Source organism: Microtus pennsylvanicus, chromosome X (assembly GCF_037038515.1).
Source record: "Microtus pennsylvanicus isolate mMicPen1 chromosome X, mMicPen1.hap1, whole genome shotgun sequence".
Classification (NCBI taxonomy): Eukaryota; Metazoa; Chordata; class Mammalia; order Rodentia; family Cricetidae; genus Microtus; species Microtus pennsylvanicus.
Genome location: NC_134601.1, coordinates 24,809,492 through 24,953,670, shown reverse-complemented (window position 1 = coordinate 24,953,670; position 144,179 = coordinate 24,809,492). Strand labels below are relative to the sequence as shown.

The 144,179-nt window shown below is 35.8% G+C and overlaps 1 pseudogene; it reads left to right on the top strand.

Moving 5' to 3' along the window:
* The first annotated feature begins 40,761 nt into the window (after window positions 1-40,761).
* On the top strand, window positions 40,762-131,705 carry LOC142840276 (fructose-bisphosphate aldolase A pseudogene; annotated as a pseudogene).
* The last annotated feature ends 12,474 nt before the right edge of the window (window positions 131,706-144,179 follow it).

The following is a 144,179-nucleotide window of genomic DNA, read 5'->3' as shown; positions in this document are numbered from 1 at the left end:
GGTTTTCTACTATCAAGAGTTTTCATATTACACTGTGTTATGTTAACTTCAGTTTACCTCACATTCAAAACTTTAGCATACAATATTTTATCAATAGGTGTAAAAATGAATATATGATATCATTTTACAAACATGTCTAGTTTAGCAATGTTATTATTTTTTCAATAAAACAGAAACTATAAAATCATGGAAATGCATATATTCATGTATTTATACTTATAACACACATTTCTTTCAATCAGAAGGGCATGTAATTCCCTATGGTTTGAAGAAGAGACCTTAAACCTGCCCTTAATGGTGACAGATATTATCTCTTCAATTTCCTCAATATCACACTGTAGGTGGTCTATCTTTCAGGATAAGTTACATTATGGATGTAGATGGAAGTATTTGAACTGCCTGGTCCCACAGCCGTTCAGTCTCAAAGAAACACACAGAGAATTATATTACATTTATAATATTAAATTATAAACTGTTTGACCTTATAGCCCAAGCTTATTATTAACTAACTTTTACAACTTAAATTAACCCATAATTCTTGTCTATGTTTAGCCATGTGGCTTAGTACATCAGTGATACATTTTCATTTTGCTTACTCTGCTTCTGGTTGACGTCTGTAGACTGAGCCTTTTCTCTTCTCAGAATTCTTATAGTCTGGTTGCTTGCCTATACTTCCTGCTTGGGTCCTGGCAAATTAGCACTTTATTAAACAAATACAAGTGACAAATCTTTACAGGGTACAGGAGCATTATCTTACAGCACTTCCCTTTTTTCTTTTCAAAACAAGAATTCTGAACCTAATCTCTTTTGTTTAGTTTTTTCCTGAATATTATCATAACAACTTATAACCAACAATCTAAACAAAGAAAAACATCCATAATCTATTTTTTGGAACTGTGAGTGTATTTTTCAAGGCTGCTTCTTGATGATTGGGGACAAGTAACATGTCTAGGATTAAAGCCTCAGCTTTGGCAGCTGGATCAACCCCAATCCTTGACTTCCTGAGTCTAGGTTCATGGTAAAGGTACTGGTGTAACCCACATTTTTTTTTACCATAACCCTGTGGAGTTTCTAGGTCCATGCCACCACCGAGAAGCATGCCACTGGCTGCTCATAAACACCATTTAAATGGGTTATGCTGATTATAGTACCAACAATATTGGGAGACAGTGATAATGTCTCTTTCAAAAAGAAAGGACAGGCAGCCCTCTCACACTATGGAAATTTCAGAGATTTGATTGCTGTCCATTTAGAAAGAATGAATTTCTCCGAACTTGAGGTTCCTCAAGTGTGACATAAATCCACTGGGCCCACCATCTACTTGTGCCATTCCACCATCCCTGTGAGACCATGGTTAAAGGAAACAGAGAATACATAAAGTTTCTTCAGCTTGCTGTACTATGAATAATAAAGTCCAGGAATTGCTTGCCTGCTACAAACATTCATGAATCTATAGTAACCAAACTTTAGTTGGCCAGTAGAAAAAAAGACATTCCTACCTTGCAATTCTTAAGAGTTTGTAATGAAGAAAATATAATGTTGGCATAGACGTATCTCTGTAGGAGAAATAATACATATAATGTCTGTGCAGTAATCTAATTATAAGTACTTACTACACAGAACCAATTAGTGCATACTGGTGCAAAATGATGGCCACCAAGAAGAAAATATCACTCCCTATCTTGACTGTTATTATTAGAAATAGACAGATGAGTAGCATCAGAGTTTGAAAAAGGCCACCCTAAAAATGTCTTATGGTTTCTAAGAACCTTCAGAAAAAAGCATGAAGGACACCATAATCCAACACTAGATAGCAGGTTCCTCCAGAAATACAATGTTTCTTGAGTAACTGAAACAAAGCTGTTCCAGAAAATAATGTTTTGTCCATGAGAAGTTATAAAAAATTTGGATGATCTAAAACACTCATTCGGTTATGCCATGAAAAGTTATCAGGCACCCCAAGTTTGATAATGTCATATTTAATAGGATGGAATCATCTTTGCTGTGTGTATCCTGTTCGTATTTCTCTTTCTTTTTGATATGACAGTAGCTATTTTTTAAAACTTAGATAAGTAGGACTGAAGAGTCTCCACAAGGGAAATTGAGGGCTATAATTTTCCCACTGAGTATGCTTGGGAGCATTTAAAAAGGGAACCATCGAAACTATGATGACTTTGTTGGAGGTAGCTACCCAAATCACTGTCCTACCTGATCCCATTGGGAGAAAGGGACCTCACATTAACCTGATGTATTTTGGACTTATTTTATAGTAGGGGAGTAAATTTAGCACAACTTGTGATTGCATCTTTTGGCTTAGTAAATATTGGTCACATTCCTATGTTTTAATATACAATAAAATTGATATTTTGTGGTTCTATTTCATAATCTATTCATAATAGAGATCATTAACTTATTTGGAAAAAAGCTCCATGGAGATCAACATTAACATCTTTATGGCTCCAGACTCTATGGACACCTTTGTGCTATTAGTCTCCACAACTGATGATTACTTTTCTTTCCAAGCAGAAACTCAATTAAAGCAACTTTTACCTAGTGTCTCACCAAGGGGTTATAAGGTTTGTTACTTAATATGTAACTAGCAACTAGCTTGTTATGGGGCTTCATAAACATTGACACCTGACTAAAAGAAAAACAATTATTTCCAGGCTCATCGTTATATTCCAGAGTAAATCAATTACACACAGAGAGATCAGGAGAAAGAGGGAGACAGGAACAGAGAGGAGAGAGAGAGAGAGAGAGAGAGAGAGAGAGAGAGAGAGAGAGAGAGAGAGAGAGAGAGAGAGAATGAATGAGAAAATATATATGGTAAGAGGGAGTCTTGTTGTGGAGATACATCTAGCCAGAAGATGAGACTCATTGTTGAAGTAAAATACTGTTCATCCTGGTTCTCAATAAGAAGGATAATTAGTGGTCTGAAGAGATGGGTCCATCATAGTAAACTAAGTAAAAAAGTAGAGATCTCTATCTTTTTCAGAAATAAGCATTGCATACCTAATTGGTTACTATTAAAATTTGACATGATTCTCTTATGATAGTGCAAGCCATAGAGCACAGGTAACAGTGCCCTACTGAGTCCTGACAGAATGAACAAATTTGCCTAACTTATGCTGACACTTTCAAGTTACAGAGTTTCTGTCTGAATCTCACTAGGTTCCATTCACCCAGCGTGGTTCAGGAAACTTAGTGTCTGACATGTGTTCAGCATCATAGATTGCTTGTAAACTAAGAATGATTCAGATTCTCTTACGAAAGTGATCTAATCTTGGGTTAATATTCCTGATATTTTATACAAATCTTTATTCATAGATATTTGATACTGTTTGTCATGGGGGTAAGGGGAGATGAGAAGAATTCTCTACCTTTAAATTTCCACCTACCTTAGTAAAGTGACTTTTGTCATTGAATATACCTTCCTTTCTCCAGAAAACATCTTTATACTCTATCATGTTTAAGAGAAAAATGTTATTCCAAAAGGCACAGTTTTTGCAGTTTTGTACCTAGCTGGATTAGATCTTGAGGCTTGAGGGCTCTGATATAATCAATAGATTAATCTTTTGATGGATTTGTAGCAGACTGGTGTTAGTGGATGGTGGCAAAAAGTAAAAATTGTGCCCTAGTTGGAGTAAGTAGGTCACTGGGTATGAGCCCTTGAAACAATATTTTGCCCATGGAACTTATTCTCTAATCTTGTTCCTGACAGCAATCAGGTGAACAATTTCCCTATGATATACCATTATTCCATGACATTATGCCTCATTACAGGCATCCAAATTTAAGCCTCTCAACCTTATAATGAAAGCACTGAAAATGTGAGCCAAAAATATTTCTTCTTTTTCTTATGTTTGGTATTTTGTCAGTTATGAAAAATAACAAACTTTCTGTACAAAAAAGAAAAGTGTAATTAGAATGTCTGTACTCAATCTTCAGATTATGTACTGACCATGCATAACCTTCTCCGTAATCTAAACATGATATATCATTTGCAACACCAGCTGACCTGGTTGCTAAATTCTAAATTTAATGACATTTCTAACACAAAGTATGAAAATTGTAATTTAGTTCAAAATACAATTTTAAGCCACCTGTCACAATTTTTTTCCTGACACTTGTGGGGAGTTGGTAAATAAACATGAGATTTTGGGGAGGATTTACTGTGGAACAATATTTTTGTGCACTGTGTAGATGGGTTGCTCTCATAGGGTTTAATAAAGAGCTAAATGGCAAATAGCTAAGGAGGAAGAGGTTAGGTGGGATTTGTGGACAGAGAGAGAAAGAGAGCTGGAATGAAAAAAAGTGGAATCTCAAGGAAATTATGATAGAAGCAAGATGAACTTGCCATGCTGAAAAAAAGGTATTGAGCTCCATGATGATAGACAGATATAATATGTATTTAAGTTGTAAGAGTTAGTAAGAAGACTAAGCTATTGGCCAAGCATTTATAAGTAATAAGTCTTTGTGTGTTTACTTGAGAGCTGACTGGTGGGACATAAAATTCTGTGTACAAGAAATGAAGTAGTCACTGCTGGACTGTAATATACTGATACATTGAACATAGCATTTTAGGAAATGGAAAATATGATCAATAATTTTCTATTAGGACCACCCTCTTGTCTTCACACAGAAAATTCTATAGTGTGCCTCTCTATAGTATTCCTTCCTGTAACTTATTTTCAACTTATTATCAAAGCTCCAACTGTAAATATTATTTCCTTTAGCCTTACTAGGAATTACATGAGGAAAAAAGAAACAAACCAACAAAACCACATGAAATAGCTATTAATAGATGATCTAAACATAACTATTACATTTCCTACCTTTTTACTTCTTACCTAATTTACTCCATGTGATGATTGAAGGAGTCTTGTTGATTTAGAACAAGTAGCATAAATGCCTGCCTTTGATATCTACAGACTTGAGCCCCGTGCAATAATGATATTGAATACAGAATGTTAGTGTTTACCACTTTTTATAGAGACAATATTGTAGACACTAAACACATGCTCTCTGATGGTATTTGGGATAGCTAGTTTTATGCCACCTTGACATAAGATAGAATCATCTGAGATGAGGGAACCTTGATTGACGTTATGCCAGAAAATATCGTGATGTAAGTAAACAAAACTGTAGGGCATTTTCTTAATTAGTAATTTATGGGGAAGGGTGAAGAATATTGTGGGTGGTGATACCTGAGAAGATGGCTCTCAGTTCTATAACAAAGCAAGCTGAGAAAACTATAAGGAGCAAGCCAGTAAGCAGCACTGCTTTATGGCCTCTTCAAAAGCTCCTGCCTCCAGGTTCCTTCTTTGAGTTCTTGCTTTGGCTTCCCTCAGGATATTTAAGGCAAATAAGCCATTTCTCCCCGAAGTTGCTTTTGGTCATGGTGTTTCACCACAATATTATTCCTAACTAAGACAATATTATTTGTTACACAAGTTTGCTAAGCCAACCACTTTACTCCCCATGTATTCCAAAGAAATTGGGGAACAAAATGGTAAAGAAAAGTAGATTTACTCATACTTTGGACAGACATGTATGTGTGTGTTATGATTAAATTCTTCTCCACTATGTGGGTGGCCATGTTATAATTTATGAAAATCCAGAAAATAAAGTCTAGAATATATGTGAAATTTAAGTGTTGAACATAGTAACAAGTTTTTTTCAGGAGAAAGAGACTGGGGCCTCATGTTGCCTCCAGTTTTGGAAACTGTTTAGGTAGAAGAAAAGGGTCCTTAAAGATACTCCATTTTTAAATGCATGTGCACATTTCTGACAGGGCACAAATGTATATGAAAGACAGAGGGTCACATCAGGTATCTTCACCAATGGTTCTTCATTTTATTTTTCACAGGATTTGTCTCTGAACTTGCAGTTCATGGATTAGCAGTGTTCGCTGGCAAGCAAGGCCTCTGGATGACTTTCTCCTTATACCTCAATCCTGGGATTGCATACATGGGCTACAATACCTGTTTTATATTCTGTGTACTGGGAAATGAACTCAGGCTCCTATGCATGCATAACAAAGACAGTATTAATCCATCTTCCCTGCCTTAGTGCATCATTCTTAAAAATATGATTTTGTGTGAAATATAAGATTTCCATATATTCAGGGCCAATAAGTAAGGTATTAACTTTTTCTGCTTAAAATGTAGTTGTTTAGATGTTAATCAGTGATGACTATAAGAGACCATCGAATATTAAAGAAAATAATTCCTTGCCTCTAGAATGCATTCAGGTAATTCTCATTTCCAAAGCTAAGACAGTTACAAAAGAGGAATTTCTCATATGTAGATAAGAGTAGATTCTATAAAACCACTCATACAACTACTAAACCTTTATCAATATATTGGTCCAGGTAGAAAGACCAATGAGAACATTAAAGCCAAAATAACAAAAACTTCAGGCTAGAAATAGGCTGAGACTACATTTGGAATGTCCTCACCACAAAATATGTTTAATTTCTTCCAGGTAATCATATGTAAATTTTCAAGATTTAGTCATACTATGATACATATAGCCATGGTTTATCTAAAAAAATATTCCCATATTAAAATATTGGTTTCATTATGGTGATATTGATAAATGAGTTCTAGTGAGAAAGTATTAGTGGTTGTTCCTCATGCTCTAGCTACCTGGTCAAGCATGTAATCTCTACATTTTATATATGCTCCAATTGTGCTGCCATTCATCATGAGGAAACTCAGTCAAACGGAACTGGTACCAGAGCCAACGCCACACAGCTTAGTCTTTCAGCATCTAAAACCATCAACGAAATAAAACTATTTCATTCATAAATTACCTAGTCTCAGAAGTGTCATTGAATATAAAAATTAGAAAGTCATAAGTCAGAGTGGGAATATTACTCTACATTATGACCTCATCAATATACATAAAATTTTGAAATTTTGTAAGAGGAAAAGTTTGACAAAGTTTGGAGGCACATGCTAGAAATGGCCTAGAGTTGTAAGTGGAATAAGAGAATTTTATTGGAAATTGAGTCAAATAAACTCTGCTGTGATATGGGATTCCCCTCTGTATGCTGCGAATACCATTAATGAATAAAGAAACTGCCTTGGCATGTTTATAGGGCAGAATTTAGGTATGCAGGGAAAACTAAACTGAATTTTGGGAGAAAGAAGGTGGAGTCAGGCAGAAGCCATGGAGCCTCTGCTCCAGACAGATATGCTGAAACTTTATTGTTAGGCCATGACCTTGTGGCGATGCACAGATTAATGGTGATGGGTTAAATTAAGGTGTAAGAGTTAACATATAAGAAGCCAGAGCTAGTGGGCCAAGCAGTGATTTAAATAATAGTTTTTGTGTGATTATTTTCAGAGTCTGGGCAGCCGGAAAATGAACTAGCAGCTTCCTACTACACTGATACACTACGCAGGCAAGTAATTTGACTGAACTGGTTTGGGTTTGCTTATTTTTTTTCTTAGTTATTTTTTTTTAATTTTGTCATAGAACTTTAAAGAAGCCAAGATTTAAAATGAATGGACTAGGTTACTTGATCAAGGAAATTCCTCGACAATGAAGAATCCTAACTACTAAATACTATTTTCAACTAGTGTTTGTAATGGCATTTAAATTGTATTTTAATAAATAAATCTTGTCTGAAGATCTGAGAGTTAAAACAGCCTCACTGGTCAGCCTTACAGACCAGGTAATGGTTATACATAGATGTTAGGAATATTTCCTAATGCATGCTCTCTGCTGACACAAAATCCCAATGAAGGCAAATCAAAACAAGCCAAATTAAGAAATATCCATGTTTAATGGGAGTTCTGTGCTCTCAGGTGGCCCCGAGGAGGCCACAATCGTGATACCTGGAGGAAAGGAAAGAGACCACATGTTCCTCTTTTGGGAATTCATATAAATACTGTGTGGGAATAATCCAAGACGTGGACTGCTGGGATTTGGAGGCTGGGATATATGCAAGGGGCTTGGGTCTATGCTCCCAACTTAACATTTCAGACTCTTTGGATATAGGGGTGACAGAAAATTGGAGTGATAATCATCACAAACATTTAGGCTTTCTTTAGGGGAAAAGGGCATAAATTCAAATCTGGATATTTCCTGTGAGCATTGGGTGATGCAGGGAAGGGGAGAGCTTGGTGTCCATGTTCGGAGAGAGGTGTGGCAGGAGAGGCATCCCATGGACTGTAATCCCGGAAACATCGGACATCTGTTCCTTGGGGGAAGTGAGAAGGCAGGTGTCTAGGAAAAAACTGTTATCACCAAAGATGAGTGTGCCAGAATGAGGAGCAGGTAGGCCCTTTATTGTGTCATCCTGGAAAACAGGAGGGTGGAAGGTCCTGTCTGCTGGACAGACCAAGTGTCTTGAGTAGGCACCCGCTTGAGCCTGGAGAGATGGTACCAGCATGGGTGTCCCAAGAGCTTGGCAGCCAAGGGGGTGGTGAGGATTACCATGTGAGGTCCTGTCCATTGAGGTTCAAGAGACCTAGGAATTAACTGTTTGAGGGGTACTCTGTCCCCTGGGGAGTACGGGGCAGGTTTAGGGGCATTAGGGTCCACTGGTGTGGTGGCAGGGAGACAACTGTCAGTGTGTAAACAGAGAAGGGACCTTACAAGAAAGAGGTAAGGTAGGTATCCTGCCAGTGGAGGAGTTTGAACTGGGAGGTGATGGTTAAAGAGAAAGGGCCTGCCATAAAGCAGCTCAAAGGGGCTCAGGACTGTAGGGGAACATGGGGTGGCCCTGAGGCGAGTCAGGGCAATGGGGAGAAGGGAAGGCCAAGATAACTTGAGTTTAATGGAAGCTTGGTTAGTTTTTGTTTGATAAGTCCCATTGTCCAAGAGATGTTGAGAGCTTCTGACATGAACTCCTTGACTCTGAACCACCACACCTGCTATTTCCCTGGAGACCAGAAACACTTCTATCCATCCTGTAAAGGCATCCACAAGTGTTAAGAGATAATGGAGTTATTATGAGTAGGCATATGTGTGAAATTAACCTGCTAAACTTTGCCCAGTTGGTGTCCACGAAGCTGGTGTAGAGACTGACGTATGTAGAGAGTCCCTTGTGAGTTGGCCTGGGCACACATCTGGAAGGAGGAGCGAGCCTGTAAAATACAATCTTGGAGATGGGTGGGATCAAAAAGGTGCTCCAAGAAGCACATCAAAGCTTTGGGGAAGCGGCTAAGGATATCTCCACCCAGTAAAGGTGCTGGGCAAGCAGATATCACTAAGAAAGCATGAGAGAAAAAATTGTCATACAAGAATGCAGGGCAGTGGCAAAGTTTTATGTGGGGAGGTAAGGTCCCGTCTACTTCCATAGCTGAAATTGGTGAGGGAAAATTAAGGCCTGAGTGAGAATACTTACCTGCTACTTACAGTTTTGCCTTAGACTTGGATAGGGTTAAGGGATAAACCAAGTCTGGGCAGCATCAATCCTCTGCAAGGCTGAGAAGTTTGAAGGCTGGCACAGTTTCACTTGCTGATATTGGTGAGACCGGATCTCTATGGCATGGCACAGAGGACAAGCCTGCATAGGGGCATTGTGATTTCCGGTCCAGGTTGCTGGCAGATAGTGCATAGCCTCGGAGGAAGCATAGTGCAATATCATGCCATGTGACCATTTAGGCCACACTTGAAACAGTTTGTTTGTGAGGTAGCCATAGTAGTTTACAATAGAAACTGGGCAGGCTGTACCTTAACTTACAATGGTGCATTCCTTTAATTCCAGCCTTAGAGAGTATTATAAATGGGAGGAAACAGTTCTCACACTGAGTCTCATCCCCAAATTCCTGGAGGTAAGATCAACATTTCAGATTCACGTAGAGGTAAGAGCCAGTGACTATTTGCTTTGAATTTTGAGTCTTTATATTCAACCCCAATTTCAGTCTCTGTATTTTGATATCCAGTTATGTCAGCACCATTTGTTGAATATGCTTTCTTTTTGGGGGGGTATATACCCAAAGGATGCTCAATCACAACCAAGGACATGTGCTCAACAATGTTCATAGTAGCATTATTTTTCATAGCCAGAACCTAGAAACAACCTAAATACCCCTTGACCAAAGAGTGGATAAAGATGTGGTACTTTTACATAATGGAGTAATGACAACTTGAAATTTGCAGGCAAATGGATGGATCTAGAGAACATCGTATTGAGTGAGGTTACCCAGACCCAGAAAGAAAAATGTAATATGTACTCACTTATAAGTGGCTTTTAGACATTCAAGTAAAGAAAATCCAGTCTACAATTCACAATCCCAGAGAACCTAGACATCAAATAGAACACCAAGAGAGACAAAATGGATCTAATCTCATGGGAAGTAGAAAAAGACAAGATTTCCTGAGTAAATTGGGAGTGTGGGGATCATGGGGTAGGGTATAAGGGCAGGGGAAAGTAGAAGGGGGAGGTATGTTTTTCAAGGTCAAACAAGGATGTAATTTAGATACATAGGTTATCTTCAAACACTTCAGAGATCTACAGAATATGGCATTTAAGATGTTTTAATAACCTAGGTTCTTCTTTTTTAAGATATTAACATGTGTCTGCTCCTAGCAGCACCAATCTACTTCAGAGAAGATAATAGGCATCAAAGAAACTTTACATGGAGTTTACATTTTTGTGGCAAAAGAAAGCCACTGGACAAGAACATGTCCCTGCCTTTTCTGCTACAGTAAGCTGTCCTAATTAAAGAAACAGGATACAAAATATTCTGCTTGACAGAAAAGTGTGTCAGAAATGCTAGACGCTTAGGCTGAAGATGGATGCCACAACATTGCAGAGGAACTTTGGGTAACTGTCCAGGTAGTCAGCTGTTTCTGTCATTACTCAATTTTTTTGGAAGTCACTTGCTTACACTTTCTTCTTACTCCGTTAATATTATTTCCTCTTTGGGTTTCTGAGGGAGTTGAAGATTTGATAGTTATAATTTACCAGATACAGAAAGCAAGTTATGGTAGAAATTAAATTAGGTATATGATTTTGAACTCATCAAGATAGAATAGATATAAAATATTTTCTCTGTATTTTTCATATGCAAATAGACTAGGCATTGTTGATGTATTTATTGCCTGTATATATTATATATACCTAATGTACTTTTTTTGTATACAGTTTTTCTTATGCCAGTTATATTCTTCTTTATTATTTTAGACAAAAAGGGGAAATGTAGTGGAATTCCAATTGTATTTTTATAAATAAAGCTTGTTTGAAGATCTGAGAGTAGAACAGCCCCACCAGTCAGCCTTACAGACTTGTTAATAGTAACACACACCTTTAATCCCAGTAGCCATGCTAGTTTTCCATAGAAAGCTGGAGAGCGCTGCATGCCTATAATCATAGTGGTCCAAACTTTTAATACCCACCTTAGAGAGGATTACAAAATGGGAGGAGACAGCTCTCACATGCAATCTCATTCTGAGATTCCTGGAGGTAGGATCACCATTTTGGAGGTAGAGGTAAGAGACATTGGCTGGCTGCTTTGAATTTAGGGTCATTATATTGAACTCCAATTTCAGTCTCTGGGATTTTGTTAATTGTGTCTCAAGTTTTAGTCAGATATTCAGTAAGAATCTGGAAAGCAGAGGAACAAAGCAAAAGTATCAGGAAAATTTTCTGCCTGATAAAAAAATGTGCTGAGAGAGAAGGGGATCCGCAACGCCATAGTCTACATACAAAATATCAGTTTCTTAGAAAACTGAAATAGCTGGTCATCATAAGAATGGCTGGAACAATACCTTGAGGTCATTCCAAATGTCATTGAAGCTTCTTGTCATTCCTATTACAAGTTCAAATGCTTTCCCACACAGAGTTGTCTATATATACCAAGTCCTTAGCACTTCCCATGAACTCTATCACATGAACTACCTCAGGATTACTGCTTTCCACTATTTTATAACTGAGTCAGTCATTGCTGAAGCCAGTTCTGGTATAACTGATAATAGTTAAAGGCACTGTTATTCATGTGGTACTAGTGTTTTGGAAGATGTTCAGAATATGAGTTATGGGGTCATGGTAGGTTCCCATGGAATTTTAAAGGAAAACACATGGCAGGGTATGCTAAAATTTAACTCAGCAGAAATCCTCAACTTTATTCACAACTAGTGCATCTATGGGAGCAGAGCTGCAGAGGGATCTAGACAAGGTAATCTGAAGTGTTAATCTAATTAATCTTAATCAATAAAGAATTGGGAAGCAAATATTGGGGGAAATTTTTGAAGATCAGGGAACTGGAAGTAGCCACCAATTACTTTCTACATGTTTCCTTTCTGTATCCAAAGTGGATAGATTCTGTCTACATCACACCTTATTACGTCCTGTCTCAATCTCTTAAGTGTTGGGATTAAAGGCTTGAGCTATGAGTGTTAGGATTAAAGACTTGCCACATGTGCTGCATATCCCCATAATAAAGAGACTGGACAACAAATGATACAGCTAATTTTCCCAGGATTTGACAGTTATTCCAGTTTTCCTCAGGGTTCCCTAACGATGCTGTTGTTCCCAGAAAACAGGAAGTAATTTAATAAAATTATGCCCACATACACAAGATGTGAGGTGTGTGGTTTTTGGTCACTCATTATGATAAAGGATCTGTTTAGAAGGCTTATTGTTTATGAGGTTTGTTATGAGTTGTCATTGGTAATGGTCAGGAAAAAAATCTGAAAAAGGAGATTAGTTTCAGGTTTTTTTTTTCTTAAAGATATAGATATGATAGGATAAGAGGGTGCATAATGGAATCTAATTTAAACAAAAAACTACTAGCCTTAAGTATTTTATATTTGCATGGATAGTGTATATTGATACAAAATTGAGTCTATTATTGCTAGAATATACTATACCTAGATTTCTTTTTTTAATTTATTTATTTATTAAAGATTTCTGTCTCTTCCCCGCCACCACCTCGCATTTCCCTCCCCCTCCCCCAATCAAGTCCCTCTCCCTCCTCAGTCCGAAGAGCAATCAGGGTTCCCTGCCCTGTGGAAAGTCCAAGGAACCCCCACCTCCATCCAGTTCTAGTAAGATGAACATCCAAACTGCCTAGGCTCCTACAAAGCCAGTACGTGCAGTAGGATCAGAAACCCATTGCCATTGTTCTTGAGTTCTCAGTAGTCCTCATTGTCCTATAATTAGTGATCCCAGAGAAGCTAAATAAGGAGAACCCAAAGAGAAACATATAGGCATCCTCCTGAATATTAACCTTCATCGGGCGATGAAAGGAGACAGAGACAGAGACCCACATTGGAGCGCCGGACAGAAATCTCAAGGTCCAAATCAGGAGCAGAAGGAGAGCAAACACAAGCAATGAACTCAGGACCACGAGGGGCGCACCCACACACTGAGACAATGGGGATGTTCTATTGGGAACCCACCAAGGCCAGCTGGCCTGGGTCTGAAAAAGCCTGGGATAAAAACTATACCTAGATTTCTATTCTTGTTCAAGGTGTTGTACCTATCTATACAGCTCATATAACAATGTAATACAAAATTCTAGCCCATAATATTTTTATTACAAACTACTTAGGATAAAAATACAAGAGAGTGGTTAGTCACCTAGAAAATTCAAACTTGAAGTCATGTTAGGTAAGTTTTTAAGGTCAAATTGAGATATAATTTAGATAGGCAGGTGGTCTTCAAACACTTTAGAAATATACAGAATATAGCTTTTAAGATGTTTTAATAAAATGGGGTTCTTTTTATGATAATTAGACATGTCTGCTCTTGATAGCATCAATCTAATTCATAGAAGATTATGGATATTGAAGAAACTCCATATAAAATTTACATTCTTCATGGCAAAATTAGTCACTGGGCAAGAAACTGCCCTTGCTGCAACTGTGACAGTATGCTATTTAAATTGGACAACCAGAACACAACCAGCTGCTGACAAACTTTGTCACGGCAAGGTAGAACAGCTCTTCAGAATATTAGAAGTTTGTCAGATAACCTAGGCCTATAGGCCAAATGTGCATGACCCAATATTAGAGAGGAACCTTAGGTTACTGCCCAAGCAGCCAGCTGTTTCTGTCTTTTCTTGTATTTTTAGAAGCTGCTTGCTTGCACTTCCTGCTTACCAGGGAATATTATTTCTTTCTTGGGTCTTGGAGGAAGTTGAAAATTAGATGATTATAAGTATAGTTTTACTTGTTAACAAATTCAGAAAAGAAACTCACAAAAGAGCTGTAAAGTATATAAGATTGTGAGATATAAAAGATAGTTTGGGTTGGTGATACAAGTTAAGATTGAAAGTGAATTAGTATAACATTTTAGAATCACCAAGATAAGATAGGTAATAGAATATTTTCTCTGAATTTTTCAAATGCCTATGGACTAGACACTGTTAATGTAATCACTGCTTACATATATATATATATATATATTTATATATAGTTATTGTGCTTATTGAATATAGTTTCCTATTAGTTAAAGCCTTTGCTTTTTATTTAGACAAAATGGGGAAAATGTGTGACATTTTGTTTATAAGCAGCCACTAGTTCACCATAGAAGCAGGGCAATAGTGACACATATCTTTAATCTCAGCACTCATGTGGCAAGCCTTTAATCCTAACACTCATAGCTCGAGCCTTTAATCAGCATTAATTTTTAATCAAACTGGGATTTCAACAAGACCGTTTGCATTTTATGTCTGTAGAGAACAACTGAAAGAAATATTTGAGAAGATTTATGAAATTTTATACTGTTAGAGATGCAATATACCAATAGGTCAATTTACTATTTATCTTGGGATACTATTATGGATGATTTATTCTTTTTCTTCAGATGTCTCATTCATCCAGTGGCTTTTAGATGCCTTATCTGGATGCCTTCTTTCTTCTGAAAGACAAAATCAAAATGCTGCCTAAGCCCTAAATTTGGGGAGGTTCTCTTGTGGCAAGTTATATCTGATCAAATGAAAAGCATTTCTTAATCTTATAAGTTAGTTTAGATGTATTTTTTATGCTGTTTGATAAACTATAACCTCTTCTAATCAAGAGGTCTTTTATTTAAATAGAATATTTATCAATTTTGATGGTATCTATAGCTTTTCTTCTTTGTAAACAAAATAAAACCTTTCCTCACAATGTAATACATATCCTGATATCCATTCTGAGGTCAACATATCTTTATAAAGTATACAGGCTTATTTAATTCCATAGTTTTTTCTATTAGCTAATGTCTCTCTACAGCTGTTGTTAATCTTCTCATTAGTATTTGTAAAATTAATACAGAATTATACAATATCCCTGAGGTCTTTATGACCTTTTCTGTTTACTAAGCATATCTTTTAGATTCAGTTAGATATTTCTATAAGTGCATGCTCTGTAGGTTTGTGTGGCATACTTGTAATATGCTTTATTCATATTTATAATATGAAAAATTTCATTTTACTAAAGACTTATGCTGGAACATTGTCAGTCTTAATTTGTACAGGTATACCATGTTGATCATAACTGCTAACAAATGTCTGATTACAAAATCAGTCTTTTCAGAACTCAGAGCAGTTGCCCATTAAAATCTTGAATATATATCTATGGTGTGGTGTACATATTTTAGTTTTCCAATTTGTACAAAATTAAACATGTGCATCTGCCAAATTTCTTTTCTTTGAATATCATTTGGGTTACTTTCTGCAGGTAGTGGAGTTTAGATTTACAAAGAACAAGTATGACAATTCTTTATAAATTCCATGGCTTGTTACCAAGTAATAGTAAAATATATTTTTAAAAAGAAACCCTTGTTATTGCCAAGGAATTTTTTTTATGAAATTCTAATAGTTCTAGCGAATAGTTGATCGATTTCATCATTTCCTTGTGCTAGAGGGACTTGTAGATTCATATGAGATCTAATAGGTGTTATTTATTGAGAATGTTTTCTGTTTCTGATTATTTCTTATAACTGGATAATTGATATCAATTCTGTCTCCTATGGAATAAATTCAGAAGCTTCAATGTGTAAAACAAGAATTTCCGGATATTTAGAGTCAGAAACTATATTAAGAGGTTCTGAAAAATCTAATAGCACCATGAGAATAGGAAATATTCCTGACTTTTGAACAGAATCATAAGGGCTTTGAGCCACTTTATTCAAATTTCCTGATTTATAATGAACCTTTCTTGATTTGTTTCTAGTAGCATAGAATGTAGGGGCTCCATAAATCGGTAGTCCACATACAGTGTGAGGAAGAACCCAGTTAGTTTTCTTTATCAGTTTAGTGCACTTGTTTGGAGGATGTTTTCTGTAAATCTCTCCCAAAATTACTGCAAGCTCGTTGCCATTGTTCATTTTCTGTCCATAAAGAGATTTCTGCTGTGTCTATTCCTGTTGATTGATAAAGCCTCAATTTATTTTGAAACAATTTAGAAGTTTTTTTTCTAGATAGGTCTTTAATTTTTTGCTCTATTTGTCTGGTAAAAATTTCCATTCTAAGATTTTCTTCCTGTATTAAAATACCTATAGGTAAATGCATAGAAGATAAAATGACTAGAATACAATTCAACTTGGGATCCAGATCCAAATGAATATTCAGTAATTTATTTTCTACCAAAGCCAATTCTTTCTTGACCACAGTTGATGATTTTACTAAACTATTTATGGCCTCCTCACCTTGTAAGGTTTGAAATAAATTACTTAGTTCTTAAGCTGTTAATCCAATAGTGGGATGTAGCCAGTTAATGTCTCCCAAAAATTTTTGAAAGTCATTAACAGCAATTGATCTATCCTTATTTGTACATCCTAGGTTTTAAATTTTTTCCAAGCCTATTTTATATTCTAGTTATTTAATAGAATAAATATGCATGTTTTTCAGGGGCAATTCGTAATCCCCAAAAGCCAAATTTTTCTTTACTTTTTTGAATGCTTTATTTAAAGTATCTACATTTGTGTCAGCTAGTAATATATCACCCACAACATGATAAATTATAGGTTGAGGAAAATCTACATGAATCATTTCCAATGGCTGTTATAAAAAGTATTGGAAAAGGATGATCTGATTAACATCTCTTGTGGGAGAATTTTTCAATGATACCACTTAACAGGCTGAGAATTATAAATAGGCACGCAAAAGGCAGATTTTTCTTTATCCTTTTCTTCTAAAGGTATAGTGAAGAAATAGTCTTTTATAGTAATAATTTTAACAGATCATTCTTTTGCTAATAAAGCAAGCAGGTAAGTTTCTAGTCTGTAGAGAGATCATCCACTGAATTACATTATTTATGGCTCTCAAATCTATCAATCTATCAATACTCTCCATTTTCCAGATTTCTTTTTAATAAATAGATAAAAATCCAAGTATTTGTCAATGCTTCAATATGGTGAATATTTAGCTCCTTCTGTACAAACTGTTCTAAGGCCTGTGATTTTTCTGATGTCTACCAAAAGAGGTTTTTCAAATAAACTTTTTTAATGGAGGAATTTTGGTACTTTTAAAAGATTAGCAACTGTTGTGCCCTCTTCTTGTACAAACTAAATGGTCAGTGACTTTTCTTTATAGTAACTTTTAAAATTTTTCCCAGAAAGATATGCTAGTATATGGGTTGTTTCTATGATTGGGGGTATATTAATCTGGGTATTCTATTGTTGTAACTAATCACATCCCCATGAATTTATTGCTATGTTAACCACATATGGCTTTAATTTTCCTCTCTGTCCTTCTGGCCCTATATATTTGAACCATCTCTCACTTTTTTTTACCTGAGATAATGTTCTAATCCTTTAAAGCTGAACAATTACTTCCTGGAGAAGCCAATTTAGATGCCAAGATCATGGTGCAATTATTGTTACATCTACATCCATGTTTATGAGACCTTTAATTATAATGTGATTTATTTGTATTATTAACTTTTGTCTTTAATCATTTATAGAAGTTTGCCAAAATAATTACTTTATGGTTATTTTCTGAAATTTCTGTTTTACCTTCTAAAGCTGTTCTATCATCCAGAGCAGTATGCTTTTGTACAATAGGCCTTAGGTTTTGAATGTTCAGGGGAGGAGCTTCCTCAGTGGTGAATGACTGAACTTGCAAGAGGTCTCTCAAGGCATTTTCCAATGGTTACCTTGCCTGTGTCTTGTTGATCTACATTCTTTGACCCAATGTCAGACTTTTCTGTACCTTCTCCATACTCCAGAAAGAAAGTGTCTTCTGTTTAGTTTAGAAGAAACATTGTTTTTAACAATGCCCTGCTACAATATCTTTTTAGGTGTCCTTGTTTGCCACAATTAAAATGCTAGACATTTTGATTTTTCTTAAAACCTTTGGAAATCACCTGTTCTAATTATCATCATGGTTATGACATTTAACACTGACTGTATCTCAGATCCATTCCTCTATGGGTGTTCATTTTGCCTTTAAAGACCTAATTACCCTTTTGCTTTGTAAATTACTATTTTCAAAGTCCAAAGATTCAATTGTTATTTGTCTATCTTCTGATTTGATATTATTCTTTTTACAGTTGAAGTCAATGTTTTTTATGATTTATTTCACTTTATTTTATGTGCATTGGTGTGAAGGTGTCAGATCTCGTGGAACTGTATTTTCAGATAGTTGTGAGCTGCCATGTGGGTGCTGGGAATTGAACCCAGGTCCTCTGGAAGAACAGTCAGTGCTCTTAACTGCTGAGCCATCTCTCCAGCCCTGAAGACAATCATATATATATATATATACACACATACACACACACACACACACACACACACACACACACATATATATATATAAACACTGAAGGTTCTTTGGGGGCCATGTATAACTTTAGTGAATTACTTAGTTCTCTTTCTGACTTTTTCATTTTTTCCCAATCATTCAAAGCTGCTGTTTGGCAATCTTTATTTATGAAATACAAATGAAATGCCACTACAAAAAAAGGCCAATGTGTGGGACTGTACTGTGGCTCAGGATAGGGCCAACAGGCTCAACCCACCATCAGTTCTGGTACCATTTTCGTGTTCCCGCCAAGGAACTATGTACCAAAATGTATAATTTCTGATATTATATTTCTCTTTATTTACCCCCATGTTTGTTTAAAGGCAAATGTGTTATAACGTGTTATTTAAACAATCCAGTGTGTACTATTTTGTCATAGCATCTGAAGATTAGATACTTTCAAACTTAAGTTCTGATGGTTTCAGCAGATAGATTCTGCAATTTGGTGGGTAAAGAGGTAGAAAAGGATAGTTGATGACAAACTGTTTGTTTTGATGTTTGCAGCCCTTTGGCAGTAACCTTAATACAATGATATATGAATCAAATTAGCTGAAAATCCTTTTAAATATATGAACCGGTTAAACTTCTTTTGTGGAATAACCATGGTAGAATTTGGAAAAAACCCCAAAGGGTGTAGAAATAGGTAATGTCATGCATAATTTATTGTCTATCAGTCTACTTCTATATAACTCAGAAGCAGAGACAGTAACAAAATTTGGATTGAGAAGCCTTTGTCAAAAATATATATGTTTAAAGGAAATAGTCTTAGAAGATGGAAATGTCTCTTACCAGAGCAAATTGAATGTTTGTTTCTTATTTAGAAATACAATAGAATTAGTAGTTTTACCTTTCAAGGCATAATTTAAGCATATTTATTTAAATACTTCAGATATCTGGTACTAGCCTATGATGAGTGCAGCATTGAATAGGCTTCTCTGTCTGGCCTCTGGAGTAAAACTGAATATATATGAATATGAAGTTCATAATATTTGGTATATTATGTGTGTTAAATACATTGTTTCTCAGACTGTAGTGTACCTCCCATGAGATTCCATGAAACCATGGAGGTTAATTAATCATTGAAGATAAAGTATGTTTTCAGACTATTACAGCCTTTGTATTTAGTTATCATTCATGTTATTATAATTTTAAGAGATGTTAATTATACAGATTATTTGGACACATTTATTTTTTAATATAAATATAGGGTCAACTGATCTAGTCTCTTTTCTTCTATCCTTGCTCTATCACCTTCACAAACTCCAATAATGCCTCTTCAATTTCTGGGTGATTGCTTATTAATTTATTTACATACAAAAAATAACATAGGGACTAGAGAGATGGCTCAACAGTTAAGAATAATTAACTACTTTTGTAGAGCTCCTGCATTCAGTTCCTAGCACACACAAGGAAGCTCAAAACCATATCTAACTTCAATAATAGGGGTTTTTGACAATATCTTCAACCACTGCATGCATCAGGTAAGTACAAGGTGTACATATATACATACATACAGGAGAAACCCTCATAAACATAAAATTTTAAAAATCTAAAAAATTAAGATCTTTAAAATAAGTCTTTGAAAAAACAATATTTACATTTTAATATCTGGCTTATTGATGACTTCCTCATCCATTTATATTGTTACAAATACCATGATTTTATTACTTTTATGCATATTGTATACCTGTTCCTTTATTATTCTGTTGGACAATAATTTTACCCTGTAAAGATTTGTTTCTTGTACTTGTTTAATAAATGCTGATTGGCCAGTAGCCAAGCAAGAAGTATAGGCAGGGTGACCAGTCAGGAAGTAGAGGTGGGGTGATGAGAACAGGAGAATTCTGGAAAGAGGAATGATTCAGTATACAGTTTTCACCCAGCCACAGAGGAAGCAAGATGATAATCCCTCAGTGACAAAGGTACCAAGATATGGGGCTAACATAGACAAGAATAATGGAAATGTAAGACTTAGTTTATAAGAACCCTGAGCTTATAGGTGAACCAGTTTATAATTAACGTGGGCCTCTTGTGTATTTCTTTGGGACTGAATGTCTGTGGGACCAGGTGGGACAGAATCCTCCATCAACAGAAAATCTCTGTCAACATTTACTTAGGTTAATATTTCTATGATAGAACACTATGACCAAAAGTAAGTTGAAAAGGAAAGGGTTTATTTAGTTAAAATTTCCATGCCCATAGGCTATAGTATGGATGTCAGAAGAGGAATTCAAACAGGGCAGGAACCTGGAGCCAGGAGCTATTTCAGAGACCATTGAGTGGTGTCATTTACTGACTTGCTCTTGATAGCTTTCTGAGCTTGTTTTCTTATAAAACCCAGAACCACCAGCCCAGGGATAAAACTACCCACATTGAGCTGGGTTCTCCTCCATGAATCACTAAGTAATAAAATACCCTAAAGGCTTGCAACAGTCAGATTTTATTTTACTTAATTGAGGCTCCATGCTCTTAGATGACTCTGACTTGTATCAATTTGACATCAAACTAGCCAGCACAACTGACTCCTTGAAACACACAAAAACATTGCTGTTAAATCATAACGTTACCTTTCTTGTTCATTTCCAACATCACTCATTAATAAAGACATCACAATATAAAACATTTTACAAACTATGAAAGTTCCACAACCTTATAAGTTAAAACACTTTAAAAGTTATATTGTTCAAAATATCCAATATCTTTTAAATTCCAAGTTGCTGAAAAGCATCAAAATATTCTTTTTAAAAACAGTTAACGTCTCTCAACTATGAGCTCTCAAGAGTTGTTAATTACTTTAAACTCTGAGCCATCTCATTAGTCCCTTTGTTATTTTTTGTGTTTAAAAATCAAAAAATAAGTTAAATATTTTGTTACTTCAGAAAAGAAGAATCAGGACCATTCACAATCTGAATAAAGCAAAACCCAACTTCATTTATGCAAATAACTCAATGTCTAATGTCAGGGGTCCACTCACAAACTTTAGGGCTCCTCTAAATGGACTGGGCCAGTTCTCAGGCTTCACCCTCTGTAATACACAGATTGTCTTCTACTCTCAGACTGGCTACATTCCATAGCTGCTTCTATTTTTGGTGGTTATCCCATGGTACTCTCATCTCCAATATACTTATGTCTTCTGCTTTTACTGGACTGTACTTTTCTAATAGCCCTTCCTGGGCTCTCTTCATGGTTCAAAGCCTCAAATTTTTTCCATGCCCCATGAAGTTCTGGAGCATTCACTGATACTTCAGTTACAACTTCACTAATGGCCTCTCATGGCCTATAGTAATGTCAAGCGTCAGCTCCTCTTCATGACTGCTTTATGCCTTCAAAGTCAGTAAGACCTGGGAGAATCTTACATATTACCAAATTTGGCTGTCAGAGCAAGTTACAACTGTAGCCTCCTCTGAACGTAGCTTGTATGTGATCAATCTGAAGAGACACTTCTCAGAAGAGTTTACTTCAATGATGTTGATATATTTTTAATTACCAATAATTTCTCAGATCCAGACAATCAGCTTCAACTGTCAGAGTAAAACAAAGGTTTTCCCACAGTAGTTCTGATATCTTGTTAATAGCTGCTGATTCCTCAACCCTAGAAACAAGATTATTTAAACTAATCATAGCTAGCCATAGATTATTAACTAATAATATCGAACAGCATTTATATAGTCTTTAAGAGACTCTCAAGTTCCCTGTGAAACTCCAAAAGCCCGGCCTCTATCTTTTGCATTGCTCTCAACATTCTTGTCTTCCAAACTCCCACAGAATATCTCAACAAGCTCTGAATATTCAGTGACTTTTATTGACAAAATTGCGAAGTCCTTGAACGATCCTGCCACAAAGAACATGACATAGACTGTCACAGCCATAACCCAATTCTGGTACCATTTTTGTCTTATCTTACTATTGCTATAATTAAATACCATGACCAAAAGCAATTTGGGGAGGGAAAGATTATGCTTCCACATCTGTCATTGTGTTGACTATTCTTGGTTGTCAACTTGACTTTATCTAGAATGAACTATAATCTAGAAATGGAGGAAACACTTGTAATCTAGATATTGAGGCAAGAAGACAACAGTACTTTTCTTCAAATCTTGAGTCTGAATTTTACACATCATCAATTTAAATCTTGAGAGTGGAAGGCCTATCTTTAATCTTGATCACACCTTTTGCTGGAAGTCTATATAAGGACAATAGAAGAAGGAGTAGAATGTGTTCATTCCTTGCCTGCTTGATCTCACCTTGTCAGCACATTCATTTGTTCACTGACATTGGAGCCTACTTCTTCAGAATTCCAGGAAAGATATAGAAGACCAGCTGAGACACCCACTAAGACTTATAGGACTGAACATCTATAGATTCTTGGACTTTCTATTTAATAAACTTACATATATATATATATATATATATATATATATATATATATATATATATAGAGAGAGAGAGAGAGAGAGAGAGAGATTCATTCCATAAGTACCATGACTCTAGAGAACTCTGACTAATACAGATTTTGGTACCAGAAGAGGTTCTAGAAAAACAAAAGTATAAAAATGAATCTTTTAATTATATCTGGGATATTCTTTTTAAGTCTCTAGCACTTTCAAATTAACCAGAATTTTTATTACAGAGGCCTCTCTCATCAGTCTCTCTTCTAGGCACTCAGAAAATACTGAAAGCCCATGATGTGAACTATAATTCAAACTTAAAGAGATAAATTTCTTTAATTATCTTGGTTCATCAATAGTGAGTGGTAATGGATTTAATGATCTAATATATGAAACTTTTGAAACTTTAGTAGAAAATAAAGAAAACAATCTTGTTTAATTCCTCTTGATATCTCTGGAGAAATTGTTCATCTGGATTAAGAAAAATAATATTTGGTCAAGGAAGATCCCCTGAACAAATTCCATTATGCATGGATGCCCCAGATGATCCAATGTTTTAGAGCACCTCTGTTATAGTTTCCTCTGAGTTCTACATCTAGAATACCTTCAAGACTGCTGACTGAAATGATTCAGCCTCAGAGAGTACTCCAGTCCGGACTTGACTAGAATCCTAAATTTTCTTTGGGTCCCCTTAAGATTATCAGTGTCACCAATCAGCAGGGAGTAGTCAAGAAAACTGACCACATTTGATATGAGATTGCCCTCTGTATGCTGTGAATACCCTTGGTTAAAAAAGAAGCTAATTTGGGTCTATTACAGTGAAGAATAGGGCAAGGCAGAAAGTCTTAGCAGACAGGGGAGGAATGAAGGAAGAGTCAGAGAGAAACCATGTAGCCACCATAGGGAACAGATGTCGAATGCTGGATGGAACACCACAAAAACACGGCAATATGCAGATTAATAGAAATGGGTTAATTTAAGATATAAAAGCTAGCCAAGCCAGGCGGTGGTTGCGCACGCCTTTAATCCCAGCACTCGGGAGGCAAAGGCAGGCGGATCTCTGTGAGTTTAAGGCCAGCCTGGTCTACAAAAGCTAGTGCCAGGACAGGCTCCAAAGCTACAGAGAAGCCCTGTCTCAGAAAACTAAAAAAAAAAAAAAGCTAGCCAATAAAAACTGTGAACTAATGGGCAAAGCAGTGTTGTAATAATACAATTTTGTGTGATTATTTTGTGACTGGGCCGCTGGGAAATAAACAAGCAGCCTCTGTCTACAGATTGCCACCCAATTTGGGGGGGGCTGACTACATCCACATAAAATCTGAAAAAGCTTGGAAAGGAATTCTAGACACAAAGGAACAGAGTTAAGCATGGCTTCTTTGTGGCTGGCATTTTTTTTTCCAGATGGGCTCTGTTTGCTGGTGGCAAGCAGGAGCACCATAGCTCCTTTTAAAAAAGAAGCTTACTGACTCAGCATAAGAAATGACAACATCCTGGTTCAGGCAGCATGAACTCTGACTCTTTCAGGAGGCTAAGCACTTAAATGGGGGTTTGTGGGAACTATACTGTAAGTGACTTGGTGGCAGCATGGGTTAACTGCTTACCAGAGTTGAAGTGGTAAGGACTGCTCCTACCTGGCAGCCTCAGAGGCATTGAACAGACCTCTGTCAGGTATGAGTGGGTGAAGTGAAAAGGCAAAGCATCCTTAGTCCTAGCCACACTGCTTTGCATTTTAAGAAGCACTCATGAACAGAAAATGTTTACAAATATGCAGTAAAGACAGATTCAGACATAAAAGACCTCTAAAAAAGACACAGTGTGTTTAAAAAATATACATAGACTTTGAAGAGAGAAGAAAAGAGTGTTATAAAAGTAAGTAAATTATTTAAAAAAATAAAACAAAGTCTTTAAAGAGACACAGTACAGACAGTCATAGATTAAACAAGTAAAGAAATATAAGCCACATAAAGATGGAATATACACAGAGAGTTTGGATTATATATATATTGCTGTGTTTTCTTTGATTTTTTTTGACTGTGCATGAGCTAATTACAGAGAGACATTTCATTGTACAGGCTGATAAGCTAAACCAACATATATATTTTAAAGCTGTCTTGACTTCAAAATTTGGGTCTAAGGATAGGTTGTTTTGGAAAAGATATTCTGGTTTTGTTTCCACAGAGGATGAAAACCTCTGGATTCCTTCCAGACTAATGTGATTCAATGGAACAAGATCCCCTGAAGGTCTGTAGAAACCCTTAAAATTACTTTGCCCCCCAAAATCAGGAAGCAGTTTGGAGAGAACTACACCCAAATTCCCAAATATTGTTTATAAAAGTTTGTTTAGATTTTAAGGGGAATATGCTATAGAGGTGAATAATTTGCATTGGTATGGATCTTGTTTGATTGATACAAATTTAAGGTCAATTCTGTAATAAGTGTATTTCAGCATTTGATTAAGTTATTGTGTTTATGTAGTTCATTTAATAATTAAGAAATATATGTTATATTATATTAAATACATTAAATTATATATTATAATATTAAATATTAAATTATATATTAATATATAAAATAAATTAAATATATTAAATAATTCAGAAATAATCATTTATAATAGTCAAACTTGTAGTAATGTTATGTTTTCAAGATATATAGAGATATGTTTCAGTTAGATAGGTATTCTTTAAACCTTTCAAAGACTAACAGAATATGGCATTTAAAGTGTTTTAAAAATTTAGGACTTTTTATGATAATGAGACACATCTGTTCCTGGCCGCACCAATCTACTTCAAGAGGATGATGGACATCAAAGAGTCTTCTTATTTGATTGGTTAGCATTTGGGCAAGAAATTGTTCTTGCCTGAGCTGCTTGATGCTATGCTGTATGAACCAGACATGCAGAACCCACAGAAAAATGACTACTGATGTTGCCTAAAGAAGGTGAGAGATAGTTTTCAGGGTTCCTGCTTCATGAGAGAACTGCCAGATATTTTCCAGGACACAGAAGAAAGGAACTGATGGACTTTTCCAGTACAAGGCATAAGAGATCTTCAAATGTCCTGCTTCATGGAAAAGTCTGCCGAATAATATGGCCCTTTAGGCTGAAGATGGATGCCCCAATATTACAGAAGAACTTTGGATGACTGTCCAGGCAGCAAGATGTCTCTGTCAATTCTAGAGTTTTGAAACTTGTTTTCAAGTACTTCCTGTTTACCTATGTAATATTAAATACTTCTGGAGTCTTTCATGGAGTTGAAGAAAGATAGTTATAATTATAAAAGACAGATTAGATATAAAACTTTAAACTCACAAAGAAAAATAGAATATTTTTCTTAATTTGCCAAATGTAAATGGACTAAATATTATAACTATTATTCTTGCTTAATACCTGATTTGTTGATTGTAATCTTGCTATGTGAAAGTTAAAACCTTCTTTTTTATTTAGACAGAAAAGGAGAGGTGTTATGCAATTCCCCTCAGTATGCTGTGAATACCATTGGGTAATAAAAAAAATACTTTGGTCCTATTGCAGCGCAGGATAGGGCAAGGTGGGAATTCCAAGCAGGTAGAGGGGAAAAGAAGGTGGAGTCAGAGAGAAGCCATGCAATCACCACAGAAAACAGATGTCAGATGCCAGATACAACCTTACCAGTAGGCCACAAACATGTGGTGATACTCAGATAAATAAAAATGTGTTAATGTAAGATATAAGAGCTATCCAATAAGAAGTGTGAGCCAATAGGTAAAGCAGTATTGTTATAATACAGTTTCTGTGTGATTATTTTAGGTCTGGGCAGTCTGGAAATGAACAAGCAGCCTCGAACTACACACATTCCCAAATAAATGGATTATAAATATTTGTCATTTTTTAGTATGTTGCTTATAAGCTGTTATGGATAATGTTTAGAAAAAAATCTAAACAAAGGAGAATAGATTAAGTGTTTTATTTTAAAATGGAAAAAGGGAAAATGCTGTGGAATAATGCTTTTGTACACTGTAAAGATTTGTTACTTGTATCGATTTAATAAAACACTGATTGACCAGTAGCCAGTCAGGAAATATAGGCAGACTGACAAAACTAAGAGAATTCTTGGAAGAAGAAAGACAGAGATGAGTCACCAGCCAGACAAGAGGAAGAAAGATGAGAACGCCTCACTGAAAAAAGGTATTAAGCCACATGGCCAAACATAGACAAGAGTTATGGGTTAATTTAATTTGTAAGAACTAGTTAATAATAATAATCCTCAGCTAATAGGTCGAACAGTTTATAATTAATATAATCATCTATATCTTTCATTGGGAGTGAACAGTTGTGGGAGTAGGTGGGACAGAAACGTCCATCTACAACTCATTGTAGGTAACAGGGTCCTATAACCTGAGATAGGGGTTTGTAGGAAGACACGGTTGGAGCTGAGAACTTTGAACCCTCAGATTCTCAAGGTATCTTACCTGAGAAAATTGTACCCTCAGCCCCACGCCTTGAAATATAGCCCTTTTTACCTATTATTGACGAAATTAATCCTTCATTGTCTTCTAAACCAGCAGTGACTTTTTCTGAAGAAACTGCTGTGCAATACAATACCAGTGTCCCTCAAGGCTAATCAATAATTGCATCTAGCACTATAACCAGACTCAAGACAAATGCAGGCTCTTAGAGGGGAGGTAGAAAGTGTTGTCCATGAAAAAGTATGATGCATTACTAAGGAGTTTAATGATTTTGTTACTTCATTAAAGCAGAAGTCTGGGGAATATGTGCAGAAATAGAATTTAAGGGTATGGAATAATGGTGGAAGGAACATAAAACTAGATCAGGTTGAGTTTATTGATAGCAGTCATCTGAATAGAGATTTGAGGTCTAACATGGAAGTTCTCACATTTTAAAAAGGTGTGAAAAACTTGTTTGAATTGTTGGCTGAAATGTTTATCAAAAGATGGCCTACTGAAAAGGAGTTGGAGTTGTCTGATATCCCTTGGCTTAGTGTTGATGAGGGATATTAAGGCTCAGGGAAATTGTAATACTAGAGTGGGTACACCATGTAAAACCTAATACTCCACAGTGGGAAGTCCCAAAAGATATATCCTTCATGAATTCTATATGATGCAAAATGGTGCAGAAGCACCAGCATGTTTAAAGTGTTTTTTCTACTTTTCTTTAATTTTTTTTTATTTTACATACAAACCCCAGTTCCTGCTCCCTCCCCTTCTCCCACCCACTCACTTACCCCATCTTATTCCACATCCACTGCTTAGAGGGGACAAGGCCTCCCTTGGGGCATCAACAAAGTTTGGCATACCATGTTCAGGTAGGATCAGGCTCATATAGCTGCACCAAAGCTGAGCAATTTATACCACCATAGGGAATGTGACTCAGAAAGCCAGTTAGTGCACTTGGGCTAAGTAAGTCCTGCTCCCATTACCTCATGTACTACAAACAAATCAAGCCCCACAACTGTCACCTGGATTCATTGGGCCAAGTTTGGTCCAATGCAGGCTCCTCAGCTGTCAGTCCAGAGTCTGTGAGCTTCTACTAGCTCAGGTCAGCTGTCTCTGTGGTTTTCCCTGTCATGATCTTGACCTCACTTGCTCATATAATTCCTCCTCCCTCTCTTCAACTGAATTCTAGAAGCTCAGCCCAAATCTTGAATGTGGATCACTACGTCTGCTTCCATCAGTTACTGGATGTACATTCTCTGATGAAAGTTACGGTAGTCACTAATCTGATAAGGGGAAGATCAGTTCTAGCACCCTTTCCATTATTGCTAGCAATCTTAGCTCGGATCATTGTTGTGGATTCCTGAGAATTTTCTTAGCATCAGGGTTCTCCCTATTACAATAATAGCTCCCTTTATCAAGATATCACTTTCATTTGTCTACCTCTCTGTCCCTCCTTCACCTCAGCCATTCCAATCTCTCATGTTCCCTCCCCCATTCTTTCTAGGATACTTCCTACTGATTGGGAACACTGATAATCTTATGGGGACCCGAAGAAAATTGGATTACGGTCGGTCAAGTCCTTACTGTAGTGTTCTGTGAGGCTGGATAATTTCAGCCAGCAGTCTTGAAGCTGTTCTGGATGAAGAACTCAGAGGAAACTGCAACAACTGTACTCTGAAACATTGTATCATCTGTGTCATCTGTTCTCATTGGACACTTTTCAGGCAGTCTTCCTTGAGCAAACCTTATTTTTCTTAACCCAGAATGAATCCACAGCCTCTCTCTCTCTCTCTCTCTCTCTCTCTCTCTCTCTCTCTCTCTCTCTCTCTCTCACACACACACACACACACACACACACACACACATATATGTGTGTGTGTGTGTGTGTGTATTGGATTAATTTAGCAGCATTAATAATCAAATATCTTCTAGCAGTTGTAGCTCTTTCCTCACCAGTCAAGTAATTCAAAAACAACACAATAGTACACAGTACTCTGTATCGAAATTCTATGTGTATTTTTTCCATCTTTACATGGAAGCTAAGCTGGGGTGGATGGGAGCTGGGAGCATGACTTTTCTCCTGAACAAAGGTAGCTAGGTTAAGGTTCCAATTCCTAGAGCTGAAATTCTTTTTAAAATTAATTTATTAAAAATTTCCACCTCCTCCCATTTCCCTCCCTCTCCTCCCTCCCCCTCCCCCTCCCTCTCCATTACTAAAAGAAGTCACAGTTCCCTGTAAAAATGTCCAGAGGAAATGAGGAGAGAACACGAAACACAAATGAACCCACGTGTAGGAGTTTATTAAGAGAGCTATGTGCTCACAAGCTCGGGAAAACGTGTGGACAGAAAAGGAGCAGGTAGGAATGTCAGGTTTAGCTTTTAAAGGCTTCCTAGCACATGCGCATGAGGGGAAAGACATGCCCATGTCAGATGCTGATGATGGGCAATGGTGAGCCCTGTGCCTGTCTACGGGGGCTTCTGCATCAGATGCTGATGATGCAGATGGCGGGCGACCCATGCATGCGCACACAGGGGGTACATGCACTGGCTTCAGAACCTGAAAGTGCAGCCTTATGAATGGCTAAAAGAATTACACCCTGCCCTTTGGGAAGTCCAAGCCCCGCTCCCCCGCTCCATTCAGGTCTAGGAAGGTGTGCATCCAAACAGACTAGTCTCCCAAAAAGCCAGTACATGCAGTAGAATCAAAACTCAGTGCCATTATCATTGGCTTCTCAGTCAGCCCTCATGGTCTGCCACATTCAGAGAGTCCGGTCTGATCACAAGCTCTTTCAGTCCCAATCCAGCTGGCCTTGGTGAGCTCCCATTAGATCAGTCACACCTTCTCAGTGGGTGGATGCACCCCTTGCAATCCTGACTTCCTTGCTCATGTTCTCCCTCCTTCTGCTCTTCATCTGGACCTTGGGAGCTCAGTCCAGTGCTCCAGTGTGGGTCTCTGTCTCTATCTCCATCCATTGCCAGATGAAGGTTCTATGGTCATATGCAAGATATTCATCAGTGAGGCTATGGGGGAAGGCCAGTTCAGGCACCCTCTCCTCTGCTGCCGATCTCCTTGGACACCTGGGAACCCCTCTAGAGCCAAGTCTCTTGCCAACCCTAAAATGGTTCCCTTAATTAAGATATATACTTCCTTGCTCCCATATCTACCCTTCCTCCATCTCAACCATCCCATTCCCCCAAGCTCTCCCCAATCCTCCTCTTCTCCCTTCTCTCTCCCCATCTCCCCTTTCCCCCACCCCACCAACACCCCCGTGCTCCCAACTTTTGCCCAGTGATCTTGTCTTCCTCCAATATCCAGGAGGATAAATATGTGTTTTTCTTTGGGTTCGTCTTCTTATTTAGCTTTTCTAGGATCATGAATTATAGGCTCAATGTCCCTTGTTTATGGCTAGAATCCACATATGAGTGAGTACATACCATATTCATCTTTTTGGGTCTGGGTTATCTCACTCAGGATACTGTTTTCTATTTCCATCCATTTGCATGCAAAATTCAAGATGTCATTGTTTTTTTACTGCTGAGTAAAACTTTAATATGTATATTGCCACACCTTCTTTATCCATTCTTCTATTGAGGAGCACCTAGGTTGTTTCCAGGTTCTGGCTATTACAAATAGTGCTTCTATGAACATAGATGAACAAATGCTTTTGTAGTATGATTGGGCATTTCTTGGGTATATTTTCAAGAGTGGAATTGCTGGATCCAGAGGTAGGTTGACTCCCAGTTTCTTGAGAAACTGCCACACTCATTTCCAAAGTGGTTGCACAAGTTTCTAATCCTAGCCCTAGCCTGGGCTGGCAGCTAAAATAACTCAGGCAAATGGCATTTTCATGAATTCATACCCTCATAAATTGGGTACCAAATGAAGCACAATTAATAAAAGTCAGAGGGAGAAATTGGGTTTCAACCTGAAGATCCAAAAAGTAAAACAGCCAGCCACTGGCTTTTACCTAAACCCCAGTCTGAAATGGTGAGCCTGCCTCCTGGAATCTCATAATAAGACTGTGTGACTGAGAGCTTTCTCCTCTGTTTTATATTCCTCTCTAAGGCTGGGCTTAAAGGTACATGTCATTATGGCTAATAGGATTAAAGGTGGTATTATCAAAACCTGGTCAGTAAGGTTGACTGGTAGGACTGTTTTACTCTCAGATCTTCAGACAGTTTTTATTTATTAAAATAGAATTGAAATGGCCTGCATATACCCTCTCCTACAGGTTAGCAGGAGGGCTGGTGGCTGCTGTTGGTGGGAGATGGGATCTCTCCATCTCACTGGGAGCAGGGATGTGTTCTTTGACAGAGATGCTGAGACCCTCATCATCAAAACTGAGATGGTTCATATAAAAAAGGACCTCTGTTAATGTCAGATGAGGATTTCTCCTAGCCTCTAGTGAGATAATGCTATCCAACAGCTCCCTAAGAGTTCTGGTTGTCCTCTCTATAGTGGCTTGTCCCTATGGATTGTAGAGTAGGCCAGTGGTATGGAAAATACTCCCGGACCCCAAAAATTCATTGAATTATTGAGAGGCTAGGAATCGGCATGCATGTAGACATATAAACACACATAAACTTACAAATAATTAAAAATAAGGCAAATGCTTAAGATGTAATAATATTCTACTGAATATATTTCACATCTATCATCTATCTATCTATCTATGTATCTATCTACCTATCTCAATATCTCTATCTATCTATCTATCTATCTATCTATCTATCTATCTATCTATCTATCTATCTAATCTATCAGTCTGTCAATATATACTTAAGATGCTTAGCCAAAGAAACGTTCTAAAGAGTAAAAAAAGAGAAATAGAATTTTGGGGAGATAGCAAAGTTTTGACATCAATAGCCCCTATATTTATGGTTTTCCTCTGTCCCACACCAGGATGCTCTTCTGATACGACACAGAAAGTCTGAATTTTTCTTCTACCAACATGCTTGAGTTTAGAGAAGGAGAAAATTCCTGCTCCAACTCCAAAGCCAGTTTTGATTTTTAATTGAGTCAGACTACAACTTTTATGAGATGTAATATAGATATAGATGTGTAGGTAGTGATATCTAATATGTGACAGGTATTGAGGTTCAGTCCTTTGAGTTTTTATTTGAATCTTAAAAGGCCAGGGTGATGGAAGGATTGGGAGTGGAGGAGGGGACTCCATTGGACTGTATCTCTATTGGAAGTGTAGTGGGGTGTCCTGCTAAGATCTTGTTTTATGGCAAGTGATTGCCAATTAGTTTGATATTATATCAGAAATGATAGTATCTGACAAACCATTTAGTTCGGGGATGTCCAGGAGATTAGTCAGTGTTGTCCAGTCACCAAGCAAGGGTTTCCAGAATCACCTACATTGTCCCATGAATCTGAATACTGTTCACTCTAGCTCTATAAAAATGTTGTTTGATATCCAAATCAATCTCACCATTTCCTACAAAACTAATTTTAACGTAAAGAATAGTTTGTCTTTGGTCTACATTTTCGGTATCAACTTCAATGGCATTGACTCTAAGGGGCTGCTGATCCACATTCAATTTTGTAAAGCTGAAGGTGCTGAGGTAGGCTTTTGCTCTCCTCACAGCTAGTTCCATGGTTCCTCAAAAGAACTTCTCTATAAATTGATAAATAAAGGGCTACATGTGCTTTACCATCTTAATTAGCCATTCTACTCTTTTGGTGTCTGGAAAATGAACCCTGGCAGGCAGAGTGCAGGCATGCACCCTTAGGTGCACAGCTTGTTCCTTGTCTTCCAACAGTGCCAGCACACTGCAGAGGTGGCTGGTCTCGAGGCCACAGCTCTGGTGGCACGAAAGGAGAAGACAAAGTACCAGCAGCAGCACCCAACTGAAGAACAGCCTCCGGTAGCCAACATGACAGCAGCAACATGAAGCTGTGGCCACTGCTGCATCCACCCACCAGTTGCTGAGTGTCAAAGGGAACCAGGAGCAGTGAGGACACACTGGAGTACTCATTCGCAGCCTCTCTCTTCTGGCCAGGCCCAAGATCCCACTGTTCAGACCACATGACTAAAGTCCCAGTGGGCCCCGCAGAAGCAGTAGGAATCTGAAATACCTTCGGTGGGCTCGCTCCAATGGGGTGGCACAGGCCTCCTTTCCTGGAAACCTAGCTTTACCAGCAACATGCTGCTATTCCTGGACAGGCTGCTGAAGCCGAACCCAGGCCACAGGCCTCCCTCCTTCCCTCATGCCCTACTGTGTGGTCTTCGGGGTCAGGGCTGCACAAATATTGGGACCACCTAGAAGTACAGAAGCACCAGAAGAAACAGGTGGTCCAGGTGACAGGTACACAGTCCACCTAGAGCCTCACTGTGGCCTGTGTACTATGTCCTGCCCTGGGGTGGATGTCTATGCGGCTCACATAAGGGGAGCCAGGCAGCAGAAGTTGCATACCAGGCTAGGGAAGCCTATTTCCTCCAAGCCCACACCTTAATGTTACCCACACCTGAGGCTCAGACAGCACCCCTGATACCTCAGTCAAGCATCAAGTCCATACCAGTCACAGTTCACACACTTCAGACCCGAGCAGCACCGACTTGCGGGCCCACATTTCTGGTGCTGCCACACAGCTCACTTCTCCCTGCTGAGGCGAACATGGGACTCCCACAAATGACAGGTTACTCCAACCTGTTTTTCAGCACCGCTCTGAGGTGCATAGCAAGAGATCAACAATCAACAGAGGTGGGAAATTGTATTGAACCTTTATGTCTTGTGATTAGTGGGGAATTTCTGTGGTTCTTTAGGCCCACACAGTGTCTCCAGACAAGAGATGGTATTCCGGAGTCGAGCCTTGGTTCTGGTGTTCCGGAGTCGAGCCTTGGTTTTGCCTTCTGGAATAGGGCTGTCAGCCCTTATATCGAGATGCTGGGCAAAATGAAACAGAAAAATATAGTTCCATAATCAAATGGGATGACAACACACACACACACACACACACACACACACACACACACACACACAGATTGGGGATCCCAATGCTTACTTGCCAAAGGACTGAAGGGCCTTTCAAAAGAAGGAAAGGATGGGGTCCTTATTATTAACCCACTGAATGGACCAAGGAGCCTTTTAAAAGAAAGGATGGGGTACCAATGTTACTAACACCGAAGGGACATAGGGGCCTTTCCAAAGAAGCAAAGGATGTGAGTCCCAGCTCTTACCTGCTGATAGGACTGAGGGGCCTTTTCACAGAAAACTCAACATCTTGGGGGTTCTGGCCAGCACCATGGGTGAGAAGAAGATAATGACTAGAACCTGTTCTGGGCAAAACACAAAAATTTCAGTCACAGAGAAAAAATAAAAAGGACTCTGACAAGGCAAGCTCATAACCTGTGAGAAGTCCCTCTTCCAGGTGCCAATTGTTGCTGGGCCCTAATGGTCTTCCTTGGGTGAGAGGGTGAAAAGGATTGACATCATGGAACACAGATGCCGGGAGTTAGATAGAAGGCTTACAGCAGACTTATTTTTAAAAAGAAACAAAAACAAAAACAAACAAACCACAACCAAAAAAAAAAAGAAAAGAAAAGAAAAAACAAAGGGGAAAAATACCCTCACAGCACCCAGGCTTTCTCATTCATTAACAGATGATATTTTGTATTCATCCCTCATTGGTTAGGCACAACCAGGACCACTGACAGTGCCTGTTGCTAAGATCTCAGGAAATAATGCTTGGTCACCCCTTATTGGCTAAGCATGAGTCCATGCAGACTCCAGGTTGACCTCTTTTGGCCTGGTAGGCCTTAACTTCCTATATCCCGGTACATAGCATATGCCTTTTTTGTGGTACCAGTCCATAAGGACTACAATTTTGCCTCAGGGATGTATTAACTCTCCTGTCCCATGTCATAACTTATTTAGAAGGGATCTTTATCATATTTCTCTTCCACAAAATACCAGACTGGTGCATTATATTAATGACATTATGCTGATTGGACAAAGTGATCAAGAGGTAGCAACTACTTTGAACTCATAGGTTTTATATATATATATGTGTGTGTGTGTGTGTGTGTGTGTGTGTGTGTGTGTGTGTGTGCATAAAATAGGATGGGAAATAAATTCAACCAAAATTTCAGGACCTTCTTCCTCCATGAAATTCTTAGGAGTCCATTGGTGTGGGGCTTGCCCGGATATTACTTTTAATGTGAAGTATAAGTTGTTGCACCTGTCCCTTCCTGACACCAAGAAAGAAGCACAACTTTTAGTAGGCCTATTTGGATTTTGGAGACAGCACCTTCTTCTTTTGTTTCCACAGAAGATGAGAACCTGTGGATTGCTTATAGACTAATGTGGTTTGATGCACTAAGACCCCCGATAGGGTTTCTGTGAATACTCACAAAAAATACTTTCTCCAATAAACAGCAGGAAGCAGTTTGGAGAGAACTATCTCCATATTCCCAAATATTGCTTATAAATGTTTATATTTAAGGGGGCATGCTATAGATATGAATAATTTGCATTGGTAGGGATCTTGGTTCATTGGTACAAATTTAAGGTCAATTTTGTTATATGTATATCTCTGCTCTTGATTGAGGTATTTTGTTTGTGTAGCTCATCTAAAAATGTAATGTATAATTAAGAGATTTTCTAGGTGTACAGAGATGTATTTCAGATATATAGTTATTCTTCAAACCTTTCAAAGACTACAGAATATGATGTTTAAAATGTTTTCAGAACTTAGGACTTTTCATGACAATGAGACACATATTTTCCTGGCAGCACCAGTTATTTCAAGAGGAAGATGGGCATCAAAGAGTCTCCTTACAGAGTTTGCTAGCCATTTGGGCAAGAAACTGATCTTGCCTGGACTGCTTGATTGTATGTTATGTGAACTGGACATGCAGACACATGAAAAAATGACTGCTGAACTTGATAAGACAGTCTTTCAGGATTACCGCTTCATGTAAGAGTCTGCCAGACATTCTTCAGGAAACAGAAGAAGGTGACTGACAACCTGACAATTTAGGCAGAACTGTCTTTGAAATTTCCTGCTTCATGGAAAAGTCTGCTGGATACTATGTGCCGGTCGACTGAAGATGGATGCCCCAATAGTACAGAAGAACTTTGGGTGACTGTCAAGGCAGTGAGATGTCTCTGTCAATTCTAGAGTTTTGGAAGTTCTTTACAATGCACTTCCTGTTTACTTAGGTAATATTATATCTTTCTGGAATCTTTGATGGAGTTGAAGAATATAGTTGTAGTTTTCCTTAGATATAATAAAAGATAAAGTAAGTATAAATATTGTAGCTGTAATTCTTACTTATTACTTGTCTTATTATATGAAATTTTACTATGTTAAAGTTAAAACCTTCCTTTTCATTTAAACAGATAAGGGGAGGTGATGTGAGATTCCCCTCTGTATGCTGTGAATATCATCCATTAATAAAAAAACTGCCTTGGCTTATTGATAGGGCAGAAATTAGGTAGTCAGGGAAAAGTAAACTGAATGTTGGGAGGAAGAAAACAGAGTCAGGGAGAAGCCGTATAGTCAGTCCCACTGGAGACAGATGCTGGAACTTTACAGGGTAAGCAACAGCCACGTGGGGATACAAAGATTACTAGAAATGCATTAAATTTAGATGTAAGAGTTTCCCAATTAGAATTGAGAGCTAATGGGCCAAGCAATATTTTAAATAATATAGTTCTGTGTGATTATTTTTGATCTGAGCTGCCTGGTGGCCAGGAAATGAACAAGTGGCCCCCTTACAACATTATAGGAACACAGATGACACAAAAACAATTGCATCTTCAAAAATTCCATTCCAATAAGAGAAAGAATGCTGTATCCCTGGAGATTCCTCCATCATTTGTAGAAGAATCTCTCTTCTACAGATGAGCTGCTCACATACACCCTGACAAAAGTTATTTATTTCTTTAGACAGCCATGTAGATGAGACTTTATGGGTGTAGTACCTTACTGGAATTATACAGAAAGGATCAGAAAAATTGCAAGAGCCAAAGGAAAAGGTATACCTGTATATTTTCTGGGCCTTTGAGCTGTGTCTCTTCTAGTTTGCTATGAGATTATATCTCCCAGAAATTATCATCTTTTTGTCTATGAACAAGTATAATGTTTCAAATACTTTTATCCTATTATGGAGCAACAAATAAACATAGCACTATGTTTATGAGTATATGTGTAGCTATTTTTCCAGGACAGAGTTATTTATATAATACTTATGAAATAGCCCAGAATGGTTTGAAAATCTCTATGTACTGAGTGGCCTAGAATTTATAGTCCACCTAACCCAACCTCCTGATAGCTTGAGATTATAAACACATCCCATCACACCTGGTCATGATGTTTTTTATTTATACTCATTTATATCAACCAAAGCTGTGATTACTTACACGTCTATCAATACTTTATGATAATATCCATTACAATGGCTAAAGTCAATCTTGTTTTAATTTTAACTTTCTGATTCTGACATTATATTGTCACAGCTTTTACTGTATAGTTTTCTATTAATTTTCATTTCTTATACATGGTATATTTTATACCAGGTTGGCTATATTTACTGAACCCTAAAATCTCTTTAGTTTCAGAAAAATTTCAGTTCATTTTTTGATATTATATAATACATCATTTCCAATTATTTAATGTATCATTGAGCTATGACTTAAGCATTTATACTAAAAGTACTCATCACTTCCAGTATAAATTTTACATTTTTTCTGTCTTTCATATGATACTTTCACTATTCAAACATTTTTTACTTATATACTGTCTTAATTTGTTCAAAACTTTCTCAATGTTGCATTCCATCTTACCATTTTGGAATCAGTTTTCAACTACATGTGTCCTGCAAATATCTTACTATGAAAATTTAACTTTGCAGGCATTTTCTCCAAACTGTTTACTTACTAATTTATGCCATCTGTTCCTTCTGTACTTTGAGTTAAAAATCTTTGTTTATTTAAAAGAAAATATGTAATATTATTTATGTATTTATATAATATACATGGATCAGTGATAAGAAAATTGTTTTTTTTTTCAAAAAGATATTCCAAAGTTGCTTCAGAATTTACACTTTCCTCTCAAATGAGCATCACGTAACAAATGGAAGGAATAATTTTTGTGTAAGATCATTAAAAATCTTGTATATATTTAAAACTGACAGTCACAATTATTGTGTGTATGTGTGTTTGTGTGTGTGTGTGTTTCCTTATCAAACTACACTGACTCTTATTTAAGGCTAAAAGTGGAAAGTGCTTAGGAGAAATATGTGCGAGAGTTGCAGAAGAAAGATTTTAATCAAAATTATGTATTGAATCTTTCCACTTCCGCTCCCCAGCTGGAAACTGAGTTCTTCCTCACTCTCCTGTTTTGGATGAGAACAGCTGCTTGTGATGACATCGACAGTCTTCTCAGTCTTCTGCTTCAGGCAGCAGTTTATGCCTTTCTCTTTGAAATTAGCTGGAACCATTTTAAGCACTTTCCTGTTTCCTCTAGGCATATGCAATACCAGAATGAGGATTATAGCATCTGTCCTTCTCAACATTATATGAAGTTTTTACAATGTTTCTTGATTGTTTGAGGGCTAGCAAATGAATAAGGTAAGAAGGAATGTTTATAGCTTCATCAGGCAAGATAGCAAAATATAAGGAAATGGAATATGGAGGAGAAAGGGGCACAGGGTGGTGATAAGGTGTTGTATCAAGTGTATCTTAAATCAAAGATGATAAATACAGTTAAAGGCAGTACCATTTACCTAAGTAATTTTACTTAGTAGTGAACCCAAGGTAGAATGAGTTTCCTTGTTGTTTTGTGTCTACATCTAATTTTATAGTTGTCTCACAGTACAGGGCAAAGATAATCTGAGTGGATACATTTTGTAGAAAAACTTTCTACAACAAGGTTTTTACTGTCATGTGACTTGCATAAGACATATTCCATAATAGTCATCAGTAAACATTTTACTACACTGAAAAAATTAAAGAAATTATGAGTTCTGTTCTGATAAAGTGATAAGTGAAGTGATTTGTATTATGGAAGCTAAAGGGAAAGATAAATTTTTTAAAAGTCACTATTATAAAACACTCTTATAAGATGTGTAACATGGAGGGCCTGGCTTGTTGGGGGTTCTGTCCTGCCCGCTACCCCACAGCCGACAAGCCCCAAAGACAATCACACAGAGATCTCTGTAAGTTATAAAGCTGATTGGCCCATTAGCTCAGGCTACTTATTTGTTCTTGTAGCATATATTAAGCCATTATTCTTATCTATTTTAGCCATGTGGCTCAGTGGGGCAGATCACATCTTGCTGCTTCTGTGGTCTGGGCAGGAGTAGGAGGAATCAATTTCCTCCTTTCCAGAATTCTCCTGTTCTCATTGCATCATTTCTACTTCCTGTCTGGTTTTCCTACCTATACTTCCTGTCTGGCCAATCAGCATTTATTTAAACATGATTGACAGAATACAGACAATTCTCCTACACTATTTCCCCCTCTTTAAAAAAAAAAGGTAAGCAGCGGGGACCAGCGCTATGGCAGATACAAGTGGCGGGGACCAGCACGCAACACCGAGAGGAGATTGCCCCACTAAAATTAAATCAAAGAGGTAGGCCTTTTGTTGTCGAGGTCCCTGGCGAACGTGGAGCCTGGTCCTCTTCCTGAAGACCCATTTTATTTCAGGATCCCTGGATTCTGGTGATGTTGTGTTGCCTTTCAGGTTGTTGGAGGAATTCTTGCATTGGCGCCTTCCCATCTCTTCCTTCAAATGGAGCCAGGAGAGGCCTGGTGTCTTGGTCCAGTCTTTGTGTGACTGATTCTCTGGGTGTATCTCTTCAGTGTAGAAGCAGGAACCTTCCAGTCCAGATGGAATTCCTCAGCACCAAAACATGGACGCCTGGTAGTCCATTGACCCACGGACAAAGGGGGAACTTGGGGCAGCGTGGGGACGAGTAGAACACAGGACACCCTGCCACACAAGCTGAAGGTGCGCATGCTCCCTTTCGGGGGTCCTTGAGGCCTGCCTGGTAGGCAGGCACTCACCGCTCTGGGTGGGTAGCTTTAGTGTAGGAGCAGAAAACTGTTCCTGAGCAAAGGACCTTGCAGAAAACACAGGCTTGGGGGGGGGTCGTGTGTAAGAAAGACAGCCCTGCAGAAGGAGCTGGGGGAGGGGGGTTTGTGCTCTCTTCCGGGACAATCCGCCCCTGGATCGCACACACTCACCCGTCCAGATGGAAGTCCTCAGCACCTAAGCAGGGCCGCCTGGTAGCCCAATGATCCGGGGACAAAAGGAAGAACAAGGCAGGCAGGGCGAGATCCAGGAGAGCACACGAGACCCTGGAGCACAAGCTGAAGGTGCCTGGGCTCCCTTACAGGGGACCTTGAGGCCTGCCTGGTAGGCAGGCACTCACCGCTCTGGGTGGGTAGCCTTAGTGTAGGAGCTTAAAACTGTTCTTGAGGACTGGTCCTAGCATACAGCAGGGCAGGGTTGGGGGGTGCTGGGGAGCTGAGTCGTGTGTAAGAAAGACAGCCCTGCAGAAGGAGCTGGGGGATGGGGGTGTGTGCACTCTTCCGTGACAATCCGTTCCTGGATAGCACACACCCGTCCAGATGGAACTCCTCAGCAACTAAACAGGGCCGCCTGGTCCTGAAAACCCTTCTGTGTGGTAAGAGGGATCTTGGCCCATGGCAGGAGCCAGGAAATGGAGCGAGGGCATTTTGTAAGAGGAGCCCCTGGCCAGCAGGGAAACCTGATCAGGTTTTAAAAGCCCCACTAGATAGCATCGATAAAAGGAGATGGGCAGGCGCCAAGGCAAGAATTCACCCAACAATCTGAAAAACAACATGAAAATACCAAAACCCAATGATCTTACAACAGAAGGACTTGAACACCCTAGCACAGAAGAAGTGGAAAAAATTGATTTTATGAATGCAATAGTGTTCCTTAAACAACATGTAAAAAACGCCCTTATAGAAATGGATGAGAAGTATAACAGAAAGTTTGAATAAATGAGTAAATACGTACATGATACCCTGGGAAACCAAGAAAAACAATCAAACAGGTAATGGGAACAGTTCAAGAAGTGAAAAATAAAATGGAAGCAAGGAAAAAAACACAAACTGAGGACCAGCTGGATATGGAAAATCTAGGTCAATGAGAAGAGTCTACAGAAACAAGCATAAGAAATAGAATACAAGAGATAGAAGAAAAAATATCTCAGATTCTGAGGACACCATAGTTAAAATAAATGCACTCATCAAAGACAACAGCAAAGCCAACAAATTCTCATCACAAAACATGCAGGAAATATGGGACACAATAAAAAGACCAAACCTAAGAGTAATAGGAATAGAAGAAACAGAAGAGTCACAGCTCAAAGGCCCAGAAAATATTTTTAACAAAAGTATGGAAGAAAACTTTCCCAAGATAAAGGAAGATATTCCTTTTAATATTCACGGAGCATACAGAACACCAAACAGACTGGATCAAAGAAAAACATCCCCTTGCCATATAATAATCAAAACACAAAATATACAGGTTAACAAAAGAATATTAAGAGCTGCAAAGGAAAAAGGGCAAGTAACGTATAAAGGTAAACCGATCAGACTTACACCTGACTTCTCTATGGAAAATATGAAAGCCAGAAGGTCCTGGATAGAGGTACTGCAGAAACTAAGAGACCATGGATGCAAACCCAAAGTACTATACCCAGCCAAGCTATTTTTCACTATCAGTGGAGAAAATAAGACATTCCAGGATAAGAACAAATTTAAACAGTACGTAGCCACAAATCCAGCCCTACAGAAAGTAATAGAAGGAAAATCACAACCCAAGGAATCCAACATAGCCAACACTGCCTACAATAACTCAGGCATCTAGTGACCCTTCACCAGCACAACTCAAAGAAGGGAGATACACAAATTCTACTACCAAAAACAATAAGAATAACCGGAGTAAACAACCACTGGTCATTAATATCACTTAATATTAATGGTCTCAATTCACCTATAAAAAGGGCACACACTAAGAGATTGGATACAAAAACAGAATCCAACATTCTTCTGTTTGCAACAGACACATCTCAACCACAAAAACAGGCATCTACTCAGAGTAAAGGGTTGGGAAAAGGTGTTTCAAGCAAATGGCACTTAGAAATGCCATAGAATGTCCATACTAATTTCGAACAAAACTGACTTCAAACTAAAATCAATCAGAAGAGATAGAGATGGACTCTTTATACTCATAACAGGAACAATTCATCAGGATGAAGTCTCAAACCTGAATATCTACGCCCCTAGTACAAAAGCACCCACTTATGTAAAAGAAATACTACTAGAACTCAAGGAAGACATAAAACCACACACACTAGTAGTAGGAGACTTCAACACACCTCTCTCTCCATTGGACAGGTCAATCAGACAGAAACCTAATAGAGAATTAAGAGAATTATTGGAGGTAATGAAGCAAATGGACATAACAGACATCTATAGAACACTCCACCCAAACAGGAAAAAATATACCTTCTTCTCTGCAGCTCATGGAACCTTCTTGAAAATTGACCACATTCTCGGAAACAAAGGAAACCTCCATAGATACAAAAAAAAAAAAACAGTGTCCACCTGTGTTTTATCAGATCACCACAGACTAAAGTTAGAATTCAACAACAATGCTACCCCCAGAAAGCCGACAAACGCATGGAAACTGAACAGTCAACTGCTGAACCACACCTGGGTCAAGGAAGAAATTAAAGTCTTCCTTGAATTTAATGAAAATAAAGAGACAACATACCCAAAGCTATGGGAGACAATGAAAGCAGTTCTAAGAGGAAAGTTCATAGCACTAAGTGCCCACTTAAAGAAAATGGAGAAAGCATACACTGGGGACTTAACAGGACACCTGAAAGCTCTAGAAAAAAAGAAGCAGACTCACCCAGGAGGAGTAGAAGACTGGAAATAATCAAAATGAGGGTGGAAATCAACAAAATAGAAACACAGAAAACAGTCCAAAGAATCAATGAAATAAAAAGCTGGTTCCTGGAGAAAATCAACAAGATTGACAAACCCCTATCCAAACTAATTAAATGACAGAGAGAGAACACACAAATAAATAAGATCAGAAATGAAAAGGGGGACATAATCACAGACACAGAGGAAACTCAGAGAATCATTAGATCTTACTACAAAAGCCTGTATGCCACAAAACTATAAAATGCAGAAGAAATGGACATTTTTTTAGATAAGTACCATATACCAAAGCTAAACCAAGACCAGGTGAACAATCTAAATAGACCTGTTTCTTGCAAAGACTAGAAATTGTTACTTATGTGTCTTGAAGATTTTACCAGTAAAAACTGCCTTAAATATATTAAGTTATAAATTCAACTTATGTAATAGGTATAGAGATAGTACAATTTTAAAAATTCTTAAACCATGTATGCCACAAAACTGGAAAATGTAAAAGAAATGGACATTTTTTTTAGATAAGTACCATAAACCAAAGCTAAACCAAGACCAAGTGAACAATCTAAATAGACCTGTTAGTCACGAAGAACTAGAAACTGTTATAAAAAATCTCCCTTCCAAAAAAAGCCTGGGGCCAGGCGGTGGTGGGGCACGCCTTTAATCCCAGCTCTCGGGAGGCAGAGGCAGGCGGATCTCTGTGAGTTTGAGACCAGCCTGGTCTACAAAAGCTAGTTCCAGGACAGGCTCCAAAGCCACAGATAAACCCTGTCTTGAAAAACAAAACAAAACAAAACAAAAAGCCAGGGACCAGATGGTTTCAATGCAGAATTCTACCAGAACTTCCAAGAAGAGCTAATACCTATACTCCTTAATGTATTTCACAATATAGAAACAGAAGAGCTATTGCCAAACTGTTTTTATGAAGCTACAGTTACCCTGATACCTAAAACACCCAAAGTCTCAACCAAGAAAGAGAATTACAGACAAATCTCACTCATGAACATCGATGCAAAAATTCTCAATAAAATACTGGAAAACCGAGACCAAGAACATATAAAAAAACATCCCTTATGATCAAGTATACTTCATCCCAGAGATGCAGGGCTGGTTCAACATACGAAAATCTGTCAATGTAATCCATCATATAAATAAACTGTGATGTGGGAGTGTCATATACCAATCTGTTGATTTCATTGGTTAAATAATAAACAAGCTGCTTGGCCTCATAGCTTAGAACATAGGTGGGTGGAGTAAACAGAACAGAATCCTGCAAGAAAGAAGCTGAGTCAGTGAGTCGCTATAATTTTCCCACTCCAGGCAGACACAGGTTAAGGTCATTCCTGGTAAGCCAGCTCATAGGATACACAGATTATAAGAAATGGGCTAGTCCACGTGCGAGAGTTAGCCAAGAAGAGGCTAGATAGAAATGGGCCAAGCAGTGTTTAAAAGAATACAGTTTCCGTGTAATTATTTCAGGGCATAAGCTAAGCTAGCCATGTAGGCAGCCAGGGTGCTGGGGATGCAGCCCTGTCGCTCTTATTTCAGCAAAACTGAAAGAAAAAAAAACATATGATCATGTCATTAGATGCTGAAAAAGCATTTGACAAAATTTAACACCCCTATATGATAAAGGTCTTGGAGAGATTAGGGATACAAGGGTCATAAATAAATACAATAAAAGCTATTTCTAGCAAGCCGACAGCTAACATTAAATTAAATGGAGAAAAACTCAAAGCCATCCCACTAAAATCAGGAACACGACAACGATGTCCACTCTTTCCATACCTCTTCAACATAGTGTTTGAAGTTCTAGCAATAGCAATAAGACAACATAATGGGATCAAGGGGATTCATATTGGAAAGGAAGAAGTTAAACTTTTGTTATTTGCAGATGATATGATGGTATACATAAGCGACCCCAAAAACTCTACCAAAGAACTCCTATAGCTGATAAACACCTTTAGTAATGTGGCAGGATACAAGATCAACTCCAAAAAATCAGTTGCCTTCCTATACATGAAGGATAAGGAAGCAGAGAGGGAAATCAGAGAAGCATCACCTTTCACGATAGCCACAAATAGCATAAAATATCTTGGGGTAACTCTGACCAAGGACGTGAAAGATCTATTTGACAAGAACTTTAAGTCTTTGAAGAAAGAAATTGAAGAGGACACCAGAAAATGGAAGGATCTCCCATGCTCTTGGATTGGGAGGATCGACATAGTAAAAATGGCAATTCTACCAAAAGCAATTTATAGATCCAGTGCAATCCCCATCAAAATTCTTCAGGGATCTGGAGAAGACAATAATCAACTTTATATGGAAAAACAAAAAACCCAGGATCACAAACACAATCTTATACAATAAAGGAATATCTGGAGGCATTACCATCCCTGACTTCAAACTCTGTTACAGAGCTACAGTATTGAAAACAGCTTGGTATTGGCATAAAAACAGAGAAGTCAACCAATGGAATCGAATAGAAAACCCTGACTTTAACCCACAAACCTATGAACACCTGATTTTCGATAAAAGAGCTAAAAGTATGCATTGGAAAAAAGAGAGCATCTTCAACAAATTGTGCTGGCAATACTGGATGTCAACCTGTAGAAGAATGAAAATAGATCCATATATATCACCATGCACAAAACTCAAGTCCAAATGGATGAAAGACCCCAATATCAGTCCGAACACACTGAACCTGATAGAAGAGAAAGTGGGAAGTCCTCTACAACACATGGGCACAGGAGACAACTTCCTACCTATATCCCCAGCAGCAAAAAACATTAAGGGCCTCATTGAATAAATGGGACCTCCTGAGACTGAGAAGCTTATGTAATATAAAGGACACTGTCACTAAGACAAAAAGGCAACCCACTGACTTGGAGAAGATTTTCACCAACCCCGCAACTGACAAAGGTCTGATCTCCAAAATATATAAATAACTCAAGAAACTAGACCATAAAAGGCTAATCAACCCAATTATAAAATGGGGCACTGAGTTGAACAGAGAATTCTCAACAGAAGAAGTTCAAATGGCCAAAAGACACTTAAGGTCATGCTCAACATCCTTAGTAATCAGGGAAATGCAAATCAAAACTACTTTAAGATACCATCTTACTCCTGTCAGAATGGCTAAAATCAAAAACACCAATGATAGCCTTTGCTAGAGAGGTTGTGGAGAAAAGGGTACACTCATCCATTGCTGGTGGGAATGCAAACTTGTGCAACCACTTTGGAAAGCAGTGTGGCTCAAGAAATTCGGGATCAACCTCCCCCTGGGCCCAGCAATACCACTCCTGGGAATATATCCAAGAGATGCCCTATCATACAACAAAAGTATATGCTCAACTATGTTCATAGCAGCATTGTTTGTAATAGCCAGAACCTGGAAACAACCTAGATGCTCTTCAATGGAAGAATGAATGAAGAACTATTGAATATATGTATACACACACACACACACATATATCAATATATATATATATATATATATATATATATATATATATATATATATTAGAGTACTACTCAGCAGTAAAAAACAAGGACTTCTTGAATTTTGCATGCAAATGGATAAAAAAAGAAAACACTATCCTGAGTAAGGTAAGCCAGACCAAAAAAGAGGAACATGGGATGTACTCACTCATATTTGGTTTCTAGCCACAAATAAAGGACATTGATCCTATAATTCGTGATCCTAGAGAAGCTAAATAAGGAGAACCCAAAGACAAACATAAAGGCATCCTCCTGAATATTAACCTTCATCAGGCGATGAAAGGAGACAGAGTCAGGGACCCACATTGGAGCACCGGACAGAAATCTCAAGGTCCAAATTAGGAGGAGAAGGAGAGCAAACACGAGCAAGTAACTCAGGACCGCAAGGGGTGCACCCACACACTCAGACAATGGGGATGTTCTATTGGGAACTCACCAAGGCCAGCTTGCCTGGGTCTGAAAAAGCATGGGATAAAACCGGACTCGCTGAACACAGCGGACAATGAGGACTACTGAGAACTTAAGAACAATGGCAATGGGTTTTTGATCCTACTGCATGTACTGGCTTTGTGGGAGCCTAGGTAGTTTGGATGCTCACCTTACTAGACCTGGATGGAGGTGGATGGTCCTTGGACTTTCCAGAGGGCAGGGAACCCTGATTGCTCTTCGGGTGGACGAGGGAGTGGGACTTGATCGTGGGAGGTGGAGGGAAATTGGAATCTGTGGCGGGGAGGAGGCAAAAAACTTTAATAAATAAATAAATAAAAAATTTCCAAAAAAAGGGAAAATATCCATAGTCCATTTTTTGGCAATGTGGGCCTAGTATTCCAGGCTACTTCCAGCTGGTTGGGGGCTCTCATAAACTTATGGGGACCTAAGAAAATTTGAAATAATTATCAAGTCCTGTGAGTCTTGATCATCTCATGCAGCAGTCTTGAACCTGTTCTGGATGAAGAACTCAGACATCTGGGCCATCTATTCCTGCTGGAGATTTCTTAGGTGGTCTTCCTTGATCAAAGCTGATTTTTCTTAGCTCAGAATCAATCCACCGCCTCTCATTTTCTGTGGAAACAAAGGCAAAATCTCTTCTCCAAAGTAATATAACTTTTGACTTCAATTTTTAAGTCAGGGTATTTTCAAAATACCTATTTTGGATTAATTCTGTAGCATTTATAAGCAAATATCTTTTAGTAGCTGTTGCTCCTACCTCAGCATTCAAACAATTTAAAGAGAGCATAATAGTATACAGTATTATGATTCTCTGTGTATTTTCCATCTTTACCTGTCTTTATTTTAACCTCTATTTCTTTTATTTTTACTTTTACTTTTTGAGACAGGTTCTCTGTATATCTTTGTCCTAGAATAACACTGTAGGTCAGGCTGTCCTTGAACTCACAGAGATCCATCTGTCTCTGCCTCCCAGGCAAATCCTTCTGGCCTGCACCACCACAACCAGCTACATCTCTTTCTTTCTTTTTTTTTCTTTCAGAACTTTAACCTTTAGTCTGTATAGTCTGTATGTATTTTTAACACAATGTACACCATTTAGAGGTTTTCTTCCTCCTTGTATCTCTCTTGACTGTATATCTCTCTTTTTCTGACCACATGGGACTTTAATTTGCTAAGGAGTATGGAGAAGATTTTTACCACAACTCTATGGTGTTTCAAGGTCCTTGCTAGCAAGCAAGCTGCAACAGTGTGTCCATAAACAACATTCAAAAGCTCCTAGGGCCTTTCAAGATCCTTGCCAGGAACCAAGCTACAAGAGTGTGTCCATAGCTCCATAGTCAGACCACTGCTTGAAAGAGTCATAGTTTTTCCTGGCAGGACAGCCCAGAAAGCTGGCATTTTAAAACAGTGCAGCTTTTTTCCTGCTATGACTGAAAACTGAAATGACTCTAGTCTTTTCCAAGCTTTCTCAGGCTTTCTGTGGATGCAGTTATCCATGTAGGTGCCATTTTGTAACATGGAGCGCCTGGCTTGTTGGGGGTTCTGTCCCACCTGGTACCCCACAGCTAGCAAGTCCCAAAGACAATCACACAAAGATCTCTATAAGTTATAAAGCTGATTGGCCCATTGGCTCAGGATACTTATTTGTTCTTGTAGTTTATATTAACTTATTGTTCTGATCTATGTTAGCATGTGGCTCAGTACCTTTTTTAGTGGGGCAGATCACATTCTGCTGCTTCGGTGGTCTGGGCAGGAGTGGGAGAAATAAAATTCCTCCTTCCCAGAATTCTTCTTTTCTCATCATTTCTACTACCTGTCTGGTTTTCCCGCCTATACTTCCTCCTTGGCAAATCAGTGTTTATTTAGAACATGATTGACAGAATACAGACAATTCTCCCACAGCAAGATGGATCACAATAAAGTACAGAAATTTCTAATCTATAATTTTTGATTGTGCTATGTGATTCATGCTTTAGCTCACAATTTTCAAAATGTATGAAAAAAAATCTGCACCAAATATATACATTTCTTGGTAATGGGAAAATCCTGTTTTAACAATCAAGCAGGAATGTTCATGATCTAGCAAAATGTTGTGATACAATTTTTGCAAATATTTGTTCACTACTTTCTGATACAAGGATAGACATTTCCTCTTCAGATTACTGTTACATCAACTAATTCTCCTAGTTATGGGGTCAGAAAATGCTATCCTAAAAAAGTAGTTCTTATAATGCATTCTGTTTATGCCTTGCACTAGAATTCTCTAAATTTTATATTAAAATACAATTCTCCCACATCTATTCTCTGGTCTAAAAAAGTAGGTGGGTGATTTGGTGCTAAAATACACATTCTTCCTTATAAATGGGCCTTCCAGATAACTTGGACTCAAAGTACAGTTTGCCAGCTACAGAAAATGTATTTTGTTTCTATATATACAAAGTAAATGAAGGAGCTAACATGATATTTACGATTATTTGAAATAGAAAAATCCATCTTTTAAGGAAGTAATCATTTCCACCATCTCCTAAGTTTGATTATATAACACATGGTTGCATGCTTATAACCAATCAAAATACATGTTACATTTACAAAAGTTACTTTATCATAATGTACAGATACATATACTCTTTAGCCTGCACAACCTAAATATTAATATGATCCATCCATGCAGATGGAATAATTGACTTATCACAGGAATAACTGCAATCAGAAAATTTGATTCAGTGTCTATTGTTGTAAAAGTCATTGTGCTTGGTAGGTGTTTCCCAATATTTGATTAAAATAATTGATAAATATTATAATCAGGCTTAATTAATACCAAAACTCATTCTGAAAATATTGTGCAACCTGTTACAATAATACCAAGCAGGTAACAAATATGGGTCACATAATGTCTAGTATATGTCCATTTTAAATGTATACCTCCAGAACAATCTCTAACCATTACTTATCATTTGATTACTTTCCCTTTAACAACATGGAGAAATATACTCCCAGTTCTCCCTCAAAAAACACGGCAGCTAATCAGTGTGATTTTTGTCCGCTATTCAGTAATAAACAAGTGTACAATTGAGACTAATATAAGAATAAGAAATGTGTGTAAAGGGGCATTCTTTCTGATTATATTTCATTTTACTTAAAAAATAACCTATATACGTGCATATGTGGAAATAAAATGAGCTCCTTTAGAACAAGATCAGCCAAGACTATTTGTTAAAAACAGCAAATGGCTTATGAGTAAGACTTTGAAATTTGCTTTCCACTCTGGTAACCACTACAACCTGGTACAATACTCTTAATGATGAATAAGTGCACAATTGCTTTTGTAAGTGATCAAATATCATAGAATATAGCTGATTTCTTTGTTACTTTAAAGATGTTAAATAGAGAAGCATTCTATGCTGATGTCACTTGTGGTTCATCCAAGAAGAATAGGCTATCTACATGCACTGTTCTGATGGTAGGATGCTGACCTGGACAGAATCCTCAAGGTGTTACAATCCAGAGGACAATTATTGCTTTCCTGTATTTTATTTGTAATCCTCTCTATTTTTCACATCAAATACTTTTTAACTCAGAATTTAGAACAAAAGACTAGGATTCTTTTTAAAGCAGAAAATCCCCTCAAAAAATTGAGTACAGTGCATGTAATTTATTACTCATTGAAATATTTTATTTCTAACTTCTGCAGCATTAAAATAAAACATAGCTACAAATGTGAATTTAAAATAAGTAGCAAAGAGATCTTTCTTCCTCTCTAAGGAATTAATAAATTCAGCCTGACTGAGAAGCCATTTTGGTCCTACCTCTTTCTAAGCTATCCTTCCTCCTTTACCAATTTGCTGTGATCTGTTGTCCCTGCTCTGTGTTTGAATGCTGATCTGGCTCTTAGAGTTCTCAATAGAAATCAATGTTAGACAAATCAACCTCTGTATTTGCAAACTATGTAACATTTTACTATGTTATTGTGAAGTCAATGTTAATTGTCATTGCATAAATCTAGTCAGTTATACTACTGCACAATTCCATATATAAATGTTAAAATTCAATAAAATTAATTTTCACAAAATATCCTACTCAGCACATCTTACTCTAGGGTTTTCTAGGAATGCAAAAGAATGCAATGTGTTTTAACATTCAGATAAACCATGCTTGATGTTAAGCATAGACCACACATCAATTAATGAGTATATTGTGCCCATTACATAGAAGTTCCTGAAAAATATTCACAGTTATTATAAATAATTCCTACAGTATATGGACTTGAGAATTGTTTACGAAGTTAGTAACATTTTCTTCTCTTGTAAAGAATACAGGTTCAGTTCCAAGTACCCTTCTCACAGGTCAGAAACTTTGGTGACTCCAGTTTCAGAGAATCAAATATTCTGTTTTGGCCTCCATGGGCATTATACTTGTGTGGTGTACATACATGCAGTAAAACACACACACACACACACACACACACACACACACACACACACACCAAAATAAATAAATATATAAGAAAATAAGAAAATTATCACAGTAAATTCCAACTGTATTTCCTATGTGACTTAGTATATAGTACCTTAATGTGACTTCTTCCTATGTTGTAGCACTCAACTGCCTTAATCATATCTACTGATTATGGGGAAATTTGGAATAAATATGAAATAAAATCCCTCATCTGACAAAGTAGAATTTAAAAGCCGTTGGTAAGTTCCTCCTTGACTGACTTCCTCTGTCACATGACTATCCCTTTGGCTATGATTTCATCATGCAGTCATTTAATATTAACTTATTTCCATATGATCACAATGGAAAAGACCTAGATGTTTCCTGGACTGGAAGATTAAAATGATTAAGGTTTCCAAGAAAATAAGTCAATTCACAGACAGATAACACTTTATAAGTACATACAAAATTACTTTGAAAGTTTAGCCAATAGCATTTGCTTGGTCTTTAGAATTAAATAGCAACCAGAAACCTGGCAAATTCCTATAGGGTTATTTGGTTCCAAGATTACTGCTCTGTATAATCTAGTTTTTCTTCTTTCTTATAAAAAGGTAGAAACTGGGATGTATACAATTTCATCACATTACAGATGATTTTTACACAAAAAAATTAAAAAACAGAATGAAATTTAGTGACATAGACTGTATCTTGCTTGCTACGTTGTGGTTAAGAATTTGTACATATGTCCTATTCTAATAATCATTAAATATTTTAGTACCCACTGAATAAAATACAGAAAACTGAAAAGTAAATCTCCTTAACCTCAAATAAGTTAAAATTGACTGGAATATATGTGTTGAAACAACCGTGAACAATATAAAACAGCATGTAATTAAATATTAAATTTGGTAGTACAGAATGCAGATACAATTCCAAGAAAGCTACACTTGATGACCTAGAATGTTCCAAGTAAAGTTTTAGATATGTAACAGAATGTGAGTATATTGGTAACATTTTAATATGAAAGAATATTAGTAAACATGATCATTCATTTAATTGATATAAATAACACTCATTTATACAGTACATATTTGCATGCTAGGTAATATAATCAGCTAAGCATTCTAATAATCTGAGTATCCATCCCCATTTTACAGTTGGGAAAACTGGACTCTCTAGATGGTGAATTTACTGCAGACCGATGTGGAAAGAGATTTTCCTAAAAACATAGTTACATGTATAAGCCTATCTCAATGCATAACACATATGATAGTAAGAAAAAGAGAATTCTGAAATATATTATTCGCCATCTTAAAAGTCAAAGGGAAAGATGAGGGTTTGCCTCTTGAAATTATTGAATACTTTTAATGATATGTTTATTTATTTTTATGAATTTGTTTGTCTTAGTGTGTATATGTGTACCAACTTTCTGAGGTGCGGAAGGGGGCCAGAAAAGGGCATTGGGTCCAATTCGAACTGAAGTTATAGGCTGTTGTGAGTTTCCTGATGTAGATGATGGAAACTAAATGCAAGTCTTCTGCAAGTGCAACAAATGCTCTTAGCCCCTGGGCTATCTCTCCAGCTCCCAAATTATCAAAATATTTTGAACAAGAAAATAGAATAATGGACAGCTCTGTTTTACAAAAAATCAATATCATAGTGTGGCATAAAATAAATGATTGGGGCAAGTTGTTATTTTGAGGAGAATTTATTCAGAGAAAACATCTAAAAGCTTCATTGTTGACACAGGGATGCTCTAACAAGACTGTCAATTAAAAGTGTTGATAGAACAGACTGATTTTAAGAAAACAAAGAAAAAATAACAGAAGTGATTAACCTATGCTTAAGTACAAAAAAATGAGAGAATCGGGGATTGCTAGTACTCTGACAATGGCCTAGATGCTGCAAAGGCAATTTATGAATTATTCTCTTAAGTGAACTTCTGCAGAGAAATGCATCGAAATTGTTTTGTCCTGTGTGTCTGCCGCTAAGACAATTGGCTTTTTGAAGTTGTAACTTTTCCAGCATTATTGAGTTGGCACTGGGAACTTGAACCCAGATACTGAAGGAGAAAAATGCACTGCATATAGGCAAAAATTCAATGCTAGAAATGTAGCTTAAGCAACATTGTGTGGCTGTGCATTGTGTTAAATTGCTGGCATTCTCACACTTTTTTATTTTCTTTTAATTGAAAATATTTTTTTTCACACAACATATTCTGATTACAGTTTTTCCTCTCTCAGGTCCTTCCCAAATCCCTGTCTATTCACCTCCAACACTTCTTTTTCTCTCTCTTTAGAAAGCTAACAAGCAGGCAAAAAAAAAAAAAAACAGAAAAAAATCAAAAGAAACACACACACACACACAAACCCATAAAAGCAAAAAATTGGAAGCTATAATATACAAGCAAAAACCAGTAAGATGAAAAAAAAATACCCAAGTCAGTATGAGACAATCTACAAAAGTCCTGTTGAATTAGTTACGTGTTGGCCATCTACTGGTGACCATGGAGCCTACCCTTATGTGTAAATATACCACATATGATTCCACTGGAGACTAGTTTTTTTTTCTTTGTAACTGGGTACCAATTACAGATAAATTCTCAGGAGTGAGAGCCTGTGTCTGTCTCCCAACTTCATCACTGGGGACCCCATCTGGTTTGAACCTGTGCAGGTCCTGTGCATGCTGCCACAGTCTTTGAACACATTCTTAATGGGCAATATTAGTCTCAAATTGCCAATTAGAGCTATACACTCGGCCAAATACATTTAACTTCCATACCTTTCTATTTGGATTTTTGCCACATTTCACTGTGTTCCTCAGTCTGTTAATTGGTCCATGCTTCTCTTTTGGACTCATTTTCCTTGTGGGTGGCAAAGACAACTTCACTGCTTGTTCCCAGAGGAAAAATGCTTTGATTAATGACATCACCCATGTGGTTTATTTCTAGCTATATGATGGGTGAGGTTATGTGATTTATTAAATGGGCTGTTGAGATGCATTTCATCTCTAAAATGTGCTGAAAAATGAATGATGCAGAAAAAAAACTTTAAAAATTGTCTCTGAATTCCACTAACTGATTAGTAAGAGAAACTCTTCTATAGGAAAGTTCATAGTCTACATTGCCTGTAAATTTTTCCCACACCAGTGATAATGCTTAAGTTATAATGCTGGCTTAGCAATCACTTAGGACTTCTGTCTTGTGTTTAATACAAAATAGGCAATTTCTGTATCAGATACTAACTGCCAAAAACATTAAATTAATTATGAATAAATAAATATTACTCTTTGTGATATTGTCACATTCATCTAGAATATTTCCATGATATAATAGCAATCACTGTTGCTGTTAGGACTCTGCTATGGAAGAGATAGGAGTTGCGACTATCTAATCAATATGGATAATAGTTATTTCAACAAAAATATCAAAAGCAGTTTAAAGATACCCAAATAAGATGAAATGTCTAGATTTAAAAGTTTCTCTGACTATATTTCTAAGTCAGTTGTACTTTAAATCAAAATAACTTCTTGATTTTGCTCTTCTTTTAGGTTGGATAATAAAGTGAAATTGATTACTTCACTTTGATCTTTCCCTTTTTGATTTCAGAATCCACTTAGTCTGATGCCATTGCATTTAGGTTTCTCCACAATGGCCCTCACTGGCTTGTTGAGATGGGTTTAAATATAATGAAAAAAACATTCTATTCATGCATATAACTGATTCAATTTTTTTGCTATTCAGCATTCTCTTTAAAGCTAATGTATATGGGTACACATGAAAAATAATGGAGCTCAGAAGAACTAGAGAGTCCATCCTTTAAAAATATGATTTGATTCAGCAAATGATATTCTAGATGTTGAAACTGATGAATATCCTTGCCTACTTCTAAGAAAAAAAGGAAGTGTGGAGTGTGACTGTCATGAGACATTTAGCATCGTAGCTTTAGTTCTACATGGTGTGTAGTTGGAATAGATTTTAAAGCATAGATTTTCATTCTTCTTCATAAAATACTAAAATTCTTCTCACTCATTTCATTGCTTCTTTTCCTTTTTTTTTAATTTTTAAGGGAGAGGTTTATAAAGCCAAGGTATCTCTAAACTCACTGTGTAACAAAAGATGATCTTGTACTCCTGATCTTTCTGTATACTCCTCCAATTAGTAGGAACTTGCCACTATATCTGGATTGCTCTCTCATTTGTAAGATAGGTCTAATTCTCAAAACTTTTATCCTGCAACTAGGAGAAGAGTGAAGTCTTTGTTTAGGAGGCATCAAGTGGAAAATGTGGCAGTTAGGTATCTTGTCACTGATGAAATGAAAACTACACATATTGCCAGCAAATACGTTTGGTGGGCACTTTTCCCTGAGTAATATTTATCAAGTGTTCATATATACACAACACCATGATAAACATTACACGATATAGAAATTAAATAAATGTAGTCATTGTTATCTGCCGGTTTACATCATCCTTCAATTTAAATGTTGTAGCAGAGTGCTTAAAAGGGCAAAATCAGATCTTCCCCTCTCAAGAAAGGATTATTGAGGTTTTTCTTCATGGGCTTGACTGAGAGAGACGAAAATAACTTGTTGTGCCTTTTCTCTTGTAATTATTTATGAAAGGGTACAAGTTCCCCAGGCATTAACTAGAATTCACAACTTTTTTCTGTTTACTACCAGCATATGAATGAACAGACTATCCATCTTTCAGGTGGCCTAGAGCAGATTATATGACAAAGTTTTCTATTTGCATATTACCTAAGTCATTATTGCAAACTAAGTAATAAATTCATATGTTCTTTATTGTCACAAGTTTAAAATTATAAATGCAGGTGCATGAATGCAAATATAATAAAAAAAATTCTCAAAAATAGGTTGTCTGCCGAAACATTTGTTTTGGAGAGTGAACTGAAGTGACCAGCCTTGCTTGGTAAGTGCTTTTATATACAAAACCATTCCTCCAGCCTAATTTTTGTTGTTTAATTCATAGACCTGATGTTTAGTCTTGTCTTCCTTATATTTATTATCTCCTTGTCGCCATTGATCTTGAAGCAATCATCCTTTCTCAGCTTCCCAAATGCTATCATTACAATTGCTCATCACTATGCCCAGCTTTTAAAATCAGTTGTATGAGGATAAAATTGAATAAAACTATTTAGAATGATGTAGTACTTTTTAACTTTATTTTAAAATTCATTTAAGTTTTTTTTTAAATAAACCACTTTCAAGTTTTCTATGTGGCACCTACATTTACTGTCACTTAAGACATATATTTGACAATTAGGAGATAGAGTCCACATATGAGAAATAATTTGTGACGTTTGCCTTTCTGAACTGGGTTGCTTCTCATAATATTGTCAACTTTCATATATTTTCCTCAAGATTTTGTAACTTCATTTTTTTATGGCTGAATAAAAATCAAGTGAGTAATTTTATCACATTTTCATTATTCATTCCTCAATTGATGGACATCTAGATTTATTTCTAACTGTTGTGATTAGAGCAACAATCACCATGAATGACAAAAATCTCTTTAGTAAATTTTAAAATGCTTTAAGTATAACACCAGACATGATATATGGATAATATTTCTATTTCTGTTTCTATTTTTGAAAACCTTTCAAACTGATTTCCATAGTTATTATCCTAGCAAGCTCCCACCAATACCATAGTTTGTAGGATGTAGGGAAATCAATTTCAACATGATTGGGAAACTTCCTTCCTGCTTTCAGACTTTTACAGTGATAGACAGTCTCATGTAGAACACTGGAGTAATGAAGAAATACATCAGTGAACTTACCTAATGTTGGACCTTGAATACCAAAATACAGACTTGACTGGCAAGATACACCCACTAGTACATGAGTGGATAGCTGTTATGTTTGGTAACCAAAACTTTTATGGTTTGCTCTAAAGATTCTTCCACAAGAGGAAACACTTGTTTGATAACTGTGAATCTTATTAAAATGCCATGGTTGAGGAGATCATATAAGACTCTGCCATTTGGAGAGACAGGATACCACTTTTTGTGCTAAATGATCAGGTAAACATGATGTAAAACTGCCTCTTAAGTCAAGTTTATAGCCATAGATGTTTACTACCCTCAGCCTTGGCAAAAGAAGCTGGATGTTGTTTGCTTGTTTTTCCTAGACCAGTGACTAATAACTGGTCAAAGATTTGAGAATAAATGAATTTGATTGTTCTGTCTTAAATGGACTATCTATATTATGATGACCTCCTCCAAGTCTCATACAACATCTCAGAAGCAGGCAGAGAAAAAATATTGGTTGTAAAGTATAGAAGAAAGAGTATTTAAAATGCTGCTGTCTTCTGAACATGAGATGGCTATTGTACCCTTGAGCTCCACATTCATGAGCCTGTGTGCAACAGTGAATTAATTGTGCTCAGTGAGTTATTTAAAAAGAAGACATTAAGATGGATAGAGATGTGCTTAGCTGGGTATTAGAAGGAGAGTCAGAGGGAACAATAGAGGTGATTATGATCAAAATATATTTTATGTACATATGTGAAATGCTCAAAGAATAAATAAACATCATAGAACCGAACTCCAATGTTTCTTTGGTTTGAATGTTTTTCTCTAAGTTGTAGAATTTCCACAGCCATAAATTCATTAGCTTCACTAACATACATATATATTATATTCACTAATATAATATATATGTGTGTGTGTTATATATGATTATTTCATAACTTTCTATTTTGTTTTCATTGTCATTTTCTAGCTAAAGTATTCTTTTATGTCTTTTTTTCCCTTCAAATTATTATTATTTATTTTAAAACTTTATTTTATGGATCTCAAATTTATTAACGTTCTTATCTAGGTCTTAAATTAACTTTTGATCTAGGTCTTAAACTAAATTTGTTATCCATTTATTATTATTATTTAAAAAAATATAAGAATATAAGTATGTATCATTTTCCTTCTTCTCTCTTTCCCACAAATATTTCCTTGCTCTCTTTAAATTTCATGGCATGTATATGTGAAAGTCTCAAAGAACAACTTGTTGGAGCTGTTTTTCTCCTTTCCTTTTGTGGGTTCATGGAGTTTAACTCAGGTCATCAAGCTTTATGGGAAGCACTTTTACCATTGAACTATCTACATTTGACTTACTTCTTCAGTGTCTTCTCAGTCAGCCCCCATTTTCAGACACATTTAGAGAGTCTTTGCATGCACAAATGCATATGTTCATACAATGTTATTATTACCTCAGTCCATTTAATGTTACTTGTATGTATGTGTCCAGAGCTGACTATGTGGTATTAGAGAGCCAATTGGTATATTCTTCCCCAAAGTGATAATTATTGTTTGACTTCTGTGAAAAGACACCATGTATAAGGTCAATTGTAAATGAAGATATCACTGTAAGTATATTTGTAGTTTCAGAAAGTTTGTCCATGACCATCATGGCAAAGGGTAGTGGTGACAGAAAGCGTGACACTAGACCAGTAGCTGAGAACATGCATCCTGATCCAAAGATAGAAGCCATGGAGAGATTGGTTTTAAAATAAGGCACACCTTCTTAAAAAAGGCCACACCTTATAATCCTTTCTCAACAGTCCACCAAATGGTAACTAACCATTCAAATACATGAATCTATTGTGGACATTCTTATTGAAAACACAACCCCTAGAGAAGACTAATTTCCTCACTTCCAACATTCCTAATTTACCCATCATCCTTTTTCTTATTTTGACTTTGTTCTTCACCTGCTGTCACTAAGACTTTGTAAAGACATTTTTGGAGAATGAAAATCATTTAAAAGGGAAAACAGTTGAGAGTTACTAAAAGTCTATTTTTATTTGGTTTCTGTAAAGAGATAACAGTGATGGATCTTCCAAGTTACCCTTCATTGTGTACTTCATGCTATCTACAAATGAAAAGAATATATTCATTTGGAAAAGTTTCAATAAATACTAAAGAAAAATACAAAATATGAAATCATCTATTTTTAAAACAAAGTAATACATTATCCTCCTTTAGATTTAGTAAATACTACTTAATCTCATAATTGAGACAAGAAATAAACTCTAGGTATGAAATCTTTAGTGAAACATAATATCCCTTTAGAGTTTGTAACTATCCCATCAGGTGTTTGAAAATATCTTAATATTTATTTGTTTCTGTTTGTTGGTTAAAGAATATAATCAAATATTGTAAGAAGAGCTGGAGTAACTTTATGAATCAAAGCATATTTTGTTTATTTTTATATGAACAATTCTTGTCTACAGAAAGGACTTAATTATCTTTTGCAATTTTTATTGATAGACATTAATTATGAGAAAAGAAAGTCTGACAGGAAAGGATGAAAACTATAAAAACAAAGGGAAACGTGTAGCCAATTTCAATCAAAAGTAATTTTGTAATTTAAAAAACTTTTTGTAAAATAGGAGATGGTAAACTGTAACCACTGCCCCTGTTCAGCATGTAGCCTGTTTTTGTACAGCCCTCAAGCTAAGAATGGCTTTTTAATTTCTAGAGTCATTTGAAAAAGAAGACTATGTGACATTAGGTGCATAAAATGTACAGTATTTATTATCTGGCCTTTTCCAGGAAACATTTGCTTATACATTATTAAAACAGTGAGACCGCACACATAGGACAGCTAAAGCAAAACCAAAGTGACCTTCAGAACAATCCCCCATTTACTGGATTCATCCAGAAGCAGTTTCCACTGCAGTTTATTATATATCCAGTATGACCAAAGATACGGCAGAAAGAAAGTCTTTATCAGAAACCACCAGGACCTTACTCTTGGGAAAAAAATGTAATGTTCAGAATAGGCCTAAGGGTCTAAAAAGAAATTATGGACTCTCTGTTCTCCTTCCCTCCTGTAGTTTTCAGTTTCAAATATTGAAGACTTGCAAGTTTCTACTGTGTTTTGTTTCCCCTTCTATGTCTCTGAGAAAACTGTTATTATTTTGAACCATAGGAAATTGTCAATATTCAACCAGTTTTGATTCAAAAAATCACAATGCCTTTTGGTTTCACTCAATAGGTTTCTAGTTACTTTTCCTTTGTACATGGATGCCTCTCATTGTTGGATATATTTTTCTTTATTTTTATTTTATAAATCTAAATTTATCAAGCTTTTCATTTCATGAGAACTTTTTGGTAGAATATAGGCTTGTCTTCCAACTCTATAGAATTATGTAAGTTTGTAGGATCTTCATTGACTGAAATTACTAGGAATGTTTAATTTAAACAGTATAGTAAACCCTCCCCTATTATCTGTAACTATGTAACAGTGCTACTAGAGTTTCCCAGTGAATAAATATCCTAGTAATTTCTACTATCAGGCTTGTTTCATCAGATACTGTATAAATGCAAATTAATTTAATATTGTTAAAGAATTTTAAAAGTCAAACCATAGAAGGCTTAGACACTATAGCACCCAATATATTGCATCTATACTTATATATGGTATAGGCTAACTTAACTGAACTACTTTTTATTTAAATTGGTATTTAGCTCAGCTTGCAGAAATGGAGCTTACTATGAAAAGTAAAAGCATTCACAGATAATAATGCTCTTCCTTTGCCTCCATATTAGGAACCATGACACAGCAGCACAGAGACCTTTTGGTCAGTGAGTACTGATTTCTTCTTTCACAAAGATATTTGTGAATGTAGTTATTGATTATGTTGATATAATTCAAAAGAGCAATGGAGAAAACATACTTTAAAAGTCACATAGTATTGAGGAAGACATTTTTTAATTTACTTTAATAGTGTAGGACATTAACTCTGGAATCAAACCAATCTGAACTTCTATTTAAGCTCTTTCTTTTACAAATCATGTGTACTTTGAGGCAAGTTATTTTGTTTCTGTTCATCTCTGTGAAAATGGAGACATATGGATTGGGAAAATTGTAGGAATAAGCCCAGCCCCTTAGGGGCCATGTTTACTTATAAATCGGGCCAGCGGGAGCCCACGCGCCCCTTCTGCTTTTCTGGTCTCCGCAGGAACGGTGGTTCTGTAAGTCTATTTCCCCATTAAAGCTGTATATATTTTTACAATCTGTCTGCATTCATTTACGCCATTACAGAAAATGACTGAAAAGTAAAGTAGTTTCAGATATACACAAGGTCCTGGATTTGTTTCACAATACTACAAATAAGTGGAACATCATCTAATCCACAGATTTTTATTGAAGTTAAAAGAAGATATTTCACATAAAATAATCAGTAATACATGTAGAACTAGTAATAATTGTAGGTTAACATTTTTGGTAAAGATATTGATAAAATATGCAAATTCATAAAGCTCTGTAATGCTTTAAAATATTAAGGTTACTAAAATGATAGAAAGCAAAACCGCCATCAAATTAATTCAAACGATACACATAATATGTGAGCTTCAAATATATCATAGTGCATGTAGTACTTAACGGCAGTTTAAAGGAGACACACTTACACTACCTTTAACTATTTACTCATTCTTTCTATATTTTCTTCTTGAATATATGTAATCTTCAAGACACTGATAATGTGGAAGAACTTGATAGGAAAAAAAAGTTTTTTTTATCCCAACATTAACATGATCTAGTGGTTTGTGAATTATTTAAACTCTTGAATGAACTGATCAAAATCAGAAAAACACACAGAAGTTTTTTTTCTAATTAAGTATGAATATATATATATATATATATATATATATATATATATATTCAATGTAATACTCTCCTTCACCCATCTCATGCTGCCCATCAGAACCTGTATTGACCCTCTGTTTTAACATTTTTATTTTATGTGTATGGGTGTTTTGCCTGGATGCATGCGCCAAGAATGACTAGTAACTGTGAAATTCAGAAGAGAGATTCAGATCCAATGAAACTGGAGTTACAGTTAGTTGTGAGAGGTCATGTGGGTGCTGGGAATGAAGCCCTCTCCTCTGGAACAGTAGCAAGTGTTCTTATCTGTTGCCTCAAGTACCCAAATCTCTAAATAAATGGACACATTTAAAATGTCAATGAAAATCTGGTACAAAGATGGTTTTCATAAAATTCCCTTATACAATTCCTTATTAATGTTACACAGGTAGTATCTTTAAATGCATATGTTCTAATAGATACATAATTAAATTTTCTGTTTCCTACCAATAATTTCATTAAATAACTAGTCTAAAACAAACCAATAAAATACAAAAGCTTAACTTGTAGCGAAAAGTCATGAGGGAAGAAAAAATAATTTGGCAACATTTAATAGCCCTGGATTGTTCCAATATGTTAAACATAGAAAGCTATAAGAAAAATGAATATTCCAGAAAAGAAAAAAGACAAACTGAATTGCGAAATAATGGAAAAAGTAACTCAAAATAATTTGCAATTGCATATCTTTTTTTGTTTTGCTTTTAATTTTTTTAATCTTTTTATTATTATTATTATTTTTCCATTCAATTATTTACACTTCCTTCCCCCCTCCAATCCCTTCCTGCTCCCCCATACTCCCTCCTCTCTCTCCCACTCTGCTTGAGAGAGGGCAGGGAACCCTGCCCTGTGGGAAGTCCAAGGCCCTCCCCTCTACATCCAGGCCTAGGGAGCTGTGCATCTATAAAGACTAGGGTCCCAAAAAGCCAAAACATGCCATAAAAACAAGTCCCAGTGCATATCTCAACGGCTTCTCAGTCAGCCCCCATTGTCAGCCACAATCAGAGTCCGGTTTGATCACATGCTCATTCAGGCCCTGTCTAGCTGGATTTAGTGAGCTCCAATTAGAACAGGCACACTGCCTCAGTTGGTGGGCCAACCCCTCCCGGACCTGACTTCTTTCCTCCTCTTCTCCCTCCTTCTGCTTTTCAACTGGACCCTGGGAGCTCAGTCCAGAGCAGCCAAATAACATGGTGAAACTAAAGAAAAACATTCATAGATCCTCCTGGAAATTGGAAGCTGTTGCATATCTTTAGGTGAAAGAAAGTTCACTTTTCTCCTGCTTCATTTTATAAAGGTATGACGTAAAGTGGCTCAAGCTGAATATGGTTTGGATCATATGACAAAACAAAAATCTAACCACAATGAATGTAAAAAAAGTAGTTTGAGATTTCGTTTCATATTTCAGAACTCCAGGAAAGAGGGAACAAAAGCAGCATGGTTGCATGCAAGGGTGTGAAGTTGGCAACTGAAGGAGCTGCTTTCAAAATGGAAAATATCCTTGGTTTCGGCAGTGAGGTCTTTGAATCAATTGGAATTAGAGAAAACATAGCATCTATAATAGGAATAAGGTATAAATTTGACAAAGAATAATAATTATCTCTTTTGAAGCTTGTTTGGCAGTATTCCTACATGTCAAAATAATGCAAAAGAATACTGTATTTATTCTTCAGCTAGAATAAGAAAAGGCCAAACATAGCATCTTCCCACTATATTTTCAGAATACATTCCCTACAGAGCTTATCCAAAGCCTGACAGAGGAGTGTCTTGCCATTAAGTCTTAGATATACTTTCTGAAAGAACATTTGCACTATCATATTTACTATTAATGAATGCATATATCTCAACTCTCATGTTTTTACTACTTTTAATAGCAACAATAATAACAAGGGTGTCAAAATTATTTCTTTGGTTTCACACAACTTCTTGTGGCTCCATGCCTATGTTGAGCTATATTGAATTTCTTCTTTGCCCCGATTTACTGTCTTAATATTGCATCACATGTCCTATGTAAGAAGTTGATATCTTGTTGTTAGCACTTACTAGAGTATAAACTCAGTGATAACAAATGTATGTATATTTAATCATCATTATATTACAAAAACACAGAAAAGAAAATTCATTTAAATAAATAGATTTCATGGAACCAAGATAGATAATAAGATAAAAGCACAAATGTTTGTTACATGTTGCACTGCTAGGTACTTATTTGCATATGATTTGAGTGGTGTTAGAAATAATACCCAAGGGGGCTGGAGAGGTGGCTCAGAGGTTAAGAGCAACCAGGTCCTGAGTTCAATTCCCAGCAACCACATGGTGGCTCACAACCATCTGTACTGAGATCCGGCGCCCTCTTCTGGCATGCGGGCACACATCGAGGCAGAATGTTGTATACATAATAAATAAATCTTTTAAAAAAATAGAAATAACACCGAAAATAATTCCCTACCTATTTGTGGGGACCTGAACTTACATTGCTTATGATCCACATTGCTAGAGGAGTTTCAAAGTCTATCTGGGATTCCAATAAGCCACGTATAGTTATGGTATTGTGCACTTGTTAACACCCTCTATTTGCAGAGAGTATGAGGTTCTGAGTACTGGAATATGTAAGAGAACATTACATGGGAGAGTTGTTCATTACAAATTTTGTAGTAATAGTATAACTTATGTAACTGAATTTTTAAGTTTATTTAAATTTAGCACAACTAGACACATGTAGCTAGTAGCAAATACATTGTACAAAGAAGAGCTAGAGAGGATAGAAGATTTCAAAAAGAAAAAAGGAAACTAGAAGATTGCCATGTTATACTTACCACTGCAGTTCTCATTCAGGGATGACTTGAATTAGGTAATACATGGCAACAATAAACTCAGAAAATAATTAATTGTGGTAATTCCAGAATCTGTTTCATGCATATTATGGACCTGAATGGATACTATTATTAATATTTCAGCATCTTTGTATTCCAAATGTTTTTTTGGGAATTGGCACATTCAAAAAGAGTGAAATTATGTTGTCATAATTATGTTCCAACCATAGTGCACACAAACACAAATTTTCTTCAAGTCATTTGACTGAAGTTCATTAAAATCAGTATTTCAAACTTCTAATGCCTTTTTTCTTCTGAATTTATCTTTCCATTTGTCCTGGATTTTAGCATTTTTAATGTTGTTGAGTCATGACACGCTGACATTTTCCATAATGCTTAATGGCACATGATGACTTTGCAACCAGAACAGAGACCATTTAGGAGGCATTTAATGAACGGAACAGTCACCAGAATCAATAAATGTTCTGCCTCATTCCTAAGTTTAAGATAAATCTTTCATGTGTGCAAATAACTTATCTAATAACTTTGCTTTTTACCATTGGTATACAGACTTTCAATACATATGCAAATTGTGGTGTTCTTTGGCTTTCTGTAATTTGGCCTCATTACATGTGCTTAATATCCATAATTTATGAGTGTGTAAATGCTCATAAAATATTACACGTCTGTTAGCTGCCAAATGTATGGTTGAAAAATGCAAACTTACAAAAGTTAAAGATGGTCATGAATTAAAATAGAATGTTCTAAAACAAAGGCTGGTCCTATGACGATATATTTAAGGATTTAATTTGTTTATCTAGCTTCTTCTGTTACATAATGTTTTTAACATAAATACCAGCATAGTTTGACTGTTTGACCTAGATAATCATTACAGATTTGTCCAAGCAATGTGAAATAGCAATTTAGTAACTCTAGTCAGCTAACTATGCAAAGAAAGTATCATTAAAACAATATTTTAACTGTAATGACTGAATGAATTGACCAGTTAATTGTGTCAGAGATGTTACTTCAGAAGCTTAAGATAGAGTAGAATTGTTGTGATTCCTTCTAAATAAAAACAACAAAGTTACAATTGAACCAATTTTATTTGTGATAATTAGTACATATGTATTCATTTTATTTATAGTAATTCCATGAAAACACGGCTTCAAATTAAACCAACAATAATAGTGTGTAGAAAAAGAGTTAAAAGTCTCACTGTGTATACAGTCATCAAGGGTATTAGATTTAAGATTTTTTGATCACATCATTTTATCAAATCAATCAGCATGTTCTATCTCCAGTGTGCAAGGTCAGCTGAAAACTATCCAGGAATATTTGCTTTTTCTGTTATGTTATCATGTTGACAGACAGTACAGCTCAGTTTATAAAATCCTGTTCTTCAAAGTCTTTTCAATCCCCTCTTATTTCTGGGGCTGTAGAGATTGAGTAACATAAAAAAAAATGAAAGTGATATCTATGCCTAAATTTAAATCTATTTTCAAAGTTCAAGAGAATCTCAGGAGTTTTACTTATTTGGTAGGTTTGATGAACCAGTATCCATCTCCATGAGCTGCAAACAGAGCAAAATTCACTCATATGTACCATTAGGTACCAAGTATAACTAACGTAAGCAAGAAAACATGCTCTCTAAGCAAATGATCTTCAGTCACTGCATAAGCCATGGGCATGTGAAACAGACAACTTGCTTGCTTCATTAGACTGTGTATAATCAGTTCTTGCCAAAGTAAATTATTTTTAATGTCATCCATTCTTTACTTATGTTATTTCTATCAAGTTATACATTTCTTTTACTTCTACCTAGTTTTTAAAATATTGACAAAACTTGACCCAACGTGATGTTTGAAAATAAAAGTACATTTGCGTTATTGCTACAACCAATAAAGAAAAAAAAAATATCAAGCATCTTGAAATGTTTCCCTGTGTCTTTCGGATTTTGTTTATATTTGCTGTTCTTGTCGGTGTTTTTTTCTTTAGGTAGTGTGTGTATGTGTGCGTTGTGCATGTGTATATGTGTTGTGTGTATACTTTGAAGGACATAAACAAATGCATGTGATTTGAACATTTAATATTAAATTTATATGCAACAAAAGTTTAGTTCAAAATAGTTTGTTTCATGGTAGCTATAGGCAATATGTACTACAACAGATAAACAGATCTTTAAAACATATACAGTGTGGACATAACTTTAACTTTATACTTACTATCCCCAACTTCCTTGGGAAAGATTTTATTTTTCCATTTCAAGATATTTTATATTTATGCATGACTCGTCATGTAGTATTTTGCTTTTTCCATCTACATTTCATTCTGCATAGTATGTTTTCAATTCATCATGTCTCACAAATAGAATCTGCTTTCATTTTTCAAAATTAATAATATCCCACTGAATCTATAGATCATATTTTATTGACTCACCCATTTATGTACCTAGGTTTTACTTAATGTATCTCAGATCTTCTGAATGATGGTTTAATGAACAAATAAATACATAATTTCTTTGAGAAAAATTCATGTTATTTATATAACATCTATATAGCACTCATTTTTATACTTCACAAATATTTTTAATTTTTGTTTTGTTTGGTGAGATATATTTTCTTCCATAAGAAGAAAATGGTTGTTATATTTAAGTCTTCAATCACAGAATCTCTAACCTGTGTTGAATGGGCCACATACATCCCAGGATATAATTAATAATGCCCATATCACATGACAATGACAATCCATTAAGTTTATGTAACATGAGTGTTCAACTCCACTCTTTTGCGATGATATATCCAGTTTTTCCAACATACATTATTAAAAAAATCTTTTTTCTACTGTGTATGTAAGAAGATATATATGTAGATTTATTTGTATGTGTTCTGCTCTATTGGTCTATGTACATTTTATGCTCCTATAATACAAACTTTAATTTCAATAGATTTATAATATAGTTAGAAATCTGGTAAGGTGGTGTCTCCATCTTTTATCCTGCATAAAATTGATATATTTATTTTTCAAATCTAAGGCTTTGGACAAATGTATATATTAATTTGTTTTTTAAAATGTGAGAGATTTGGGGAGTGTTTAATAGACTCTAAATCTCCGTGAATTATTTCTTTCTTTAACTCTGTTACTTGTCTGAGTATAAATTTCAAGTCTGTAGCTTTCCTGGACTTATAGCTAAGAAATGTTGCATTTTGAAAGGGTAATAATAGTTTCATGTGCTTAAAACTTATGACATGTATTTTAAATAAGTTCAGCACTTTTGTACTTTAAATTAAGACCTATTTGCCAGGCGGTGGTGGCGCATGTCTTTAATCCCAGCACTTGGGAAGCAGAGGCAGGTGGATCTCTGTGAGTTCTAGACCATCCTGGCCTATAAGAGCTACTTCCAGGACAGGCTCCAAGGCTACAGAGAAGCCCTGTCTCGAAAAAAAAAATACAAAATTAAGACCTATTCAAATTTCACTTTCTCATATTTACTAAATTCACATTCAGCATCATTAAGACTCTATGTCCTTTATCTTCTTTATATTTCCCTTATGTAATACTTCATTTCTGGTTTTATTTGCTTTTATATTTATTCTAGAATCCATGAACAAACATTTATATGACATTTTACATAGAATCTCAGAATGTCTAGTTCCCTTGGTTTCTACATACGTGTAGCATCCCATCCAAAATCTTTAATCAATTGCAAATGTCAGTTTTTCACATCTTTGTTTAGGCTGCTGAGAAATAACTCATGAAATCAAGAAACTGTAATGATTAGGTTTCCTATATTGGTTCTTGGCTGTTGCTCAACAGTTCTTTCACTTATCTTTTCATAATGTAATTCTGTAATATCTATAACAGTTATTCTAAATCATTTCCTCCCTACTTAAGTCATTGGCTGTAATTGTAGCTCTGTGTTTAGTGGTTAAGTTCATTTCTTATTTATAGAGAGAAGACCATCCTAAATGAACCCCATTGACAACCCAATCTCCACCTTAAACTTTCTTTGATTTTCTCCTTATCTTAATTTTTCCTTTAGTTTTGTCTACAAGGAAAGCATGAAACATGTCCATCTTCTCTTGCAAGGCCAATCTGATTCCCTTCTTGTACTACTATTGAACTATATGCTTCACTCTTGAATATTTTGTACTTTCCAATGCTCACCTGTATCCTTGGCTTAGGAAAGATAAAACAAATAACGCAGTAATTATTCAAATAACATTTTCTGTGTGAAGTGCTATTTACTGAATATGTTTATATATGTAGTCTTCCTTAACTGCAGTCATCTTTAACCATAACATATACAGAATATTGCCAGGTAAATGAATTAAATTTGAAAATATCATATTGACTGAGGTAACCAGACCTAGAAAGTAAATACCACATGTCAGTTCTCTCTCAAGTGACTTTCCTAGCTTTAAGTCTTCAGAAACAAATGTGATTCTAAACTCTCATCAAGAAAAATTCTTTTTGCAACTGATGGACACGGTTACAGAAAACCACAGCTGATAAACATGCTGAGTTGTGGGGCCCAATTCTAACTGATACAACCACAAAACAACCTCCAAACCTAAAAGTCAAGGATAATTGACAAAGAATGAACAGAAAGTTTTTCAGAGCCAGAGAACCAGGAAATTTTCTGTGAGATTGTTTCTCATAGAAATATTGGATGCTATACCAATGAAGTCTCAACAATATGACTGCCTAAACAGGAGCTGAACAAGGATGTCACCAATAGACGTCCTAATGTGGACGAGGAGAAGCTTGAAGGCTATTTGCCCTCAACAAAGAACTGCAAACAGTTTAGGAATGCGAGAGTGAAAGAAAGTTTTTCCTAGAGAAGAGGTAAATTGGTTATCCAATACCAAACACCTAAAATCATATACAGAAAAGTAATGTGACACAAAGTGAGCAGGAAGTTTATATCTTTAGGAAATGAGAGGGGGGAGGGAGGAAGGGAGGGAGGGAGGTAGAGAGAGAGAGACAGAGAGAGAGAGAAATAATTACAGAAAAAGAGCCCATGGATTTGAAAAAGATGGATGAAAAAGTAGTACTTGGGAGGGTTTAGAGGGAGGAAAGAGAAGCACAAATGATAACTATAGTCTAATTTTCTAAAATACACAACATAATAGTATTTTTTCCTATTTATATCCACTTGCATTTTAGCCTACTTGAAGTCCAGCAAGTTCTCCTCATTCTTCCATAAAAACAGTTTCTGAAGCTCATTGTTTTTCTTTCGATTGTTAGTGGCCATCTTTTTTTTTAGCTGTAAGTCGGCTTCTGTTCTCCATAGCATCTACTATAACTCCTTCTACTGATCTTTGCTACAATTCCCTGCTTTCTTGGCTTATATGGTTCATCTGCCTTGTAGGTACTTCTGCCTTTTCCTGATGATCTCATGTATTTTTCCTGTGTTCTATATTAGAATTACGACCTAAACTTGGGTGCTGTTTGATTCAGTTTTAATAATCTCCACAGGAATTCATATTTATGATTTCAAATTTCAACTGTGTGCACATAATTTCTTCTAATTTATATTTTCAGAAATAATTTTACTTCAGCTAGCAGCATCACAGTTCTGAATGTTGAATGACCATTTGAATTTGTTAACATAGATAAATATTTATTTATAAAACTCAAACAAATATAACTTGGCTTATCATTTTTTAACTTTAGTGCTTTGTTCTCCTCTTAGTTTCTCCTTCCAAATATTCAAGATTGATCAATTCAGTTCAGAAGTCATTCTTAACATCTCTATTCTTCCCTAAATAAGACAACTAGTCAGTATTATTTTTATTGTTGCTTTTATTTTTTGAGATTATAATGTAAATAAACTATGTCATTTTTCCTCCCTTTTTGTCTTCCTCCAAAGTCTCCCATATAACCCCTTTTCTGTTTCAAAGACATGCCTTATTTTATCATGATTAGCATTATTAATTCTGTTTATAAATTCTCTCTTTTCTTTCACTTGATTTTTCTCAGCTTTTCAATATGTCACATGTGGTCTTACTCAGTACTTCAGACACCTTCTTCCTACCCTATTCCAATCCGTTAACTTGTTATATAAACTAAAAACTGACCATTTGCCCAGTGCTATAAGATCTTTTAGTATCTTTTCTTTGATCAAAGGAAGTCCAACATTATTACCTTAATACAGAAATTATTTTATTCTGAATCTAAATTATATTCCTAATTTTATTTTTGTTGTTTATATATGCATGTATTCTTTGTTATGACCAAAATATATTATTTAATATTTCTCCAAACTCATACTACATTTTGACTTTAGTTTTTTTCTCTGAAACCTTTCTCCATAATCACACCATCATTAACCTTCAAGTTCAAAGTGATATTTCTAAAATCTTCTTTCTTCTTGGCAGAAAGTAATTGTTCCTCACACAGGGCCACAGAATACAATTTTATTTTACGTGTATTGGTCAATATGTTGCCTATCTTAATAAAAATATTTATTGTTTGTGAGTGCCCTTGACCCAAAACTGTCAGCCCCATAAATATACCAATCTATGTTTACTTACTCTTCTGTCACTATAACAACAAATACAAAATAGTATATTTAGTAATTATTTCAAACCTCACCCATTGGTGCTCAGAGAATCCTGTGGAAGAGGAGGCAAATAGTGCAAGAGCCGGATGTGTTAAAAAGCATCAAGAAAACAAGGACTTCTTGACACATAAACCCAAAAGACCATGACAGTATGTTCAGGGTTCACACATGTTCAAACTAGATGTTTCCAGAACTGAGAGAAGTGGACATAACATTCATACCTAACCCAAGAGTTAGTCTTCTCATCTTTTTCCATTGCAGGTACTTTCATTATATATTATGGCTTTTGGTTTTGCCTTTCTATAGCATTTCTGTGTCTGTGAACATCTGTGTTTTGAAATCCACATGTGTTTTTTATGCTGTTTCTTTGGCTCTAATTATTCTGTTTTCTTTGTTCTATGTTTTTGTTTTTGTTTTATCTTATTTTATTATTATTCTTTAGATGCCTCTTTGTTTTCTAAGAAGAGACAGAAAGGGTATGAGTCCAGATGTGAGGGGAGGTGGGGAGGATCTCTGAGGACTTGTGGTAGGGGCAACCATAATAAGAATATAGAGTATGAAAAAATCTATATTCAATAAAAGAAAAATTTAAAAGAATTTCTTGAAAATTGATGCTGTAATCTACCAATAAATTAATATTTAATTTTGAGATTTTTCTCTGTAGGATATCAAACATGTGTTGTACATTAACTCACATCTTTAAAATGTCATTGGGAAAAGAAGATAGCCAGTTGCCATTATCTTTGTTAAGGAATAAGTGACAGATAAATTTACTATAATCTGTAGAAGAGCTGCAAATGTAAGGTGCCTGACTGCTGACCACTGCTGGCCAGGCTTCATCTCTCCTCAAACATTCTTCCTCATAAACTAACTCAGTTTAGATTAAGTTGAGAGGAAATTTCCGTTTCTTTTTGTTTATTCTACTGTTAACTTTTAATAGCTGTTTCTCTGGGTAAATTGTCACCTACAAGTCACTTCCTCTTTTGCCCTCCTGTCCATTGATCAGAATCATCCCTCATTGTTAACTTTTGTAGGAATGCACTATGCTTGATTTCCTTACTCTTGGGTGATTTAGCTTGAATGTACAAGTGACAGCAGATTTATTCAGCTTCTTTTGTCTTTTCTGCGACCATCCCTACAGTGAGTTGGGTTTACCTGCACTAAATTTTTCCTGTCATGGGTGCCCTCACATATTGAAGGGCAGAAAATGGAGAAGCTAAAGGGAGGAGAAGGGAGGATAATGACTCTATTTTCTGTAGAAAGAGATGAGATCATATTTTAAAGATGTCATTTTCTTTTAGATGCAGAAGGATGTTAGACTCCCCGTTGTGTCCTTTTATCATCCAAGGTCAAAGAAATAGTAGGAAGAAGTTACTTCCTAGGATGATAGTGAAACCTGAGCTGTCAGGCATCATTTAGACATAAAGATCATGAAGTACTTTGCTAACCACTAGTGTAACCAAGATGTCCGTGGGCTGGACCATGATAAACATTCTACTTTGGCAGCTCAATACATCAGTTTTAGATGTAGCACTAAAAGATAGCAATTGAAGAAACACAGCCATTATCTACTATGTTTATCTTGAGCACACTGCTCCAGTGTATCAATAAGTAATGGTCAGCCAGAACTCTGTGTATATGTACAAGTGTCTATGTGTGCCTTGTGTATGGGCATTATTTAAGACATAATTATTAAAAGTAGAATCCACTGACTCCTATGACCCAGAGAGTATCTCCATAAGCACAATAAATCCATGTAGAAAAAATAACCATACTTAAGAGACTTGCTATTTTGTTTCTTGGTTGGTCATCTAAGATTTGTCTCATTGTTCAATTGTTCTTAGAGCAAATTTCTAACTTTTTTTATTTCATATGTTGAGATCTCTTACCATTCTACCTTTTCCTGTAAGTAGGTAACCACACCCTGTAGTAATAGGAGCTGCAAGGCTTCATCCCCGACACCTGGCCGCCCACATGGCTAGCTCTAGCTTATGCCCCGAAATAATTACACGGAAACTTTATTCTTTTAAACACCACTTGGCCCATTATATCTAGCCTTTTCTCGGCTAACTCTCGCACCTGGACTAGCCCATTTCTAATAATCTATGTAGCCCAAGAGCTGGCTTACCAGGAATGATCTTAACCTGCATCTGCCTGGAGTGGGAGAATCATGGCGACTCACTGACTCAGCTTCTTTCTCCCAGCATTCTGTTCTGTTTACTCCTCCCACATATGTTTTAACCTATGAGGTCCAAGCAGTTTCTTTATTGCTTAACCAATGAAATCAACAGATTGATATGACACTCCCACATCAACACCCAAATTACTGAAATTTCTATCTTATAATCAAAATTTATAGGGCATACAAGAAGCTTTAACTGCTTAAAGGACTAAAGCATCTAATTTTCACTTTTCTATATGACAATGGAATATGTAAAATAATTCGTCTAGGCTAAATATCCAAAATATAATTGGACATTCAATCTATAATGACCTCCACTTCTGCATGAATTCAGTAAAACGCACTATATAATAATCTAACACATAATAATCTGACACATAAAATAAGATTAAGGTAATGATGAGCATTAAAATGCATGAATTTTCAAGAGCAGGATATGGATATATAGGAAACAGTGGGCAAACATTTAGCTTTTTGATCCTGTTTTTTTTTTCTCTTCTTTTTTGTCTCACAATACATTTCATTGAGGGTTTCCAGTGAACGTTCTTCTCAGAAAACTCTGATAAAAGTTCAAGTCATTTATGACCATAGGTTACAATGACATACTAAGTGGTTTTTGTTTGTTTGTTTGTGTGTGTGTGTGTGTGTGTGTGTGTGTGTGTGTGTGTGTGTGAATTTACCTTCCCCACCTCTGAGTTCAGTTCTTAACAGTGAGGGTCAAAACAAATTTCAACTTAAAAAGTTAAATGTGTAAAGGATATCAGCTTCAGCTTTATGGGTGCTGGAATGATAATGAAAGGAAGAATAGCTATTATTCAATGGTGTGAAGATAATCAAAGTAAATAATTTGGAATGCAATCAAAATAAAAACAGATATTAAATTATAATGTAAATAATAAATTAAATTATAATGTAAATAATAACAGTAAACATGGTTGCTTCTGCCTACATACCATCAATTGATGTAGATTGGACAGCTCCATAATTATTAGAGCTGGCATATGTCAAATGTTTATAAAATAATGGTTTGCAGATTAAATCATATATTAGATTTCCACTAGGTAGATACCTAATAGCAGGGAACAAAGGACCTTTAAACAAAATAAAATTATGAAATTAATCTATAATGGTATATTGTACATACAGTGTAAATTATGAGATGATTTTTTTCATATGATTAAAGAGGGATTTATACACCTAAGCACTTGAATGAGCAGATTTCATTATACACAGCTATTACTAGTGTGACAGATTTGGTCAGTCTTACTGTAAATACTTTAACATTAAGTTCAGCCCCAGGAAAGGTTACAAAATTGGAAATTAGATTTATCACAGGTTATGTGATTGGTTCCAAGAACTAAAAATAAATCAGAAGGGTTGTTGCTCTTATAAATTTACATGTATTAAATATAGACAGCATGTTAGTTTGTCCAAGTCTCATGAATACCTCAAAGGTTTTTTTTTTCAAAAATGTTTCACTATCTTTACTTATAATATGAAAAATAGGAGTAAATGTTTTAGAATGTGTTAGCAGAATTTTTTATAAACCTAAGATTATTATAGATTCTTCTTGTTTCATGTAAAAGTCATATAATCCTAATTGGAATATGTCTTAGTCTTTGCAGAGATCTTTGTATAACACACTGTATTTTATATGTTTGGGCAGGCTCAGCAATTGGCAATATGTATGTGACAAGGCTATAAGCAAGCAGATATATAGTCTGATGGTTCACCCAAGTATTTTTAGTAAACAAGATTTCATTTTAAATCAGAAAGTTGCTATTTTTTTGTACATATGATGTTTTGGACTTACCAATGTTTGGCCAGTTCTAGAAACATGCAAAAATTCAAGTTTTTGCCTAAGAAAATGAAAGTCATACCATTTATAACTCTTAGTAAAGACCTTATGTTAATGCTTAAAAATCACATTTTTTTTTGTGATCAATAGTCTGTGTACACATGACATCAAAATGTATGGATATAAAGTGAAAATTATAGTCAGTCATCTAGACATTTCTCAGTAGCCAGATCCATTGGGTTGATTTGACAAAAGTGTCAAATAATTGACTGAGATGCTCATTTTCATAGTTACCTGACTAGAATGTCCCATCTATTAGTTTAGGGATACAGAGAAAGGCGAGAGACCACAAAACTTCCTCGAGGAAGTAGTAGGTAGCTAACATCTATGATTATATGATTCTCCCATGTTTTTTCTTTTATGTACCATACCAGGAAATTTGTCATTAAATTATTATTCTTTTCTCAAAACCTTACAGTTCATCTTAAATTCCATTTTGTGTAAATTAATTTCAAAACTCTATAAACCACAATGAAGATCACAGATATTAAACAGGTTTGAATACTAGTTTCAAAGTCTGAAATGGTGACACTGGCCTTTAATTATAGTTCTCAAGAAACTGAAGAAGGAGTATTATGAGTTCAAACAAAATTTGGGTTACAGAATAGGACTCTAACTGTATCAAAAACTCAAGGCTGCACATAGTGCTTAGAGGCTCATTACTTGCCTCATATACCCAAGTCTAGTGTTAGAATCCCAGTACTGAAAAAAAAATAATTTTAGGTGTTGATTCTTTCACATACACTTGTAATTTAAAAATATCTGGCAAGTATGATTATCCACCTCAAAAATAATTTTAGAACTGTGCGAGGCAGCAAGCAAGCATTTAATATAATGGTATGAACAATTCACATTTTCTTGTAGACACATGTGATGAGTGTCTACTTCATGCCACAATGGATGAGTGGGATCAGGGATGCAATTTCATCAGTTATCATATTCATTTGCTAGTAACTCATATTTTTGCGAGAGATATTGGAATTCTAACAGTTAATAACAATAGCAGTGACATAAATGGCAAGGAATCTGGTGAAGTGCTATTGATACAGTAGCAGTGAAGTTCCTTTCTGCCAGGAGATTCTAAAAAGGAATAATTGCTAAAGATAGATAAAGGTTATCTGTGCAAATTCTTGAAGAAAAAAGAAAGAGAGCAATTAGAAATGCTGAAATTATTTTAAAGGTAAAGAATAAAAGGAGGTACTGAAGATGATAGTATTATTTAAAGTTTTAGTTTTGCTTATATTTAAATTATTTGCATACAGACAAGTAGTGGCTTGTGTACATTAGTGTTAGAACTGGGCATCAAATGCCCTAGAGCTAGATCTATAGGTGATTAGGAACCAACCAAAATGGGTGCTGGTAACCAAACTTGGGTATTCTTAAAAAGCAATACATAGTTTTAACATGTACAACTGAGCCAATTCTCAAGTCTTTGAAAGATAAAAATTTAATAACCAGAATTAAGGCTTGTTAATTTGCCTACTATGTGTTAGACTTTGACCACTATCCCTAGGGGGAAAATTACAAAACACATAAATTAAAAGGAAATTTTAAGAAAAAGAGTAATATATTCTGTTCATGCAAAGTATTTTACCTAGTTTCCCTTGAAGTGATTTGCATATGGCACCAACAGAGAGGTTAAGTTTTAAGCACCTGCATAAGTATAAGCTACTAAGAAAGGATGCCATTCTGCTGAACTTGATTATAATCTCATGAACCTGGAGTGGGTGCAGTCAATGGAGTTCATGGCTGCCAAAACAGACAATAAATGATTGACAAGGGTCATTAAATAAGGAAAGAACAAAATAACCTGTTAATTCGGTCTTCCTGTGTTAGTCTTCAAAATTTAAGTGGCACAAAAAGATCTGCTGAGGTGTCCAGAAGAAAGTGACCATGCAGAGCGTAAAATTTTAAATAGAGCCAAGAAAATATCCTCCCTGAGTGATATGAAATAAAGGATTTTTTCATAGGTTTTTGGATGCTATGCAGTTACAACTGATGAAGAAGCCTGTGACAGGCTGGCTTTGTTTCACTTAATTGTTGGCCTAAAGTCATAAAGCATGAGCAGGGGCAATACTTGCCACAAAACATTTTACTTGAAGCAGAAGAGGCAGAAAACACTTTACTTGAAGCAGAAGAGAAATAGTGTGAGCCATATTCAGGTCGACATCTTGATCTTAGACCCTCTGAGCCTCCAGAAATATGAGAAATAAATTTCTGTTGTTAACACTCCTCAGTTTATGGTATTTGGCAAAGATTGTTGGAGTGAACTATCACAGCTTCCATTTCCTTATCTCTAAAATAGATACAAAATCCTCAAATAGATATAAAATCCTACCTTGAGGGGTTGTGAGAAAAGTAGATAAGATGGATATGGAGCGCTTAACCAGGATTCAATAATAACAACTATTCCTGCCATTCAGTACTATTTGTAATGTTATAATGGCTTGATATGCTTTTATCCTTAATTTTACATAGTCTTTTTGTTTATTGTTTGTGTGGGCAATGAATCATTTACTTTATTCTGTTCCTTAATTCCTTTATAATTTCTGAACTGTTGACTGTATATGTGGCTATTGATTACCTTGACCTATGGGGTTGATTTTTTATTTGATTTTATTTCTTACATGACCTCTGACTCATCACTAACCAGACCTTCTTTTACTAGTATTATAGCTGCTCTTATTTGCCAACAATGACATGACTAACATCTCAAGTCTTGAAACTTCATAGGTTTTAAAACAGTATTTTAACTCCAGATTATTAACCACAGTGTTTTCCTTTATTCACTATGCAGCCTCATTTAAAATGTTTAAATGAACCATTCATGATTTTTAAAATAAACTTATGCATTATCCATATGAAAGAAACAGTTGTTATTGACAGATCAAAAAAGAAATAGGAAATAGCATTATGTACAAAATCTCAATGCTGAAATTATTTCTTCATCTTTAATGCTGAAAGAAGGGACTTTGACCTTCACATATTGTCTGTGTCGAACAGAGATATGCCACATTAAGGCATTTGTCAACCCATGTTATCAAGTAATTGAGCTTGGTAGTAATGCTGATCAACTAACAGTGCACTCTCTGTGAAATATGTCTTGTTTTAAGTGAATCTGACTAACACCATTAGAGTAAGTCTACCATAGGCATTTCTGTAGCACATGATTGATATATGAACCACTATTTGCTTGCTTTTTTGTTACATGATATAATTCTCAGATGACACTGTAATAGTTCCACCATCATATCCATTGTCACATTTAAGATGACACCAAAATGGGTTTCTTTTTGACTTGTATTTTTATGCATATCCTCATTCTATTCTCTCATTATAAGGACATCATAACTGCAGACGTTCATCGAGGTTATTATAAGACAATTAACATCATGGCAACTACAGATTAAATTGCACAGGAAATCAGCATTGTAAAAGAAACTTAAAATTCTGACAAATAGTTACTTATATCTTGTGAATTAGATGGATCCATTAAATAACCAGGCCAGCTCAAGAATAACAATTATATTTTAATGGTTATACGGGGAAAACTAATACTACAAGAGTGGGAGGTCCGACTTCCTAGCTTACCAGCTGGTACAGCTCAGAAAGAGCTTGCATTTAGGCCCTCCCAGTCTTTCTTTCTGGGCCCCAGATAACCACTCCCATGCATTAACTAGATGTGATTGGTTGACAGATTTTCCCCATCATCTCCCCCTTTTGTCTAAACAAGATCGATCCAAAACCAATACAACTATATGCAATAAGAACAGATACCAAATATAAAATTACAAAAATAAATAATATTAAGCAAGGAACACATAACAAAAGTTTTACTAAACACTCTATTTAAGGAGTCTAACTATTGTATTGAAATTAAGCTTGGCTAAATCATGAGGAAGATAACTACAACTATCTAATCTTCAACTCCATCAAAGATCTGAGAAGGGAAACAATATTACTTGAGTGAACAAGAAGTGCAATGAGAAACTTCCAAACTGTGCAACAAAGGACAGAGACAACTGGCTACCTGGGAAATCACCCAAAGTCCCATTTGCAATGTTGAAGCAACCAACTTTGGCTAAGGCCTAAGGTAACTGACATACCATTTTCTAAGGCAAGAAACTTTTCAGAACTATCTTACCCTGTCTTGGCAGGATATGACAGTCCTGTTTTACTCATTTACGGGTACTATGTATCTCTGTCAGTGGTTGAGGTATGGGCATTTCTTTGCCAAAAGGCCAGTCCTGCCAAGAAGAAAAGCTCCAGGTGGAGTGTCTTTGGTGCTCAAAATTCTATCGGGAATAGATCCATGTTGCCAGGAGCAATTGTGTCTCACTACCACGGAATTCTAAGTTAGATTAAATGCCATTTTCTATAGTACTTTGAAGAGGTTAAAGATTATCTACCTATATTGAATATAATCTCTATGTATCTAAGAACCTGATTAGTCTAATTACAAATATAACAAACATAGATGACAATTGATCTATAATTCTCAATACCTATCTAACTTAAAGACTAAGACAATAAATAACTGTGCAATAAATGAGAACAATGACTTTCAAATGTATAAGTATCTTGATCAGAGGGAGTAATGTACAGAACAATATGGTAAATATACATATAACCAATACATAAGCAATGTTTTAAACAGAGGCAGAAGCATGCATGCATAAAATATTCAATAAATTTAACTTTGTATCAATATACAAGAATCTATCCCAATATAATGGTCTAAAAACAATAACACTCTAACAATCTGTTTTCCCATAATCCAATTATCCCTGCCCCCCCTTTTTTAGGTCCCTGTTTTCTTAGGTAATATTATATCCTTCTGGAGTCTTTGATAGAGTTAAAACATAAATTATTATTATAGCTTTCCTTAGTTATGATACAAGATAAAACAGATATAAATATTATAACTGTAATTCTTGTTTAACAACTGTTTTGTTATATGTAATTTTACTATGTCAAATAAAAGCCTTTTCTTTTTGTTTAAACACAAAATGGGAAATGGTGTAGGAGGTCCTTCTGTATTTGCGTTGCTTTCATTGTTGAATAAAGAAACTGCCTTGGCTTTTTGATAGGGCAACCCTTAGGTGGGCAGAGTAGACAGAACAGAATGCTGGAAAGAAGGCAGAGTGGCAGATACCATAAATCTCTGGCCTGAGATGGATGTAGGGTAGACTGATGCTGGTAAGCCACAGTCACATGGTGATACACAGATTTAATAAAAATGGCTTAATCAAGATGTGAGAGTTAGCCAATAAGAGGGTAGAGCTAATGGACCAGGCAGAAACTTAATTAATACAATTTCTGTGTGATTATTTTGGGTGTAAGCTAGAAGGGTGGCTGGGACAAACAAGGGGCCCTGCTCCTACAACAGTTATACTTGATAATTGTTTTGTTGAAACAACTTTCTCTTAATTCAAAATATACCCCAAAGACAGTATTTTACATGAAAAAGATAACTCCCCGGCAACCAGGAAAATTGCATTTTTTTCATTGAGCCAATTTTCAGTTGTATTTTGGCAGAATATTCCAAAGTATGGCTGTCATTTTAATACCTCAAAAGGAATCTGACATTTAAAATTTTTGTGTTAATATTTTCCACAGCTGGTCCCCAATGGAGCTATGAGAAAAGACAAGGAAAAACAAAGCCGTGCTCCTGCCTGATACCACCAAGCATGAAGCTTTAAGTAAGACTTTCTGGCATAATAACTTTTCACATCATTTTTCAATATAATGGGCCAGTTACATTTGGGGAGAAGCAAATCACATCCTTTAATGTAGTGATGAGGTGAGCTTTTGGTCCGTCCCGGCTACCACATGGCTAGCCCCAGAATAATTACATGGAAACTGTATTCATTTAAACACTGCCTGGCCCATTAGTTCTAGCCTCTTGCTAACTCTCACATCTTGATTTACAGTCAAAAAGTTCAAAGAAAATACAATATACAGAATCCAAACTCTCTGTGAATTTTCTATTTTTACATGGCTTATTTTTCTTTATTTCTTTTAATCTATAACCATCTGTACTCTGTCTCTTTAAAGACTTTACCTTTTTTTTTAAAGCATTAACTTTATTTTCTATATTTTTTTCTTCTTTCTCCCAAACCTACATTATTTCTAACAGTATGACCCATTTAGAGGTCTTTTATGTCTGAATCTGTCCTATTGCATAGTCTGTTTTATAAGCTGTGATATTTCTAGGTCAAAAATAGGTACTGTGGGCTTGCCCCACCCAGTCCAATATTGTGGAGCTGGTTGTGATTGAATCAGTTGCACCTCTGAGCTGCAGAGTGGCGGGCTGCTCTGAATGTTGGCTCCACCTCTTTCCAATTTCAAAATTGTACCATTTTCTACTAGCTCTGGGGTAGCCAGGTAGGAGCCGCACAGTCAGCACTTTAACCCTGAGACTGAGCGTGCGGCACAGAAACTCTTTTCATCTAAGTTACAACCAAATTTGACATGCAGAGCACTGTGCAGCCTGCAAACACCTCTCTGTATGCGGCAGAAATCCGCCATGCTCTCCTGCCTGCCTAAGCCTGATCCTGCCATCTGCCCAGGTGCAGGCGGGTAGCGCTAAGCTATTGGCATGGTCTCAGAGTACTTTTTTTCTGATTCCAAGCAGGAACACAAACATCCAGTCCCATAAAAGCCATTGAAATGCTTTAAAGCCAGAGTGTGCACTGGCGGCACAACCCCCAGAAGCTGCGTTTTAAAATGACGCAGCTTTTTTGTGCTGCTATTGCTGAAACAGGAAATCTCTCTATGGGATGTCCTAGCAAACAGCAAAAAGCTGTGTTAAACTCTCTCTCCCTTTTTTAAAACCCCTCTCAGATTTTTAAGTGGATTTAGTCCATCACGTTTCAATCATACTATACTCCATTATTCTCCCTAATTGCCCTTCTAAGTTTTTTTCATTTTAATGAAAATAGGGTTTTTCTTTCTCATATAGTAAGTCTTAATTATGGTATTGCCTTCTTCTACTCTTCTCAGTTTCTCCCCATCTTCCTTGCCATCAAGCTGCACTTCCTTTCTGTCTGTCCTTAGAATAAAAATGGGTTTAAAGAGGATAATAATAAAATAAAAGATAAGGTATAGCAAAATAACCCACCTGAAGTGGAAAAAATAAACAAGGAAATGAGCCCAAAAGAAGGCATGAGAAACATATTCATTCACACACTCAGGAGTCCAAAAAAAACCCCACTCAACTGAAAGTTATAATATATACATACATGACCTGCTACATTTCCGTGCAGGTCCTTACATACTATTTCAGTCTCCATGAATCCAAATAAACTTTAATGTTGATTTAGTGAACCTTGTTTTCTTGGTGCTTTTCATCCCCTCTGTCTCTTATACTTTTTCTGCCTGCTTTCCCTCAAGGTTCCCTGACCTCTGAGGGAAGGGATTTGGTGCATGAAAGCCATCTAAGGCTAATTGTTCTAAGGACTACTGCTCTCCACATATTGTCTGTGTGTGGATCTATGTATTTGTACACATAATCTACTGTAGGAAAAAGATTCTCTAATAATGGCTGAGTAAGGCACTGATCCATGAATATAGAAATATGTCATTAAGAGTAATCGATACTTTTTAATTTGATTTGTATGTAGTATTTGGTTTTACCCTTGTTCTCTCAACTATCTCATCTTTTATTCTTGGTCACCAAAACAATATGGATTCCATCTCCTGGAATAAGCCTTTGGTAATTTTATTTAGATCATGTTCATATATGTACATATTTTTGGAAGCTTCTACTCTATTAGGTTTCCATATTACTCTTCAAATAGTTTTTAAAGTTAACTTTCTTTCCCTATATCCCCTAATTTTTCTCTTTCTTCCTTCTTCTTTTTAGTTAGTCCTGCCTGTTCCTACCCCTCTGCCCCATTCATCCATAACTCCATTTTATTTCCCTTTCCTGGGGAGATATATCTGTAATTGCTAGTCCCTTATTCTATACCTAACCTCTGTGGCTCCACTTCCCACCCACTCTTAATAGCCTTTTTTTTCACTCCTGAACTAGCCCTGTGCAGCTTGAGTTTTATGTTTTTTATTTGAGTTGAACTAACAGGTTTCACTAGGGCTATTTACAGGAACATGGATGTGAGTCATTTACATGATGTGTTTCTTGCTATTGGCTATAGCAATGGGGAAAATGACTCTTCCCATCAACTGTTATCTTAGTGCATAAATTATTAGGGAATTCAAGGATCCATGTGCCCCTTCCATAATAAGATTTTGACTGACCAAATCTTCAGTATAAATACAGGTAATCATAGCTGCTATGAGCTCAAAAGCAAAAGCATATTGTAACAAGACGATTGTTACCCACACTATTTTTTGCTCTTCAACTGGATCTCTTCTTCTGTGAGACTTGGAGAGGATATTGTAGCTGGATTTTCCAACTTCAAGGAGTTTATGGTTCTTCTGTTTTCAAAGCCAGTAATATTGTAATGTCCTGTATTTTACTCACACTCCAATCTTTCTATGCATGGCTTTCTTGCTTACTCTTAAGGATCCATATACAATTATATTAGGAATCTCAGATTAACAGTTAGATGATAGATGATTTTAAGTGCATTGCAACCATAATTTCTCTCTGTCATTTTACTTAATTTAATCAAAGTTTCCAGAGAATAGAAAGTGGAGGAATGAAAGTCATCATTAGATGCAACCTATCAGCCACAAATTAAAATACTGGAAAAGTCTGTAGACTCTGAAAAACATAAACCTTGAACAGAGCTTTGAAAGAAAGTTAGAATGTAAAAATGAACTTCAAATTGGACTTTAGTGGTATTCTTTCTAAACAAATAATATTCAGATATTTGTTTTATGGCACCTTTTCAAGATAACTTCTATGTGGCTCTTACCCATGGTGGGTTTGTACATTCCTTGGTAGGCAAAGGAAGATTAGACTTATTAGGCAAAAGGAGCATATATACAAGAGAAATAACAAATAGAAACATAGGGTAGTATTGAGAAGGAGTTCCAGTGAATACTGAAAGTTTGCCCTCATTTAAATCCCATTTACTTAAATACCCTGACTCCAAAAGATAGGAGTAAGATAAAAACTATAATAACTGGATACAAGCAATGAATAGACCAGTTCAAGGAATACAGGCTACATTCTTAGTTTAACATTCTTTTGCCAAAACAAAACAGGTAATGTTTGCACTCTAGACCAAAACTTTCTGTAGGCAAACCACTCCCTGGGTGGAATCTGTAGTTATCTCCCTAAGTAAGTAGGAACCTAGTTGGATCTTTAGACTTTTGTTTGAGGTAGAAACAGATCTACTTCTTAATACCTGAAATGCCAGGTCTGGATATTAGCACCACCTATTGATACTAACCTTGACATAACAGAACTCTCTCATTTGTTATTTGAACTGTTGACAATATTCTTTTTTTAAATATTTATTTATTCACTTGTTATGTATACAATGTTCTGTGTGTATGCCTGCAGGCCAGAAGAGGGCATCAGACCTTATTACAGATGGTTGTGAGCCACCATGTGGTTGCTGGGAATTGAACTCAGGACCTTTGGAAGAGCAGGCAATACTCTTTTAACTGCTTAGCCATCTCTAAGGAACAGAAGTAACTTCCGATTTTCTGACATTTAGTCAAGGTAGAATGGACCCATACTTTTGGGCCTTGTCAGATACTGAGTGTAGTAATTTTGAAATACAGAATTTGGATCTAATTAGACACAGTCCCTACTCCTATATCTAATATCAGTAACTAAAATTTTCCAAAAGCCACACATTTATCCTTTGACTCAGTTGCTTGCCCATGAGAAAATCATAAAGCTGGGACCTAATTTATAGAATCACCATAAAGGTTAAATTTTCTATGACTTCGGATCTAACACGTAAAGAAGCTAAAATTCACCATTCAGACTCAAAAACGACAAGAAAATAACTTAGCAGTTTGAAATTGAACAGCTTTAATCAACTATGGAAGACTGAAAAGTTAACTATTGCCACCAAAGTTGATACAGAAAAACGAATACAGAAAATAACATATTATCTGAGCTGAAACCCACTACTACCAAAAACTTCCATGGAAATCAGAGAATTGTCCCCATAGGTCATATATCTGAAGCTTGATCCCAAGGTGGTTGACTGTTTTGTGAAGGACTATTTTGGTTATGAGTTTTGGCTATGTTGCAGAAGGTATATCACCAGGAATAGGCTTAGAAGTTTCATAAGCCCTGGCCAACTGCTGTAGTACACATGGAGAGTGTGTTTTCATCCAAATTAGCTTGTTCCTGAGGGTCGGAAAAGAGCCCTTCACCTAGAATTTTATCTAGGGAAATGTCAATTCCCTTTGCTTTTTCCTGCTGTTCTAAAAGTATAGCCTCTTGCCTGAATAAGCATTTCCATTTCAATTGCGGTCCACTCTCAAGTACCGCAGAGCTCAGCTGGAGGCAGTCCGAGGGGGTTGCTCTGCTTGTTGTGGACCAAGATCTTAGCATCTCTTTAACAAAAGAGGCTTGCATCCCAAAATTCATGACAGCCTGTTTAATTTCCTTGAGGTCATTCATATAGACAGGCTCCCATGTATCCTCCTTGATGACCCTAGGGTTTCTGGAACCAATCACCTTCTCTGTTGTTATTACTGGAAAGGCAGGTAGAGCTGTAGGTAGAGCTTTGTGGAAATTGTCCCGGAGAGATTTACCCACAGATGTAGTTAAAATTTGCCTTTCTACGCTTTGCTCTTCTTCATCAAAATTTAGAAATTCCTCACTCTTTTCAATTCTTTTCAACATTGCCTTCTGCAATGTCTGAATCTCCTGTCCAGAATTAAAAAGCTTGCAAACTGCACGAACCGCCTGCGTAAAAGTGTCAGAGTTTGCCCTGGCAGGACAGCCCAGAAAGCTGGCATTTTTAAACGGCGCAGCTTTTTTCCTGCTACGGCTGAAAACCGAAAAGCATGCGTTCAGCTTTTTGTCAACACCGTTTAAGTGTTTCGTGGCAGGACCTCTTAATGAGCTGCAGGGTTTTTCAGCTAAAGCTGAGTCAGGAGAGCCTCTCTTAGATGAGAGCACTTGTTTGCCTCTAGCAAGCAGAGTAGACTCACGAAATTGTCACTACCAAGAAAACATGCTTTACTCTTTCCCAAGCTTTCTCAGGCTTTCAGTGGATTCAGTTGCCCTACGATGGGCGCCAGGAGGCAGAGGCAGAGGCTGGGAGCACGCTGGCCAAATTAATAGGCAAACATTATCCTGAGGTGAACACGCCCCCTTAGGGGCGGGACTTATCCCTACAGCCAATCCCCCTCAATATTTTTGCTCCATGCCTGCCTGTCTATAGCCATTTTCCACACCATGATGTTCATGGTCTTGCCCTCTGAAATTGTAAGCAAGGGCCCAGATAAATGCTTCGTTTTTTAAGTCCCTTTAGTCATGGTGACTCTTCACAGTAATGGAAAACTAAAACACGGAGGTTCAATTTGGTGAAGTCAGAAAAAATTTTGAAAATAGTATGTATTGGCAGAGGTCACTCATTCATTTCCTGGCTGCCTAGTCCTGAAATAAACACACAGAAACTATATCATTTGCAATACTATTTAGCCATTAGCTTAAGTGTCTTTCTAGCTAGCTCTTATATCTTAAATTAATCCATTTCCATTAATCTGTATACTGTCACATGTGGCTTACCAGGCAAAATTTTGGTGTTTGTCATGGCTTCTCCCTGACTCTGCCTACTCAATCTATATATCTTTTCCAGCCTGAATATATTCTCTTTTGTGATTGTCCAAAAGCAGCTTCTTTATTAACCAATGGCAATAAAACATATTCATAGCATACACATCAAGTATGAGGGAAGTTTCCTACTGATAATCTAATATCATTTTATTTTTTAAAATAATCTTTTTTATCTCCATTCATAGCCAGATGAAGGTTCTATGGTGATATGCAAGATATTCATTAGTGTGGCTATAGGACCGGGCCATTTCAGGCTCTCTTTCCTCAGCTGCCCAAGGACCTAGTTGGGTACATCTCTCTGGACCCCTGGGAACCCCTCTAGAGTCAAGGCTCTTGCCAACCCTAAAATGGCTCCCTTAAATAAGATATATACTTCCCTGCTCCCATATCCATCCTTCCATTGTCCAACCATCCCATTCCCCTAAGCTCTCCCTATCCTCCCCTTCTCACTTGTCTCTTCCCATCTCCCCTTTCCCCCATCTCACCCCACGCCCCAGTTCCCAATTTTTGCCCAGCAATCTTGTCTACTTCCAATATCCAGGAGGATAACTATATGTTTTTCTTTGGGTTCACCTTCTTATTTAGCTTCTCTAGGATTTTGAACTATAGGCTCAATGTCCTATATTTATGGCTAAAAACCAATTATGAGTGAGTACATCCCATGTTCATCTTTTTGGTCTGGGTTACCTCACTCAGGATAGTGTTTTCTATTTCCATCCATTTGCATGCAAAATTCAAGAAGTCATTGTTTTTTACCACTGAGTAGTACTCTAATATGTATATATTCCACACTTTCTTCATCCATTCTTCCATGGAAGGGCCTCCAGGTTGTTTCCAGAAGTTTAAGTAGATTCTCACAGGGAACGACAAATAAAACTCAGCTATGCTTCCAGAGGAAGAAATGGAGAAAGAAATCATATGACAATATGCTGGAACATTCTATTCTTTTTAACATGGTCTATAATAAAGTGAAAGAAACAGGTTTTGCTAGAACTTAACCTACTAAGGCTTTCTCAGAACTTACATTATGTGGTAGAAAGAAAATACTCATCTATTTTGTACTAGTCAACTTGCTTTTCAAAAAGTTAGGGATGATTTCTACTAAAAAGTGCTTATGAATTTCAGAGTTCATACAAGATCACTAAAGTGCTGAGAATATATTCTATGCTTGTGTATGTAATAATACTTAATGTATAAGTACCCGGTAAGAGAGTATCAAAATACATGAAGCAAGAGCTGATAAATATGAAAGAAAAATGAATAAATTAATCCAATATTTTAGGTAGAAGAGTCAATACTAAAATTTCAACTATTCTCAAATTGATTTATAAACTCGTTTCAATTCTCTAAAAATTATATTCTGAATATTACATCATTGTTCTAAAGCTTTTATGAACAGACCAAAAAAGGCAATATAATGTTAAATGTAAAGAATCAAGTAGGAGATAACACTTAATTTCGCATCTCCATTAAAATACATTATTTGTGAGACTGTAGTATTGGCAAAAGCATAGAAAAATAGAAAAGGAAAATCTCAAAAGTAATCCATGTAAGTAGTGGGAACTTGAATCTATTATTTGACAAATTAATAAAGAATATAGTGAAGTTCAAATGATCTTTTCAGTCAAAAATGTCAGAAAATTTTGGACAGCTACATATAAAACAAAAGGAATCCCAGTATAGACCTTTTACCCTGTACAAGTTTTAACTGAAGATGAAACATATAGCTAAATGCCTAATAGAAAAGTATGAAACTCCTAGTAGATAAAAGAACAGAAAATCTAGGTGTCCTCCAGTATGACTATGACTTTCCAGTGCAACAGAATCTCACTCTATACATCAGGCTAGTCTGAAATTTACTGTGACTGTTAGGCTGGTCTAATAACCAAGCAAATATTCCTTCCTCAGCCTCCCGGATGTTAAGATACCATTTGTATATAAGCACATCTATTTTTACTTTTTAATATCAAAGGTGACTTTTGTGTAAATAATGATAAGCAGAAATAAAATTGGTTTAATTATTACTAATTTAAATTAAAATATCCTGTTATACTAAATAAATCACTAAAATAATGAAAGGACAAGATCAAGATTTTCATAAATTGTTGGAGAACACATATTGTCTTTTAAACTATTTTTATTTTAAACTATATTTGTGTCTGCTACAACTGGTAGATTGGTATTTTTGTGATACTCCTAACAGTGGGAGCAATTGTATCACTGACTATTGTGCCTGCTCTTGAGACTCTTTTCATCTTACTGGTTTGCCTTGTTCAGCTTCAATATGGGGATGTTCACCATGTCTTATTGTATCCTATTTTGTCCAGTTTGGTTCTCATTACTTGGAGGTTTGCTCTTTTCTCAAAAGGAAACAGAGGAGGTCTGGGATGAGGTAATATTAGGGAGAGCTAGGAGAAATGGAGGAAGAGTAAACTTGGATTTGAATATCTATTTTCAAAGAATAAAAAAATAAGTTTCATGAATTATTGCAAAACACAAATTTTCTTTTAAATTATTTGTATTTTAAGCTTTATTACAAAGCTGCACATAAAAACATGGATGTATTTTTTTGCTTTGATTTGTTATTTTTGTCATTTTTGGTTTTGTTGCATGTATTGATTTACGTATTAATATTTTTCCTAGAAAGAAAAGAGATAAAACATATTAGGGTGGGTAGGATCTAGGAGGAGTTGGGAGAGGGTAATGAATATTAACAAAATGTATTGTAAAAATTTTCAAACCAATGAATTCTTTATAAAACATTGAAAATAATCATATATCAAAATTAATCAGGAAAAGATTATACAACTCAATGAACTTTACACTTAAAGTTGAATACTTATTTTCTCATGGACTATAAACAGATATACAAAAATATCTTAAAATTCAACAATGATATAATAAAACACTATAGCCAGGCATTGCAGCCTTCTCCTACTTAGGTTCAGTAGACACACTGACAATTGACCAGCATTTATCCAAGGAAATCAAAATTGAAAATTGTCTTCATCAGATTGTTCTATAGCCTTATCTATTTACCTTATATTTTATTGTTAATCAATCTAAAAATGGTCAACACACTTGAGTGTTAGTACCATACCTAGCCTTTGAACATAGACCATATAAGTAAGGTAAATGAGCAGAAGCTACTAAGTGAACCAGTATGTAGTGTTTCCCTGTAGTTTCTGCTTTAGTTTCTGCCTTGATTTCACTCAATAATAGGTTGTGACCCAAAATAATAAAATATATTAAAGACATTAATCTTTAAGGGAAAATAAAAGAAACTAAATTTTAAATTGGTGAAATGCAAAAGTATATAAAAAGTGAACAAATAATCATGGGAAAAGATATCACTTGTCCTTAGAAATTAAAATTAAAATTATTACGAGATATTTCAACCCATTGTAAAAGCCAAAACCTAAAATACTGTTAAATGCAAGAAATTCTGAGCATGGAGAAAAATAAGAACTTTCATTTATTCCCAGTGGGAAAAGTACAGTTGCTTTAGAAAGCAATCTGGTAGGATTTTACAAAGTTCAACGCTATTCATAATGCATGCTACTTCAGTTGCTATTCTTGACACTTGCAAATGCTCAAACAAAATTTAAATGAGGATGTATATAGTTCATTATTAGAAAAGTTTACCCTTAAAGTAACTGACATGCCATTCATTAGTTAAATTAGAAATAAAAACAGTGATAGATTCAAACAATACAGTATTATTCAGTGCCAAAAAGGAAATACATCAATATCCCTCCAAAAGATATAGAAGATTAAAATATATTATCATGTAATAGATAGCAATCAATCAATGTTTTATATATAACCTTATTAGATGAAATTATGAAGATAAAAACATTATTAGTATATACAAGGGGAAGAGGAAAAAGAAGAAAAAAGTGGTTGAGCAAGGATTTGTCACAGAGTAGTGTATGATATTAAAATTGCAGATGTACATCATTATACACGTCTTCTAACCCCTAGAACATGGAATAGTAATTGCAAGCTGTAAAAAAATATTGATTTATGGATGACAATAATATTGAATCAATGTAAATTAATTGAGTATAGCAATATATGGATGACATACAGGGTTTGTTTGTTTGTATGTGAACATGTATATGACATGCATATGCATAGAGTTCAGAGGCCAATTGTCAGGAGCTGATTCTTTCTTTCTACCTAATTTCTGAGGTATGGTCTTTCTTGTTTCTGTACTGTATATTCTAGGCTATCTGACAAGCAATCTCTTAACAGATTCTCATGTATCTAACTCCTGAGATGCAGGGATGGTTCAACAAACAAAAATCTATCAATGTAGTCTACCATATAAATAAACTGAAAGAATAAAACCATATGATCATCTCATTGTTGCTGAAAATGCATTAGACAAATACAACACCCATTTATGGCAAAGGTCTTAGAGAGATCAGGGATACAAGAAACATATATAAACATAATAAAAGCAATATGCAGCAAGCTGACAGTCCTCATCAAATTAAATAGAGAGAAACTCAAAGTGATTCCACTAAAATCAGGAACAAGACAATGCTGTCCACTTCATATCTATTCAACATAGTTCTTGAATTTCTGGCTAGAGCAATAAGACAACAAAAGGGGATCAAGGGGATTCAAATTGGAAAGGAAGAAGTCAAACTCTCACTACTTGATGATATGATAGTATACATAAGTGACCCAAAAATCTCTATTAAGGAACTCCTACAGCTGATAAATACCTTCAGTAATGTGGCAGGATACAAGATCAACTCAAAATCAGTGGCCGTTCTATATGCATCTATTTGAAAAATAGCTACAAAATGTTCAAATAGGTAGGCTCATTAGTAGCAAATGAAAAATAAACTGAATTCATCATGTTAATTTAGCTCATGTGGCCAGCAAATTAATAGGTACTTTTCAGCAGTTTATTTTCTTCCTTTCCTCGGAAATTTTACTGCTATCTTTTGAACAAATTAAATCTATAATAAAATTCACATGCTATAGTTGTTGTAGTAGGCTGACATAGAAAATCCAAATGATTGAAAATGCTGGTTAGATTATGGTTTCCTAAAACACTGTGATGATTGTCCCATAAAGTCATCTCACTCTATTTTTGCTGAGATGCACCACTCACTTAATGTTTTCTTCTCATTCAAAAACAATTAATTTTTCATTTGAACCTATGAGAAAACCCTACTCTTGGGGATTTTCCCTTTGAGTTTAGTAATTGAACATTTGTAAAATTGCCATTTTTAATGCTGGTTCTGTTCCATTTAAGTTTCCAGCTGATTTCATTGTGCTGACTTGTGTGAACAGAGTCTTTTTACTCTAATGGCTTGTAATCACAAAAATAGAGAACTACTCAAGACATTACCATAGTTCGAGGTCAAATGTAATAAGGCTCGGAAACAGGACAATATAAAGATTAAATGGGCTTAACTGTTCTAACCTGGTTATGTGTCTCCTCAAAGCCTCAATGTCTTCATCTATAAAATGGGGGAGAAACTAGTAGCTGTTTATATTGTTATTAATAAGCTTCAGGTAGGGAAAGGACATAATACATACCTTAGTGAATAACACATGATTTATATTTAATTTCTATGGGAACTCAAAGACAACGTTCATATTATGCTGTGAGGAGGAACGAAACATTTAGAGAGGAGGTCACATTTATTAGGATTCTTCCAAGTATCCTTGGCCATTTCACTTTCTCCATCCCCTGAACCAAAACTCACTGATGGCCTCTGTGTTAATATTGCGGCCTATTCAATCTTATGAGTCAATATCAACAGGAGTGGAGGATTGGAACTGTATCTGTAATTACATCTTCATCATCTAAACATCTGAAAAGAATTCGTCTCAACTTTTGAAAGGATATTTGAATTATAACATTTCCATGACCAGTTTTGTTTCGTAAATGCACTTTTAAATTTTGTTTTAGTTTATTTTATGTGTTCGAGTCCTTGTATTTCATATGTATCTGTGTACCACATTCATGTAATTCCTTCAGAGGCTGCAGGAGTCTGGTGGATGCTTGAGAACTAGAGTTGTAGACAACTGCAAAGCATGATTTAGGTGTTGGGAATTGAAACTGCGTCCTCTCCAAAAGGATTAAGTACTCTTAACTCCTGATTCCCTCTGTGGATCCCATAACTGCATGTTTTAATGGGAGCATGACAGTGTATGGGAGATTATTTAAAAACAAGTCATAGAAATTATGCCATATTTCCCGTAGAATTGATGCATTGACAGTGCCAAATATGTTAGGATAGATGGGCTCCAAAGCTTAAATGGGAACAAAGCAGGTGAAAAATGACGTCTTTGGTCATATTGTTAAAGTAAGCCTTATTTATCTTTCATCATGAATGAAAAAAATAAAAAAAAATTAATGGCCTCACAGGGCAAAGTAGCAAGTTGGAATTTTATAATTTTTATTTTACCACATAAATTTTAAAGATAACTATTATGAACACATTTTCTCAGAGTAGTGATGATAGACTTTCCATCAGTGAATATCTGAATACTAAAGAAAAAACATAATGATTTATTTCTAACATTAGTAGCTTTTGGAAAGAGGTAGGGAGGAAAAGAAAACTTGGCAAAAACAGGTCTCTACTGAAATGGGACTAGTGCTATGTATGCTATGAGCTTGGAATTTTGTCTTACTAGCCCTGAACCTTTTTGCTTTCTTTATTTAAAAAACACTGGAGTTTCCTTTATTGGGATTGGGTTACATTTAATTGAGTTGCTGGCTAAAGAGAACAAATGGGAATCCCTAACAATCCAGGACAATGCCCTAAGAGTTGTTCTCTACAAATTGATGGCAAGGCCCCACTACTAAAGATACATATTCAACTTATTGAACATGAACAAGTCCAGCTTGTGCAGAGGTAGAGCCATAACTAGTGCATTATACTGTCTTTGGTATTAGGTAGTCTGTACATTAGCAAATAATATTTAAAATTTCTAACACTATAAAAGGAGACAAAAATCCATCCACAAACTCTAGGCCCAACAATGATGATATTCCTGAAAGATATGCTGGTCCTAGAGCTGAAAGGAGAAGTGGGTACATGCTACCACTCCTAACTCAGAATGTAGTTGTAAATAATCATTTGCAAATAAAAATTTAGTTTCCTCTGAGTGCTTTTGTCATGGTTAGGGTTTCAACTACTGTGAAGAGACACCATGACCACGACAACTCATAAAGTAAAACATTTCATTGGGGCTCATTTACATTTTCAGAGGTTCAGTCCATTATCACCATGGCAGGGAACATGGTAGTGGGCAGGCAGACATGATACTGGAGTAGTAGTTGAGAATCTTACATCTTGCAGGCAACAGGAAGTTGACTGAGACATTGAGTGTAAGAAACCTCAAAGCCTCTTCAACCATTTCATACGTCCTCTAAGGAGGCCATATTCACTCCAACAAAACCATACCTCCTAATAGTACCATTCACTATGAGATTATTGTATTCAAAGTACCACAGAGTCTCATTGGGAAACCAATCTTGTCTAAAAGGTAGTTTGCATGTCCAGAAGGAGATGGTCAACAGAAAAACTCAAAAGCATCTTTCTATGTTTCTTTGTCTCCTAATGTAGTGTTAGGACCTGTTAAATATTATTTTCATTTAAATCATTTATCATGTGTAATTTTTGCCCTACATGTTCTTTGTGTATATGTACTGGATTCCAGTTTGGTGTTTTTCTGGGATTCCTGAGTGTACAAACCACTGGTATCTTTATCTATATCTGTTTTTTTTTGTGCTGCTTCTTTCATCCCTTTCTATTTGTTTTGTCTTTCTTTGATGTATTAGTTTTAACTCTGTTATTTGTATATTGCTTTTATCATTAGCCCTTAGAAGCTTGTTAATTTTTTAAATGAGAGACAGAAGAGGGCTAGACCCAAATAGAAGGAGAAGGGGAAAGGAAATAGGAGGTGTAGAAAGAGGGGAAACCATAATCAGCGTACATTACATGAAAAGAAATCAATTTTCATTTATTTATTTATTAAAAATTTCCACCTCCTCTTCCCCTCTTCCCATTTTCTTCCCACTACTCCCACTACTCCTCCCCCCCCTCCCTCTACAGTCCTAAGAGAAGTTAGGGTACCCTGCCCTGTGGGAAGTCCAAGGGCCTCCCCGCTCCATCCAGGTGTAGAAAGATGTGCACCCAAACAGACTAGGCTCCCAAAAAGCCAGTACATGCAGTAGAATCAAATCCCAGTGCCACTATCATTGGCTTCTCAGTCATGCCCCATTGTCAGCCACATTCAGAGTCCAGTTTGATCACATTCTCATTCAGTTCCATTCCAACTGGCCTTGGTGAGCTCCCATTAGATCAGTCACAACGTCTCAGTGGGTGGATGCACCCCTTGCAGTACTAACTTCTTGAATTTTGCATACAAATGGATGGAAATAGAAAACACTTTACTGAGTGAGATAACCTAGATCCCCAAAGATGAATATAGTATGATTCTAGCCAAAAAGAAAGGGCATTGAGCCTATAGTTCATGATCCTAGAGAAGCTAAATAATAAAGTGAACCCAAAGAAAAACATATATTTATCCTCCTGGAAATTGGAAGTAGACAAGATGGCTGGCAAAAGTTGGGAGCATGGGGGTGGGGAAGAGGAGAGGGGGAGAAAGAAGGGAGAAGGGGAAGACTGGAGAGAGCTTAGGGGAGTGGGATGGTTGAGATGGAGGAAGGGTGAATATGGGAGCAGGGAAGAAGATATCTTAATTAAGGGAGCCATTTTAGGGTCGGCAAGAACTTGGCTCTAGAGGGGTTCCCAGGCGTCCAAGGAGATATCCCCAGCTATGTCCTTGGGCAGCAGAGGAGAGGATGCCTGAACTGGCCTTATTCCATAACCACACTGATGAATATCTTGAATATCACCACAAAACCTTCATCTGGCAATGGATGGAGATAGAGATAGAGATCCACATTGGAGCACTGGACTGAGCTCACAAGGTCCAGATGAAGAGCAGAAGGAAAGAGAAGAAGAAATCTATTTTCAATAAAATAGAAAAAAATAAAGCCAAAATGAAAACTTAAAAAATAAAAAGATGGGTTGTTTCCGTGTTCTGGCTATTACAAACAATGCTGCTATGAACATAGTAGAGCATATACTTTTGTTGTATGATAAGGCCTCTCTTGGGTATATTCCCAAGAGTGGTATTGCTGGGTCCAGGGGTAGTGGACAATGAGGACTACTGAGAACTCAAGAACAATGGCAATGGGTTTTTGATCCTACTGCACGTACTGGCTTTGTGGGAACCTAAGCAGTTTGGATGCTCACCTTACTAGACCTGGATGGAGGTGGGTGGTCCTTGGACCTTCCACAGGGCAGGGAACCCTGATCCTGATCGCTCTTTGGGCTCTTTTGGCCGACAAGGGAGGGGGACTTGTTTGGGGGAGGGGGAGGGAAATGGGAGGCGGTGGCGGGGAAGAGACAGAAATCTTTAATAAATAAATAAATTAAAAAAATAAAAAGATAGAAATTAAAATTGAGTTTCATTCTTTTATATGTAGCTATTCAGTTGAGTAACACCATTTATATAAATGCTGTCTTTTCTCCAGTGTGAGACCATATTTATGCCCTTTTGCCCATGTTACACTGGAGGCTATGTTTATATCCTTGACCTGTGCTGCTGCCAAGGGCTATGATTGTGTCCATGGCCTGTGCTGTATCAGAGGGCCATGTTGATATCCATGATCTGTACTGTCACCATGCTGAGATCAGTGATACATGCTGATGTCAGAGACCATGCAGATGTCCTTTGTCAGTGCTGTCACCAGAAACCATGTGTAAGTCCGTGATCCATGCTCTTGCTGACTGGAAAAAAAGCCAGGCACCTACTTTTGCAGTGTTATTGATAATGGCAGATTTATAGTTGAGAAAGAGAGACATAGAAGGCTCTGTGACCACCCCCACCTCCTGCCCCATTCTTACCTGGCAAATAAAGTAATAGCCTAGACAAGGAAGCATCAAAGACAACTTTTAATTGTGATAAAGATGCTGAAGTGTAGCTATCCACAATTGAATGCTTCTGGCAGGGGTGGGACTGGGGAAGGTCTCAATTTTCTTTAGGATGTTAGTTACTGGGAGTTTGAGCATGTTCCAGTGCATATATAAGCACCACAATTTGGACTTGTCTTTTTTCTCTTCTTTTTCTTTTTCTTTTTCTTTTCTATTTTCTCTAGGAGTAAAGGTCAAAAGGGCTTGGAGGTAGACCTGAGAGGATGAGGAATAGAGTGTGATCAGGATGCATGATATAAAATTCCCAAATAAATGACAAAATTATTTGGTTGGAAACAAAGCAAAATAAAACAGTGAAACCTATCAGTACTCTGTATTTTTTCTCTCTTTCTAATATCAAGAACTTTATTTAAAATAAGTCTTTACATCATATATGTGGCATTACAAGAATTTGTTTTAGGACCCCCACCCAACTCCTTGCTATACTGACCCTACTTTCAGCAGTATCTCTTCTGCCTCTACTTGGTGTGTGTTTACATGCCTAGAGTTAACAATGAGGAGGAAAACATACCTACCTGCTATATCATTAAGTTTATCATAAAGTCCTAGAAAATAAAAAAAATGTAACATATATTTGTGTATTCCACTCCACATGACTGCCACACACAGTGTTTTGAACAAATGCTTTTTAAACATATATTTCCAACAATAATAATGTATAACTACTGCCTAACTACCAGTGATTTAATTCTTACAAAATACTGCCTCATTTCTCCATAAACAACCTCAGAAAGTAAACAATTTAATATTTTTTTATTTGGCAGAAAGTGACAAACCAAGTTAGATACCAAAAGGACTTAAAATCTGTTTACTATAAAGTCCCTTCATTTAACCAACCAATCCTACTGACAACATTCATTGTTCATTTAGTACTCTATCATGGCGGATGTCCTGTTGTGTATTGGCTTGTCATATTACATTTCCCCAAAGTATTTTCATTTCATAAGACTGAGTTATGGAGCATACAAGTAGAAGAAATCAATCTCTGAGACTGGACTTTGAAGCATGAACTACAGGAAAAATCAGGGCACTATTTTGGTAAAAGGTTCCCACTTTTTCCTCAAATAAAATTGCTCAAGTGTTTCTTCACAAATTCTACTAAAAGGAATCTCCAGAAGACATAAAGAAATAAAGGTGGAAAATGTAAGAAGCAAGACCTTTAAGAATTCTTTATAATATGAAAACAGGCATACCGTCTCTCCTTCACTCTGAAATAATGTTTTAGTTTTCTGCTTTGCATCACCCAATAAAGTTTATATGCATGTGTATTTGGTATCAACCGAATTTTACTTAAGTGTCCATTGAATAATTAGCACTCATCTACTGTGTTTAAAATCAATAGAGAGACACAGTTTTTATAATCGAAACCCCCAGTGATAAGTGTAATTGGTAGAACTCATTGTTTTATATCTCACCTAATCATAATACTTTATTTCTTCTTTACACAGTTGTAGACACTCTGTTATTGAGTCAATTCGATAGCAACACGTATACCTGTAAAGGCAGTGGTGCATGAGTAATTCCTTTTAAATACTACAGAGTTCCTAGAAAAAACACTAAGTTATCTTGATGTGGTATACTTTATTTTTTCCTTTCATTTATTTACTTTAATGGAGAATGGGTGCGTGGGTATGTGGGTAACATATGTGAATGTAGAGTCAGAGATCAACTTGAAAGAGTTGAGACTCACATTCTACCATACAATTCTTAAATAATGAGCTCAATCATAAGGCTCATTGACAAATGCCTTTACCTGATGAGCTAGCTATCTCGCTGCCCTTGGTGTGTTGTTATTTCTTAAATGGAGATTACATTTTTGATATTTAATCCTTAGTCTTGCATCTATTTGCATAAACTTATAGACTCTTGGAGTTTCATTTTAAGATTTTGTATCTTGACATTACAACAAGAGTTTAGAAGTTTTAATTTTCTATGTTCAGTAAGAGTTTAAGTACTTAGATAATGAAAATTTTCATGAAAGATTGAAATTACCTTGCAAAGTTACTTGAAACTGATATTCATTTGGGTACAATGTCACTAAGACTAGGTCCTTATCAATGGAAATTGGTCTACCTAACTTTTTAGAAATATCATCTGCAATTAACTCAATGCAATCTATATTTTCATATAATATCATGTATTTTCCAGTTTAAAAATTAGCTCACTATTGAGAAATGTTATATCACAAAATTATTTTCCATGTGTCTTTAACAGTGATAATATTATCATTGTTGTACAGTCACATAAACTAGCCTTTACAGAGGTAGTTTGACAATTGCACATCATACCTCTAAGGATATTTTCCTTTACTTTGTCAGTGAGCACTTCAAAGCATTTGGGTATGTATTCACAAAGAATGAATCTAAAACAAGAGAGCAAAGGCAGATGCATAAACACTGAGCACAAAAATTATTAATCTAAAATTTCCTTGTCCCTTACGTAATGTAGATGTAAGTAATGTTGAAAATATATGTCTAGCAAACTCTTGAACATGAAGGGTAGGCAATGTGTGCTTCCCTGTTAATGTGTTAAGTAAAACCATATGAAATTACCAGTAATGTCATGGAAATAATAGCCATGCTGACCAGAAAATAATGTCAATATCAATTTTTAAGGCTCTTTTGCAAGGTCCATTAAACTCCAATATGGTATAGCTATATTTGCATGCTATTTTATTATTTATTTATTTATTTATTTATATTTTTTTGGTTTTTTGAGACAGGGTTTCTCTGTAGCTTTGGAGCCTGTCCTGGAACTCCCTTTGTAGACCAGGCTGGCCTCGAACTCACAGAGATCTGCCTGTCTCTGCCTCCCGAGTGCTGGGATTAAAGGCGTGCGCCACCACCGCCCGGCTTGCATGCTATTTTAGACATAATACATATACCCATTCATTCTAAGGTTTGTATTTAATGAAACTAATTAATAAAATAAGGAACAAACTTGAAGACATTAATGTTTACTTTTTGGCTCTCATTACCTTCATTTTAATCTGGAGCATCTTTTCTTTTTTATCTTTTCTTTTTTGGGATGTTAGAAGCTAAATTTCTGATGAATGAATTCATTTTGTCAATTATTATATTTTTATCAATTTGCTTTAATAAAAAATTCTCATTTTAGAATTTTCTCATGCTAATTATTATATTCAGTCTATATATTCTTATACTTAAGATTTATAAGTTATATTCTATTCCAATTAATGATAGTATTTAATTTTTGTTTGTGTTAACATGTGTGTCTTTGTATCCATATATGCTTCTTTAGATCTTTTTCTTATGTTGGCTTGCTTATTTTGTCTTATTCTGGTTTATCATCATCATCATTATTAATATTATTATTATGCCTGTTTGTATTCTAATGAGAGGGAAAAAGAAAGGGTGTATCTTTTGATGGGAGGGGAATTTGGGAGGACCTTGGAGGTATTGGGGAGGGGAATTCATAATCAGAATATAAAATTTATTTTCAATTAAAAATAGTTAAGAAAAGAATAAAATGGAACAGTTACAATTTGAAAAAAATATCACATTTAGATCCAGATTTAGACTCATTGTCCCTCATTGTTGAAATGATGTTTGTTAATTTTGATCAAAGAGTTCTCTAGTACTTTATATTGCCACTTAGAAGGTGTCTGTCAAGTGACATAAGCACTTCAGTATGTTTTGTCCAAATTTAGAAACTTTCCGAGAATCTTGCCTGTACATAGTTTATTCTAGTAGGTATAGAATATTTCATGCATTCTCACTGCATTTATCTCCAACTTTTATTCTACTATTAGTTAACAAGAGCATTTCCTCTTATCTGGTTGTCTAGGTGTCCAGTTGCTTAACTATTGTGGGTATGGCTTGATTTACTCTCCAAAATGGTTTATAATTAACTCCAATATTAAGTTCTAAAAGTCATTTCATTATATATTGTGTTTTTCCCTAAGTAATACTAATACAGTGACTTCTTTCCTGTTAAGATATACCTGAACTACTTGTTCATGCTTTGGACAGATAAACTATTACTGCCCTTCTATTATCATTGCTTCTTTGTGCACTTTTGATATTTTCTTTTCTTTTCCATTTCTGTTTTGTGTTTGTGCATATTTTTATTGCAACAATTTATTCCTGTGTTTATCTTCATGTTTAGTTGGTATTCCTGTGAATTAACTGACAATATCATTTCTTTTTTTTTTAATTTATATATTTATTAAAGATTTCTGTCTCTTCCCCTCCACCGCCTCCCATTTCCCTCCCCCTCCCCCAATTAAGCCCCCCCCCCTCAGCCCGAAAAGCAATCAGGGTTCCCTGTTTTGTGGGAAGTCCAAGGAACCCCCACCTCCATCCAGGTCTAGTAAGTTGAGCATCCAAACTGCCTAGGCTCCCACAAAGCCAGTGTGTGCAGTAGGATCAAACACCCATTGCCATTGTTCTTGAGTTCTCAGCAGTCCTCATTGTCCGCTATGTTCAGAGAGTCCGGTTTTATCCCAGGCTTTTTCAGACCCAGGCCAGCTGGCCTTGGTGAGTTGCCAATAGAACATCCCCATTGTCTCAGTGTGTGGGTGCACCCCTCGCGGTCCTGAGTTCCTTGCTCGTGCTCTCTCTCCTTCTGCTCCTGATTTGGACCTTGAGATTTATGTCCGGTGCTCCAATGTGGGTCTCTGTCTCTGTCTCCTTTCATCGCCTGCTGAAGGTTAATATTCAGAAAGATACCTACATGTTTTTCTTTGGGTTCTCTTTATTTAGCTTCTCTAGGATAAAATCAAAACATCATGAGAGACTATGATTGATAGGTTTACTGGAGATTATTGGCTTTCCTATCATTTGTGGTCCGTACCTAGTTATAACATGAACTCTATTCAAAATACGTTAAACTTGAAAAGATTTACTGATACATCAGTGAAGTTTAGCAGGCCAATTTCAATTACACATGTCGTAATGTTGAACCTTGAGCCAAAATACAGTGGTTTCTACATCCCGTGAAGAGATATAAATTGATATATCTAACCTGTGTAGTACCCATTTAATATTGGTGATATCTTCCTAAATGTCGTTTCAATACTCATTGCTCTCCTCTTAGCACCTAATATGCAAATATTCATAGGTTTAATATTCCTTTTCACAGATTTTTTTTTATTTTATTGGTTAAAGTAATTGTCCCTAACCACAGAAAATGAGAGAATTTTTAAAGAATTAATTCAACTGTAAGAGTAATTTGAGAATCACTAACTGCCTCTAAGTTTGTTTTTATGCCTTAAACGAATTGCCATTTCTAAAGATGAGGTGTTTCAGATCATCAATTATACTTCAATTTGATTAAGTGTAAAGGCAATGGCTGAAGGAAATTCTACATGAAAATATTTTAAGGCATGCGCTTAGTATGGCCTCCATGTACCAAATTATGCAAAAATATTCTCTGTGAATGATTACAGTTTCATATAGTAAAGATATGAATATCTTTGTGTCTGCTACTACACTAATATTTAGCCAAGTCATGATTCTAGAACGCCTCCGGAGTATAGTAGGAGAATGAAACTTTCCTTTAACAACATAGTAAGCAACAACACATATGCAACATCAAATTTCATCCTATACACATCATTTCATTTTTAAGTGAGAACAAAACTAAAGCTAATAAGCATTGAATAACTTCTACAATGTTACAATGTGTAGAGAGTTTTATTTTCCAGTAAGAATCTAGCTCCTCTTCCTATAATGTGACATATGACAGAACTCATGTGGAGCGGTATTTTTATTAGGGGAAAGGGCACAACAAAGGGGGAACAGGAGTGAGAGACTGGCCTCTGAGGATAGGAATAGCAGAAGAGAAGAGAGAGGCAGAGAAAGAGAGAGGCAGAGAGGGAAGAGAGAGAGAGAGAGAGAGAGAGAGAGAGAGAGAGAGAGAGAGAGAGAGAGAGAGAAGAGATAGATGTGAGTTGAGCAGGGGCCTTTTAAAAGGAAACATAGGAAATATGCACAGGAGGTGCTCTTAGTGACTGTAGATGAGGACATATCCTGTCAGAAGCCCGAGGGCAGGCAAGTACTGATGCTTAAATACTATCATCTCTTTCTTCTGGTAACGGATTTTCTAGGTACCTTGATGGACACTTTCTCCTCTACAACCAGAGCCAGAATTTAATGTGTAGCTCAGGCAAAGCTAATCAGATAATTATTAGTAATTAGTCTAATAATAATAACTTATTTGGTGGTCCATGCCCTTAATTCCAGGTAGCATAGGAAGAAAGGTCCTTGTGAGTTTGATGTTAGCCTGGTATACCTTGTGAGCTTCACACCAGTCAAGACTATCTAGACTTTTTCTCCAAAATTTTCTAATTTAGGCCCATGATCTAGTCCGTACCAATTCAACACTTATTTGTCCATTCTTTATGGCACTATTGAGAGCTTTGTCCTTCCTTTTGTCAAGAAAATGGTACTGTCATGTACACTAATATTGCCAGGAACCACTTGTTGGAAAGTAGTAATATATGTATTTATTTATTCACTGTACATGAAATTGTGAGGACTGGATTTCTGATCACCAGACTGCACACTAAAGCCAGGTGGTAGCATGCAGAAGTTCCAGCATTTAGAGGGCAGACAGGGAAATTCCGGAGCAAGTTGTCAATCCAGACTAACTCAATCAGTGAGAGACCCTAAATCAGTGACTTAGGTGAAGAGCAGTGGAGGCTTCCCCTGCCATCTCCATACCCATGCAGAAGCATTCTACATGTGTACCTACACATGACTGCAAACATGAATTCATAAATGAGTGGACACACTACACATAAACACACATGTGTGAGAAAACTCAGACACATCATAAAATATTATTTATAGAGAATTTTGGGGTATTCTTCTCAAAAAAAAGTGTGGTGGCCTAACTTATTCAGAGCAGAAATGTTTAAATTTTTATACCAGTAGGAAATCTAGGCATGAATAAAATATAGCATGCGGTAGCTATCTTTTAAAATACCCCACCCAACTGAACATATGTTATTATTTAGTAGTCATATTTAGAGTTTCAGTATTGCATTTTTTCACATATGCTTTAAAAACACATCTGTGTACCTTCAACTAGTAAACCAAAACCTTCAAATATTTTGTAAAGATCCATTTAAGAAGACCAAGTAGTTTGTATCTGTTTCAAATTAAATTTAAAATTGTAGGCCTATCATCTATATAAATTTTTTAATTCTATGAAAATATTTTTGATCAAAATTGTCTTGTAACAATAAAATTTGTCTTAGTAAATAAGCCATTCACTAATATATAGATCAAAGTAAGAGAAAGAGAGTAAAACATTCACTCAAACCCCTCAGAGCATCATCTTGTTTATATCTTTATCGATGAATAGGAATATTTGTTTGGGTTTTGTGATGGATTGCTAAAACAAGTAATATATATATATATATATATATATATATATATATATATATATATATATATATATATAAAACCAGCATGACAGTGCCCATGAATGTAATTTCAATTCCAGAAGAAAATTATCATTCTAATTGGAATGAACTAATTGAAACATGTAATATAGGATGCCCTAGCATAAATTTGTTGTCAGAGGAATGCCTAATGAATGTCCTCATTGCTTGTTTAAAAGTACATGTAAAATGTCTGATGTGGCTGAAATATGTGGAACTTGTATGGAGAAAATTAAAGTGTACTTTTCTGACTTTCAGCAATCATACTTGTTATTTTTATAATATTGTGAAAGTATACAGTGAGCAGAAATTATGATTTCATTTTGACTCCTCTTTAGCACTAGTGAATGGCTCTATGACACTGTCTTGCAAGGCTGAGTAGCAGAAGGCTGCAGTTGCAGATCATCAACATAATCATATGGAAAATGTGGGATATAGAACAGTATGGTGCACTGCTAAACTATGATGTTTGGTGCATTTCATGTATTATGTTTTCAAATTAGCAATGCATTTTAAGGACATAACCTCACAACAAAACTTTGAGCATTTGTACTTTCTCTCACTTGACTATTGCAGACTTATTTTTTTTGACAGCTAATTGATCCACAAAGGCTTTATGGCAACATGTGCCAATTGGTCAAATATTAGTACAATTAAAATGAAAACATGTTCTCAGTGCAGTCTATCTCTCTATATGATGTTTATTATTCATTGATTATTGGTAAGGAAATAAATGGTGCCACTACTTTTCTAAGTTTGAATGAAAATTAAACCACAATTTGATATTGTGCATAAATGCCATATTTCAAACATCACTCCTTATATTGTACGTGAGGTCATGGAGGCTTCTGATTCTTTATGATGTATAATGCCGACACATGAAAATACTTCTGTATTTTGTGAAAAAAAATCATTTTATTGGGTTTTCACTTGTTTCTATGGATATAAAATTGAGGATCGTGTTTTTGAGGGAGAACACTAGGTTAAATGGTCTTTCCGTGCTTTACAGATTATTACTTTTAATCAGAAAGTTCAAGAATGTCCCTTCAATTTCCAAACCAGCTCAAGTTCCATTAGGTTAAGCATGGTCAGTTCCTCTTCACTTAATCTGAATCACTGGAAATTAAATGTTTGGGGAAAGTAGTGGATATTATTATATTAATTACAACAAGTTTATGGTTACAAATATCTGTTATATTGATAGTAAGGTTATTGATAAATAAATGAAAAACTAAGAGCTAGTATGCTACCATAAGTTTATTGCTCTCATATGTGTAACTTTTAATAGAAATTTGTGGAAGACAGAAGTCTTCAGTATAATAAGCAAATTGCTGAAAGAATAGAATTCCTTATTTTGAAAATTGCTATTGTGTGATTTGACTTTTCCCCCAAAGCCACACCAACATCTAGTTAGCTCTCTCTCTTTTGTCTGTCTGGCTTTATGTCCTGAGCCACATATTTTGAATTAAGGAGCAGTTCTTAATTTGAAATTTGCTGGTTCCATTTTGTTCTGTCTTGGGATTTTGCATTTAATGAAGACATTAGAAACTCTCATTATAACCTGAGACTTTGAGGTTATATTCATTTATGCCACAGTAGTTAGTAGTTAAAAGTATAACTTGATCTTCCAGAATGCAGTCAGGCTAAAACTTGAATTTGACCAGTTTGACTGTGCACATCATAAAGCCACAGAAGCAAGTAATATTTAATTGAACTAGGTATTGATAATAGAGTTTCATTTTCAATTTAAGTAAAATTTAAAATATTTATCATTAAATATAGAAAAGTATTGCCTGTAATAAATATAATTTCATGTTCTAGAAAGATGGAACAATTGATAAAAGCACATACTGCATAGGCGTAAGTAGCTGAATTTTAATTTCAACCCTCATGTAAAAATCTGGACATGGTCCCATGAGAGACTGTAGCACAGACACTGAGATGATGAATGCCTGAAGGATATTAGAGTTTGGTGGCTGTCAGCTTAGCCAGAAAACTGAAACTCAAGGTTCCTAGAGAGAAAGTGTATCAAACAAATAAGGCAGAGCATGTTAGGGGAGCGCACCTGACACACTTCTCTGGTCTGTTCATATGTACAGATATGTACCGGTGTACACATGTACATACAGCAATGCATGCATAACTCATGTACATATACACAGAAATAATAACAAGTATTTAAATAAACTGTAATGAATAGTTCAGCCTTAAAACATTATTACTCTAAAAAAATTGTCAGGTATATTAAAGAATCATCATTATTTCTGCTCTTCTTAAACATTAATCCTTGCATGTGAGGACCAATAGAATAAAAGTTATCACTATGCTTTCAAATATTTCCTAAGGGGGAATATTTTTGCACAGTAATTTTTCCTGTCCATGTGTATTCTAATACTTTTAATTAATAAATTTTCATATTTTCCAAGGTTGGTATTATTCCTGTTTACATTTTCAAACAACACAAAAGCACTTGTTAAATGTTTTTCTCAATGCTTCTTCCATTATTTTAGAAAATATAAAATTTAACGTTTTTTTCTGTAAATTGTTCATACTCATATTTATAACTAGATAAAATAAATGGAATTTATTAGATCTCAAAACTACAAGTTATTCTCAGCAGAATCAATGGATAAGTAGACCTTTATCATGAATTTTGGTGTAAAAATTCTAATACTTCACCTGGTATTTGATATTTCAATACAACTTCTCAGTGTCTTCCTAACTCATACATTATTTTATATAGATCCATGTAAGAAATTAAATATAGTATCTACCCAAATTTTTAGATCAATCAGTACAGATATATTTCTTTTGTTACTCTAGATTTAATTTCTATAAAACTATTTTTTATCCAGAGACTGGGAGGAAGATAACATAACTCATACTATTTTAATGAGCTACCTAGAGACTCTATTTAGTTCAGCATATTATAGTAGGAAATGAAATTGATATTTTCTTTTAAAATCTGAAAGCTCGATTCTTAATTCTAAATCTTGATCTAGTAGAAAATTTTCAATCAAATACTATCTGGGGACACTTCATACTTCATATTAGAACACATAAATTGGATAAACAATGTAATATGCTAAATTTGAAGAAAAATGTAATGAAAATGTATGGTACACTCATAAAAGAGAACAATACTGAGCAATGAAAATGAGATTATTATTCTGAAACATACAACACCACATACAAATTTTAAAAGCCACTTGAAGGACGAATGTTAACAAGATTGAAAAATCGAAAATCCCAGAACTTCCTTCTTCCTATGAAGATTGATTCAGTATCAATATGCAAGATTGATTCAACATCAATATGCAGACCAATTAATATTATGGGAAATATCCAAATAATTAAAATGTTTCTGTACCCCAAAGAAGGTAAAATAATCAAATACCTCACATCTGCTGTAAGATGCCATAGTGACCTCCTACTATTACCACTCCCCATTGCTAAATACAGTCCAATGGTGAGATAACCAATAGCTCTGAGTGTCTTGTTACAGAGGACATAGAAAACTGAAACTTGAAGAAACTTGAATTCCATCACTAGAATTTTGAGAGTGCTGCCTGAAAGACCACTTCCTAATTACCCATATTTAAGTACTATGTTAGAGGTAAGTGAGGAGGAAAAGAGTTTATATAAAGATGTGCTCTGGGACACAGTTCACACAAGTTCAGTGTGAAACAAGTGAGAGAAAACTCCCATTCTCAAAGGCTCCTGGTGGGAGGGATAAAATGCAATATGCATTGTCCTTGGCTTCTCATCAGCCCGTGTCGGTTTTGATCCTACTTCATGTTCTGGCTTTGTGGGAGCCTAGCCAGGTTGGATGTTCACCTTCCTAGACATGGACGGAGGGGGGAGGACCTTGGACTTTCCACAGGGCAGGGAACCCTGACTGCTCTTTGGACTGGAGAGGGAGGAGGAGAGGAGTGGGGGGAGGGGGAGAAGCGTGGGAGGAGGGGGAGGGAAATGGGAGGCTGGGAGGAGGGGGAAACATTTTTTTTCCTTTTTCTCAATAAAAAAAAATTGCAATATGCATCCAGTATTTCAGGTTTTAAAAAGACTTAGTGGGAAGAAGAACTATTCCTTACCTATCACACAGCCCTTATAGAATCTTGAATATCCTAAACATCTGGAAATTGCATGAAACTAGAGAGAGAGAGAGAGAGATGAGGTGACTGCTGATATTTTAGAAGAGATGGTTTAGCAGATAGAGGCTGTGGACCAGAACAGGACAACACACTCCCAAAATTCTTGATTTAGAGGCATCTATATAAGGGACTGATTTCTGGCTAAACTGACTTGGAATTTTGATAGGCATGACATATTCTAGAAGCCAAGGATAATTTGTTATAAAAAGAAAAAATAGTAGTGTATAAGAGTGTATTCAGAGTTTTCTTTGGCCTGCCACCTCACAAATAATGGCATGGAGACTTATTAATTATGAAAGCTTGGCCTTAGCTTAGCCTTTTCCTCAACTAGCTCTTATAACTTAAGTTAGTCTGTTTCTATTAATGTATATTCTACCACGTTGCTTGAACTTCTCTGTACCGTATGTCTGATTTCTTCAGTGCCTCTTGCCATTGTCTCTCATGACTAGATTCATCCCAAGTTCTCCTCTCTTCACAGAAGTCCATCCTATTTTCCCTGCCTAGCTTTAGGTGTTCTAGCTCTTTATTAAATCAACCAAAGTGACACGTCTTCACACAGACACAGTGTAAACGAATATTCCAAAACATGAGAGCTTAAAGAATCAACAGTACTGACATCAAGAAAAAGGAGTTTATGACTGTGCAAGAAGAATCAGAAATAACAAGTACCTCCAACTTGCAATGTACATATACAAGACTAGAGAACATGTATGTAGAGAAAGAGTGTCCTGACTAGTTTCTTGTCAACTTGACACAAGCTGAAGTCATCTGAGAGGAGGGAACCTTAATGAAGAAAATGTCTCCATAAAATCATGTTGTTTTCATGTCTATAGAGCATTTCCTTAATTAGTGATTATATGGGAAAGCCCACCACTTTGTGGGTGGTGCTGTAACTGGGCTGGTGGTCCTGGATTCCAAAAGAAAGAAGCTGAGCAAGCCATGGAAAGAAAGTCAGTAATCACCACCCTTCCATGACCATTGTATCACTTCCTGTTTCTAGGTTCCTGCCAGGTTTTAGTTCCTGTCCTGACTTCCTGTGTTGATGAGCAGAGCTATGGAAGTATAATCCAAATAAACCCTTTCATCTGCATATTGCTTTTGTCACCATGTTTTGTTGCAACAATAGAAACTATAACACCACGAGACAAAGAGTATATGAGTATCAAAGAGTACCTAGGTAGTGACTGCTGAAGATATTTTTGCATATGAAGCACTCTGTAAAGACTAAGAAATTTCACTAGTCAAATGGTAAAACTCAAACATAATGGTGATAAGTATTACAATGAGAGAGACAAGCATATCTTGATAAAGGACATAAGAAATTTTTAGAAGTCATCAAATATAAATTAATGAAAAATATATAATAACAGAATATAGGAGACTGTATTTATATGTTTATACATTGTGTGTATGTTGAACCGCAATGCTTTAAGAACAGGAGACCGTGAATTTCAGAAAGATGTAGACAGATAAAGGAGGGGTAGGAGAGAGGACATGGAGAGAACAAATGACACAACTTAACATGCAGAAGGTGAAGTGGACAGAAAGTCTTCCCTCAACTAAGGTACTATTTGCAACCCACAGGCTGAGAACTGCTGATATACAGAAAACAGAAAAACCTAACAACTTTGGTGTTATCCTTGTAAAGTACAAAAAAAAAAAGAATGGTAAAAAACACATAATTCTGTATTGTACTAAAAATATTCATGTATAGTAACATAAACTATCAACATATTGAAGAGCCAAATTATTGCATAGAAAAAATGACACACTATATATCAAGTAAAAGATAATATACAAAATTTTAGAACCAAACAGCAAATGAATATGCAATTTATTCAATGGATACATAAAAATAAAACAATGAATTTGAAAAGGTATTCAGTGTCACTAATCACTAAGCAAGAGAAAAACACAAATCCAAACTACAGCAATCTATTAGCTTAATTGTTTAAGGATAGCTTTATTTATCTATACAAATGCACAGACATACAGATACACACAGACACACACAGAGAAACACAAAGAAACACACACACACGGACAGAGAGAGAAAGTGAGAGAATAAGAAAATAGTTGTAACAGTTGTGTTGGTGAATGTGTAAATGTTTTAGTTAGGATACTTTTGAAGTGTTAAAATATCATGACCAAAAGCAACTTTGAGAGGTAAGGTTTTATTATAGCTTATAATAGTCATCCATATCAAACATCACAGATTATGATCTGAAAAGTCGGGGAAGAAATTTTAGGGCAGCAATTTGGAGGTAGGAACTGAAAGTTATGGAGAAATACTGCTTACTTACATGTTTTCCAGGTCTTGCTCAGCCTGGATTCTTTTATAATACAGGATAACCCATGCAGGGGTAGCACCACACCAAGTTCCAACAAACATGTTATTTGATATGTATTGAAAGAAAATAAGATAAGCCTATCAATAATATGGGCACCTTCATATTTTTGTACAATAATCATAATAATCAAGGTATAAAATCAGCCTCATTGCTCAATAAAGGATGAATAAAGAAAATGGATAATGTATATTTGGTGAAATATTCTCCCTCACAGTAGAATTCAGTGCTATTAAAAGGAGCAAAGTGTTTGAAACAAAAAAAAACATTATGTTAAGTAAAATAATCACAACACAAACAAATATTGCATACTTGATTAATATGTGGAATAAAAAATGATGTTGGTTCAGATGATTAGTACTTACTTAATGCTGGAGAGGGGATAAAGGGAACAATGGATATTAAAACAGAGTACAAGAAAGAATTACCAGGACTCCACAGAACAAAAAGGTGGCTGTTGTTTATAATAACCTCTCAGATATTTTGTCAAGATTGAAAATATAGAGTGTCAAAACTTGCAATCATAAGTGATAAGAAAGAAAATTGCTAATAGCCCTGGTTTTGTAAGTAGTGTCACATACATATTAAAATATCACATTACATTCCATATATTAAAAATTATAATTTCATGTTAACCATAAAAAGAAATTAATAAAAGAAATAAATGTTACTCCTAAAATCTATTTAGAGCAACAAGAAAATAATACTTTGGGGTATCTGTTATCTTTCAAAAATTACTTACATCCTTTGATGACTATATTTAGAAATGTAGGACTTATCTATAATTACAAAATTTCAAAGGAGTAACATTTTGTACAGTTACGAAGCCTGGTTAAGGCATCTTTCTGCACTTTCAGTCTTGAACTTACTGTTTAGCCATGGAAAACAAGGAAACATGGAAAACAATGTCCTTTTAGATCGTGTTATAGATTGAATCTAAATAAGAAAAATTAACCCTTACACTTAAAAGAAAAAAAAGATTTTGGATGATCAGAAGCAAAGTCTGTCTCTGTCCCTCCCTCTCTCTCTCACACACACACATACACAACTCAGTATCTGTTCCTTTATATAAGTTGCAAGCACTATGGTGTTAGCCTAAAGTCTCTGTTATTCACATGTGGTAAAGCATAAATGCATGGTAAATTCTTATTATACTTTTAGTGTTGTAAAACATTTTATAAATATCCCAGGAAAGAACTACAAGATCAGAAATATATTTAGAAGAATGTATAGCAACCTGTAAGCTTAAGTAGACATAAAGAAAAATGCAGTTTCCATAAAGAGAGTTACTGAAGGATTTTATCCCCTGAATCATGAAAAGTTAACATTTTATTTTTCCAACATATCATAATATTTTATGTATTATTAGTGCATGCATTTGATGTGCATTCTTTCTTTTCATTTTATGTGCTTTTTTTCTTGCCAAATATTTACCCAGAGTAGTATAAAATATGATTATCTATTCCCTCTACCATTTCCTGTAAATACAAATCCTTTTTAAATAGGAAAATAAATATATTATCAACATCTACTTTTGCAAACTCCAGCAATTTTATTGAACAACAAATGTTCATTAGTATGCACTGATATGAAGACAATCTTACTGAAAATTCCCAGAGTGTTCCCTCTTTTATAAACAGACTGTTGATGGTTGATGTATAATCCAACTGAACATTGCATTAAAAAAGAAAATATCACAAAATGTATATAAGGATTCATAGAAATGAGTGCCCAAAACTTTCAATAGACAGGAATACAGCATTCTTACACACATATATATATATATAACCATTTTCATTACTTAGGATTAACACCCTTCGATTAAAAAAGACTTGGCTTTGAATAGCTTACAACAACTCTTTAATGTTTCAGTTTTTTTAAACTAACCTTATTATTGAAACAAAAAGAAAAATACATCAATCAATACTTACACAATTTTGTGGGATTTTAAAAATGCTTACTTCCTTTATAAAACACAAGCATCAATCAAAAATTAAGGTTCTGCTACTTGTGTATCTTTTATTTGATGACAATCATGCTGATTGTAGTTTGTAGGTGAAGTTTATAGATGATGTCACGCAAAATAAATAGAAATACCCCAGATAATTAATTACTGATAATTAATTTATTTGTCCATTAGTTTATTTCTGATAATTAGTTTTTAAATCAACTTATGACAAGCTAGGGTCATGTAGGAAAAATAACTCTTGCTTTTATTTCTTAAATAAAAGTTTTGTTGTTTTATTATATTTTTCATTATTTAAAACAATTTTCAAATTTAAATATATTTTGATCATATTTCCCCTCTCTCAAGTCCCTTCAGATCCTCTCCCCCTCCATACTCACCCAAGTTTAAGTTGTCTTGATAAAGAAACGAAAAACAAATACAATAACAAAATCAGGAAAGCAAAATAAAACCACATCCAAAAAGAAAAAAAAAACCACCAAACTGTTGTGAAATAAAAGTACACACACACACACACAAAAAAAAAACCCTGTAGAGTCTAATTATGTGTTGGTCAACTACTATTGATGATGAGGCCTTCCCTGGAATAGAGAGGGAGAACATAAAGGAAATAAGATAGATGTTATTTTAATGAAAGAAAGAATATTTCCATAGGATGGACTTCTCGGCAAGTCTGTAGAGTATGTTCTTGACTAATGCTTGATGAGGGAGGACTCAGCTTACTGTGAGTGATGCCACCTCTAAACTGCTTGCCCTGGGTGTAAGAAAGCAGGTTGACCAAGGTGTGATTAAGCAAATTGTAAGCAGAATTTTTCCATAGTATCTATTTCAGTTCCAGTCTCCAAGATTCTTGTCTTGTCTTGTCTTGCCTTGCATTCTTGTCTTGAATTACATCACTGATGGACTGTGATATGGATATATAAGATGAAACAAACTCTTTCCTCATCAAGATGCTTTTGATCATGTTGTTTTATAAAAGCAACAGAAACCCAAATGAGACATCATTCTACAAATAGTTGTTTGACACCTTCTTCCCTGATTGGACTGCCTAAACATATATATAAACAGAGAAGAGCGTGCTACGTATAATGTCTCTATAAAAAAAAAAAAACCATGCTTTGTCAAATAGACAAACATGTTTTTCATATTTTTAATTTTCCTTAGAATCCATCTTGGATGTCAACAAACCTAAATCTTTTAAAAAATACAAAAGAGAAAAAAATGTTTCATGCTATCAAGAAACACACTATGTTTAAAAATGTACTGGTTGAAGAAATTGACTATTAAAATACGAATCTCTAGACAATAAACAGATCTTTGCTGAAATTTATTTTCCTTATCTGTAAAAATAAGAATAATTATATCTCAAAATATGCCATGCCTTTCAAATGACACAATGGGTAAAAGGTCTAGATTAGTGTATGATGCAGCATATATAATAGTGATTGTTAAAACACCCATTAACTAACTGTGGTTGAGTTGTCTTTGTAAGTAGATTTGAGGAAGAAGAGAGAAAAAGCACAGTGAAAGGAAATAAATGGACATAAGACCTGGTGTCATTTCCAAATTTTGAAAATCTAGTTACTAAAGGATTTAAGACAGTGTTAGGTACGAGTGTCCAAGATTTATAATATAGTTGGTGGTTGATTTGCTAGTGCATATAAAATATTTTTTAGCAAGTGTGCTAATTCATTTGTTTTATCTTATTAATATTATTCTTTTATTTTATATACTGACCAATGTCTGCTATCTGTCCTCACCTCTCATTCCCTTCCCCTAATACCTTTCCCATACACTTCTCTTCCCTCTCCATTCAGAAAGGGACAGGCCTCCAAGGAGATTGAACAAAGCACGGCACATCAAGTTGAGGTACATCCAAGTTAACTTCCTCAGCAAAAAGGCTGGCCAACAGGGGAAACAGGTTCCCCAAAGCCAGCTAAGCACCATGGACAGGACTGATCTCAGTGCTAAGAGCCTTGCAAATAGAGCAAGCTACACAACTATCACAAGCATGCAGAGGGCTTAGGTTGGTCCCATACGGGCGCCCTAACTATTGATCTGGAGTCCATGCTCGCCAATGAGCTCAGGCAAGTTATCTTTGTGGGTTTCCCAGTCATGACTTTGACCCACCCTTGCTCATAAAATCCCTCCTCCCTTTCTTTATGATGACTCCTGGAGCTCTCCCCAGTGCTTGGTTGTGGATCTCTGCATCTGCTTCTTTCAGTTACAGGATAAAGGCTCTCTGGTGACAATTAAGATAGTCACCAATATGATTACAGTAGAAGGCAGGACAGGTACCCTCTGTACAATTCATTGAAGTCTTAGCTAGGGTCATCCTTGTATATTTCTGGGAGATTGCCTGGTACCAGGTTTCTCTCTAATCCCAAATGCTCTCCCCTTTCAAGATGTTTCTTTCATTACTCCTGCCCCTCTGTCCTGCCCAACCAACTCACTCTAGTTTCCACCCCTCCATACTCTCACCCCACTCCCAGTTTTCCCCTTACTGGGAAAATTCTTGCATCCGTCATTCGGCCCTTTTTATTATACTCTCTAGGGCTGTATATTTCAGCTTGATTATACTGTATTTAACTCCTAATATCCATACCATGTTTGTACATAAAATGTTTATCTTTCTGGGTCTGGGTTACCTCACTCAGAAGGAAGTTTTCTAGTTCCATCTACCATTTACCTGCAAATTTCATAAAGTCACTGTTTTTTGCAGCTGATTAATTCTCTGCTATGTAAATGTAAACATTTTGCTTATTCATTCTTTGGTTGAGGGCATGTAGTTTGTTTCCAGGTTCTGGTTATAATGAATAATGCTGATAGGAACATAGTTTAGCAAGTATCCATGTGGTATGATTGAGCATCTTTTGTATATATGCCCAATGTTGGTATAGTTGGGTCTTGAAATAGATTGAATCTCATTTTTCAGAGACCATATTGATTTCCAAAGTAACTGAACTAGATTTCACTCCCACCAGCAATGGAGGAGTGTTCCCTTTAACTGGCATCCTCTCCAACATAAGCAGTAATCAGTAATTTTTATATTAGCCATTCTGACAGTTGTAATATAATATTTCAGAGTGATTTTTATTTGCATGTCGCTGATGACAAAGAATGTTGAAGAATTCTTTAATTGTAGTTGGACCATTTGAGATTCTTCTGCTGAGAATTCTCTGTTTAGATCTGTACCCCATTTTAAAAATTGGATTATTAGGTATTTTGATTCTAGTTTCCTGAGTTCTTTATATATTTTGAAGATCAGCCCTCTGTCAGAGGTGGAGTTGATGAAGACTTTTCTTACTCTATAGGCTGCTGTTTTGTCTTATAACAGTGTCATAGAGGTTTTTCAGACTCAGAAACACACATTTATTAATTGTTGCTCTCAGTGTTTGTGCTACTGGGGTTATATTTAGGAAGTGCTCTCCTCTGCCAATGAGTTCAATTGTATTTCCACTTTCTCTTCTATCAGGTTCAGTAAAACTGGATTTATATTGTAGTCTTTGACCCACTTACACTTGACTTTTGAACATAGTGAGAGATATCAATCTGTTTGCATACTTCAACATGCTGACATCCAGTTATGCCAGCACCATTTGTTGAAAATATTTTCTTTTTTTCCATTGTATAAGTTTGGCTTCCTTGTCAAAAATCAAGTGTCCATGGATATGTGAATTTTTAAGGGTCTTTAATTATATTCTTTTGATTAATGAGTTGTTTTTATGCCAATACCAAGCTGTTTTTATTACTATATCTCTACAGTAGAGCTTGAGGTCTGGGATGATGATGCCTCCAGAGGTTCCTTTATTTTACAGGATTTTTTTTAGCTATCCTGAGCTTTTGTTCTTTCATATGAAGTTGAGTATTGTTCATTAGCAGTCTGAAGAAATGTGTTGGAATTTTGATGGGGATTGCATTAACTCTGTAGATGGCTATTGGTAAGGTTGCCATTTTTACTATGCTAATCCTACCTATTTATGAACATGGAAGATTATCCCATTTTGTAATATCTTCTATAATTTCTTTATTCATCGACTTAATATTCTTGTCATATAGATATTTCAGTTGTTTGGTTAGAGCTACTACAAGACATTTTGTATCATTTGTGGCTACTATAATGGTTGTTGTTTCTCTGATTTCTTTCTCAGACCATATATCACATGTATATATAAGGGCTACTGATTTTTTGAGTTAATCTTTTTATCTCACCACACTACTGAAGGTGTTGATCAACTGTAGGAATGCCCTGGGAGAATTTCAGGGTCACTTATGTATACAATCATATAATCTATAAATAGTGAAAGTTTGACTTTTTCCTTTCTTTGAGGACCCACAGATGTGAATGTGTTCTACCTTGACTGGAGGTCAGAGAAACTGAGCTTGTTTTGCTCTTTCAAAGTTGTTGACAATGGGTATGGTTACAAACAATAGATTCTGACTTAGGGTGTGATTAATTAGGATTTGGGGTACAGAGGTGGATCTGCTCCACCTGGACCAAAGGTCAGAGAATTCAAAACTATTCTTTATATCATGTTTATAAAGTCTGTTACATTCCCCTCACCTTTTGGAGTGAAGTATATAAGTGTAGGGAAAATAAATGAGGTGGATTCAGTATTCACTGAATGTCCCTCCTGATATTGTTTTGTGCTTCTATCTTTTATTTCTCTTATATCTCTGCTCCTTTTGCTTAATAATTCCAACCCTCATGTGCCTCCTACCCTGGAACATATGAGTTTCATCGAAGCTGATCTTTGACATCTTTTTAATTTGTATCCCCTTGATCTCTTTTTGTTGTCTTATTTCTCTAGCTAGAATCTCATGTACTTTATTAAATAGATATGGAGAGATTTAACAGATTTGTCTTTTTCTTAATCTTAATGGGACCACTTTGAGTTTCTCTTCATTTAATATGATGTTGACTGTCAGATTCCTGTATATTACTTTTATTATGTTTAGGTATGTTCCTTGTATTGCTGATCTTTCCAAGACCTCTATCATAAAGGGGTGTTGAATTTTGTCAAAGATTTTGCCAGCATCTAATGAGATAATCATGCTTTTTTTCAGTTTGTTTATATGGTAGATTACTTTGACAGATTTTCACATGTTGAACCATCCCTGCATCTCTGGAATGAAGCCTACTTGATTATGAAGCATGATTTTTTAAATATGTTCTTATCTTCAGTTTGTCAGTATTTTATTGAGTATGTTTGCATCAATGTTCATGAGGGAGATTGGTCTGTAATTCTCTTTCTGTGTTTTTCCTTTGTGTGACCTTGAAGCTAATTATAGCCTCATAAAAAGAATTTGGCAATTTGGGCAATTTTGGCAATTTTACTTCTGTTTTTAATCTGTGGGACAATTTGAGGCATACTGAAATTAGTATTTCTCTGAAAGTATGATAGAATTCTGTAGAGGTCCTGGCTCAGGCCTAGTTCTTCAGAGGTTCCAGACTGACACCTGGACCTGCAGGGCCTCCGGCTCAGGTCTACTCACTCGAACGTCCCAGATTCATGCCCAATATACAGAGGACTCTGGATCCTGCTTACAGCCCTGTAGGTCACAGACTCACGCATGGACCCACAGAGGTCTCTGGTTCTGATCCACTTCATCAGCAGTTGCTCCCTTGTACCTGCTCCTGTAGAGTTCATTCTCAGGTCTGTTCTGACCTAGGTCACTGGCTCAGTCCTGTTTTTGTAAATGTCCCTGGTCTGGATCTGCTCCAACTCATGTAGAGTTTGCTGTCTCTAGCCTGCTCCAGCCTAGGCCACTGGCTCAGTCCTGTTCCTGTGGAATTTGCTGTACCAAGCCTGCTCTGGCCCACTTTGGTGGCTCAATCCTGCTGTTATGGAGGTCGCTGCCTCAATCCTCTTCTGGCCTTGGTTGCTGGTTCAGTTCTGCTTCTTTGGAGATTGCTGCCTCGGGTCCTCTCTGGCTCAGGTCAGTGGCTCAGTCCTGCTCGTAGAGTACTGGTTTTTGAAATATGACCTAATTATTTTCTGGATTTCTTCAGTGTCTGTCATTATATCCCCCTTTTTATTTCTAATTTTGTTAATTTGTACATTCTCTCTCTGCCTTTTGCTTAGTTTGGATAAGGTTTATCTATTTTGTTAGTTTTCCCAAAGAACCACTTTGTTTAATCAATTCTCTGTAGTGTTCTTTTTGTTTCTGTTTTGTTTAGTTCAGCCCTAAGTTTATTTCCTGCCATCTACTACTCCTGAGTGAGCTTCCTTCTTTTTGCTGCAAAGGAAAAGGGCCAAGTAATATATAAAGACAAACCTATCAGAATTACACATAACTTCTCCATGGAGATTAAAAACTAAAAGGTCCTGGGCAGACATTTTACAGACACAAAGAGATCACAGAAGTCAACACAGACTACTATATCCAGCAAAATTTTCAATCACCATAGCTGGAGAAAACAAGATATTTCACAATAAAACCAGATTTAAACAATAGCTATTCACAAATTCAGTCACAAAAGGTAATGAAGTAAAACTCCAACCCAAGGAAGTTACCTGTGTTCATGAAAACACATGCAGTAGATAATCCCACATCAGCAATTCCCAAAGAAAGGAAACACAAACATACTACCACACTACCAACAAGAACAAACAAACAAAAGACAGGAATTATCAATCACCTGTCATTAATATTCTTTAATATCAATGTTCTCACTTCACCTATAAAAAGACACAAGCTAACAAAATGCATACAAAAATAAGATCCACATTTCTGCTATATACAACAAATATACCTCAACTTCAAAGACAGACAATACCTCAAAGGAAAGAGTGGGGAAATGATTTTCCAATCAAATGGACCTAAAAAGCAAACACCTACAGCTATACTAATATCTATCAAAATAGACTTCAAACTAAAATTAATCATAAGAGATAAAGAAAAAGTTTCATATTCATTGAGGAAAAATCCATCAAGATGAAATTTCAGTTCTGAATATTTATTCCCCAAATACAAAGGTACCCCCATTTGCAAAAGAAACATTGAAAGTGAAGTGAAATATGTCCCCAAAATTGCTTAGCCATGGATGGACAGCCCATTTAGGTTAGGTTTCATGGTCTGAGTGGATGACTTATCAGGTTTCTTTCTCATGAAACAGGTTCCACTGAGATATAAACTCAGATTACTGGATTCAGAGTGCAGAGCATTAAACATTACACCATGAGAGTTGGTACAAAAGAAAACATTACTGAAACTTAAATCACACATCAAGCTCTACATATTAATAGTGGATGACTTCAACACCCCACTCTCCCCACACAGAAACCTATCAGAGAAATAAGGGAACTAATATCTGTTATGACTCAAATTGAAGTAATAAACATACACCGAATTTCCCACAAACACAAAAGAATATACCTTCTTCTCAGCACCTCCCGGAATCTTTTATTAAATTTGAACATGTACTCAGTCACAAAGAAAATCTCAACAGATACAAAAAAATGGAAGAACTCCCTGTATCTTTATTGTATCATCATGGGTTAAAGGTAGAATTCAATAACAGCACAAACTCATGGAAACTCATGAACCTATAAGCTCATAGAAACTGAACAACTCTCAACTAAATAAGCACTGAATCAAGGAAGACATAAAGAAAGAAATTAAAGACTTCTTAGATTTAGAGGAAAATGAATGCACAAGATACTCAACCTTATGGGACACTGTGAAAAGAGTGCTAAGAAGAAAGTTCATACTACTGTATGCCTACATAAAAATTTGGGAAAAATCTCACAGTGACATATTAACAGCATACTTGAAATTTCTAGAGGTATTTTATTTTTATTTTGAGCTTGACAAAACTTAGAGTCACATCAAAGCGAGAACTTAAATTGAAGCAGCTGAGCAAACTGGTCTGTAGCCAAGGTTGTGAGAGAATGTTTTGTTTAATGACTGACTGATATGGGAGGCCTCAGCCTACAGTGGCCAACCCCATCCCTAGGCATGTGAGCTTGCGCTGCATCAGAAAGCCAGTGAGTATGACAGAAAACAGTGCTGCTACCTGGATTCTGTTTAAAGTTTCTCTCTTGAGTTGTCTTGACTTCCATTTGTGATAAACTGTGCCCTAGAAGCTGTGCACTGAAATAAACCTTTTCCTCATCACATCAAGAGAAAAAAAAATAGAATACTGAGTTTTTTCTTACTTTATATATATAGGCATCAATATATGTATATACATATTTATAAATATATGAAGATATATTGTGTGCATTTATTACCCATACTGAGAGTTATTGATATGATACTGTAAATTAATATGTTCTTGTTATAATTATCTAAAATAGGTATAAAAGAGAAGTAAAAAACTGAAAAAGTATACTATCAGGAATGGAATACATAGTTCCGAGATATATTAAAATATGAAGAAAAGTGAATTGTTTTAGATTTAAACATATATTAATGAGAAATATGCAATTCCTTCTAAACTCATTTATGTATGATAAAATTTATCTTTTAATCTAATTATCAAACTTATTTACTTTATACATCCTTCTTGTCATAATTGTGCTTTCTTTTTTTCCTGGTGAGCCTAGAAATTTGAACTATTTTTCCTTTTTGCTAAAGAAGTTTCAGAGCACTTGCCACTGTCATTAGGCTTGATTCCATGAAGAACTCTAATTGCCATTACGATTAATAACATGTTTCTCTGTAGAAATTTTCTAAAAATTTTATGATGAATTGCTGTTACAAATTTTCATTGCAAATTAATAGCTGATACACTGATGTTTATAAAAATAAAAGGTCAATTCAATAGTTGAAAATAGTTGTAATGGTAGTGATAGTGAAAAGACACTTTTTAAAGTATGGAAAGAATAGAAAAAATTGGCTGAAAAGTTCATAAAGTTTAAGAGCAGAATGTATCTAATTGCCTTATTTTTTTAAAAAGGCCACAGACTTTGTCACATTTTGTAAATGTCACAGTTACAAACTGATATATAGAAATGTTTATAATACATAGTAGTGGAGATAGTAGTTCAACAAAGGTTAGAAACAGAACAGAATGACTCCTTATTTACAAAATATTTAGTGAAAAAAAATGGAGAAATGTGTGATTTCAGATATTGACAAGGAAAAAATAGAAATGTTCTGCAAGAAAAAAGTAAGATTATTCATGAATCTCTAATGATCTGATTTTAAGTGTTGAAATTTTGACAATGTTCTCATTTATTTCTGTTCTTGAGATAGAAATAAATAGGAAGGAATTATTTCAAGATATCTTAAAGCCTGTCTTGTACTTAGAATTTTTCTTTTCAGTTTTAAGAGTATTTTTGCTCAAAAAATTTTTATTTTAGTGTGTGGAGATAAAAGAAACCATTTCTACTGCCAGTGTTTAGCTCTATTGTGATTAAGTTAACTTATAATATTATAAAAAGACTGCACTTGATCATTATAACTACTTATAATGGTTTTCCAATTTCACTCCCATATTAGGAAACATTATACAAAACCCAACAATAAGTAAGAGTGTGGTTAGTATATTCTGACAAACTGTTTAACAAATCTTTTCAAGAATTTTTAAACATTTAGGGCACCATACTTGTGTTTTACTTTGCAATTTCTATTCAACTAGAGACTCCACTCTGCAATGCTACTGATTAGCTTTCAAATTTATCTAAATAAGAACAATAAGGTAAAAAGTGATGCTGAACTCCACAAACATTTTAGAATCTCTTTTTCTGTTGAGACCATTTCCCTCACCCTCCCCTGATCAAGTCCCCCTCCCTCGTCAGCCCAAAGAGCAATCAGGGTTCCCTGCCCTGTGGGAGATAAAACTAGACTTGCTGATCATAGTGGACAATGAGGACTACTGAGAACTCAAGAACAATGGCAATGGGTTTTTGATCCTACTGCACGTACTGGCTTTGTGGGAGCCTAGGCAGTTTGGATGCCCACTTTAAATATATTTATTTTTACCTGGTAAAGGAGGGCCTTCTGTCTGTGTTACTTTCATTGGACAGAAAAAAAAAAAACTGCCTTGGCTTTTTGATATGGCAGAATTTAGATAGGTGGAGTAGACTGAACAGAATGCTGGGAGAAAGAAAGCAGAGTCAGATAGATGCCATGGCTCTCCTCTCTGAGACAGACGCTGGTTAGACTCCTGCCAGTAAGCCACAATCAAGTGGCGATACACATTAATGAAGATGGGTTAAACAAATATGTAAGAATTAGCCAAGAAGAGGCTAGATATAATGGGCCAGGCAGTGTTTAAATTAATACAGTTTCCGTGTGGTTATTTCAGGGTATAAGCTAGCCAGGTGCCGGGAACGCAACCGCTTCCTATTACAACATTTACCTTAATTTTGAGAAGTACATACGTGATTATGGTCATATCTATCTTATATTACCTTATATTTCCTGTTTTCAATTCCCTCTATATTTTCCCCAACAGGCTTTTCTCTCAACTTATCCCTTGCCTTTCGTTGATAATTCACTAAATCCAGTTAATGTCATCCACTTGTGCATGGATATGCAGTCATCCATTGGGTCATGTGAAATCTATCAGTGGCAACATCTTAAATAAAGAATGATTCTCCATCCTCCATAAACTATACACTTCTTATAACTCCTCTCTGTGGGATTGAGGCTGGAGATTATCTGCTTAATCTATACTAGAATTTTGGCTCTCTTGTTCTTCTGCAGTTCTTGATCGGATAACCACAGCTACTGTGAATTCATGAGTTACCCAACCATGCCATATCCAGATAATAGCATTTCACAGTACCTCTCTTAGTTTTTGACCTCTTACATTGCTTCTACATCCCCTTCTGCAATTTTCCTATGTCTTGGTGGTAAAGGTGGTTAATATATATGTTCCATTTAGGACTGAGGACTGAGTCAGTCTTCTTTCTCAACATATTGATCCATTATACATCTCTACATCGACTGGGGCACATTATAAAAAAGAGAAGCTTTTCTTACTAAGGGACCAGCCCAGGATTATAGACATAAGCTTACATATTTAGAACGATTTACAATATGAACACATTTTCCCATTTATTTTCACACTCATTTCCTGTTAACTATATTGCAATGTTAGGGGTAAAGTATTGTTAATGAGTGAATGTGCCTCACAAAAATATGTTGAAATTTTATTCTCAGTGCAACAATGTTAGGAACTGTATCAATTTGAAATATACTTAGCTCTGCTTTAATTGAGTAATGTATGGTAAATAAGATCAAAATACACTATAACCTTTATAATTTATATATGCTAATGAAAAATGTAGGCAAAAAGTGATACCCATACAAAAGGGTTATGTACAAAAAGCATGATCCTCTTATGAGTCTATCCTTTTCATTGTACAAACAAAACGTTCCTGTCCTCTAGAAAATGCAACACTCAGATTCAATATAAAAGTAGATACCAGACCCTCCCCAGAAAACAAATATTCCAGTGCCTTAATCTTAAGCCTTTCAATCTTCAAAAGTGTAAGAAGCAAGTATATATTGTAGAAGGACTAGGCACATTCCAAGTGTGAAACAGAAGACTAAATTGTTTCTGTAACAATTAGATACTTCTAATAAGAACACTTGGAAATGATCTGTGGCTAGAAGCTGGAACATTGTGTAAGAGAGCAGTAGAAAATACAGTTGTCAGTATGTGTGTAGGTCAGCTTTCTGCCACTATGACCAAATACTTGAGGAAAACTATTTGCAAAATTAAGTTTAGCTTATTGTCAACTTTTGAAAGTCTATTCTTATCGTAAAGTCTCCTAAACATGTCTGAATTTTGTCAGTATACTATGACTTTATGGAAGGTACAACTCAGAAATGATAAATAGTATATTTGTCAGACAAAATTTTGAACGATCCACAGCCTTTAATTACTGCATATAAAAAAACTGCAGTAACATATAAGCATTTCAAGTACAGTATTCACAAGTCAATGAGTAAACGTGTGGACAATATGTAAATAACATATCTATGAAAGAAAAGAAAGTGTGACAAGGAATTAGGAGATTAATAGGAATAGTAAGAAGAACAACTTGTCACTTAAAACACTCAGAATAATGTGGTACTTAAGGACAAACCCTTAAAAGCAAGAGATTTGGTGATTTATGGAACCTCGGTGTTTTCAAACCTAGGTCAGCCCAACTTTCTCTTATAATACTGTGCAGTCAATTTGTCTATGACTCAACCAAAAATATGCTTTGCCCAATCCACGTTCCAAAAAAACTCAAGCTGTGAGTATTGGTGGTGTCTACAGACAGCTAACAAACTTTTCAATTAAGCACTGTGGAAGATGTGGAAGCATGGCTAACTCTATCAAAGTTTCAAAGACATGTTAAAAATCACTCAGAACCAAGGAAAATACACGTCACACACAGAAAAGGAACCACTACAGAGCATTCTTATTAGACAACACCTAACAACTAACTTGTTGAAACAAGTCTGAAACTCTCCCAAACTCCTCCTGACCACATACACATAAACACACACACACACACACACACACACACATAAATAAGCACACACAATAGGGCTTATTGAAGCTATTGGACTGAAAATAGGACAATCTTAGAAACCCCAGGTGATGTGAGAGACCCCTCTGTCTGCTGTGATTACCATTAATGAAAACTGCTTTGGACATATAGCAGGGCAGAACTTAGGTAGGTAGGAAGATTGAACTGCATGGTGGGAGAAAGGAGGTGGAGTCAGAGAGAAGCCATGTAGCCCACTGGAGACAGAAGCTAGGAACTTTACCCAGTAAGCCACAGCCACGTGGCAATACACAGATTAATGGAGCTGGGTTAAATTAAGATGTAAGAGTTAGCCAATAAGAAGCTAGAGCTAATGGGTCAAGCAGTGAATTAAATAATAGAGTTTCTGAATGATTATTTAGGGGCTGAGTTTATGAGCGGAAGGAACCAACAAGCAGTCCTCTCCAACACTCAGGCTAGTGGGAGCACCACATAGTGTCAACTAAGAAGAGTCACAAGCACCCAACCTCACTCACTGTGAGCTTTTATGTACTGTTATTCTCATATTTCTTATGTATGTTAGGCTTATTACCTTTAGTAAAAATATGTCCTTTTAAAACATTTTATTTATAATATAAAGGAAAACTAATTTTGTTACAGTAACTTAAATTACTTGGGTTTATTCTAAAATAAAAAACGTCTGTGTCATTAAAAATCAGTAAATATTTCGTGCAGTGGTGGTGCACACCTTTAATTCCAGGACTCGAGATGCAGAGTCAGGCAGATCTCTGTGAGTTCGAGGCCAGCCTGGTTTACAAGAGCTAGTTCCAGGACGGGCTCCAAAGCCACAGGGAAACCCTGTCTCAAAAAAAAAAAAACAAAAAAATACCCCAAACATTAGAAAATACTATGAATAAAGAATGCATCAATTTCAAACTCCAAACTAGTTTTTTAAACATTTTCTTCTTGTCTATGTGGGGGGGGGTGTTCAGGGGGTGGGATAAAGAAGGCTAGAGGTGTGCATGTGTGTAATAAAAATATAAGAATTGAATATGACAATATTGAATATACAAAAGTAAAAATAGCACAAATATTTTAATTTTCACATAAAAACTTAGAATATAATGGGAACATTATTGTTAAGGTAGGAAGAAAGCTATAAGTCAGCACAAAATAAATCAGGAAGTATTTTATTGATAAAAGAAGCACAGAGCACGTTCGTAGTTACATCTCAAGGACAATAATACCTCAAATATTAGTGATATCAGTGATACAAATGTTCAGTATACAAATACAGATGAGTGTCCTGTTCTTCATATATATGCAATGACAAATATTCCAAACTGTGTAGGTAAGAGGAAGAATGAAACAGTTGTGATTTGATATTATACTAATTAAAGAGTTTTGAGATCCTAAAACAAGTTCTACAGCATCCTATTATTGAGACAATTGGAAAAATTTTGGGCAGTTTTTATAACTTTCAATAAATTGTATAATGAGTTCTGTAACTATATGCAATGAAAATTTAAATATTTAAATAACAAACATTCTGATAAAACCTATCTTAAATCTAAAATTAGAAAAGGCTCACTAGAACAATATAATTCAACAGAAGAGCAGTTGTGTAATCAATACACACATAGATTTTTTTTTTAAAGACACACATGTTAAAAAGGAAAGTTGAGATCAAAAGAGCTATAAAAGCCAGGCGGTGGTAGCATACGCCTTTAATCCCAGCACTCAGGAGGCAAAGGCAGGAGGATCTCTTTGAGTTCAATGGCAGCCTGGTCAACAAGAGCTAGTTTCAGAATAGGCTCTAAAACTACAGCAAAACCCTGTCTCAAAAAAAAAAAGAATGATGTAGATCTAAAAAAAGAAGAAAAAATTAAAGACAGAAGACACACACATACATATATAAATATATTATTGGATATTAAATACTCAAAGATATGTAAACATTTATTAAATCTATTTCTAATGTGATTATTTTTCTGTGTATTTCTCCTGAGTTCTGTATATTCAGTATTGAAAATAACTAGTGAAAGTCATATGAAGTAGTTAGGAACTTTAAGAGAAATATGACTTTAGAATGTCAGTTGCAATTTTTCTTACCAGTTATAATGCTTACTTTTTGCTATGGCCTCAATGGAAAGTTCAAGAGAACAAGAACTGTGAGTATTATGTGCAAGATATAGATATTAACTCTTTTATGAACCATAATTATGTAAGATAATAAATAAAAATAGATATTGTCTGAGATATATCTCATTTGAATGTAAACTATTTTCTTAAATGTTAAGAATAATATGTATTACAGAATTTCTCTTTGTATAATTTATACTGTTCAGCAATACTTATGGCAAGTCTTGCAAAAACAGCCAAATAATGGTTTCTTCAAAAAACCTAAATTATTATTTAGAACAACTTTCTTTCCTACTCTCTCAAATTTTAAGAATTCAACAACTATGTTCAAGCTAAAGTTCCATACATTTTGAGTTTAATATGAGTCTTGCCTACAAGGCAATTTTCCATAATGGTAAGAAATCTCTCTGCCCACTTTCTGCCAAAACACGCTGGAGTTTGCATATATTTTCTCTGAAATTATCCTATTTGCTCAAAAATTACCCAAAATACTCCACTCTGTAATTCCTGACTCATTCCTAGAGTGTAACTCATGGATGAATCACATCATAAGTGGTTTACTCTGAAAATAACAAATCACAACTAAACAACATCAATATATCTTCACACGCTTATAAGCAATGTTGAAATACTGAAAACTCATCTCTTGATTTGAGCACTGACAACTCAAAGACAGAGTTCTTACATAAAAATGGACTGATTCTAACCTAAAAAACAATGCAGAGTTAACTTCCTAGATCACTGCCCAATCATAGCAAAGGAAAGAAGAACGTGGTGGAGGAACACAGAGAATCTGAGCAACTTCTTTCACAAATAATCATGGTTTTAATGTTAGGTTTATTTTCCCCGCCTCTGTCAGGTGTTGGAAGGAAAGTGCAACTCTGCATATTAAGTAAGACCAGAGAAGGTAATAGGGGGATTGTCTTTCCTTTTAAAATGTGGAATGCTTTATTAACCCTTAGGGGAAGAAGGATGGCTATCATTTGTTTCTGTCCTGAGTTTCAATTTCATTAATGGCTTGGGATTCTATATTAACATTGTGCATTTCTACTCACTACTTCATCTATTTGCTTTTAAAACAAACCTGCTTTTAAGTCTATAATAAGCCATGTATAGTCACTGATCTTGCAAGGATTATTTTTCTCAAAAGAACTCAGTACATCAGGCTAGTAAAATTTAGGGACAGAATTGAGAATTGTAGGTAGTGAGGAATCAGGGGGATTACATAGACTGTTACAAGCATGTGCTGCAGAAGTGGGAATAGCAGGTTGAAATTGAACATGGGAAAATTTAGTCTGAATGTCAGGAAAAGTTGTCAACTCACAAATTTAATTAGGTAGTGGAATAGCTTCCCAGAAGAAATGGCAGAAATTTATTGCTGGAGCTATTTAAAATTGGCCCGGCCAAAGCACTAGGGAATACACAGAGGGCGCAATCGTTCACAGAATCTTGAGGATTGATCTATAGAGCAATTGGGCTTTTGCATTTCTAATTCTTATGACTATTATTTTAGAACTTCTATTTACAATAATAAGTATGTCTCTTTTACAAGTATAACCCTGGAAATCAAAACATTATACTATTCCATAGAGATATCTACAACCATTTTTAAGTATATTCTTATTTTCTGCAGTAAAGACTCAACCATTCTTTCTTTAGCTCTTCTTTCTTTGTATTATTGTACAAAAAGAAATCCCAGTAGACTTCTGATATTTTCCTTTCTCATCTTTACAAGAGGAATATTCTTTATTTATTATTTCAATTTTCACTTTTTGGACTAATAATCAGTTCTTTCAATGACTTCTCTACTTTTCATTTTCTGTCTGAATGAGGATCCACAAAGGACATATTTCTATTTAGCTCTTTTATAAAGCCACTGCCTATGCCCATAATCATTTCATTCAGGATACTATTTTAATGATTTTTGCTCTATTCAATCTCTGAGTGAAAAAAAGATGGAATCAGAAACTTTGATGAAATTATTGATAACAATTTCTTCAGTGATCCTTGAAAGCCAAATCTATAATTCTGATTTCTGTGAGATATTTAGTTATTTTTTCATGAGTAAAATATATGCTATGTACATATAATGTTCTTTGGTCATATTTAATATGCCTAAAGTAATTTTGCTTGGTTGCACTTTTCCTCTCAGTGACCGTGTGAGTACGTTCTGATTCCTAAGTAGCACATGAAATGAGATACTGCAATACAACAACAACAACATTCTAGTAAGCATTTATCTCCTTGGACTGTCTGACCCCATTTTGAATGTAAGGAATATATCACCACTTATATGTTCACTTTCCTTCTAATAATAATCAATAAAACAATACTCTCCAGCTGAATAGATCACATTCTCTTAGAAAGCATAGCAGAACAGGATTCTGGGGACCCTAACCACAATCTCTCTTTAGTCATTTTGCCTACCCACTGCCATTCCCAGCAAACCCACCCCTCCTGGCATCCCCTGGCACTATTGTCCTACTCATACCCAGCACCGACCCTGGGGGGGGGAGAAGGTGCTAACATAACTCACCAAATTATGACTCCAGGCAAGGGCATTCTGGCTGTAGATGAGTCTACAAGAAGCATTACCAAGTGGCCGAAGTCCATTGGCAGTGAGAACATGGAGGAAAATAGGTACTTCTACCCCCAGCTGCTACTGATTTCTAAAGGTGATGTGAATCACTGAATTTTGTGTGGGGAAGGGAGGGTTTGATCATCTTCCATGAGACACTATACCAGAAGACAGATGTTGGATGTCCCTTCCCCCAAGTTGTCAAGTCTTTGGGTGGTGTTGAGGCTATTAAGGTAGATATGAGCATGCTACCCCCGGCAGGAACCAATGACAAGACTACCACCTAAGTGTTGAAGGGTATATTAGAACACTGTGCCCAGTATATAAGAATGGAACTGACTTTGCCAAGTGACGTTTTGTGCCAAAGATTGGGAAACATATATCCTCAGGCTTTGACATCATCAAAAATGCCAATGTTCTGGCTTGTTACATCAACATCTGCCAACAGAATGACATTATACCCATTGTGGAACCTAAAATCATCCCTGATGGGGACTATGACTTGAAATACTGTTAGTATGTAACTGAGAAGGTACTGGCTATTATCTACAAGGCTATGAGTGACAACCATGTCTTTCTAGAAGGCACATTGCTGTAGCCCAACATGGTCACCCCAGGCCATGCTTGCACCTAGAAATTTTTCAATGAGAAAATGCCATGGAACCTGTCACAACACTTTATCAAGCAGTGACTCCTGTTGTTCCTGGGGTCACTTTCATGTCTAAAGGGCAGAGTGAGAAAGAGGTACCCATCATTGTTAATGCTATCAATAAGTGTCTGCTGCTGAAGCCAAAGACATTTATTTATGGCTAAACCCAATAGGCCTCTGCTCTAAAAGCTTGGGGAAGGATTCAGGAGAACCTGAAGTCAAGAGGAGCACATCAAACAAGCCCTGTACAACAGTCTGATTTGTCAAAGAAACTATACCCAAAGTGGCAGTCTGGGACCAGCCAGTGATTGCCTCATTGTCTCTCAACATGCCTACTGACTAGAGGAGATCTAAGGTTGCCCCATGAGTATTTCAGTTCCCTACCTACCCACCCGCTATTGAAGACTCTTTCCCATCACTCTTGCTGCTTTGTGACTGGTGTGTGGTGTTATTTGTGAATGTTATTTGTGCCATTTTTTTCAAGTTCAGTGCCAATAATCAGCTATTTAAGAAGGCATAATCATAATCAACAAAATCAAATAAAACTTAGTATTTGATCAACAAATTTGGTTCTTTTATTGGAATCATATTCAATCATCACAGAATTAAATATATGTACCTAACATCATATTCATAAAACAGATTGTTCAGGGTCATATAGTAACTTTGGAAATTAAAACTAGAATGTAGATAATTTGTTATTATTGCATATGCTTCCTAAACCACTACAATGAAATGATCATTGCCAATGACTGAAGTAGTTCTGAGTGGAAAACAATAACTTCTGCAGACTGCCTTGAAAAAAACATTGAGTTGAGCTCCCAAAGAGCCGTTGAAGAGTGGGAGGAATGGGAATATAAACAAAGAGGTCAAGACCATCATGGGACAACCACTGAAACAGTTTATCTGAGCTAATGGGAGCTCATCATCACCAGCCAGACTGGAAAGGAAAGAGCATAAAACCAAACCAGTGCCGCTGAATGTGGATGACACTTGTATGGCTGGGACAGACTACAGGACCACTGGCAGTGGCACAAGGATTTATCCCTACTGCTTGTGCTGGCTTTTTTGAAACCTACTCTTTTTAGATGGATACCTTGTTCAGCCTAGATATAGTAGGGACGGCCTTGGACCTTCCCCAAAGCAATGTGCCATACCCTCTCTGAGGAGTGGATGTGGATGGAGTGGAGGGAAAGAAGAAGAAATGAGAGGAGGGGAGGGAGTGGGAACTAGATTTGGTGTATAAAATGAAAAAAAAGATAGTTTGCTTTCTTTAAAAAAAATAAAATATAATATAAAGTGTAAAAAAAGAATTTTAAGAATAAGTGCCAATGAGTTACCTTCAGAGTGATAATGTATGTTCTAAGGATATGTACAGAGGAGCAAAATTTGTTTTGTGATATAATACCCCAAACTTATTTCAATATTTGATTTTCTATTCTGCAAATTCACTTTTTTTCTCAAATACTTGGATTCCCATGTCAACAAGTAGTTCAACTGGATAACAATGTAGGTGAGTCATCAGTTACTAATTGCTAAAAGTCAATGAATAATAATTAAGTGTTAAGTCTTTCCTCTAGTTTTTGAATGCCAAACAAAATAACTGCTCTTTTAGTTAAAATTGGCAGGTATTTTAATAATTTTACAAAATGTAGTTATGTAACATGAAAGCAGGGGCTACTTGTTTTTGTTGTTGTTTTTCCCGGTACCCCCAGCTATTTAGCCCCAAAGAAAATCACACATAGGCCTCCATACATTATAAGCTGATTGGCCCATTAGCTCTAGCCCCTCGCAGGCTAACTCTCACATCGTGATTAACCCATTTTTCTGATCTATATTAGCCATGTGGCTCAGTATCTTTTTTCAGTGGGGCAGCTCACATCCTGCTGCTTCGGTGGTCTGAGCAGGAGTGGGAGAAATCAACTTCCTCCTTCCCAGAATTCTTCTATGCTCATTACATCATTTCTACTTCCTGCCTGGTTTTTCCCACCTATATTTCCTGCCTGGCCAATCAGTTTATAACATGGTTGACAGAATGCAGACAATTCTCCTGCACCACTTCCCCCTCTAAAAAAAAAGGAAAATATCCATGGTCCATTTTTTGGGAATGTGGGCATAGTATTTCAGGCTACTTCCAGCTGGTTGGGGGTGCTGATAATCTTATGGGGAACCTAAAGAAAGTTTAGAATTATGATCAAGTCCTGACTGAAGTATCCTGTGAGTCTTGATCATCTCTGGCAGCAGTCTTGAACCTGTTCTAGATGTAGAACTCAGACATCTGGGCCATCTATTCCTGATGGAGACTTCTCAGGTGGCCTTCCTTGATCAAAGTGGATTTTTCTTATCTCAGAATGAATCCACAGCCTCTTATATTCTGTGAAAACAAAAGCAAATCCTCTTCTCCAAAGTAATATACCTTTTGACTTCAATTTTGAAGCCAAGGCATTTTCAAAATACCTATCTTCGATTAATTCTGCAGCATTTATAAGCATTTTTTAGTAGGTGTTGCTCCTTCCTCGGCATTCAAACAATTCAAAGAGAGCATAATACCATACAATATCAAGATTCTCTGTATATTTTCCATCTTTACGTGGCTTTATTTTAACTTCTATTTATTTTATTTTTACTTTTAACTTTTGGCTTTTTGAGACAGGTTCTCTCTGTATCTTTGTCCTGGAATTTCCTCTGTAAACCAGTCTATCCTTGAACTCATAGAGATCTGTCTGTCTCTGCCTCCCAGGCTATTCTCTTTCTTCTCTCTTTCTTCCTTCCTTCCTTTCTTCCTTTCTTTCTTTCTTTCTTTTTTTCTTTCTTTCTTTCTTTCTTTCTTTCTTTCTTTCTTTCTTTCTTTCTTTAGAACTTTAATCTTTAGCCTGTATATATTATTTAACACACTGTAAACCATTTAGAGGTTTTTTTACTCTTTGAATCTCTCTTTATTGTATATCTCTCTTTTTGACCACATGGGTCTTTAATTTTCTAAGGAATATGGAGAAGTTTCTTGCCACAACTTTATGGCTTTTTAAGGTCCTTGCCAGGAAGCAAGCTACAATAGCATGTAAACAACACTGAAAAGCTCCTATGGCATTTCAAGGTCCTTGCCAAGAAGCAAGCTGAAACATTGTGTCCATAGCTCCAAAGTCTGGACCGCCTGCTTGAAAGAGTCAGAGTTTTCCCTGGCAGGATGGCCCAGAAACCGGCATTTTAAAACAGCAGCTTTTATCCTGCTACGGTTGAAAACCGAAATGCTTTATTCTAATCTTTCCCAAGCTTTTTAGGCTTTATGTGGATGTAGTTATCCATGTTGGGCACCATTCTGTAACATGTAGGGGGTCTCGTTTGTTTGTGTTTTTTTGTCCCGCCAGGTACCCCCAACTGTTTTGGTCCTAAAGAAAATCACACATAGATCTCTATAAATTATAAGCTGATTGGCCCATTAGCTCTAGCCTCTCACTGGCTAACTCTCACATCGTGATTAACCCATTTTTCTGATCTATGTTAGCTATGTGGCTCAGTATCTTTTTTCAATGGGGCAGCTCACATCCTGCTGCTTCGGTGGTCTGAGCAGGAGTGGGAGGAATCAACTTCCTCCTTCCCAGAATTCTCCTGTTCTCATTACATCATTTCTACTACCTGTCTGGTTTTCCCACCTAAATTTCCTGCTTGGCCAAACAGAATTTATTTATAACATGATTGACAGAATACAGACAATTCTCCCACACCATATATAGGTTACCAACAAATCATTCTTTATTATCTAAAATAGCTTTTATGCTTTTAAGCTATTATTAATATATATCCTTGTATTATTTGGAAACAGTAGAAAATTTTATAGTATGTGTATTTCCTGTGGAATAATCTAAGTAGAAATGAACAAGCTTGGCAATTTTTAATGAGCACTTTTCAGAGAGAATCATCAGTTTTGTTCTGCCTCTTATTTCCATTCTTTTAATTATTTATGATATTCTAATATATACCATAGTATCCTTTTTAAGAGCAGAGTTATATTAATTACACCATAAACATTCTATAATTTACGTTCAAAATACCTGTTTTTGTAATCTATGTTGTTAATATATAGAAGTTATAGAATATCTAAACATAGAAAACCAAATATGCTTCATCTTCAAATTTGATATTATTATGCAGTGAATTTTCTAAGATCTTTTTTATCAGCAGAAAGTTCTAGAAGTAGTATGAGTCTAATGGGAGAAAACTAATTAGCAATATGATAGAGGCTGAAAGCATACCTTAAAGCTGTTTTTGTTTCTGTCAATAGCAAAAGAAACAATAATATCAAATGATGAAGGTAGCTTTGAGGGCTTGAACACTTCACACCAGAAGCAAACAGATATTGCTAATTGGATAGTTAGAGACAAGAAATCAGCAAAGAAAATTCTTACAAAAAATTTGCATGGAATAATTTTCTTCTTCTGGTCATGTGTTTGTAAGCCCAGGTAATTCTCAAGGGTTGTCATGAATCAACACTCTACATAAATGAAAAATTGATGAAAATACTAACTAAAAACCTGACAAAAGTAAAGAATGATTATGAATATTCATCTTTATTTACTATTGTCTAAAATAATAAAGGTCATTAATCCCACCAGAAATGAACATATAGGGTGCTGTGAAACCTAAATACTATCATTTTCAATACCATATCATGAGTCAAATTTCCTAGTTTACAAGAGAGTCGAATATATCACTGGAACTTAAGTTTGATTAGTAGAACTGAAGGAGAAGTTAGGGATTATAAAATTTAGAACACAGCCATGAGGGCTATACTTTTAAGAATTTTTATACACTGGTTGAAATGTGAAAAGTTGAGAAACAATAGACCTATTATCTCAAAGACACTAAAAATAAAAGAAAGGTTAATCAACTATACTTTTATATGCTTTAAGCAGAGTTAGCATAAAGAGAAGGATTAGGACAAAAGTATAAAGATATATTATGAATATAAGCAATGTTACACGGTTGATAAGTACAGTTGGAGAATCAGTGTTATATTATAGAATCTTGTTTTAGTACTAATTTTATTTTGGCAAGAAGTGGGTTTCTTTGGAAAGATAAATGACTAAAACCATAAAGATCAAAATTTAAGTTTCAAATAATTTGTATATCAGATAATCCAGTTACAATGTTTATGATCTAAATGTAAGGATTTTACCATGCAATTAAAATTCCATTCATATTTTCAACTATTTTCCCTAGATTATGTCTTAGAGAAGTTTATTTGCCTGAGATAAAATAAGTGTTGTCTTCACTCAGCAGAATTGCTTATTTATTTGGTAGCCAAACATTCTTGATGACTCCTAGAAGCAATATTGCAGAGATGATGCTAGAACTTGAATTTCCAACAAGATAACGAATCAAACTGATTATGGTGTAACTATCCTTAAAACTCTTCTGGTAGTGACACTATGTTATTTAGATAATTCTATTCTTAGTATATTCATTACCAAGCTACTTAATACAGAAAATATCTGAAACTCTTAGTGATAGAATAGAGGTCTCAGTCTACTGACTTTATACTTTTAGCACTAGCATCTTTTATGGCTTATTTCATATGAAGCGAAAAATAGAAACACCAATAATGTAATTTTTTTATTGAGAAAAGGAGAAAAAAAATCAAGTTTCCACCTCCTCCCAGCCTCCCATTTCCCTCCCCCTCCTCCCACCTTTCTCCCCCTCCTCCCACCCTTCTCCCCCTCCCCCCACTCCTTTCCCCCTCCCTCTCCAGTCCAAAGAGCAGTCAGGGTTTTCTGTCCTGTGGTAAGTCCTAGGTCCTCCCCTCTCCGTCCATATCTAGAAAGGTGAACATCCAAACTGGCTAGGCTCCCACAAAGCCAGCACATGAAGAAGGATCAAAACCCCGTGCCATTGTCCTTGGCTTCTCATCAGCCCTCATTGTTCGCCATGTTCAGAGAGTCCAGTTTTATCCCATGCTTTTTCAGTCACAATCCAGCTGGCTTTGGTGAGCTCCCAATAGATCAGCTCCACTGTCTCAGTGGGTGGGTGCACCCCTCGTGGTCCCGACTTCTTTGCTCATGTTCTCCCTCCTTCTGCTCCTCATTGGGACCTTGGGAGCTCAGTCCAGTGCTCCAGTGTGGGTCTCTGTCTCTATCTCCATCCATCACCAGATGAAGGTTCTAGCTGGGATGTAGCATGTAATAATCACAAAAAAAATAGTTCTAGAATAAAGCATCCTTTATTCATGTTGCCTCAAATTTCTAAACTTCCATTTGCACCCTCTTAATCTTGAAAATAAATACTACCTACTGCATATATTTACTAAGATCAAATGAGATCAAACAAGATTAGATGAGAAAATGTTGGTGTTCATGTCTAGCACATAATAAGATTTCAATAAATATTTGTTAAATTTAAATGAAAATGTCCCTCAAGCAAGAACTAGCTATCTTCACATTAGGACATTTCCCTTCTCCTCAACACACTAAGCATGTTTTGCTATATCATTGCACATTCACTATTGGTTCATGTATAAGTATTGCAGTTCGTTTTTAATTAAATTAATTTATTTTTTAAACAATCTTTTTTTATTTTCTTATTAATTTTATTCAGTTCTTTTGTATATTTTTTTAAAAATTTTTTTATTGAGAAAAAGAAAAAAAAGTTTCCGCCTCCTCCCAGCCTCCCATTTCCCTCCCCCTCCTCCCACCCTTCTCCCACTCCTCCCACTCCTCTTCCCTTCCCCTATCCAGTCCAAAGAGCAGTCAGGGTTCCCTGCCCTGTGGAAAGTCCAAGGTCCTCCCCCCTCCATCCTGCTCTAGGAAGGTGAACATCTAAACTGGCTAGGCTCCCACAAAGCCAGAACATGAAGTAAGATCAAAACCCTGTGCCATTGTCCTTGGCTTCTCATCAGCCCTCATTGTTCGCCATGTTCAGAGAGTCCGGTTTTATCCCATGTTTTTTCAGTCACTGTCCAGCTGGCCTTGGTGAGCTCCCAATAGATCAGCCCCACTGTCTCAGTGGGTGGGTGCACCCCTCGTGGTCCTGACTTCCTTGCTCATGTTCTCCCTCCTTCAGCTCCTCATTGGGACCTTGGGAGCTCAGTCTGGTGCTCCAGTGTGGGTCTCTGTCTCTATCTCCATCCATCACCAGATGAAGGTTCTAGATTTTAAAATACTAATTAACCCAATTAAAAAATGGGGCACTGAACTGAACAGAGAATTCTCAACAGAAGAAGTTCAAATGGCCAAAAGACACTTAAGGTCATGCTCAACCTCCTTAGCGATCAGGGAAATGCAAATCAAAACAACTTTGAGATATCATCTTACACCTGTCAGAATGGCTAAAATCAAAAACACCAATGATAGACTTTGCTGGAGAGGTTGTGGAGTAAGGGGCACACTCATCCATTGCTGGTGGGAATGCAAACTTGTGCAACTACTTTAAAACAATCTTTTTTATTTTACATACCCTCTCCTCCTCCTGCTGCCGATTCACTCCTCCCTCAAAAAGGGTAAGGATTACCATGGAAAGTCAACAAATATAGTACATCACTTTGAGGCAGAAACAAGGCCCTCTATATTTAGGCTGAGCAAGGTATTCCGCTAAAACTAATGGGCTCCAAAACACCAGTTCAAGCCATAGGGATAATTTCTTGTCCCACTGTCAGTTCCCATAAAGACTGCTCCTACCACACAACGGTCACCCATATTCTGAGGGTCCTATACACATTGTCCTGCTGTCAGTACAGAGTCAGTGAGCTTCCACTAGCTCAGGTCAGCTGTTTCTATTGGTATCCCAATCATGGTCTTGACCCATTTGCTCCTACCTCTTTATACATCCCATATCATGACAATCCCATTCCCTCATGTTCCCCTCTTCTCTGCCTTTCTATCCTCCCTTTCTGCCCTCTCTTCTCCCTACCCCATGCTTCCAATTTCCGCAATAGATCTTGTATGTCTCTCTTACTTACATATTGCGTATCTGTCATGTCTCTCTTTCTTACATAGTTTCTCTGGGGTCATGGACTATAGGCTGCTTATCCTTTGCCTTACATTTAATAACCACTTATGAGTGAATACATACCATGTTTGTCTTTATGTGTCTTGGTTAACTCACTCAGAATAGATTATTTTAGTGCCATCCATTTGCATGCAAATTTCAAGATGTCATTGCATTTTTACAGCTGAGTAGTACTCCATTTTGTAAATGTACCACATTTTTTATTCATTCTTCAGTTGAGGGGCATCTAGGCTGTTTCCAGGTTCTGGTCATTACAAATAGTGCTGCTATGAATAGTTGTGCAAATGTCTTTGTGGTATTGATCTGTATCCTTTGGGTATATGCCAAGAGTGGTATTACTGGGTCTTGAGGTAGATTGATTCTCATTTTTCTGAGAAAACACCATACTTATTTCCAAAGTGACTGTACAAGCTTGCACTTCCCCAGCAATGGAGGAGTGTTCCACTCATTCCACATGCTCTCCAGCATAAACTTGCATCTGTGTTTTTGAACATGGTCATTCTGACAGGTATAAGATGGTATCTCAGAGTTGTGTTGATTTGCATTTCCCTGATGACTAAGGACATTGAAAACTTCCTTAAATGCTTTACAGCCACTGAAGATTCTTCTGTTGAATGTTCTCTGTTTAAATCTGTACCCTACTTTTTAAGTGGATTTTTTTGATATTTTGTTATCTAGCTTCTTGAGTTCAATATATATTTGGGATATCAGTCCTCTGTCCAATGTGGGGCTGGTGAAGATCCTTTCCCATTCTGTAGGCTCCCATTTTGTCTTATTGACTGTGTTCTTTGCCTTATAGAAGCTTCACAGTTTCAGGAGGTCCCATTTATTTATTTGATTTTTAGTGTCTGTGCTTCTGATGTGTTTTTAGGAAGTGGTCTCCAGTGCACATGTTCTCAAAGCTACTTTCCACTTTTTTCTATGACGTTTAGTGTGATTGGATTTATGTTGAGGCCTTTGATTCACTTGGACATGAGTTTATGATAGATCTATTTGCGTTCTTCTACATGTCAGCATCCAATTATGCCAGATCTATTGGTTGAAGATGCTTTCTTTTTTCCATTGTATAATTTTAGCTTTTTGTTAAAAATTTGGTTTTCATATAAGTGTAGCTTAATATCAGGGTCTTTGATTCAATTCCATTGGTCCACCTGTCTGCATATACCTCAATACCAAGCTGTTTTCATTACTATAGCGCTATAGTAGAGCTTGACATCAGGGATGGTGATGCCTCCGGACATTCCTTTATTTACAGGACTGTTTTTTTTTATCCTGGGTTTTTTTGTTTATTCAGATGAAGTTGAGTATTTTTCTTTCGAGGTCGGTGAAGAATTGTGTTGGTGTTTTGATGGGGATTGCATTGAATCTGTAGATTGCCATTTTTATTATGTTGATCCTACTTATCCAAAAGCATAAGAGATCTTTCTATTTTCTGGTATCTTTTTCAATTCCTTTCTTCCTTCAAAGGCTTAAAGCTCTTGTCGAACAGGTCTTTCACTTCTTTGGTTAGCATTACCTCCAGATATTTTATGCTATTTGTGGCTATTTGTAAAGGGTGATGTTTCTCTGATTTCTTTCTCAGCCCCTTTATCATTTGTATATAGGAGGGCTATTTTTTTTATTTGATCTTGTATTCTGCCACATTATTGCAGCTGATTATCAGTTGTAGGAGTTTCTTGGTAAAATTTTTGGGGTCACTAGTATGGATACTACCATATCATCTACAAATAGTGAAAGTTTGAATTCTTCCTTTCAAATTTGTATTTCCCTTGATCTCCTTTTGTTGTCTTATTGCTCTAGATAGAACTTTGAGTACTATATTGAACAGATCTGGAGAGAGTGAACAGCCTTATTTTGTTCTTGATTTTAGTAGAATCAGTTTAAGTTTCCCTCAATTTAATTTGATATGACTGTTGGCTTGCTTTTTTATTGTTTTTACTGTGTTTAGATATATTCCTTGTTTCCCTATTCTCTCTAAAAACTTCATCATGAAGGGATGTTGTATTTTGTCAAAGGCTTTCTTAGCATCTAATGAGAGAGTCATATGTCTTTTTCTTTCTTTCAGTTTACTTATATGGTGGATTACAGTGACAGATTTTCATATGTTGAATCATTCTTGCATCTCTGGGATGAAGTCAACTTTGTCGTGGTGGTTGATGTTTTTCATGTGTTCCTGGATTCAACTTGCCAGTATTTTAGCACATTGTTCATGTCAGAGATTGGTCTGTAATTCTCTTTCTTAGATAAGTTTTTTTGTGTGTTTTGGGTGTCAGGGTAAGTGTAGCCTCATAAAAGAAAGTTTGGCAGTGTTCCTTCTGTTTCTATTGTGCGGAGCAATTTAAGGAGTATAGGTGTTAGCTCTTCTTTGAATTTCTCATAGAATTCTGCACTGAAACCATCTTTCCCTGGACATTTTTTGGTTGTAAGACTTTTGATGAATTCTTCTATTTCCTTGGGGGTTATAGGTCTATTTAAATTGTTTATCTGGTCTTGACTTAATTTTGGTGTGTGTAAATTATTCAAGAAATTCTCTATTTCTTTTAGATTTTCCAATTGTGAGAGTACAGATTTTTGAAGTGTGACCCAATTATTCTCTGGATTTTCTCAATGTTGGTTGTTATTTCTCCTTTTTCATTTCTGATTTTGTTAATTTGGATATTCTCTCTTTGCCTTTTGTTTAGTTTGGATAAGGGTTTATTTATCTTGTTGATTTCTCAAAGAACTAGCTCTTTCTTTCATTGATTCTTTGTATTGTTTATTTGTTTTTATTTTATTGATTTCAGCCCTCAATTTGGTTATTTCCTGTCATCTACTCCTCTGGGGTTAATCTGCTCCTTATTGTTCTACAGCTTTCAAGTGTGCTGATAAGTCACAGGTCTTTCTTCACAAAATTTTCTTTGCCTTAGTGATACAATTAATGAACAGTCCGATAGAAGATAAGAACTTTAGTTTCTAAAGGTGTGTTACATGTTAAATGATCAAGACAGGTCTACAAGAAGAATAAAGTATCAGTATCATCCCTCACCTGAGACTATATCAGGAAAGAAGCAAGCTATGATCTTGGACCAAATTTTTCTAAAACATGACTATAAAATTACATGTAGAGCCGGGCGGTGGTGGTGCACGCCTTTAATCCCAGCACTCGGGAGGCAGAGGCAGGCAGATCTCTGTGAGTTCGAGACCAGCCTGGTCTACAGAGCAAGTTCCAGGACAGGCTCCAAAGCCACAGAGAAACCCTGTCTCGAAAAACCAAAAAAAAAAAAAAAATTACATTTAGTCCTCCCTGCTTAAATTATAGGAGGGAAGTATACATATTTGGCACATGCTATCCTTTTGGTAATGTTTAGTTATGCAAATCCATTTGAAGAAGATCATTAGTAACACTAAGTTGGGAGTAAATTAAGAACCCCTTTTGTTATTTGATAGTAAAAGTACATAAATGCATTCTTTGTGTTTCCTTGCCTGAAGTGATATAGATTCTATATTAGTGGAAATGGACACTGTACATAAGAAGTTAACTTTTTATAGGGATATATGGCTTTAGAAATGGTCATCGATCCTAGTTTTACTATTTAAGCTTCAAATTTCCACACTCTTTCCCATCAGGCAAAATATTCCTCTCAGTGAATGAATGAATGAAGTATAATTTGAGAACTGACTTTTATTGATATAACTACACATTTCTTGTGATGTAGTTCTTTCAAGTAATTAATTCAAAGATTCGGGAATTCTATTTTATTGTAATAAACTCCATTTTCTTTGGTGTTATCAAAATCAAAAGACAGGTGTCCTCATCTTTTGGTATTCATAATAGCAGTCTAGTTAGCTTACTTTAGGCAATTACCTCCTCAAGAAACATTTTTTGCTTTTGTAGACAAATGATTACAAGTTGAATTATCAATGAATCCAATAAAATTTACCTGAATCCTAGCCCACATACTGGTGTTTTGAATACCAGATTCCATTTATAATTTTGTCTCTGAAAAATATATTGCTGTAAAAATACCAATTCATATTTTATACTAATCTAATATGCCTCAACAATAAATTAATGAGGTAGTCATTACTATTATAATAGTAGCTTGCTATTGCATACTATGTGTCTAATACTCTGTGGTAAGAGATATAGTCATGGTGTGTCCCCTTTGAAAAGAAACCTAATGGGCAGAAACATATTCACATTAAGGAAATCAAGTAAAATAGAAATTTGGAAAAGCAAGAGAGAGCCAAAAGTTGCCCTCAAAGATTCTCTCACTTTTGAATATCTAAGATTCATGTGGGACTTTTTACTGAAGCACATATTCTTGGATATCTCTTTCACAACAATTGAGTCATTAAGTTTTGGGTGGGCTGATAATTTCCATTTTTGTAAGTACTTCAAGTATTTCTCATAAAGTTGTCTATGAAATTTGAAGAAATAATTTTGATACTGCAAAAGCAAAAGATTTCTTTTGCTTCAAAGTGGCAATTTTAAACTCATATTTCTGCTAAGAATAAAGGAGGTGTGTGTATAGACAGCTAGCCAGGGCTATACTCCCATCTTTACAAAGAAGTAAGCCAAAATCCCAGCAAATATGCAACTTTCTTAAATCTATCACAGTGATAAACATGGAAAGTTGAAAACATACCCAAAGTCAAGAAAGACACAAATGTCTGCAGGGAGAGCTGGGCAAGGCATTCATTTACTAGAGAAGGAGTCAGCCTCCAAACTCTGTGAGTTCTCTTAGGAATCTTGATACAGAATTAACAGTGGCCTGCAAAATAAAAGCCTCTGGGGCTTCAAACTGAAGACTATATAAGCTCTGCCAAGGTTTT